Source organism: Taudactylus pleione, unplaced genomic scaffold (assembly GCF_031769625.1).
Source record: "Taudactylus pleione unplaced genomic scaffold, aTauple2 ptg000114l, whole genome shotgun sequence".
Lineage (NCBI taxonomy): Eukaryota > Metazoa > Chordata > Amphibia > Anura > Myobatrachidae > Taudactylus > Taudactylus pleione.
The window spans coordinates 17,861,190-18,005,368 of record NW_028284516.1 but is presented as its reverse complement, the minus strand read 5'-3'; positions in this window follow the sequence as shown (position 1 = coordinate 18,005,368).

Below are 144,179 nucleotides of genomic sequence, written 5' to 3'. Positions count from 1 at the left end.
CGCTGCCAAACATAGATGGCTGGAACTCACTGGTGTGACTCCCCTATTTGAATTTAGGACTGCGTTACAGCCCCAACACTGGAGTTGCCACTGCTAAAGACCCAATGAGCTCTGGACAGTTCTGCAGCAGCACATTGCTGACCAAGACTCTATGTCAGGAGCAGACATTTTCAAACACACTCTCAGCAGAAGATCAGATTTCAGATACAGAGATTGCTTGCTAAGGGCAAACTCTTTGAATAAAGAAGTACCATACTGTCATTGTAAAGACAGTCATTTGCTATTGGTTTTTCACATCTTTCAATTTCTGCAGCAGGTTTGAACTCATTGCCTTCTAAAGCCAGTACTCAAAATTCATTATTGGACACCAATTTAAGCTTTGAGAATTCAAAGTAACTTTCCAAAAGTTTGTCGTTATCTTTCATAGAAATATTTTCCTCTGTAGCCAATGTTAAAGTAACATCATCAACCTTGTATTCCTCTGCAATAACTCATTTACTCACAACTGCTGAATGTTTCTCTGCTGAATTGGCCTGTTGGACCTTCCTTTCATGGAATTCAAACAGTAATGATTTATCACTAACTTTAGGTACACCTTTATCATTGGAAACTGTAACTTTTTTGGGAGAACTGCACATCTTTAGACTGAATGGGGAGCTGAAGGTCACTGCGAGACATTTCAATTTCTGTAACAAAAATCGTTATTTTCAACTTTGACTCACTAATGGTAAATGGATCAATCATATCAATATGGCCAGAATCAAATTCCAGACTGTAGTCCAACTTCTTTTCCTTTTCTGATTTTCCTACTTCCAATGGCACTTTTCCTTAGTAAGAGAGCTATCCTTCCAGCTTGGTGATTTTCCCCATTGTGCTTTCCAACTTTTCTGAGTCAGGAGAAGATTGTTCTCCATGTCTACAAGCTTAACAAGTCCCAAGTGTTCAGCTATTTCAGATTCTGCAACTTTTATTTTAATACTCAAGCTTTTGTTCTCTGGCACTCATTTTCACCTGAAGATTGTGCAACTGTTTCTGTGCACTTGATAGACATTTTTCAAGGTTCATATTCTCTCCTTGCAACGCCTCAATCACAGCACATACATGGTAAAGTTCTTTCTCCAAAGCTTCACTTTGTTCTGCTATTTCATGCAAAATTTCCTCTTGAAATATATTTCTTTCAGCAAGACACTCTGAAGTTGCTCTGGAAGTAACAAAGTTGAACTGTAATATATGTATTTGCTCCACAAAACTTACTTGAAGACAAACAATCTCAACGTCTTTTGCATCTCTGCATTTCTGCCTGAGTGTGATTCTGCAGCATATGGGGATATTTCTCTTTTTTTAGTCACTTATCTGCTGCAATCCACTTATTTCTCCAAAGATCTCAATTGCAAGCCAATTCTCCACCATAATGTGACATTCTGGGGTATTTTTCTCAGTAGAGTGGTCAGTGGTGCAGTATCTGGGTGCTCAACTAAGGGCCTCCACAGGTTAAAACAAACATCATGGTGCTTTAATATCATCAGCATACAGTAACAAAAAATAAGAAACAACCTAGCCCCCATTTAGGGCACTATCTCACTTCTTTAGCCCTAGCTATCAATGGCAGTTAGTCTGCACACAACTATTTGCAAAGTCTCAGTCCTGCCTGGCCTTTATAGACCTGTATTGGGCTCATGGCCTCCTGACCTGGCTTGGCTGCCACAGTCCCACCTGGGCTTTTTCCTCTGAGTGGTAGATACCTCTTTTTAAACTTGTTTTGGGTGTCTCTAACCATTCTAGCACACATATAGTGGCTCACCAATGCTAGCTAGCTTCATCCTACCACACTATGAAAAACAAACCACATTTGCACATTTCTTAAACTTTAAACTTAAACAAATTGCTTGTTTTTATTGTATTATTACGATCCATTCTACTACGGAAAATTAAATTAAAACTAAGTCTGTTTTCCTGTCTACATCAGCATTGACAACTCTGCACAAATCTCTATAGCAAATGAGAAAAATAGGAACACAGAAGCATTGTCACTGTCAATTAAAAACCAAAATGATGCCGCTGAAACAGATCATCACAAGTAACACTATTCAGAGATGAAACTAGCAGCATATCTACTCCATGAAAAATAAACATAAATTGCTTTCATTTATTTAGCTAATGTGAATGTAATGCAAGGTACTGTATATCTGGAAACTGAAATAAGTGACAATATGTTGGTCTTATACTGTACATACTGTGCAATCATATCATGATTGTATTCAGAGAGTATTAGTTGGTTCTTAATGTTTATGTACTAAATTATAATACGTACTGTAGATTGCTTCAATCAAATATATGAACCCCTTTGTTGCTAAGGGTTATCTCACCCCTGTGCTGAGGCCACTTCTTTGTGTCTGTAATCATCACATTCCAACAGCAATAGCACTGAAGTTTTATGCAGTACCCACACATATTATACCTTGTTGTACCAGAAGACTTTTTCAGAAAATACCATAAGTCTTTTTATTAAATGTAACATATGAGGTGGCCACAGAAGTGCTATATATATACCGTACCTTGACAAAGGTCCATGGCTAGGACCGAAACGTCGGAGCTTTACTATGATGCTGTAAAATTTTTGACCGTTAAGGGTGCTGTAACCCCCGAAAGTACACTCCAGTCCAAACCAAAAAAAAAATTATTTTCTGTGTTTGTGAATTGTGTGCGCAGTAGCCGCACGTGCATCAACAAAGTAGTGCCAAGCGTGCGCCTGTGTCATAAGTAAAGGGCCGGCTGGCTTGACCGTTAAAGGGTGCTGTAACCCCCAAAGTACACTCCAGTCCAAACCAAAAAAAAAATTATTTTCTGTGTTTGTGAATTGTGTGCGCAGTAGCCGCACGTGCATCAACAAAGTAGTGCCAAGCGTGCGCCTGTGTCATAAGTAACGGGCCGGCTGGCTTGACCGTTAAAGGGTGCTGTAACCCCCGAAAGTACACTCCAGTCCAAACCCAAAAAAAAATTATTTTCTGTGTTTGTGAATTGTGTGCGCAGTAGCCGCACGTGCATCAACAAAGTGGTGCCAAGCGTGCGCCTGTGTCATAAGTAAAGGGCCGGCTGGCTTGACCGTTAAAGGGTGCTGTAACCCCCAAAGTACACTCCAGTCCAAACCAAAAAAAAAATTATTTTCTGTGTTTGTGAATTGTGTGCGCAGTAGCCGCACGTGCATCAACAAAGTAGTGCCAAGCGTGCGCCTGTGTCATAAGTAAAGGGCCAGCTGGCTTGACCGTTAAGGGTGCTGTAACCCCCGAAAGTACACTCCAGTCCAGACCAAAAAAATAATTATTTTCTGTGTTTGTGAATTGTGTGCGCAGTAGCCGCACGTGCATCAACAAAGTAGTGCCAAGCGTGCGCCTGTGTCATAAGTAAAGGGCCGGCTGGCTTGACCGTTAAAGGGTGCTGTAACCCCCGAAAGTACACTCCAGTCCAAACCAAAAAAAAATTATTTTCTGTGTTTGTGAATTGTGTGCGCAGTAGCCGCACATGCATCAACAAAGTAGTGCCAAGCGTGCGCCTGTGTCATAAGTAAAGGGCCGGCTGGCTTGACCATTAAAGGGTGCTGTAACCCCTGAAAGTACTCTCCAGTCCAAACCAAAAAAAAATTATTTTCTGTGTTTGTGAATTGTGTGCGCAGTAGCCGCACGTGCATCAACAAAGTAGTGCCAAGCGTGCGCCTGTGTCATAAGTAAAGGGCCGGCTGGCTTGACCGTTAAAGGGTGCTGTAACCCCCGAAAGTACACTCCAGTCCAAACCAAAAAAAAAATTATTTTCTGTGTTTGTGAATTGTGTGCGCAGTAGCCGCACGTGCATCAACAAAGTAGTGCCAAGCGTGCGCCTGTGTCATAAGTAAAGGGCCAGCTGGCTTGACCGTTAAGGGTGCTGTAACCCCCGAAAGTACACTCCAGTCCAAACCAAAAAAAAAAATATTTTCTGTGTTTGTGAATTGTGTGCGCAGTAGCCGCACGTGCATCAACAAAGTAGTGCCAAGTGTGCACCTGTGTCATAAGTAAAGGGCCGGCTGGCTTGACCGTTAAGGGTGCTGTAACCCCCGAAAGTACACTCCAGTCCAAACCCAAAAAAAATTATTTTTTGTGTTTGTGAATTGTGTGCGCAGTAGCCGCACGTGCATCAACAAAGTAGTGCCAAACGTGCGCCTGTGTCATAAGTAAAGGGCCGGCTGGCTTGACCGTTAAAGGGTGCTGTAACCCCCGAAAGTACACTCCAGTCCAAACCAAAAAAAAAATTATATATTTTCTGTGTTTGTGAATTGTGTGCGCAGTAGCCGCACGTGCATCAACAAAGTAGTGCCAAGCGTGCGCCTGTGTCATAAGTAAAGGGCCGGCTGGCTTCACTGTTAAGGGTGCTGTAACCCCCGAAAGTACACTCCAGTCCAAACCAAAAAAAAAATTATTTTCTGTGTTTAGCCGCACGTATATATCAAATCGATATAACATAAATGGAGGACCAAACTTTCTCCGATAAAAATAAAATAGAGAAAGATCAAGAACCACTTCCTCCTAGTGCTGAAGCTGCTGCCACTAGTCATGACATAGACGATAACATGCCATCAATGTCGTCTGCCAAGGCCGATGCCCAATGTCATAGTAGAGGGCACATACAATCCCAAATGGCAAAGTTCAGGAAAATGACCTTGAAAAAGACATTTAAATCAGCTGAAGAGAAACGTAAACTTGCCAATATGCCATTTACGACACGGAGTGGCAAGGAACGGCTAAGGTCGATCCCTAGTATGTTCATGACTAGTGGTTCAGCTTCACATGACGATGGAAGCCCTCCTCCCACTAAAAAAATCAAAAGAGTTAAGCTGGCAAAAGCACAGCGAAGAACTGTGCTTTCTAAGAAGATATCACAAATCCCCAAGGAGAGTCCAAGTGTGGAGGTGGTTGCGATGCCTGACCTTCCCAGCACTGGACGGGAAGAGGTGGCTCTTTCCACCATTTGAACGCCCCCTGCAAGTGCTGAAAGGAGCACCCACAGTCCACTTGCTGATATGCAAATTGAAGATGTCACTGTTGAAGTACAACAGGATGAGGATACTGGTGTAGCTGGCGCTGAGGAGGAAGTTGGCGAGGAGGATTCTGATGGTGATGTGGTTTGTTTAAATCAGGCTCCGGGGGAGACAGTTGTTGTCCGTGGGATGAAAAAGCCCATCACGGTCATGCCTGGGCAGAAGACCAAACATTCCACCTCTTTGGTCTGGCAATATTTCTATCCAAATCCGGACAACAACTGTCTTGCCATATGTACCATATGTAAAGGTGAAATAAGTAGGGGTAGGGACGTCAACCACCTAGGAACATCCTCCCTTATACGGCACCTGCAGCGCGTTCATAAAAAGTTACTGTCAAGTTCAGAAACTTTGGCTAAGACCGTAAGCAGTCCAGGGACACCTAAATCCCGTTGTCCTGTTGTATCCAAGAGCCTGCAAACCACACTGTCAACTCCCTCCTCGTCAATTTCCTCCTTAGTCAGGATTGGAAGTAGTCCTGCAGGCCATGTCACTGGCATGACTGACTCTCCTATCCGGGATTCCTCCGGAGGATCCTGCATTGCTACGCCTACTGCTGCCGCTGCTGCTGTTGCTGCTGCTGGGAGTCGTTCATCATCCCAGAGAGGAAGTAGGAACACCACTACTTTTACTAAACAATTGACCCTCCAACAGTCCTTAGCGAGGAGGATGAAGTACGACAGCAGTCATCCTGAAGCAAAACGTATAACTGAGGCCTTGACTGCTATGTTGGTGTTAGACGTGCCTCCGGTATCAGCCATTAGTGCAGTGGGATTTAGGCAATTGATGGAGGTAGTGTGTCCCCGGTTCCAAATCCCGTCTAGATTCCACTTCACTAGGCAGGCGATACCGAGACTGTACAGAAACGTCAGAAAAAGTGTCCTCAGTGTCCTGAAAAATGCCGTTGTACACAATGTCCACTTAACCACGGACATGTGGACAAGTGGAACAGGGCAGACTAAGGACTATATGACTGTGATAGCCCACTGGGTAGATGTATCACCTTACGCAGCAACAGCAGCAGCGTCACCAGTAGCAGCATCTCAGAAACGCCAGCTCGTTACAAGGCAGGCTATGCTGTGTATCACCGGTTTCAGTAAGAGGCACACCGCCGACGACCTCTTAGAGAAACTGAGGGAAATCATCGCCCAGTGGCTTACCCCACTTAGACTCTCCTGGGGATTTGTGATATCTGACAACGCCACCAATATTGTGCGGTCATTACATCTGGGCAAATTCCAGCACGTCCCATGTTTTTCTCACACAATAAACTTGGTGGTGCAGAATTTTCTGAAAAGCGACAGGGGCGTGCAGGAGACGCTTTGGGTAGCCCGAAAAATTTCTGGCCACTTTCAACATTCAGCGACTGCGTGCCGAAGACTGGAGCGCCAGCAAACACTCTTGAACGTGCCCCGCCATCACCTGAAGCAAGAGGTTGTGACGCGGTGGAACTCAACCCTCTATATGCTTCAGAGGATGGAGGAGCAGCAAAAGGCCATACAAGCCTATACATCCACCTATGACATAGGCAAAGGAGGGGGTATGCACCTGACTCAAGCGCAGTGGAGAATGATTTCCGTGTTGTGCAAGGTTCTCCAGCCCTTCGAACTTGCCACACGTGAAGTCAGTTCAGACACTGCCAGCTTGAGTCAGGTCATTCCCCTCATCAGGTTTTTGCAGAAGCAGCTGGAGAAAGTGAAGGAGGAGCTAAGACGGAGCGATTCTGCTCGGCATGTGGGACTTGTGGATGAAGCCCTTCATTCGCTTTGCCAGGATTCCAGGGTGGTCAATCTGTTGAAATCAGACCACTACATTTTGGCCACCGTGCTTGATCCTAGGTTTAAAGCCTATGTGGTGTCTCTCTTTCTGGCCAACACAAGCCTGCAGAGGTGCAAAGACCTGCTGGTGAACACACTGTCAGCTGAAGCGGAACGTGACACGTCAACGGCTCCTTCTTCATTTTCTCCCGCAACTGGGGCTGCCAGGAAAAAACTTAGGTATCCTAAGCAACCCGCTGGCGGTGATGCAGGGCAGGCAGGACCAAGTTTGGACATCTGGTCCGGACTGAAGGTCCTGGCAACAATTTCTGACATGTCTACTGTCACTGCATATGATACTGTCACCATTGACAGAATGGTGGAGGATTACATCGGTGACAGCATCCAAGTAGGCATGTCAGACAGTCCATACCTGTACTGGCAGGAAAAAGAGGCAATTTGGAGGCCCCTGTACAAACTGGCTCTATTTTACCTGAGTTGCCCCCCCTCCAGTGTGTACTCCGAAAGAGTGTTTAGTGCAGCCGGGAACCTTGTCAGCGAAAGGCGTAGGAGATTGCTTCCACAGAATGTGGAGAAGATGATGTTCATCAAAATGAATTATCAGCTCTTCCAGGGAGACCAGCCTCCAGAACGTACAGAGGGACCTGTGGTGGTGGATTCAAGTGGGGACGAGTTAATACTTTGTGAGGATGAGGATGTACTCACTGAAGAGGGTGAGGAATCGGTGGATGAGGAGGATGAGGATGACATCTTGCCTCCGTAGAGCCAGTTTGTGCAGGGACACATTAATTGCCAGCTTGTTTTGTGGGGGCCCAAACGAACCAATCATTTCAGCCACAGTTGTGTGGCAGACCCTGGCGCTGAAATGATTGATTTGTTAAAGTGTGCATGTCCTGTTTATACAACATAAGGGTGGGTGGGAGGGCCCAAGGACAATTCCATCTTGCACCTCTTTTTTTTCTTTGCATTATGTACAGTTTGGGGCCTAGTTTTTCTAACTGCCATCCTGTCTGCCACTGCAGTGTCACTCCTAGATGGGTCACGTGTTTGTGCCGCCCACTCGTGTCGCTTAGCATAGTCATCCAGCTACCTCGGTGCAACCTTTTGGACATAAAAACACTATTGTGAGGTGTGAGGTGTTCAGAATAGACTGGAAATGAGTGGAAATTAAGGTTATTGAGGTTAATAATAGCATAGGAGCAGAAAAACCTACAAATTCTGTGATTTTAGCTGTTTTTATGCTTTTTTTCAAAAAAATACAGATCCAAAACACAAAACCCAGAACCCAAAACACGGAAGGGTGGTTTTGGCAAAACCAATCCAGATCCAAAACACGAAGAAAGATCCAGATCCAAAACCAAAACACGAAAAGTGGCCGGTGCACACCCCTAATATATATATATATATATATATATATATATATATACAGGAAACTCAGCACTCACCATTATTAAATCGCCCACCATAAAACATAAATATTGGGGTTTTGGTTCATGGATTGTTCAATGCATTTAAGCCTGCAGCCCACATCACAGGACCCCATTTCTCTGCAGGTCCTACGCTATCTGTCATACTTATGGAAACCTGGTAGCTGGTATCACAGAGTTTACACTGAAAAAATGTTAACTGGTTTAAAGCTCACCTGCCAACTAACTTATGGCTTTTAGAGGCAAGACAGTCACCAAACATTGCTTCTATCATACTTCCAAAAAGGCAGCTGACACAGGTTAATATAAATGAGCTTGCACAGGGGTGCATAGTTGGCAGGTGAGCTTTAAACTAGTTAACATTTTTTCAGTTTAAACTCTGTGATTGTGTATAAACAAGCGCTAATTGATATGTATAGGTATATTTTATAATTGTAATCACAATGCATGCACTTAAAAGTTTTAAAAATAAACACAAAATATAAAAAAAATAAAAAATGCTTAAAAGCAAATATTTTTCAAGAAAATTGCACAGGCTTCTTATTTGTGTTTATAGCCCTTTTGTAAGGTTAATTGAGAGCGTGTTAGAATGATGGTTCACCACTATTTGTTTTGTTTGTGTATATATATATATATTAGGGGTGTGCACCGGCCACTTTTCGTGTTTTGTGTTTTGGTTTTGGATCTGGATCTTTCTTCGTGTTTTGGATCTGGATTGGTTTTGCCAAAACCACCCTTCCGTGTTTTGGGTTCTGGGTTTTGTGTTTTGGATCTGTATTTTTTTGAAAAAAAGCATAAAAACAGCTAAAATCACAGAATTTGTAGGTTTTTCTGCTCCTATGCTATTATTAACCTCAATAACCTTAATTTCCACTCATTTCCAGTCTATTCTGAACACCTCACACCTCACAATAGTGTTTTTATGTCCAAAAGGTTGCACCGAGGTAGCTGGATGACTATGCTAAGCGACACGAGTGGGCGGCACAAACACGTGACCCATCTAGGAGTGACACTGCAGTGGCAGGCAGGATGGCAGTTAGAAAAACTAGGCCCCAAACTGTACATAATGCAAAGAAAAAAAGAGGTGCAAGATGGAATTGTCCTTGGGCCCTCCCACCCACCCTTATGTTGTATAAACAGGACATGCACACTTTAACAAATCAATCATTTCAGCGCCAGGGTCTGCCACACAACTGTGGCTGAAATGATTGGTTCGTTTGGGCCCCCACAAAACAAGCTGGCAATTAATGTGTCCCTGCACAAACTGGCTCTACGGAGGCAAGATGTCATCCTCATCCTCCTCATCCACCGATTCCTCACCCTCTTCAGTGTGTACATCCTCATCCTCACAAAGTATTAACTCGTCCCCACTTGAATCCACCACCACAGGTCCCTCTGTACCTTCTGGAGGCTGGTCTCCCTGGAAGAGCTGATAATTCATTTTGATGAACATCATCTTCTCCACATTCTGTGGAAGCAACCTCCTACGCCTTTCGCTGACAAGGTTCCCGGCTGCACTAAACACTCTTTCGGAGTACACACTGGAGGGGGGGCAACTCAGGTAAAATAGAGCCAGTTTGTACAGGGGCCTCCAAATTGCCTCTTTTTCCTGCCAGTACAGGTATGGACTGTCTGACATGCCTACTTGGATGCTGTCACCGATGTAATCCTCCACCATTCTGTCAATGGTGACAGTATCATATGCAGTGACAGTAGACATGTCAGAAATTGTTGCCAGGTCCTTCAGTCCGGACCAGATGTCCAAACTTGGTCCTGCCTGCCCTGCATCACCGCCAGCGGGTTGCTTAGGATACCTAAGTTTTTTCCTGGCAGCCCCAGTTGCGGGAGAAAATGAAGAAGGAGCCGTTGACGTGTCACGTTCCGCTTCAGCTGACAGTGTGTTCACCAGCAGGTCTTTGCACCTCTGCAGGCTTGTGTCGGCCGGAAAGAGAGACACCACATAGGCTTTAAACCTAGGATCGAGCACGGTGGCCAAAATGTAGTGGTCTGATTTCAACAGATTGACCACCCTGGAATCCTGGCAAAGCGAATGAAGGGCTTCATCCACAAGTCCCACATGCCGAGCGGAATCGCTCCGTCTTAGCTCCTCCTTCACTTTCTCCAGCTGCTTCTGCAAAAGCCTGATGAGGGGAATGACCTGACTCAAGCTGGCAGTGTCTGAACTGACTTCACGTGTGGCAAGTTCGAAGGGCTGAAGAACCTTGCACAACACGGAAATCATTCTCCACTGCGCTTGAGTCAGGTGCATACCCCCTCCTTTGCCTATGTCATAGGTGGATGTATAGGCTTGTATGGCCTTTTGCTGCTCCTCCATCCTCTGAAGCATATAGAGGGTTGAGTTCCACCGCGTCACAACCTCTTGCTTCAGGTGATGGCGGGGCAGGTTCAAGAGTGTTTGCTGGCGCTCCAGTCTTCGGCACGCAGTCGCTGAATGGCGAAAGTGGCCAGAAATTTTTCGGGCCACCCAAAGCGTCTCCTGCACGCCCCTGTCGCTTTTCAGAAAATTCTGCACCACCAAGTTTATTGTGTGAGCAAAACATGGGACGTGCTGGAATTTGCCCAGATGTAATGCCCGCACAATATTGGTGGCGTTGTCAGATATCACAAATCCCCAGGAGAGTCTAAGTGGGGTAAGCCACTGGGCGATGATTTCCCTCAGTTTCTCTAAGAGGTTGTCGGCGGTGTGCCTCTTACTGAAACCGGTGATACACAGCGTAGCCTGCCTTGTAACAAGCTGGCGTTTCTGAGATGCTGCTACTGGTGACGCTGCTGCTGTTGCTGCGTAAGGTGATACATCTACCCAGTGGGCTGTCACAGTCATATAGTCCTTAGTCTGCCCTGTTCCACTTGTCCACATGTCCGTGGTTAAGTGGACATTGTGTACAACGGCATTTTTCAGGACACTGAGGACACTTTTTCTGACGTTTCTGTACAGTCTCGGTATCGCCTGCCTAGTGAAGTGGAATCTAGACGGGATTTGGAACCGGGGACACACTACCTCCATCAATTGTCTAAATCCCACTGCACTAATGGCGGATACCGGACGCACGTCTAACACCAACATAGCAGTCAAGGCCTCAGTTATACGTTTTGCTTCAGGATGACTGCTGTCGTACTTCATCCTCCTCGCTAAGGACTGTTGGAGGGTCAATTGTTTAGTAAAAGTAGTGGTGTTCCTACTTCCTCTCTGGGATGATGAACGACTCCCAGCAGCAGCAGCAACAGCAGCAGCGGCAGCAGTAGGCGTAGCAATGCAGGATCCTCCGGAGGAATCCCGGATAGGAGAGTCAGTCATGCCAGTGATATGGCCTGCAGGACTACTTCCGATCCTGACTAAGGAGGAAATTGACGAGGAGGGAGTTGACGGTGTGGTTTGCAGGCGCTTGGATACAACAGGACAACGGGATTTAGGTGTCCCTGGACTGCTTACGGTCTGAGCCAAAGTTTCTGAACTTGACAGTAACTTTTTATGAACGCGCTGCAGGTGCCGTATAAGGGAGGATGTTCCTAGGTGGTTGACGTCCCTACCCCTACTTATTTCACCTTTACATATGGTACATATGGCAAGACAGTTGTTGTCCGGATTTGGATAGAAATATTGCCAGACCAAAGAGGTGGAATGTTTGGTCTTCTGCCCAGGCATGACCGTGATGGGCTTTTTCATCCCACGGACAACAACTGTCTCCCCCGGAGCCTGATTTAAACAAACCACATCACCATCAGAATCCTCCTCGCCAACTTCCTCCTCAGCGCCAGCTACACCAGTATCCTCATCCTGTTGTACTTCAACAGTGACATCTTCAATTTGCATATCAGCAAGTGGACTGTGGGTGCTCCTTTCAGCACTTGCAGGGGGCGTGCAAATGGTGGAAAGAGCCACCTCTTCCCGTCCAGTGCTGGGAAGGTCAGGCATCGCAACCACCACCACACTTGGACTCTCTTTGGGGATTTGTGATATCTTCTTAGAAAGCACAGTTCTTCGCTGTGCTTTTGCCAGCTTAACTCTTTTGATTTTTTTAGTGGGAGGAGTGCTTCCATCGTCATGTGAAGCTGAACCACTAGTCATGAACATACTAGGGATCGACCTTAGCCGTTCCTTGCCACTCCGTGTCGTAAATGGCATATTGACAAGTTTACGTTTCTCTTCAGCTGATTTAAATGTCTTTTTCAAGGTCATTTTCCTGAACTTTGCCATTTGGGATTGTATGTGCCCTCTACTATGACATTGGGCATCGGCCTTGGCAGACGACGTTGATGGCATGTTATCGTCTATGTCATGACTAGTGGCAGCAGCTTCAGCACTAGGAGGAAGTGGTTCTTGATCTTTCTCTATTTTATTTTTATCGGAGAAAGTTTGGTCCTCCATTTATGTTATATCGATTTGATATATACGTGCGGCTAAACACAGAAAATACATTTTTTTTTGGTTCGGACTGGAGTGTACTTTGTGGGTTACAGCACCCTTTAACGGTCAAGCCAGCCGGCCCTTTACTTATGACACAGGCGCACTCTTGGCACTACTTTGTTGATGCACGTGCGGCTACTGCGCACACAATTCACAAACACAGAAAATAATTTTTTTTTGGTTTGGACTGGAGTGTACTTTGGGGGTTACAGCACCCTTTAACGGTCAAGCCAGCCGGCCCTTTACTTATGACACAGGCGCACGCTTGGCACTACTTTGTTGATGCACGTGCGGCTACTGCGCACACAATTCACAAACACAGAAAATAATTTTTTTTTGGTTTGGACTGGAGTGTACTTTCGGGGGTTACAGCACCCTTAACGGTCAAGCCAGCCGGCCCTTTACTTATGACACAGGCGCACGCTTGGCACTACTTTGTTGATGCACGTGCGGCTACTGCGCACACAATTCACAAACACAGAAAATAATTTTTTTTTGGTTTGGACTGGAGTGTACTTTCGGGGGTTACAGCACCCTTTAACGGTCAAGCCAGCCGGCCCTTTACTTATGACACAGGCGCACGCTTGGCACTACTTTGTTGATGCACGTGCGGCTACTGCGCACACAATTCACAAACACAGAAAATAATTTTTTTTTAGGTTTGGACTGGAGTGTACTTTCGGGGGTTACAGCACCCTTAACGGTCAAGCCAGCCGGCCCTTTACTTATGACACAGGCGCACGCTTGGCACTACTTTGTTGATGCACGTGCGGCTACTGCGCACACAATTCACAAACACAGAAAATAATTTTTTTTTTGGTTTGGACTGGAGTGTACTTTCGGGGGTTACAGCACCCTTAACGGTCAAGCCAGCCGGCCCTTTACTTATGACACAGGCGCACGCTTGGCACTACTTTGTTGATGCACGTGCGGCTACTGCGCACACAATTCACAAACACAGAAAATAATTTTTTTTTTGGTTTGGACTGGAGTGTACTTTCGGGGGTTACAGCACCCTTAACGGTCAAGCCAGCCGGCCCTTTACTTATGACACAGGCGCACGCTTGACACTACTTTGTTGATGCACGTGCGGCTACTGCGCACACAATTCACAAACACAGAAAATAATTTTTTTTTGGTTTGGACTGGAGTGTACTTTCAGGGGTTACAGCACCCTTTAACGGTCAAGCCAGCCGGCCCTTTACTTATGACACAGGCGCACGCTTGGCACTACTTTGTTGATGCACGTGCGGCTACTGCGCACACAATTCACAAACACAGAAAATAATTTTTTTTTGGTTTGGACTGGAGTGTACTTTCGGGGGTTACAGCACCCTTTAACGGTCAAGCCAGCCGGCCCTTTACTTATGACACAGGCGCACTCTTGGCACTACTTTGTTGATGCACGTGCGGCTACTGCGCACACAATTCACAAACACAGAAAATAATTTTTTTTTAGGTTTGGACTGGAGTGTACTTTCGGGGGTTACAGCACCCTTTAACGGTCAAGCCAGCCGGCCCTTTAGTTATGACACAGGCGCACTCTTGGCACTACTTTGTTGATGCACGTGCGGCTACTGCGCACACAATTCACAAACACAGAAAATAATTTTTTTTTAGGTTTGGACTGGAGTGTACTTTCGGGGGTTACAGCACCCTTAACGGTCAAGCCAGCCGGCCCTTTACTTATGACACAGGCGCACGCTTGGCACTACTTTGTTGATGCACGTGCGGCTACTGCGCACACAATTCACAAACACAGAAAATAATTTTTTTTTGGTTTGGACTGGAGTGTACTTTCGGGGGTTACAGCACCCTTTAACGGTCAAGCCAGCCGGCCCTTTACTTATGACACAGGCGCACGCTTGGCACTACTTTGTTGATGCACGTGCGGCTACTGCGCACACAATTCACAAACACAGAAAATAATTTTTTTTTAGGTTTGGACTGGAGTGTACTTTCGGGGGTTACAGCACCCTTAACGGTCAAGCCAGCCGGCCCTTTACTTATGACACAGGCGCACGCTTGGCACTACTTTGTTGATGCACGTGCGGCTACTGCGCACACAATTCACAAACACAGAAAATAATTTTTTTTTTGGTTTGGACTGGAGTGTACTTTCGGGGGTTACAGCACCCTTAACGGTCAAGCCAGCCGGCCCTTTACTTATGACACAGGCGCACGCTTGGCACTACTTTGTTGATGCACGTGCGGCTACTGCGCACACAATTCACAAACACAGAAAATAATTTTTTTTTTGGTTTGGACTGGAGTGTACTTTCGGGGGTTACAGCACCCTTAACGGTCAAGCCAGCCGGCCCTTTACTTATGACACAGGCGAACGCTTGACACTACTTTGTTGATGCACGTGCGGCTACTGCGCACACAATTCACAAACACAGAAAATAATTTTTTTTTGGTTTGGACTGGAGTGTACTTTCAGGGGTTACAGCACCCTTTAACGGTCAAGCCAGCCGGCCCTTTACTTATGACACAGGCGCACGCTTGGCACTACTTTGTTGATGCACGTGCGGCTACTGCGCACACAATTCACAAACACAGAAAATAATTTTTTTTTGGTTTGGACTGGAGTGTACTTTCGGGGGTTACAGCACCCTTTAACGGTCAAGCCAGCCGGCCCTTTACTTATGACACAGGCGCACGCTTGGCACTACTTTGTTGATGCACGTGCGGCTACTGCGCACACAATTCACAAACACAGAAAATAATTTTTTTTTAGGTTTGGACTGGAGTGTACTTTCGGGGGTTACAGCACCCTTAACGGTCAAGCCAGCCGGCCCTTTACTTATGACACAGGCGCACGCTTGGCACTACTTTGTTGATGCACGTGCGGCTACTGCGCACACAATTCACAAACACAGAAAATAATTTTTTTTTGGTTTGGACTGGAGTGTACTTTCGGGGGTTACAGCACCCTTAACGGTCAAGCCAGCCGGCCCTTTACTTATGACACAGGCGCACGCTTGGCACTACTTTGTTGATGCACGTGCGGCTACTGCGCACACAATTCACAAACACAGAAAATAATTTTTTTTTTGGTTTGGACTGGAGTGTACTTTCGGGGGTTACAGCACCCTTAACGGTCAAGCCAGCCGGCCCTTTACTTATGACACAGGCGCACGCTTGGCACTACTTTGTTGATGCACGTGCGGCTACTGCGCACACAATTCACAAACACAGAAAATAATTTTTATTTTGGTTTGGACTGGAGTGTACTTTCGGGGGTTACAGCACCCTTAACGGTCAAGCCAGCCGGCCCTTTACTTATGACACAGGCGCACGCTTGGCACTACTTTGTTGATGCAAGTGCGGCTACTGCGCACACAATTCACAAACACAGAAAATAATTTTTTTTTTGGTTTGGACTGGAGTGTACTTTCGGGGGTTACAGCACCCTTAACGGTCAAGCCAGCCGGCCCTTTACTTATGACACAGGCGCACGCTTGGCACTACTTTGTTGATGCACGTGCGGCTACTGCGCACACAATTCACAAACACAGAAAATATATTATTTTTTTAGCACTTGGGGGGAGCACCCCTGATGGACAGAGCACCCCCTGGACAACACTACAGCACCCCTTTAGGACTGGGACACTGCACAGGACTTTGGAGTGGACACAGCCCCTATGGAGAACTGACTGCACAACACAGTCCAGCCAGCCCCTATGGACTTTGAAGTAGTGGACACAGCCCCTATTAACAACAGCAGCACAGCACAACACAGCCAGCCCCTATGGACTTTGAAGTAGTGGACAACAGCAGCACTACACTACACTACACTACACAGCACTAACTCCCACCCTCCCTCTTCACTGTCCACAGCCGAGTGAGAAAATGGCGCCGACGCGGGTACCTTATATAGGATCCAAAACCCGCGAGACTCGGAAGGCGGGATGATGACGTTTTGCCTCGATGTCAGATCCGAGTCAGGCGGGAAAAGTCGAGCCTGACTCGGATCGGACTCGGATCGGGGGGGCTCGGGGGGGTTCGGATTTCAGAAATCCGAACCCGCTCACCCCTAATATATATATATATATATACCAAACCATTTACATAAACAAATTATACAAACTCGGCATTCACATACTTTATATATAAAAACACTTAATAAGAACAACATACAGTACATAGGTAGTGTTAGGCAAATAATTTCTTAGAAACCACAGGAAAAAATATTAGCTGTCTTACTTACATGAATCTGTTTGTGGGGAGATTCAAGAAAATGGAATGATTCCTAATGTCACATTGTGTCCAAAGAATTGTACAAAGTTTCAGAGTTCTACATGGTATTTTATGCCTGCCTGGGAAGCCCCTCTTCTGCTGGCTCACTTGGTTGTGTCGATACTACAGTAATTAGTTTTTATGACTCTTTGTCCAGCATGTGCTGTCTCTCAGGTATAGATGGGTGACACTACCTCATGTTGGTGAGAAGGGAAAGCCTGGAATGTATAATACCCCAAAATGTTACCATTATCTGTTGGATCATTTACTGGCAGCCCTAATGGGCTATACATAACTATGCCCTTCACATGGCATCTTCTTAGACAAATAAATAACCCTTCAGCTGGACAGAACACTTTTAGGGTCAATTGCAGGTTACCATGCTGGTAATTAAAAAATATAATAATAATAATAATAATAATAATAATAATAATAATAATAATAATAATAATAATATTTATATAGAGCTTTTCTCCTAAAGGACTCAAAGTGCTTTACATTTACAGTACAAAATACAAAATAAGCTTAAACAAGGGACATTAGTGAAATGCTTGGGTGAATAGGTGAGTCTTGAGTCTATTTTTGAAGGATTCTAGAGTGGAGGCCTCTCTAACTTTGCAGGGAAGTGAGTTCCAAAAGATTTGTAGCCACAAAACTGAAAGCTCGACCCCCAGACGAATTCCGTGAGATTCTAGGTACCATTAATAGTCCTTTGTCAACGGATCGCAGTAATCAAGTGGGACAGTAAGGAATCAGAAGCTGCTTCAGGTACCCTGGACCATGGTCATGAAGGGCTTTGTAAGTTATTAATCCATTCTTGAAAGCAATTTGCCATCTGACAGGCAGCCAGTGAAGGGAGTAGAGAATGGGTGTTATGTGGCTGGAACAGGGCTGGTTGGTTAATAGCCTGGCAGCTGCGTTTTGTACCATCTGCAAGCGATGTAATTCTTTTGCTGGGAGACCGAGGTAGAGGGCGTTGCAATAGTCTAGGCGTGATGATATAAATGCATGTATGACTTTAGGCAGGTCTTCTGAGGGAATTAAGTGCTTGATTCTGGATGTGTTTCTCAGATGAAAGAAGGAGGATTTGATTGTGGCTGATACCTGATGTTTAAGTGTCAAGCCACTATCCAGGACAACACCAAGATTCCGCACATGTTTAGTGTTTTGTAATTCTGAACCCCCAAGCATAAGTCCTGTTGGTTGGCTATGCTGTAGCCCCCTGTCCTGTGACCTATCATAAGAACCTCTGTTTTATCAGGGTTCAGTCGCAGCCAACTGGCACTCATCCACTCCTGAAGCTCAGCTAGGCAGCCATTTAGGGTTGTTATTGGGTCCTTTGTACCTTGAGCAAAAGACAGGTACAGTTGTGTATCATCTGCATAACAGTGGTAGACCAGGCCATGACGTCATATTATTTCACCCAATGGTAGCATGTATACTGCAAAAAGCATGGGAGATAGTATAGAACCCTGTGGGACACCACATGGAAGTGACACTGGAGATGAAGAGTTTACTCCAGAAGAAACTCTCTGTGACCTGCCAGTGAATATATACTTAATAGTAGCATGGGCGGATCCAGGGGAGAGTGATCAATACAATCAATCCCCCCTTCCCTGTAACACTTCTCACCTGCCCACTACCACTGGCCACTGTATAGCAGCACAGAGGCACATCATGCAGGAAAAGAGATCAGACTTCTGATGCTAGGCTAGGATGCAGATGGTCCAGGAAAGGAGGCTGCTGCCCGCTGAGCAGCAGCAATCTCCTCTCTCTCCGTGCATGAAGTGCCACTGCACTGCTATATTTGGCCACTGGTAATGAGCAGGTGAGAGGTTGACAGACAATTCCTTCTCAGGGACTCCTTGACCAGATGAGAAAAAGAATGAATATAACACAACCAAGTAGAGAAAAACATCTCAATCAAGATTTCTGAATTTATGGATGCTTCTATTCATCACAAAAAAAATTAAAAAATACTAGGGAGCAGTAACACAATATCTGGGACCAATGAGGTTATCACTGTGATAGTATCATCTTTTTCATTGCTTCCGTCATTATTATTTGACAGTAACTGTGTTCCAAATGACAATCTTTACGGTGTGTCCTGAGGGTACATATTCCAAAATGCCCATTTCTTAGTGGCTATAAAAGGGAGTTAATAGTGTGAGTGATATAATTTTGTACCTTGTTGAAAAATCTCTCGCCTTGGGGCAGGACGACAAACAATGAAGAATGTCTGCATCTGATAAGGCCCATTAATAAGAGCTGGGGGTCAGTGGGTCACCGATAAGGAATTTCAGTTTGGAATATAGTTAGCCTAATGTGATATCTTAATGTGCATTTTAGCATATTAGGTAGAGACCAGCTGTTTATTAATTTTAACAAAAGCTTGTGAACTAAAATAAAGTTCTAAATCAGGAAAGGCACCATTCCATTTGGCCAAGCCCAGGGGTTACCAAGACCAGAAATAAGTGGAACGTCCACCTTGGAAATGGAGAGTATCTAATTGTACTAAGCACTGGAAAGTGATAAATTGGAGAGTGATAAACTACTAACCAATCAGCTCCTGTCATTTTTTAAATACATATAGTTTATACCTTTGAAAAAGCTGTCATTTGGTACAGTGAAATGTGTTAGTTGACTACCTGTACATTATTTTCACCTGTTAGGTGACTCTCCGCACAGCGAACTGCCTTTTAAACTACCCTGGACAAACCTACTGGATTTAAACCAGTGCTGGGATTATCCTGGAACTACTCTACCTGTCCATTTCCTGGATCCTAAACAAAGGTCCATGCTGTGAACTTTGGAGGGCTTCAAGTGCAGCATATGGACTCTATATGTCAATAGGAGTAATCCTCCAATCGGTACAAGGATCTGGTAACTATACTTTGGACAGTCCAACCCATGATTAACGCAAGTGCCATTTGCTGTCATCTGGTTAGTACTCATTGGACAGTCCCATTTCTATACAAGTGGTAAACACTGCCACCTATGTGTAATCAATTGTCCGGTAGATATAAAGATATAGGTATTGTGTCTGTGTGGACTCACATCAGGGTGGAATAGTGGAATGCAATTATATTTGCTCTAATTGATTTTAGTAGATTTTTAGCATATTAAAATTAGGGATGTGCAGGCTCGGATAGGCTCGAATTTTCCCGCCAAGTTTCGATTTTTTCCGCCAAAAAATGGGTCTCAGAAAGAGGCACAATGTCATCTTTCATGGACAAACATTATCATTCCTGGACAAAAGTCCATGGAAGATGATGTCTGTCCATGAAAGATGATGTTTTGGCTCTTTCTAAGACCCATTTTTTGGTGGGAAAAATCCAAACTTGGTAAGAAAATACTTACCTATCAGAGCCTGCACAACCCTAATTAAAATAACACGTGTTGTGTATAAAATTTTAAATATTTGTTTGTGATTACTCATCATCAAACCGCTACTACTCATTGCTGTTTTTGTATGTATAGCTATGTATGGGCCTGTCTAGCCCTCATCTAGTAGCAGCTTGGAATAAACAACCCACTTCAGAGCCTGTACACAATTTATTGGTAATTTTTTCTTCTTTTTTAAATACAGCCTCAAAGATAACAGTTAGGAGCTGAGTGGCTGGTAGTTTATCACTATCCAATTTACCACTTTCCAGAGCTTAGTACATCTCCCTCCTCCCCACCAGGAAAAGTGAGTGAGGCAGAGAAGAGTGCGGTCTAGAATGGATCTGGTGCCACAGCTTATACCTTGTATGAATTTAAACTTTTTCTTGAATTAGAGGAGAAAAGGACTTTGGATGAGTATGTACAGTAGCAGTGTTATCAATTTAAGGGTAAGACTGAATGCTATGAAAACATTTGTGTCATTATGTGCTCTAACCAATCCATAGCCTGCCTTAAATGTGCCTCCAAAGCGTAGCTCTAGGTACAAGGTAGGATCACATCCCCAAGCTTTCATAAAGTAATTCTGGTTTGTTTATTGGCCTAAATACTATACATTTCTGTAAGGACTTATTCATGGTTGTCAGATCAGTCCTGATCAGAAGCAGGCAGAAGGAGATACAGTATGCCCTTTTTGAAAAGGATGAGAGGCTCTGAGTAATTAATTTACCAAATATAAGTGAGAAAGATGAGGAGGAATCAATTTACCAATATACTTGAGAATCAGGGATACCCAACATAATGTTCCCCTAGCAATGACGACCCTTGTCATAAAAAATGAAAGCCTCCAAGTTGGAAGATAATTGGCAATTGAAATAACCCTCCGGTCTGCCATTTTCAAAATGAAGGAGGAGTGGAAAGGTCACCAGGTCAAAAAGAAGGGATGATAATGGGCATCATTGTCCATAGAGTGTTTGAAATATATGGAAAAAAGCCAGAACAAATTGTTGGTGGGGAAAACTATGCAACAGACGAAGCCAAGATATCCTATCACATGCTTTGTCCTTGTCACAGCTGACTGCAATTTTACCTTTCTCATGATTTCCTGATTTGTTTCAATTTGCGCGGCACGCAATGTCCGACTGTTGTGCTCTGAGTGCTTTCCTTTAATAAAACTATTTTGTGCAGGATTTATGAGTTTGAGAAATTGAGAGGTCTATGTACTAAGCCCTGGAGAGAGATAAAATGGATGGAGATAAAGTACCAACCAATCAGCTCCTAACTGTCATTTTTTAAACACAGCCTGTAAAGTGACAGATAGGGGCTGATGGGTCGGTACTTTATCTCTGTCCACTTTATCTCTATCCAAGGCTTAGTACATAGACCCCATAGATTCTAAAGGAAATGCTGGAGGGGCAGAATGTCCATTGGTGATAGGAATAAAAAGTGCAGATAGATGGGTGTATTATGTGGAGATTGAATTTTGTAATACTCAGTACTCAGTACTCAGTACTCAAACCATCTAGCCAAGAGGTGTTACCAGAGGGGAATGTTTTTATTTAATCACCAATTAAATTAAGAATGAAGAGGGGAGGTTAGATTGAGGGTGAACCAGACAAAGGCATGGTCCGATAGCATAATATTTCCAATACCACAATCCAAAACTCTATATATATTACACTGGTTGGTATTAGCAAATGGTATGCAGTCACATTTTTGACATTCAGAATGTTGACACCAGAATGTCGACATCCAACATTAGATTAGGTTACATTAGGGTAAAGGCCCCCTTACATCAGCAATATGAAAACCACAATTGAACAATTTGAAGATTTATTGCCCAATGTTAAGATTTCCCAATTTAGCAATCTGTGCCCATACATTACAGATCTTTTTCAGTGATTTGCAGATCGATTGCAGCAAACACAGATCAGACAATCTTGAAAGACCCATCATTTTACTAGTAACGGTCTGCAAATCTGCTGATCATGTCCATACACTAGCCATCTACAGCCCCAATCCATCTGTGAAATCCAACATGTTGGACAATCTGATTTAACAATTCCAATCACTTTTTGGTTGTAATCTGCGATTTTTGAAGCCCATACATTGCAGATTTTTATACACAATCGATTGCAAATTGCTGAATTGCCACAATCGATTGCTGATGTACGGGGGCCTTTAGATAAAAAGGGTATACAAAATTAATTTGTCGACATGCTGACTATTTACATTCTGGTAATGTTGACATTCTGTAGATGTCAGCTGTTCCCAGCCAAGAACAGCACACAGCTGAACTTGTATCCTTACCGCAGATTTTAAATGTGCCATATACTGTGCTATATATAATTACATATGCTGGGGGATGTTACCACATATGTTCAACTTGCTTTTTTCTGGATATAGGAGGACATTCAAACTATACCTCCACATATATGGTACATTCTGACCACAGGTATATTTAAGGGGACGTTGTGTTACTAATTGCATTACAAATAGATATACTAACATCAGGGCAGTTACTTTACTATAACCTGTTTTTCATCAATGGTTAATCCCATGAAAATCTCCTGCTTATTCTATTCACAGCAGCAAGCGTTAGCTTTTTTTTTTTTACCTTGTATGACAATGCACTGACAATACTCCCTTTAAGGGGTACTAACAGCTTTCATATTTTTTCCCTATGGGTGTCCTGATTGGCTTGTGCTCTCACAAGGTTTTTTGAGGTTTTCACCATCACTCAGGTTCTCTCATTCTTTATCCAGCTACTTCTTAGTCTTTTGTTGCCTCTGTTTGTGTTCTGCTAGTGTTGTTATTAGTTTTCATGCATGAGGATATTTTTACACAGCCTTCGTCTGTATGGTCCTTGTAAATTAGTTTCTCTATTGGGATTGTCCCCTGTAAGTAGGGTGTATTTAGGAGGCTAGGTGATAGTGCCTTGAAGTAGTAAGGTTTAATGATGGAGAGTATCAATAGGTGGGGTCCTCCAGATGACCTGGTTCTGCATTTAGAGGGTAATGATTAAGGACTGATGAAGGGTGTGAAGACTATCTTGACCATTAATGCTAATTTGTTTTTTCTTTTCAGTGACCACTTATTACAGTCCGATGTTGTTCCATGCAAGGTATGATGCATGCTGAAAAGGGGTGTTCCATGGACAGAGTTCAAAAATAGATGAACAAATCCATTTGTATTACATGGCAGGGGAATGGTATCCAAACATCCAGTGCTATTTTTAATTGGGTACAGCTGTTCCAGTCAGATGGTGTCCTCCATATTCATGCGCCTGCACACCCTTTAGAAAGCATCATCTACTACCTATAGCATCTCCTCCCCGCTTTTGCTGGCCCCCAGGGATTAAGCAGATATGAAACTGTTGCATCTCAATGAAGCAATTTCACATTGGCCATCTTGGCTTTAAGATGAGGCTGCCTCCTCCCTGGGGTGTCCAGGAGCAAATTTTATGAAGGTGTTTAAAAAAATGTTGTGCACCGTGTTGGGGCTGTGCAGCCTATTCTTCCAGGTGGCCCCTCCTAACATTGTGGGTTCAACATTCCTCTTGCTTGGTTATGTATGTCTTGTGGAGTAGCCTAAAGCCTACGTCCAAGGGGGGGAGCCTATGTCCAGGTCACACATCCCTTGAATTAAGCCTTCACATGCATATATTAGATATAATTGTTAGGCAGTTGTTTTCTTTTGTCTCAATTTTGTGAGGTTGGGGTTTCAGTGGTGGTGGGCTGTGGTTCTTAGAACCTGACCTCAGTTGGAAGACCCTGCTAGGCAGCCACATAGAGTGTGAGAGTGGTTCCCAGGCATTTTACCTTTGATTTAGGCCATTATCTTAGAGGTGGGCCTGGATCTGTTTTAGGGGCCAGATACTGCTGTCAATGTACTGTATAGAGAAATAGTTCCTGGGTAGACTAGGTTGCATCAGTGATGGGGCCAGCATACAGTGTCTTCTTGCCATCTTGAGTAAAAATAATAGCAATTTGATTAAAACAGTTTTTTGACAAAATTGCTATCCATGTTATTAGTTAAGGTGTTATTATTTTACTGCTGAGCCTATTTGCCATTTTTTGGTCTGGACACATTCCAACATTAATATCCAAACAAATAATAAATAGTCTGATGACCAGAGAATAAATTCACAGGAATCACATAGTTTTAAATAAGGGTAACCCTGTGTGTGTGGATGCTAGGATAGTGGAAAGAGTGCACATTTAACGCTCTCTCCCCTATTTCCTAGCTTTTAAATATTCTGCAAGGTTTAACCTGGAAGGGGTGGGGACTAATTACAATTACACAATGACCTCATTGTGTGTCAGATGTGATTATGGCATCAAGTTCCACCCCCTCCTTTGCCTGTGTTGAATCAAGTTTAAGTTTCCTCCCTCATTTGAACAACCTGCAGTGTTTGGCACTTGCCCTTAGCAGCAAAAGGGCTAAGGTTTGTTAAGTTTGTTAAGTCGAAACTCAGTATACAGTAGCTTGAAGCCATCCATTATAGACGGATTATTCTGAGTTTCCCTTCATAATTAGGTATCAATGCTTTGGCAGATACATGTTGCATTGAAAAACTGGTATTTTACTCATTCGTGTGACATTCCCATGAAAATAGTTAAAATGTCTATGCACAGCTCTTGACAAAAGTAAATTAAGAAAAAAATCTTGTTAATACATTATTTACTGAAAGACAATTGAGGTGAGGGTTCAGTATTAAACAGTCATATGTAAGGATGAATGCAGTCAGGAACAATAATGTGGTAAGGATAGGCATGTGCTAAATAAATAGGGAATCTAATATAGGAGCTGATTCAGAGATGTGCGCTAACCTGATAGTTAGCGGACATCTCCAAATGTGCCTCCTCTGCGCCGTCATAAGACCCGTACTGTGCATGTGCAGTATGGGTCCTGTGTGATCACATGCAGAGCGGCAGCAGACTGTTAGAGATTTACAGTCTGCTGACGTTTCTGGGAGGGAAGAGAGCAGCGATAGCCTCCGTTTCCCCAAATGGAGGAGTGTCGCCGCTGTTGGGAGAAGGGAAGAGGCCAGGATCTCCGCCGGCTGACAGAGATTTCCTGGCCTCTTTTGTGCATCTGACTCGGTCGGCTAGGATCCCGCAGATGATCCAATGCTGCGCCCATGGACGCAATTCAGATCAGTAATGCATGCAGGAGATGTAATGCCTCCTGCTGCATTACTATAATAGTGCTATCGCAGCTGCTACCATGTTAGTAACTGCGATAACCTCTCCATCTGAGGCTTAAACACCTCCACAGTTGCACCTTAGAGCAGGCTTTACAAAGCTTATTTTTTATCCATAGAAGAAATTAGTTTCTATAAACATTAAGAAAATTACTTTACACATATTAAGCCTTAATTACATTTACAGTAGGAGTAAATCTGGCTAGACAGTGAAATGTTACACCCTGACAAAAATTATATTGAACTGCAGGGGAAAGAAGCTTAATATGTGCGGACAGATTTAGAGTTGGGAGCAGGGCCGAATTAAGGGGGGGGTGACGGGGGTGGTCGTCCCAGGGCCCCCACACAAAGGAGGATCCCCACACATATGCCCAGCGACGGGCAGACTAGGGGCACAAATGGACTGCTGTCTGCGCTGCTGCATGATCAGCAGGGCGCAGGCAGATACATGTCCTGTACAAGGACAGTCCCAGGGAACCGCGGCACTCATTAAAGTAAACTTTCTTTTGTACAATCGATGCAGCGAGCGTGACATCATGATGTAATTGAAAGGGATCAGGCAGCCTGATAGCCAAGGAGCTGTGCTGCGGCGAGCAGCTGAGAACCACATAAGGTAAGTGTGGGGGCTGGGCAGACACTAGACTGGAGAGACAGATGGGGGTCCGGGGCCCCCACAAGACATAATCCGGCCCTGGTTGGGAGCGGTCGCATCCTAGTTCACCTGTAAATCACAATGTAAAAATAAAGCCGTCTAGTATTTGTGAGCTTCATGCAAAAATAGACAGTATTTTCCCTAAACTTTGTACACTTTGCTTCGTAACACGGTTTGTCCAGGCGAAAGTTTGCTGCATTTGTTCTTAAATATAATTTTAACAGACCACACACTCATATGCATTAAAAATAAGGACAAAGTTATTCAGAATACATTTGCTACATAGAAAAAAATATTTGTGTTTTTATTTGTATTACTTGGCCTCATTACCAGTGACCTTTTATTAAAATTTAATTTAGGATTTTCCTTTGCCTCGACAGTCTTGAATTAATCAGGTCATCAGTATCTTACAGATGAATAATGCATAACTATACATTTACACAATATCATGTCCATTTACTATATTATTTGGTTATCAGTTTTAAATTTTTCTCTCTCTTATATGTTTTTATTATATCATTTCTGTATCATTAACTGGTATGTTGTCTTATAAATGAGCATTAGAGATTGTTTGGTAAAGAAACGAGGCTCAAATAAGGCTCAGATAAAAAAATTTTTAAATCACGTATAGTAGAGAAATTTACTTCCCCCAGGCAGTCATTATTTTTATTTCTTTCTTCTTTTTTTTCTATGTGACACAAAATAGGCATAAATTTAACAGAACAGTTGGGCTTCAAAAGACAAACTAATTAGGAATGGGCAGAATGGTATAAATTGCCCTACCTACATATTTCAGGGAAGATCTATAATGAGTGGAGAATGCTTGCATTGCATAATGGTGTATATCACATTAAAACTGAAGCGCAGATAATAGGTGCTCTGTTTTCCAAATGGTTTATTCCAACGTCAAGTCAAAGCTATGTTTATGTCAGTTGTGAAAATCTCTGTAAAGAGTGGGGGAATGTTAAATACATAAACTTGTGATCAGTCCGCTCAACATTCTAAGTGAGTCAACATATTTCAAAGCCAAAAGAATGCTTAGATATAGCTCTAGAGTACTGTCAACTGTAAATAAATAAAATTATAAAGAAATATTCTGGAGTAGCCCTAGAATGTGCTTGAACGGTCCAAAGAGTACAAGAAATGATTTAGTCTGAGTCTAAGAAACGTCTAAGAAATATATAGACATTTATAGTGGTACAGATTATTAAACAAGTGTAAACTGTTATAAAACATATTTTAACGAAACCAAAATATATTTTGACCCTGACTTGTTGAACTGCAGTAATGCAGCCGACTCCATCAAAAGGTGATATGTGAATATTGTTTCAGCTGATTGTCAACCAGTATGGTGGTTTCAATTATTAGGATGGACACCTTGACATGACTTGACTTGGTTGTTTGAAGCCAAATGCAATATTGCCTGTTTTGATAGATAAACCAAAATAGGTTTCCTATTTCATATTAGAAAGCCTTAACTATATTTATGTTCAGGGGAACAAGGCCACAAGTATGTATAATTTGAGGATTCACAATTTAAAGTTCTAAAATGCGATAGTCTGCATTTAGGCATTCGGAGAGTAGACTGATTCTAAGAGTTTAATAACCAAACTGGCTCCATCCACTGTCACATTGGGCGCTGAACATTGTTTTCTATTGCAATAAACAGTTAATAATACAGATCCCTATTTGTTTGAGTAATTAAACCAAGACTGTAAAGTCTCCTATATTTTCTGGAAGTCATCCACGTTTGATGTTTTGCTTTTTGGGAGATAGTGAATCAAAAATTCCTTATTATGTCAATCAATACATCAATACAGAGGAAGTACATAGTAGTATAGAAAAGACTGCTTTGTACATTACTCTACTGAAGTCTACAGTGGCATCTGGTGCTTATTGCTAGAGGAACAGGTGTAGATAGCTCTCAACTATCCACTTGCTGCCTAATTATGGGTATTGTTGGTGCAATGGTCTTGGACCACAGTACAGAAAGCTGCCTGATGCTGTTCATCAATAAAACTGCTGAGGTCAGCCTAATAAGTACCCACAGTAGAAGAATGATGATAATTGTGTTATGGAGCTTAGTAACTACTAGAAATTAGTGTTCATGTTTCTAGAAGCCATCATAGATTTGTATTTGTATTGTCTACCAGCCACAAGAGAATAGGATTTTGCCTTACATAGTTGTCACCAAATTTGAAGTGTAAGGTTTATATTTACTAAGGTGTGGGTTTTTAGAAGATTAGATGTTGCCCTTAGCAACCAATCAGATTCTAGCTATTATCTTCTAGAAAGTGTTAGATAAATGTTAAGTAGAGTCTGATTGGTTGCTATGGGCAACATCTCCACTTCGAAAAACCCAGACTTTAGTAAATATACCCCTAAGAGTCTTCAGACCTGGGTCTCTATTGCATACTAATCACCATAAGTGAGCATGTATTGTGTAATAATCACCAGATTGGAGAATTTATGAAGTAGTCTCTAGTTTGGAGTTGTATCATAATTCAGCCACCTGAGATTATGATTTTGCACTGAACAAAATCTCCCAAAAAAATAAATAATAATTTTAATACTCTATAGCCACCAAAATGGACATTCTACTATATAACAGTGATTAGAGTGCTCAATGTGTTGAATATTGGTTAGTTTAATGAAGATTACACTGCAGAGATATCAGATGGGGCCATACTATATTTAATTATAAATAGACCATCATTTTATAATATTGCTTGCTGAGGAAAAGCACACCAACACTAATAAAACCATGGCCACACAATTTTTTGACCATGCCTTTTCTTTTTTACTATGCTGCAGTATTATATTTCACAAGAGTCACCCTTAATTTCAACCTCCTCATTGGATGTCTTTGAAAGTCATTATGGCCCTATGTGTGAATGATATATTTATATATATACATTGCATGCTACTTTAGATAGACCAACTGTTGTGCCTGGCGCTGACTGTTGTTTTTCTCACTCTCTCTCTCTCTTTCCTCCCGTCTTCCTCTTGCCTTCTCTCTCTCTTCAGCACTCACCTCTCTCTTACACCACCTCTCTCTTCCCCATCTGTCTATTTCTCTTTCTCCGGGGTGCTCAAAGTACAGTATGTGAATTATTTTTTTTATTTATTAAAACGTAAATAAAATTGATATAAAATACAGTAGACGTACTCTTGGTCTGACCTGCGTGTGTCCATGCACATTTATTAGCACTTGATTTGGTTAGATTATCCAGAACATTACATTCTTTCATTTCATCATTTGTACTTTTTGGGACATCCTCACTTTTTTTTCCATTGTATGTGGCCTATACATCCCAGTGTGCCTTTCTTTTCCTTTCTTCTATACTGTTGTATGTATATTTTTGGCTGTGGTTAATGTTGCAATGTTATAATTGTTTGATTTTCAGGAGTGTCTTTGTTTTCATCATGAGGTGGTTTTTCTTGATTTAAGGGAATATGTGTCACACTTTCTAAAGAGGACAAATAGAGAAGTTGCCCATAACAACTAATCTACCATTTATTAACTACATTCTGTTAAATGAAATTTTGAAGTTGATCAGTTCCTTACAGGCAATTTATCCACCTGTCCTCTTTAGAAGGTTTGATACATCTCACACTAAGGGGGAGATTTATCAAATCTTGAAGAAATATAAAGTACCATATACTGTATACAATTCTGTCATTTTTCTAGCACAGTCTGGAAGATAATTGGTTGGTGCTTTTTCTCCACTTTATCTCTCTTCAAGATTTTATATATCTCTCCCTAAGTATGGGAAAAAAGGAAGTGCTTGGAGACTGTAGATGTATACTATGCTGTGACTCTCTAGTAGTGACATCACTGAAACTGGTGGGTTGGGTCAAATTCATACTCCCATTACAAGTTGAAGATTTTTTTTTTATCAGCAGTCAATTTTATTATATAAATGTAGTGTACATTGCAAGTTCTTAAACTAGTTATAATATATGCTGGGAGTATCTCTGCCAGCAGATTCTACCATATCTGTCCTGTTCTAATAACCAGCAGGGAAGTGCTACATAGCCCAAGTCTGAAGGTCAAGTGTGTTTAACCTGTATGTGAGTCCCACAGTATTGAAGAACCCTGACAAGGTCAGTATCCTGTCATGAGGGAGAAACATTCATAGCCTGACATTTTCAACAGTAGAAGAGGTATTATTTATGTATTAAAATGGCAAAGAATGAGTGCATTAATTAACAGCAGATACAATTGTAAGTATTAAAAAAAATCTTGGAACCTGTAAAATAATATATGTTATACTTAGGGAAACCCTTCCCTTCATTCTAATATGACAGGAAAATAAAAATATATTCAATCATAATGTAAATGAGATTAAAAGTTCCATAACATTAATTAGGGTATCCAGAGCCATAAGTAGACTTTTTGTTGCCGTGTACCAGAGAGAGCATTTGTGCCCCCTGACCCATTTTTTAAATAAGGACATATGATAGTGCACATGAAAAAGGGCCATGGCCTCATGGAGAAGGGCCAGGGGAGGCCAGGCGATGCTGGGGATAAAAGAAGAAATAGGGGAGGCCAAGAGATGCTGGGGATAAAATAAGAGGGAGCTACTAGTGAGAATGATAATAAACAGGAAAATTGACAAGCCCAAACAGTGCCCCCTGCGCCGCAAGGTGCCCTGTGCCATGGCACTGGTCGCACTACACTTGTTATGGCCCTGAGTGTATCTATTGTTTAAATTATAAATCCAAACTTTTCCCCTTTTCTTTCCTTTTCTTTCCTGTTAAAGAAGTTTTACTCTATGCTGATACACATTGATTGAGAGGATTCACAAGTATTGTAAATCTTAAAATGTGACAATAAATAAATGAAAGGTTTATAAACCAATCTATGCTAGAGATAGGTGTGGCACTATGCACGCGTCCAGTCTATGCAAGAGATAGGTGTGGCACCATGCACGTGGCCAGTCTATGCAGGAGGTAGGTGTGGCACTATGCATGTGGCCTGTCTATGCAAGAGATAGGTGTGGCACCATGCACGTGGCCAGTAAGTGATGAAGGGAGAGGTACTTTGGGCCCGTGATCACTTGAACAGGATTGCCCTTCTGCTCCACGGGAGGTTTCCATCCTCCCTGAGCTCGCCTTAGGACACCTGCATTACGGTTTGATAGGTGTACCGCCCCAGTCAAACTCCCCACCTGCCACTGTCCAGTCATAGCAGTCTGTGCACAGGGCACACAGTGACATTGGTGTGAGTGGTGGGTGAAGGCGCTGCTGCCACCAGTCTGCATACCACTGCTGGTCATGTGGTCCACTCCCGCAATAGGGCCCCCATGCAAAGCAATACAACAATAACACCTCAAATAATAAAAATGTTGGTAAAAGTGATTTCATCGTAGGCGAAGCCACGGGCTACAGCTAATATATCCAGCACCTCCCCATAAGTAGCCCCAAACTAATAAATCACACTCCTTTCAAAGTGAGACTGCCAAGCCAGCTTTCAGGTAAGTGGTGTAAGCTCACATGTGTTAGTGATACTGTAGTTTATCATTTTTTTCTCAGTCGTCTAGTACTACTGGGTGACAGAACGAAACGCAACGGTTTTGGAGGCTTAATGAGGTAATAATGACCATCTTTATCCTTTCCTTTTTTAATTTTTTGGGGGAAAATCCTCTCCGGTTACTACTGTTTGTGGGTAGATATCCGGAAGTCTACCCATATTATTAACATTCATTGTGTAACCATTGAAACTTATCTCAGCATTTAAAAGGGAATTGAGGATGTTTCGTTTTACCTTCTCGATGTCTGAAAAATAACTTTTTTATACAATAACTTTTATATGGAATCATGTTTGTTTTGTATCCAATTTTGTTAACATTTGTTTGAATAAATTGTGGAAAACCTTTTTTCTTTAAATACGGCTCCTGGATATATTCTGTGAACTCATATGCCAGTTTATGGCTCTACTGTCCAAGATATAAAGATACCATTATATGAGGATCCCGACTACATGTTATTGTAAATTGGGTATGCTATATGTAATTATATATGCTACATTGGAGCTATCTATTGGTACGAACACTTTGTTTCTGGTATGTATCTAAACAGCGTCCTTGGGATTGATGCACGCAGGTCTCTGATAAAGGTTTCATTTACTGTACTCCCAGGTGAGTAGGGTACATTATTGAATCACCTCTCCCATATCATTGGAATATCTATACTCTCTATCCCTTCTATAAATGGTTTTCTTTGAAGAACCCCTTTTTTTCGTAACTACCTTCCGGGCGCTGTCAGACTTTTTTGCCACACACAGTACTACACATATGTGATTTTTGATTTTATTTCTTAATAAGTATCATCATGACCACACTGCAAAAAGGCAACCTAATTAAGATAAGGAGGAAAGAAAAGGCAGGACTAGAACAACTATCCCCAGGGTGAAGATTAATTCCAATCCCGAAATTTTATCTAATTTTTTACTTTATATTTTTGTTGTGTATATTTTGTTAGCACCATTATTACATAACTGTACATTTTTTTTGCATTTCATACATTTACCTTGCTTTGGGACAGGCCAGGTTATATAATTGGGCAGCTTTCATTGCGCCAGGACCCTCCTCTCCATTATTAATCTCATAGATATTAATGTGGACTTGCTTACATTAGGCCACTTTAAAATAAAGAGACACTTTAAGTTTGTAAATCCACCCCTGTTGAATTTCAATCAATGCTAAAATTTCTGTGGCTTGACAATTGCTTAGGGCAGTTTGTGTCACAGCATATATCATTGCTGGGCCTTGGGTTCCCTTCCAACCATGGTTTCATGTATTTAAAGCTTGTGTGTGTACAACTTTGGTTCAAAGACCTAATATTCGCCTGTTATGTTTTTGTGTGCATGTTGTAGGGAAATTACAGTCAATTTCACTGAGTGTGGAATACTGTGTATAAGGGGCGTTAGTGACACATTGCTGCAGAATATGTTGATACTGTACAAACCTGATTGCAGAACCGAATTTAACCTGTATCTCGCCTGAAAAATGTATTACCCCTGTCTAAGATATAAAGCTTCAGTAATTGCAGTGAGCAGCTGTTCAGTGTCTTATTACTGCCTATTACTTTTACCTAGCTACAGATGTGCCCGCTTGCATCTTTGCCGATCGCGCTACAAACGTGTGCACGCATCGTGCCATGCAATTACCCACAGCAGCATACCCTCCGGTACGCTATGGCGTGCACTGCGATCGCACCATGCAATCCTATGGACTTGCGGGCTTGGCGCGATTTGCCGCGTACATAGCAAGAGGACACATCTGTACTACTTGTACCCAACTGTAAAGCTGTGTGGGGAATGCCAATGTTATATAAATATATAATGATAATAATAATAAAATGATAACAAGGACAATGATAGTAGCAAATACATTTGAAAACGTTACAGTATTTTGTCTCAATATTGTCCGATGACTGGGCATTACTACATATTTATGTAAAGCTCAAACTTTCTCCAAGCAGGAGAAGATATAGATAACCAAACTTAGCTCTCACTTAGGGGCAGATTCAATTAGCCACAGGGTTTTCCCCACGGCTAATTGCCGTGACGGACCAATTCAATTGCCGGGGATTCCACACGGGCAGTCCACGCGTGTGAATCCCCGCAGTCAGACTTTACCTTGCAGGTCCTGGAGGTACGAGGTAAAATCCACATTAAAACAACCAAATCGGCCTCACATGCAGGGGAAAAAACACATTGCTTCCACAGTTTATGCGGAATCAATGTGTTTACGCATGTGAGTCCCAATTTTACGGCGCAGGAAAAAGGCTATTTAATTGAATAGCTTTTCCCCGCACCACCGTGGGGATTTTGGATGCCAATTAGTCGCGGGGAGAACCCCGCGACTAATTGAATCTGCCCCGTAGCCTGTAGACCTGCAAAAGTACATCATTTTTATTTAATCAAGCTTGAACAATCTATTGGATAAACCGCAGTCAGCTCAATTAATTGTGAGCTTTTAATCCTTGCTGTTTCTTTTATTTTTATTTCTAATTTAGCGACAAAAGATTGTTCTGTTTTCCTTTTAACGTGAGATGGTATCCTAAAGCGCACACTATTTACATATTCCAGTTCAAGTTTAAAACTCTTGACAATAATAAAAGCAGCCAGTGTTTTCAATATCTGGCACAGTGTGTTTCCATCATATCAGGGGAAACAATTTTAATGAAAAATGCATTGTCTTACTACATGGTTGTGTACAGATCTGATAAGCAGATGCTCTTAACGAATCTTGATGTTCAAAATAAGAGTAAAATCTACATTGCCTTCTTCACCAATCTCCACTGTTACACCCTGGCAGCACTCTGGAAGATTGATGATTGTGATTGTGAGATTAATCCTGTAATGTTTACAATAAGACTCCTGAGCTGAGACCAGGATGCTGATATCATGCAACCCAAGAAGCCTGCTTGACTTGCCGGGGTAATTTCTTCTGATGCAGTAAATAACTAGGCATAATGAAAATACTCTGATGTATTCCTGTGCCTGATTGATGCTCTGCATGTGATATGGCCAAAGCAGGCACTTCCTACCATACATTTACATATACAAACCAGCAGAAGGAACATGATAATCTAAGCATTCTGCAGAAACCCTGGGATGCTACACCATTTTATAGCAGTTATGAATTACTGTTGACCTTTCTGGCCTCCTCTACCAGTACGCTAGACTCAAGCATATTGAAAGTCATCAGTCTGGTGCAGTCATACTTTACATAATTATGGTCATTTGTGTTGGGGGGAAGGGGAATGTTTCCTTTATGGTCTGAAATCTGAATTGAGGAGCATGACGAGTTAGCACATGAGACTGGCAGAAGATTTAAACAACAACAATAGAAGAAAATAGAGAAAAATCAATAAAAATGGAATACAGGGCAGGGGAAAGACAACTGTTATATCTGTGACTGGTGTCTTCATCTCTTTATCAGTTGTTTTCTTTCAAACTGAGCTAAAAGTAGTAAGATATACTGTAAACTTGTATAAAGTGATAACAGGTTTGTGCTTACAGCATGCATACTAAATCTATATGTTATTGCTATAATGCTGGTGTACAGTAGTTACATATTAACTGTATAATATTTTGTTTGTAACTGATTACATTTTACATGTTGGCTTAATATAAATAAAAAATATATATAATGTGTGTGTTAATAATGTGACACCCAGTTATTATTAAACCCTCTGATCACTAGCACGACAGATTCCATGATTTATGGAGTATCTTTCTGTCTATCTATCATCTATCTATCTATCTATCTATCTATCTATCTATCTATCTATCTATCTATCTATCTATCTATCTATCTATGATATTCAACCCATATACTGTTAAGCCGTGTATTATTACACCAGTACAGATTCCATGATTTACGTAGTGTGTGTATATATATATATATATATATATATATATACATACATATATAGATATAGAGCGTGTGTGTTTGTGTGCAAGCTAGCAACCCAGTCCATTAATAAACAGAAAGACCAGCACACGATTTGTATCAAACAAAGATATAAAAATGCATTCTATCATAAAAGCAAAGTGCAATTGTATTCTGTATTTATGCTATATATATATATTTATATATATATAATATATATATATATATATATATATATATTAATAATATTCTAATATTCAACCAAGTTATTATTTAACCTGTTTTAACTAGTACAGAGTCCTTGTTTTGAACTTAATATTTTTATAATCGGGCTCCTAGTTTGCTAATAGAACATTTCCCATAATGCTATTAAAATGATTACTCTAAGAAAAATGTTTCTGATACATTACAGCATTTTCTCTAAATGTGTGATTATGCTAATACTGTAGGTCTCAATCAGTATCCTATCCTGACACCACAAGAAAATTTATGCAAAGTTCATACCCTGTCAGGGCCTTTAATCAGGGCCATTTATTAGACCCCTGCCTCTTTTGAAGGCTGCTGCAGCTTTTATTAAATATACTGACTTGGCCATTTGAAAAAAAAAAAAGGACAATAAAAGGTTACTCAGGATGAAAGCACGAAGGCTATTTGCTCGTGTTTCCTTTACAGACACTTCTTCAATAATTAAGGAAGGGCTTTCTTTGGCCTTTTAGGCTTTTGAAGTGCATATCAAACATAACACTTAGTTCTTGTTTTATGGAATATTTAATAACCCTATTTAGCCTGGTCCAAAAGGTAAAAGCAACAGTGAGGCTTTTACAAAATTGAAATAAAAGTATAATCTTTACCTAAAAAGATAACAAATGTCAAAAATAACTTTTGCTGAAGAAAATTTTTTCTAGATATTTGCAAAAAAAAAAAAAAAAAAAAAGTATATATATATATATATTTATATATGGATTACAATCATATTTGCAATCTTTGCTGTGCTGAAGAAAAAGAAAAATCAGGCTGTCTCTAGTCAGTCTACAGTGTTTAAACTTAAAGTAGTTATATTAATTTGAAAACAAAAACTTAAACTTAATTTTGAAAATGGTAATTTTTCACCATGAATAACAAGTACTACACTTCAATTTTACAATCTCTGTTGTGTCTCTGCTATACATATCTATCTATTGGTGAATCCAAAACCTATACATAGGTAAAGTTATATTAATTTATAATATATCTTCACATTTCACAAATTTTCACATTTAAATTTGAGGGCTGAAAACTATACAGTTATGATATAAATGTGTCTGACTGGGAGAGAGAGCACCATTGCAGTAGTTTTAATGAAGTGCTATTATTGATTACAGCCATTAAACTGACAAAAAAACGAAAAAAATATAAAGATAGAGCATGACTAATTTAAATTAGAGATGTGCACGGACCCCTCTGTTTTGGTATTGGCAAAACCAACCTCAAATGTTATGGTTTTGGCAAAACCAGTCTCAAGTGTTTTGGTTCTTTTCTGTTTTGGTTTTCTTTAAAATTTATAAAAACAGCTAAAATCATGGGAATGGAAATGTAATACAGACAGGAGGGATGCCTCCTGTCAAAATACCGACAGTGGCATCCCGATGGTCAGTATCCCAACAGGGGTCGGGTATGTATGCTTACCCTCCCCCCTACTCCCCCTAACCCTCCCTTCATGTAGCCTAACCCTAACCCTCCCCACCCAGAACCCTAACCCTAACTCTCCCCATTAGTGCCTAAACCTAACCCTCCCCCTTACTGCCTAACTCCCCCAGTGGTGCCTCCCCTAACCATCCCCCCTAGGGTTACCTAAAACTAACCTTCCCCCCCAAAACCTAACCCTAACCCCGTAACGCTGCCTAAACCTAACACTCCCCCCCCTCAGCTAATAGCTAAGATGCCCCAGACTTACCTCGTTTGGGATAGCGTCCTTCTGGATTCCGGCATCGGGATTAAGATATGTGTCAGTATTTCGCCGGTCTGCTAACTACACCCCAAAATGTAATTTGGCTCTGCTTACATGCAATCCAAAACCAAAAGTGATCTGAGCAGCAGTGGAGTCACAAGGGGGTGCCGAGGGGTGTGACACCAAGGTACCAACTCCACCTCAGTGACAGGAGGTGGGTGCTGCACTGTATCATTAAGTGTAGCACTTGGCTCTGGTCACAGTGAGGGAGCCGGCAGTGCACACAGGGCAGTCCGCAGCTCCGGCACCCCCACCACCACCCCCAAGTGATAACCACGGGGGTTCGGCATGAGGCCACGCCCCTTCCCATGTGACCATGCCCCCTTCCCACAATACCACGCCCTTTTTTGCGATCATGCGGCTTTGCCACGCCCATCTCCGTAGCTTCGCCGCGCACACTCCGTCCATCCCCGCACCGGGTGTCACTGCTGGGAGGGACACCACTGCCAAGCAGGGACTTAATTCGACTTGGAACCCAAAAGTTCGGATGTGTTTGGTTTTCAGAAAAACTGAACAGCACATCTCTAATATAAACAAATGCAGTCACCTAGCATTATTTATGTAGTGTGATTTTCTGCATCAATCCTCCGTGCACTACAAGTTGTATTACAAATAACGCTTCAGTGCCGTGTGACTCAGTAGCAGTGCGCATCTTTTCATGCAACTTTTTCCCTTCAAATGTGTCTTAATTGCACAGTGAATAGGATGCACTAGCAGCTTCTGCTGATTAAAATGATATGGTGCATGCCTATATTTTGTGTGCTGCTGCAGGTGTACCAGTGTGCGAAATGCTATGTTACAGTGTCATTGGCTGTGACACTATAATGTAGCGTTTCACATGTAGATACACACAGGGCCAGCGCTTCCACTAGGCAAGCTTAGGCAGCTTCCTAGGGGCGCCGGCCACTAGAGGGCACCCAGCGCTCCAATCACCCCCCTCCCATTTGCCAGGTGCCCGCTGAGATTGTGTTACCAGCGGGCACCCGGCTCCTTCTCTACCTCCCCCCCCCCCAGCGGCACCTGGCTCCTTACCATCCCCCCAGCACCAGCCGGAGGACGGAGCTCACTCCTGAGCTCTGTCTTCTGGGTCCCGCAGTGCACTATTCAAGTGACATCATGACTCCCATAGTTCCAAGGAATGGGTGCCAGGGATGGACGGCAGCAGGCACTGGAGTAAGTGTTTTTTTTTTTTCTGTGTGTGTGTGTGTATGTATGTACGTACGTATGTATGTATGTGTGTGTGTGTGTGCACGGGGGGCCGCATTACTGGGGGCACTACAGGGGGCATTACAGGGGCCGCACTATTGTGGGCACTACAGGGGGCATTACAGGGGTCGCACTACTGGGGGCATTACAGGGGCCACACTATTGGGGGCACTACAGTGGGCATTACAGGGGCTGCACTATTGGGGGCACTACAGGGGGCATTACAGGGGCTGTATTACTGGGAGCACTACAGGGACCACATTACTGGGGGCACTACAGGGGGCATTACAGGGGCTGCACTACTGGGGGCACTACAGGGGGCTTTACAGGGGCCGCACTACAAGGCCTTACTATTGGGGGCACTACAGGGGCCTTACTACTGGGGGCATCATATGGGGGCACTACAGAGGCCTTACTACAGGGGCACTACAGGGGCCTTTACTTCTGGGGGCACTGCAGGGGGCATTACAACTGGGGGCACTACTACAGGGGGCATTACTTTTAGGGGCACTGTGTAAGGGGCACCATTACAGTGGGTGTTGCATAAGGGGCACCATTACAAGTGGGCGTTTAGTTTTTTAGGGGAACTACTACTGTGGGTATTGTGTAAGACCTAAGTTAGGGGGGGCCCTTAAAAATGTTGCTATGGGCCCCAAAAAGTTCTAATTACACCCCTGATACTGTGTGTGTGTGTGTGTGTGTGTGTGTATATATATATATATATATATATATATATATATATCAGAAGTTTTGCCTAGGGTGCCTAGAAGGCTAGCACCAGCCCTGGATACTCACAGAATATAGGCATATAATTTTAATCAGCAGAAGCTGCTGAGCAAGTGATAAAAGGTCACATGAAAAGACGCTTAGCGCTACCGAGTCACACCACAGTCACACTACAGCATGATGCAACTACAAGGGCTGTTTAACTCCAAGATGGCTAGATGTATGTAAACATATCTGTAATATCTACGCTGAGGCACAGCACTTAACTGGCCCATATATATATAAAAAAATTACGTAACATTTAGAGCCCGATTCCTACCTAAAATGCCCATTTCACAGAAATACAGATCTGTTTGACTCTGGAGATATCCAAATATGCAAAAAATTGCATCTGCGCATTTGCTGGATGCTAAGACTCACCATTTATGTCAGTGCAAAGAGATCCATCCTACTCAGAATCAGCCCCAGAGGCTGCAACAGGACGGAATAGAAGAGATCTATCAGGGTATAGGAGGAACAGATTATGTTAGTAAAAGTAAGTATTAGGGAGGTTAGGGGTTCTGCTTTAATGGGGTTAAATAAGATTAAGTTTTTTATGAGACAGAGAAAGATAATTAGGGGTTTAGTGTACATAAATTTTATTATTTCATGTTATTGTGGGTAATTAATAATGGGGATTATGAAGACGATTATTGTAAAGGGGTTAATTACATTGGGGTGTTACGATGATGATGAAGTAGTTAATATTTTTTGAGGAAGGATTAATTATTACTACCTACTGCGGGTTAACACCAAGCTAAATCTTTGCCTAAGGTGACAGAAAGCCTTGCTTCAACACAGCAGCCATTGGGTACTAAGACCCAGTGGCTCCACAGAAATGTGGCCTTCAAAATGTGCCTTCGTGCTTGCACGTCAGCCTGCTGTATCCTCCTCTCCATCCTGCATATACGGATTAGCCCCTGAGTAGTCCCACAAGTGTGGAAGCCCCATGGGACCACAATATCCACTATGACACCAGTGAATGGAGTTGGTGCTGACAAGAGGGGAGGGTTGTAGGAGTGGTGGTGGGCCCCTGTCTTAAGTGCCCCAGGCCCCCTGAAGGTTTAATACAGCCTTGACTGGTATGCATGGGAAGCTCACAAAAGTGTTGTCTTTCAGATGCTATTAGGAATTTTAAGAATAAGAGAATATGATTGATTTCCGGTGTCACTATTGAACAACCTACATAGGAGGTTCCATGCACAAAGATACCTTTATGGGAATGTAGCAGCGAAACTCTGGGTGAGTGAATTTTCTATTTGGGGAATGCAGTGAGTGCCATAAGCCTAGGATGTGTGATTAATAAGGGACCATAAAGAAACCTTTTGGTGAATGTATTATATTTGATCTAGGTGGGTCCAAAGGTTTTATTTCCTTATATATGAGAAAGGGATCCCTGTGTGTGATTGATGAAGTTTCTTTTTTTCTGAGGAATATAGGACATCAACTAGGATGTTTCCAGTGGCATACTGAGAAATACCTAATTGTTTCCAGTGTCATACCAGAGAATACCTCATTGTGTATCTAACAGCGCTTGTGGACCGCTCTAAATTTTGTGTAATATCGCTAGCTCTGTCCCTGCATGCGGATGTTAGTACATCCAAGTAATATTATGAATGTAGTAAAAAATATCACATTACAACCGCATCTTAAATGCGGATTGTAGTAAATAGGGTTAAACAATGAAGCAATATCACTAGTTCGATCCAGCGGTGCTGAAAGGCTTTCACAAGTAATTTGACGTTCCTTCCAAATCAACCCAAAGAAGATTATTGATCTAATGTGGGCTCAAACAAATAAGAACATTTTCATAGTGTAATCCAGTGATTTATGTATATCAGCTTTTAAAATATATGTATTGGCTCGCCTACCAAATGGAGTGGTCTACATGTACTGTAGACACATAGGCACATGCGGGAGCGGATACTATAACAATCTGTTAATATTTTCTCCTTCACTCTTCCATTCCTTCATCCATCCATCCAGTATATATGGAAAATAAATTCAAAGAAGAGCTCCCATAGCGTAATACTGCACTTATTAAAACATATCACATTCCAAATAGAACCAAATAATTACAATAAAAAAGGGAAAAAGTAATTGTCTACCAGTTGAAAAAGTAGACAAATGGAGCAAGAAGGGTAAGGTACTCCAGTAGTCCCAGGTACACTTGTCCAGTAGACAAATGGAGCAAGAAGGGTAAGGTACTTCAGGCGTCCCAGGTACACTTGTCCAGCTCACAGGTGAGGTCCCACATCTTCCCAACAATTGGTTTCTCAAGGCCAACATGTTTTTCGATACTTGAAAGTATGTTGCTTTATCAAGGCATGAAGTACGCCTTTTCTTGCTCCATATGCCTACTTTTTCATTTGGTAGACAATTACATTTGGTGAGAGGCTACCTTTTTCCCTTTTTTTATTGAAATTATTTTCCATATATACTGGATGGATGAAGGAATGGAAGAATGAAGGAGAAAATATCAACAGATTGTGATAGTATCCGCTCCCACATGTGCCTATGTGTCTACAGTACATGTAGACCACTCCATTTGGTAGGCGAGCCAATACATATATTTTAAAAGCTGATATATGTAAATCAGTGGATTACACTATGAAAATTTTCTTATTTGTTTTAGCCCACATTAGATCAATAATCTTCTTTGGGTTGATTTGGAAGGAACGTCAAATTACTTGTGACAGCCTTTCAGCACCGCAGGATCGAATTAGTGATATTGCTTCATTGTTTAACTTGTTTTTGGTGTGAAAGGTGAACACTACTGCAAGGGGTCCTATTGGCAGCTTATAAAGAGTGCATTCACAATTTGCTATTTTGTGTAGTAGACTGCCTTGACCAATACCTTCCTATTTCACAACTCCACAACTGCACACTCTGTATAGACAATGCTGAACTGTACCATAATAGCACTTAAAAGGCTTTGACAGAGGCTGCATATGCAGCCTAGGATGGCAGACATACAGTAAGTAGCAGCTCCACTTGGCAACTGGGACCTTTGAATCCTCTCAACAGTCCTGGCAAAAACCATTAAATATAATTTTTTTTCTAGTTTTAGGTATTAAATAATGACAATAGGAGAACCTGGAACTGAAAAAAATCAAACATTTTGATATAAATTAAATTATATAGAATTAAAAAGAATTTGCAAATAAGAGTATTTTTTAATAAATCAAATAAAATTATTTCCTTTTTAGCGGCTGCCCTACATTTCTTAATCTACCTGAAGGTTTAGAGACAAATTACATTTTTGCTGCTATTGCTGCGACCAATGATGGTGCCGCATAAAGTCCAGATTGCATATTATTTTGTAAACTGTAAATGATTATAAGTGGGACACAGAGTAAGCAGTGATATTGTCAACGCAACCAGATGTTCAATATTAGCGAGAAAACAAGTTTGATGAAAAATAAATTAGCAGCTTATTCTGTTTTAAAGTAGCTATGAAGGCAATGTGTGAAAGGCAGGCTTAGGTCTCATAGGAAATGCATTAACACAGACCTTGATAGGAAAATGTTAAATCTGAATGCAACTTGCATTTCCCCTTAGGGGGGATCTGAATGGTATGCTGGGGATTAGTTTCCACCCCCTTTTAGTAGAATATGCCTGCTGGGCTCTACCATGGTAAATTAAATTTGTGGAATCTTTAATACTAACAAGTCCATAACTATATCATCAATTTGGGAGCCATGCTAATTGTCTTAGTATACTTATGCTTATTTAGGTAAATAAATACATATTTAAACAGTATATTTTCATATATTTATGTAAATATAATTTTACACACACATACACACATATATATATATATATATATATATATATATATATATATATATATATTTAACAAGACCTTTACCTTATATTGCCCAGAACAAAATTTGGTTCATTAGTATAATTAACAGTATTTATTTTATTTAAATAATTAGATCTTTTCCCCAAAAGCAATTGGTAAAACAGCGAGATGAGCAGTATATTGTAATTACATAAACCATGACCTATTATAGTTTTAGTACAATTAAAATTTAAACAGTAAGTAAAGTTTGCCACCCATAGGCTATAAACCTTACAATCTAATTAGTTGTTGCCAAGGGAAGTAAATAATAAAGACACAACATACTGAGTATTAATACAGGAGCATTTTCTCAAATTTGTACTATTTTTACAATTAACAATGTTCAAAAATAAATGGGCAGCACAACCCCTAGAAGATTACAAATTTGGGGTCAGATGGAATGCATTTCACACTTATTAGTTCATGTACAGTATGTGCTATATATGCCAATCCTGAGTTGCTGCAGCAGGTTATTGTCATTCAGAGCTCAGTAGAAATGGGAAAAATATTTTTTAGGGTATTTGGTCATATAAAGTAAAATATTCTGCTGTACATACGTTTTTTTCAAGTTTAACAAAAGTAAAAGTTTATAAATATGCATATTCACCATTTGGGGCAGGAGTGCTCCATGTACATGTATGTTACAGATGTGTAAAATCAATTACTGTGCAGGTTGGGAGTAGGGAAATAGTTGGAGCACACTTGGGAATCCACTCGATCAGAATTTAAGCTTTATGTATAAAAAAAATAGTTTACCATTATGGGACATGGGTCATATATGGCACACTATTATTGCTAAGAAAAAAAAGCTCTAAATGATTGCTATGAGCAACCACACCTTACTCTATGTCAATCCAAGTGCCAAGCAACAGGAAGATTGGGATTTTGGTCTTTGTTATTTGAATATGAATGATTTGCTCTACAGCCAGATTATTTCCTAAACCCTTGTTTGTGCCGTCGGAGTATTGACGACACACAGGCTAAAACTGTAACTGTTATAGTCTATTTCCAACATACCCAATAACAATATGTTATATCACACGCAATCTGAAAAGTTTTAAACATTTTACTATCTATCTTTTTACTCATATAGGGGTGAATTTATCAGATAATATTTGTGGTATATTCCCCTAAAAAATACGCTTTCAGGGGATACTCACAAATATTAAGGATCCCCTGACTGTACGAAGGAGGGACCACAGCAGATATTGGACATATCTGCTGCAGCCCCATTTCTAATGGAGGCCGCAGCCCCCTTAGACTTCTTTAGGTCTGCGAGGCTTTCAGATTTATAAATATCTGGAAGACAAAGCATTCCCTGATCAGTTAGAATTTAAAGTACTGCTGTTGGTTGTGTCACCTCCATTACATACAGGATGACTGTCTGTTCCCTGTTACTTACCTGGCTAAGTGTGAGAGAGGAGAACTTATAGAGTAATGTCCTGGTCTGTTGTCACTGATGCCAGCCTTTGTCCTCTGACCCAGGGTGAAGAGACCCAGCCCATCAGAATACCTTTAGTCAGGTAATTCAGGCAGATATTTATTGGCATTTTTATTAGTGTTAGTTGTGTTTTGTGCATTTCCACGGAGAATGGAGAAAATTTGGTCTCGAACTAGACATGTCCCCAATGTGACAAGGCCATGCACAGTGGCACACATTTGGGTGCTTGGGTGGACTTTTCCCTATGATTAAAGTTACCAGCCAGCCTCTGGACCAGATACTCTTGTTCAGCACAGCACAGGGTGGGGGGAGCTGTCTGTGCCTCAACAAGAGGCAGATCTAGGGAAGGGGTGCGATTAGTGCAACAGCAGTGTGTGCTGAGCTTGATAGAGAAGCTGCTGCCGCTGACAGGTAAGAAGAGGGAGGGGGCAGCGGACCCAGGTCCTTCAACAATCCCGGTCCTAGGAATATTAGTACTCACTCCCCCACTTGGCGCCCCTGATCCTATGAGAAGCTGCCAATCTATCATATTGTTCTGAAGCAGATACGCTATATTACAGCTTATTTCCCACACAGTTGCGCTTTGTAAAAGACACCAGGGGATGCATTGATCTAATGGTAGATCTCAGTGCACCATTGAAATCCCACATTACTCTGCTTTTTAAAAACATTAGGGAATACCATTAGAAGGTTTCCATTTGATGGTTCCCAGGTTTCCACCAACACATACATCCTATCGATGGTTTGTTAAGCTGATGGTGACTGTATGTGTGACGGGCTGACACATCGGGCGGCTGGTACACATTAGATGATCCAGTGCCTGACTGCCTAATATGTTGGCCCCTGATGCATCCCTCTGCCTGGGGTTGTCAGCTGCATCATCAGGTTGAGCTGCATTTAGGGCTAACCTGATGATGCGACTGACGACCAAACAGGAGCACACATGGCCCGAAATAGTGGGCAGACAGACGATATTGACAATATATAGGAATGATCCATTGGATTGTCGATAATATCATCTAATTTGTACCCAGCTTTACCGCTGTTCAGGAACCATTCGATAATTTGAACCAGTGATGTTTCCACAGGCCCAGTTTTAGCACTTACACATGCATTGTGGTTAGCTGTGTCATATAAATCATGCTCTCTGTATTATGTGGCAGTCATGAGATTGGTCTCTGTATTGTATGTCAGTCATGGGGGTGCTCTCTAAATTGTAACTAATAGGTCACGACCCCTTTGGGGAACTTCATTAGTGAGGGGAGTGAGGCATCATAACATGTACGCCATGGCTGCTCGCTGCACCTCTGGTTTTCAAACACAACCTGTAAAATGACAGAAGCTGATTGGTTGGTACTTTATCTCTCTCCAAGCTTTTATAAATTTACCCCAATGTCTTCAACCAGCAGCTTCTAAGGAAATTTCCATCTGTTTGTGTACTGCGTATTAGTTAGTGTTAGTTGTTAGTCCCAAATAAGAAATACTGTCATTAGGGTTACTGAGAAAACATTATGTAACTACTAACTCACCAGTGATAATCTAACCCACTTTTCTTAAGTTGCTTATGTGTGTTTACAAAAAAAATACCTAAACATAACCAATATATTAAAATAGCCTAATTTGCGTATGCTGTTCATAAAAGCAGCTTAATACTGTATGTACAGTAATTCATTGGCTTGGATATATCAGCAGTGTATGAGGTCTATGTACTGTACTAAGCCTTAGCGAGAGATAATGTGCTAAGAGATTAGTGCAACCAATCAGCTCCTAACTGCCAGTTTACAGGCTGTGTTTGAAAAATGACAGTTAGGATCTGATTGGTTGGTACCAGTGGTGAGTCCTGGCCAGTGATATTTGGCAGCATTTGGATGAGCAGTTAATGTAGCGCCCCTATGTGAACTTTGGCGCTGCAGCCCCACCTCTGGAGCCACCACTGGTTGGTACTTTATTTTCATCCACTTTGTCTCTCTCCAAGGCTTAGTACATAGACCCCAAAGTACTAAACAAGCAGCTTCTGTCATTTTTCAAACACAGAGGTCTATGGTTTAAGGGGTCTATTTATCAATGAGTTTTATCGTACGCAATGAGTGGTAAAACTCTTTGCATATGATAAATGGTGCTCAAGCCAATCATCTCCGAACTGTCAATGTTCAAACAGATGACAGTTATAAGCTGATTGGCTGGAGCACCATTATCATATATAACAAGTTTTATCACTTTTTGCTTATGATAAAAACTGGTTGATAAATAGGCCCCTATGTACTACAGTAAGCCTTGGAGAGAGATATTGTGGGTGAAGACAAAGTACCAACCAATCAGCTCCTAACTGTCATTGGTTGGTACTTTATTTCCATCCACTTTATTTCTCGCCGAGGCTTAGTACATAGACCCCATAGCCTCTAAAGTGACAGTTAAGACCTGATTGGTTGGCAATTTATCTCCATCTATCTCTCTCCAAGGCTTAGTACATAGACCACTATATGAGGTGTAATGTGTATACTGTATCTACTGTACTCCTGCCATGACGGATGTTGGCCAAAAAAAAGATCTTTCTTCCGCCAGCTCTTACAACCTGCTTCTTTTCCCACCTCTTGTCAGTTGCTCCTCAAGTATCATTCTCACAATACAAAGCTTTGAGAAGATTTATAAAGCCAACCAGTGACTCAACTATAAATGTTGTAACTTTACATTAAAACTCAGAACTGTTTTTCAGAGGGATTATAATCACAGAGAAGCCATTAGTATAAAACAGCCTAGCATTATCTATAGCTACAGGATTGTACAGCTCAATGTGTAGTGAAGCAGATTCTCTTTGCCTGCATTCTCTCTCTCTATAGTCTACATTTACCAAGTCTGTTTGGAATATGTATGCCGTAGCAGTTTGATAGACAGAGTGTTTGAGTCAGGTAGGCATCCTGCCATAGGCAACCATGCATAAGAAAAAGGATGTTGATAATCAGACAAATCCAATCATAATAGCGCTATTTGCTATATGTCAGATGCTTCCTGTGTCAAACAAAATAAAACAAGTACTCATTCTATAAATAATAATATAATCAATGAAGTTAGCATGAGTTTATTTTTCGTCCGTACATACGTATAAGGACAGTTTTGAATATACTTGATTTACAACCCTGCTCTTGGTCCAGCCAATATATACTATGTTTTCACTTGTCCCTCCACACAAATAAGATATTCTTGGTTAAGTTTTTTTTTATAGATTAATATTTGGATAATAAAAATTAATATAAACCATGAACTAGAGCCCAGTGTAAAGTGTAACGAGCAGGGTCCTCCCTCTTAGTTATCACCCTGCACTGTATTTTTTCTGTAGTGCAGTTTAACTCACAGTCAGTGGCTCTGATCCCTTATGTCTGCACTTCCAATGGCACTGGGTCACTTAATGCTACTGTTACAGTGTTTACTGTCACTCAGTTAGTTGCATAGAAATCTGGCTGTTGGATTTTTTCCACTCATACTGTCTATTTGAAAACATTTTATTGTTGGTGTGTATGGTGCTACAGGCACATTGTGGCACCAGATAAATAAAAGAAAATAATAATAACATTGATAAACACTGAGACAATAGAGATTTGCTGGAAACTGGATTATCTTCTTTGTTTCTAGAACTATAGATTATTTGGGAAATTAACAGCAATAATAAACATTATTTATTTTCTTTTCTTTTTCCTGTTGAATATAAATGTACTCAACAAAAAAAATTATAATTTTTAAATATATTTTTTAATGATTTAAATCTACTGGATAGATGAATCGTGCCGCAGAAATAAATACCCTTAGCCATACTCTATAGTGACTCACGCTAGACTCTTTTTGAGATTCAGCGACCACTTCTTACAATACTGTATGTCCATTTAGAGAAGATTTTTTTCTTTATTTCCAGACAGTTTTTATGACATTTAAAGAAGGAACACAATTATGGACAGTATACCCATTCAATATGCGAAGTTACTTTTCTATGTTGAGGAAAATGGAAAAGCCATTCAAATAAATAAAGGAATTTTTTTTGACATGGAAAAGCATTTTCAGGTGCTATAAACTATATTAAAAAGGATGTAGGTCTCAGTACAACCCATTATCAAGCTTTGCTTTATTTTATCTCATACAGCTGACTATTTCCAAATCGCAGACCACATGGAACACTATAAGTGCACTGCTTATACATTAGGGTATTTACTAAGTGTAGTAGCCATCAGCTCTCACTAGAAGCCTTTTCTCAGATGTCATTCGTAACCATAAACAATAATAATTATTTTTATTCTGGATACAATACATGATTTATTTCACCATCACTGTATGGCTATACCTATACTTATAAACTCATGTATAAAGGCAACCAATGAATAATGTATACATTATAAGAGAATGCTTAAAGAGGGCAGAGATGTACATTTATGGAACAATTAAGTAATATCCTTGCCAGTGTTGAAACCATTCCAGTGTCGCTTTGGTTTTATTTGTTTTTATATATGTACTGTATGCATATCTGTATTTCTATTTATGTTAGTTTTGTGGGTACTTTCATGTTTTTCTACAGATATATTCCATGAAAATCCCCAAATTAATTTTGAAGATGACACTTGCAGAAATAAATATTTATGAATGTTTAAAAATTGCACAACTGTTTAGACTTTTATTGGAAACATTTTTAAACTTTATTGTTGTACCAATATTAGTATTCTATTCCTTTTTGTGTTTTACCCTTAAACATCTATAGTACTACTACTTTGCAAACTTTGCAACTATGATAGTACTTTTTTTTTTTTTTTTTACCATTACTGTATATATTTACTTCAAGTGGCTATGGGGTATATTTACTAAAGTGCAGTTTTTTAGAAGTTGAGACATTGCCAAATAGCAACCAATAAGATTGTAGCTATTATCTTCTAGAAGGCGCTAGATAAATGATAAGCAAAATCTGATTGGTTGCTATGGGCAACATCTCCACTTCTAAAAATCCACATTTTAGTAAATATACAACAGCAAAGCTCTATGCAAATATTTTTACAGAAACTGATTCACCATAGAGAAAGCTTGCCAATCTAGTAGTATGGATGCACAATAGGATTTGGCAGGGTTAACATTAATAATGCAGTAAAAGGCAGAAAGGACTAGAATCAGCAAATATCCTTGCAGCGATCTTCTCTATAAGATGTACTGTTGGCGAAATTGCATGATAAGGAATTCAACCAAAATTAATAGTAATTCATTCTGTAAATATTGCTGAACAATCTTCAGTATGTCTTGAATGTGTTTGTTTGATTCTTTGTGGCCTATATATCAATCTCTCAGGGACACAGTGAGACGGGCGACTACCAAACTAGTTTCTATTTTATGCAGCTTGCGGCTGCATGAAATGTATGAAATATGTTAATCTTTTTTTTTTTTCCTTGTACATTTGATTTAAATTTACAGCAAGTGCGGTTTGTAAATTCCCAGATCATACAGGTTTTTTTTTTCTTAGGTTATAGAAGAAAGACAGTCAGACCCAAAGGTGCAACAACTGTTATGTCTCATGTTTACATGGAATTGTAATAAAATTACATGTTAATATACATTCATAGTTCTATTACTATGAGTAAACACTAAAAATCCTCATATATACTGTATAGTGGCCGGTATATGACATAGTATACCATATAATATTTATAAATGCATAATATGCCAAATACTGTGTATAAGATAAGTAAAATACATATCATATAAATATCTGTATGCTATATGCATACATAAACATGTATTTTTGCGTGTATATATATATATATATATATATATATATATATGATTGTTTGAATATATATATGTATATATATATATATATATATATTATATACAGGTTCATACATATGCAAGCTCACACACATGGGTTTGACTCTCTTGAGACAAAGACAAACAATATAGATGAAAATCAGCATCTGCAGAATGCAGAAATCCGAGGATTCCATCTGAAGCAATCACTTAACATATCATTCATAGTGCTGGCCTGCTCAAATCATCCTCACCCTGTCAGTAGCATCTTTCTTCATTTTCTCCTGCTATTCTGTTCCAAGAAAATGGAATCTCTGTATCTTTTACTGTCCATGACCCACGATTCTGACACCAGGGAGGATTTTTATTTATGATAACAAGGACAATTTATTTTTCTCTATTAAAACAGGGAAAAATAATAATAGCAATAAGAAAAACACATAGTTAATTTTGTAAGTGAAAATTATCACGGTTAAATATTGCAAATTTTATTTAACTATAATAATGACTTATGACTTTTTCCCCCCACATTTATATTCGCTAGCTGACATATATCTGAGTGTAGAAGAAAAAAAAATCTGCCACAAATCACAGGCTCAGCTAGATGTAATTTGGATTAATATTAAAGAAGGTTGTACTATGCATAAAACAACAATAAATAAAGATGTATCTAAAAGATAGATTTATGCAATGGGAAAAGCTTTGTCTGAAATTCATAAATATGAAGCAATATCTCTAATAATAAAATATAAGGTGCCCGTGCTATGTTACGCTACTTGTTTATATATAAAGTGGCAACGGATATAGCACTTACTTAGGGATTAAATACAATGTAAACTATATAAAATAAAGCAGATATACTGAAGAGGCTACATAATTTTCCATTATCGCACTTCCTTATGTTTACTCTCTATTCACTTATAATACAGATATTATGCTAATATACTGTATATAATAGCGCCACTAAATAATAGCAGTATAAATATGAATTATGATCTTTAGGGTTTATTAAGAAATGGCTCCTGTACAAGGTATAAAACAGTACTTACTGCAAATTAGTAGACTTATTACAAGTCACCTGGGAACTTCTTGTATCCTTATAATTTACAGTAGGAAGTGTTTTATGTCTTCTACTACAAGAATTAGCATAACAAATATAAAAGTAATGGCATGTGAACTCGTGATTACATGCAACAACTCCAGTTACTAACCATCTATACAGCTATTATTTTTAGTAACTACAGTCATGATGGGGCTCACGCAGTTAGCTGCAAAATTGGTGGAAATTGCTTACAAATCAAAAAGCACAGGCAAAAAATTGCTATATTTGTGCCCACTTGCAGAGCTCAAGTTGCATTCTATTTTGCAACAGCAACTTATGCAGCCAATTTCAAGAGCTTCGCTAGTGGCGACGAAAATCATAATTTTTCACTATTTGTGCCCGTTCTTGACCTCCTGCCAATGATATGGCTTTTCCCAGACATATCTGCCTATTTTTCCCAGACTGCACTTGGCTTGCATTATAATGCTCCCATGCTGCCTATCCAGGTGCAAATCTGCATGGACACTTATTCTTGTGCACACTAGGCCTGGTTCAGAGCCGCTCGCACGATGTGTATGCAAATTGTGTAGGCATTGCTACCGCACAACAATGCATTAGCGCGCCCAGTATTTCAGAGAGTGATCACATAGTGTATGCAGACACCCACCAGTCTGTTTTAAGATGCCCACTTGTGCATGTCTTGTACAGGCAGTGTATGCAACAATCGGTACATCGGATGCTATGGCAGCGCTTGAGGTTGACCATACCCTGCCAGAAGCACTGCGAGCACTTCAGTGTAAAAACAAGCCAGGTGACGTGTACTATGATGCTGTCTTATAATTATGCACACCTCTAAAACGCCATTGAGATGCTCAGGCATGCCTGTGTTTACACCTCACTCCCCCGTTTTTAATGGCCAGCCCCTGTTACCACCTACAAATGGCTTCCCTGTCACTCACTCTGCTGGGCTGTCTATGTGCAGCGAGCGAATGCATTGTGAACTTTCGTTAAGGTATGCGTATGAGCACTGCGATGCATACAATGCGCACAATGCATACCATGGGCAGCAGCAAGAGTATGCATCTTAGCGAGCGGGTCTGAATCAGGCCCTCTGTTCTGATCATGCGCAGTGCGAGCACATGCTAACTGACATGGGGCGATTTATGATGCCTTGGAATGAGATAAAATGGAGAGAGATATAGAGTACCAACCAATCAGCTCCTGTCATTTTTCAAACATAATCTGTAAAATGGTAGTTAGAAGCTGATTGGTTAGTACTTTATCTCTTTCCAAGCTTGGATAAGCTTTCTCTTTGCTTCCCTGAAAATACACTGTTATGAAATATAGAATATTAACTCTCCACTTTTTGTGAATTTACCGCCACAGTTAGGCAATAATAAGAACTTTCCTTACAATTAATGCTGAGTATGGGTGAAACATACTGAAAAGAATTTGTTGCTTAAAACAACTCATCAGACATTTGCTTTGTAAACTGAACTAGAAAAATGGCATTTAAAATATGATTGTTATGCTATGGCTATGAGCAGTTCCCTCTCCTCTACATACTTACTTGCAGCGGAACAGTTTTCATAAATGTCTCCCTATATGTATGCTTTGTCATTTCTCTACTTTATGGCGCTCAGTAACAACCTTCAAAAAAATGAATTTCAGAAAGAAAATGGGGAAGTGTAGGGAGCAATTATCAAATGTCTAATGTATACTTTTACTTATACTGTTATCTATTAGGAAACCGTCATGCGTCTGACTTTGCAGAGTTGCAGTTTATACTGTCTCTTGGTTTTCTAGGAAGAAAAGTTTGATAAGGTGGATGCAAGGACAGGTAGATTAACACATTTTAATAACAATGACCAGGGAAATAACATGCCTTTGATGGGAGGCCTAGTAAAATATTTAAGGTGTTCTTTGATGCATACAGTATATAGCCATCTGTAGGATTAATGGGCATTTCCGGGCCACACATCACCTCCATGCCCTTTATACTGTAGCTTCAACGCTGACGATGAGCAAGTATACAGTACAGTAAATATCTATTACACCTCATAGCAACTGCTGGATGGGGCTGGCTTTTCTTAACTCATCCTGGTTTTGGTCTGTGATTTTGGCAATTATAATCCAGCTTCATTCCTTGGAGGTTCTCTCTTTGTTTCTTCCTGGTGTGGGGGAGACCAGGGGATGATAAGCTTCCCCCTGAGAGTTATAAACCTCAATAAGTGTGACATGGGCAGGGAAAAATGAAATAAATATCCATGCTTCAGGAGCCAAATGTTCCCTCCCCCAACAGGTGAGTAAGTAAGATACCAATTTAGTTACCCTTGTGTCTTACAGACACTTTAATATTCACTGGGGGTCATCTGAGCTCAGTTATAGTAAACTGTGGCCCTGATTCAGAGCCGCTCGCTCTGAATCAGGGCCGTTTTTTTTTTATTTTTAGAACAGCCTCCTGGTCGCTCGCGTAGCTGTGGGTGACCACCCACAGCTATAGCGAGCGGCCAGGAAGATGGTTGCGATGGTCAAGACCATCGCGACCATCGGGCTTGCGATGAGACCCTTGTGGTAGGGTCTCATTGCCGCAAGCCCCAGAGAGCTTTCGGCTCAAAGAGCCGAAAGCTCTCCCACTGACATCACTTGTAGGCATTCTCATAGGAACGCCTCCGTCTGGGCAGCCACCCTCCCCGGCCCGCCTACCAAAGGGGGCGTGCTGGCACTCAACATCGACAGCACACCCCCTTTGGTGCGAGACCTGGAGCGACGGCTTGCTCGTCGCTGTCCGGGTCTCGCACATGCGCACGACGGTGCCGGCTCTGTCGTGCGCATGTGCTCTGGACCACCATCGACCCGGTTGCGAATGCTCAGCGCTTTGCGACCGGGTCTGAATCAGGCCCTGTGTCCTAACTGCAGCGCAGTGGGGGCTATGGTAAAATAATATAACCCCAGATGGTGGAATTTAATTTTTTATTAAGTGTCTTTGTCACCGCCCATGTACAGTAGTTGGGATACAGTATTAGTATAAAGGTCAAATGTCACCAAGACCACTGATCAGTATGCTTTGGAAAACAATATCCTAAATTTAAAATAATAACCCCCCATCCTCCATTAAATCGAATTTGATCAATAAAAAAATACCAACCCTCATTCTATGCCATACAATACTCCTGTCCTACCAGCTTTGTCCACAAGACAACATAAGATACATTTATGAAGAGATGACTACTATTCGTGAGATTATGTGAGGGAAGGGTTGCTTGGAATAAGCAGGGTTCCCCAAAGGCAGGGTAATGAAGTAATGCTCCTATAATACTATGCAGGAAGACTGTGGTGTCAAATATACCTATGTATAAATTTTGGTTTTTCAAAAACAATGTTTACTAATTAAATAAATACAATTTAAAAGTATAATGTTCTTTATAACCTTTATTTTTGACAGTGTTGCTTTTTCTGCTGTGAAACTGTACAAATGTCCCACCTCTGAACTTAGCAGATAGACTGGGTCATTTACGATAGGCATTACCTGCCCTCGGTCAGCATTCTCCACAAATCAGTTGTCACAAGCTTTGAGTCCTTGTTTCTTCATGTTACAGATGCAGCACCAGGACATAAGCAATATCCCAAAGGAATATATAGTCAGACACAGAAAAGGTCAATGTAAATATTCTACAGTTGATCATAGAACAACAATGTGAGATTTCCATGTACAGCAGAAATCAAAGCTATTTATAAAAAATAGAATTTAACACTTTGCAAGGGATTCCATCATCTTATCCATCTCCATGGTCACTAAAGATTTTCACTAGATAACAAAGGCTACTAAGATGTCAGATCTATAGTAAGTGAACACAACACTTGAAAGTAAAAAGATAACAAAAAATTATCTGAATTATTTTTTGTAAAAGAGCACATCAATAGAAAATACAGGATGCAAAAAAAAAAGTATTAATTTCATAACCCTTTTAGGGGATGTAGTTATGAGACCGGTGGCTGCAAGGCCGCCGGTCTCAATACCAACATCCGAATCCCAACAAGGGACTTAAGATAGGCGTCAAAATACCTATGCCTATCTTAATCCTGATGCCGGAATGCCAGACTCAACAGTGTAAGTCCGGGGTGCCCTTAGCGTTAGCTGTGGGGGGGGAGGGTTAGGTTTGGGGAGCATTTGTGGGGAGGTTAGTGTTAGGCACCCCTAGGGGGAAGGGTTAGCAACCCCGGGGGGAGGTTAGGGTTAGGCACCCCCCCTGGGAGAGATAGGTTTAGGGTGCTGTAAGTGGGGGTTAGGGTTAGACACCCCTGGAGGGAGGTTAGGGTTAAGTACTAGGGGGGGAGGTTAGGGTTAGGCACTCTAAGGGAAGGTTAGGGTTACGGGTGGGAGAGGGGTAGGGTTAAGGTACTCACCTGCCCTGTTGGGATCTTCTCCCTTCGGGCTTCCGGAATCGGGATATGAACCGGCGGCTATTCAGCCACTGGGACTTCATACTCATTCCCCTTTTAGTGCTGTTTTTCTGAAAATTTTCTTCAGTATGAAAGTGCCTCTCATCATGTACCTAAATTGTGCAGTTAATTATAATCTGCAAGACCAGTTTGAATGCTTCCTTCAATCACTTATCAACCACTCACAATGTAAAAATTAGAGATGAGCGGTTTGGTTTTTGACAAACAGAACACACCGAAATTTTGGGGCTCCTAGTCAAACCGAGTCCCAGTTTGGAATCTCTTTGAGGCTCTGAGTAAAACAGAGTCCTGACCCAGGTCTTCTCGCAATTCTGAACTCGGATTTAAAAAACAGATTTCAAGTGTTTTAGATTGCATTTAAGTCCCTCCATTGTGATTTCAAGTGCTATGAAGTGGTCAAAATTGACTGGATATTAATGTTATTGTTGTTAATAATATTAGGAACAAAAACAGGTCCTAGTTATTTTAGCTGTTTTTATCAAATTTAAAAAAAACTAAAAATGAAACCAAAACGGAATCTAAACCAACTCTAACACTTGAAGGAGGTTTTGGCAAAACCAAAAGCAAAAACACTTGGATCCGCACACATCTCTAGTAAAATAGTCTCTCACACTTCAACAAGGTTTTAGCTGACATTTGGCACTGGAGTATAGCAGTGGTTAGTGTGCCTCTGCACTATTAGCACTACAGTACCAATATGAAGACTCTGTCCATCCTTTCTGCTAGGATCATATTTGTATCGATCTGGTTCAAATTTTTGAAGTATGGTTTACCACTTCTCTGCTTCCAAATGGTTCTATTAAGGCAGGGAAACAGGGCACAAGGCAGACCATTGTGTTGGAAGAGATAGCCATACTCTTGTGATGAGTAGCCATATCCCGCTCTCATGTGCTTGTCCCGATTCCCTGGTAACAAAAGATGGGAGGTATGCTAATGTGAAAAATGTCAGTGGAAAACTCAGATTGTTCTGCTGCTGCAAATTAGATATTTGGTTTAAGACAGATGTCACCATCAGAGAAGTCTTTAGCAAGAAACTTGGTTTATTTTCATTTTCTTTGCATATGACAACAGATAACATCCAGTCTGCTTTGAATACAATTCGATCCATACAACAGATCAATGAACATATTTATTGGAGAAGTGAATAAACAAATCTGCTTAACAATAGCAATATATGAAGATGAAACTTCCAAACTTGAATTTTTTATGTATGCATATCCCCATAAGTATGAAAATAGCATTTTATTTTTTATTTAAAATCCATACTGTCATTATCTGTGACAAAAACATACTGTGCATTTATTGCCATACTAGTTGTTGGATTTTCAATCACAAAATCGAGCAAATGTCAGAATGTAGATAGAAGCCAAATAGCCCTCCCCATAACTCTCCACTGCTCTGCTACTCTCTCTAGGGCAGATGTGCTAAATTCTGGAAAGTCAGAAACTACCTACCAATCAGCTCCTAACTGTCATTTTTCAAACACAGCCTGTAAAATGACAGCTAGTAGCTGAGTGGCTGTAGTTTATCACTTTCTAGAGCTTAGTACATCTCCCTAGTCTGTGTTCACACATTTCCCTTTTAAAATGTAAGTTCTCACAAGCAGAGCTCCCTCTCCATTCTCTACGTAATTCTGTAATTTGTGGTTTGTAATTATGTATATATGTTAATTGTGAGCTTGTCTATTTTTCTATGTAATCTTGTTGCATGTTCTATGGCTGCACTATGAACCCTTTGTTATGCTGTATTATTTATTTGTTTATTTATAGTTATTGATATAGTTATATAGAATTACAGATTATGGTGCTAGGAACTCCTAACCAGATTACACATACAGAATCAAATAAATAAAAAATAAAAAAATTCACAAATGAGTACAAAGAATTTAAAAAATGTTTATATAAATAAATGGGTTTAACACTCCATGCTAACACTGCAAGTGGCTGCTCAACCTTAAATAGTCCAATGTGGTTTAATTGTTGAATGGAAAAGGGTGAGGACCTAATAGGGTGCTGACCTCTTCAATTATTCCAAAGTGGATATTCTGCCAAATGTTTGTCTCTCCCAATGGAATGTGGTCCCAAAAGTGGTCTAAGGGCCTGATTCAAAGATGTACACTAATTTTGCCTGTGCAAAATTATGCAAAAGCTGCAGGATGAATCTTAAGTAAAAAAAACCCCTGAAGCTGGCTTCTCAATAACGCAGCATTTGCAGAAGTGGCCGTTAGAGCCTGAACTACTCGATCTGTCGGAAGCTCTAGTGTACAGTACATATTTGGGCTACAACTTCAGAATATAGTGCACACATATTATGTAGTGCTTTACAGAGAATATTTCACTCTATCACATCAGTTCCTCGCCCAGTGGAGCTTACAATCCATGTTCCCTATCACATGGACACTCATACACTCTATGGTAATTTTTTGTTAGAAGCCAATTATCTAAACATCATGCTTTTGGATACAAAAGTGCTCGATCCTTTTAGCCACGACTCAGCTTGTGGCATGAGTGAGTGTTACTATTTGCCATACTACGGTACCTCTGGACTTGTTGAATTATGTTCACAGCAAAAACAAAAGTCTGCAAGTCCAGAACGAGATCGGGTCATGAGGGAGGTGAGTTTTGGTGCTGCTGCCAGCATTTCTACATCATTGCAATGTAACTTTCCCGTCACATCTATTTGGATCCGATAGAGGTCAGCACTGGTCTGTGGCTGTTAGCTATTGGTGCGTACACACGCTATGATCAGTTAGCAATAACGATATCGCTGACTGATCATCCTGCACATTCCCGGTGTGCTGGATGATCATTATCGTTCATCCAGCACACCACCAACCCACCAACGACGGGCCAGCAACCCGCAATCAACGATTGCGGGTCCCTATGTAACCTGGTTGATATCGACCAGGTTGACCTGCATACACGGGCGATGGTTGATATCGTTATTGACCATACGTGCCTGCACATCGCTGGTCATTGGGCACCAAAAAATTAACAATATGAATGACAACGATATGGCCAATATCATTATCGTTCATATTGTGCATTTTTATCGTACCGTGTGTACGCACCTTATATATGACTAAAATGTTATTGTATAATAAAATATTGACAGTATGAGTGGTTGGAAAAAAAAATATAAAAAATGATAATGGCTTTAATGCAACTGAAAAGTTATTGACACTAGCAGTTCATATAAGGTAACCCGTTAGTATACTATTTACAGACAAAACTGTTCTGTATAGAGGAATGGGCCACAAATCATCTGTGATACAGATTTAAAGGTACCAGAAATGTTTACATGTAGTACTTGATGCTAAATGAGTATCACCAGTTACTAAATGTAATGATTCACAGAGTATCACCAGTTACTAAATGTAATGATTCACAGAGTATCACCAGTTACTAAATATAATGTTTCAATCTAATGATTCACTGTGTATTGCCTGCCTTTAAATTTAATGATTTAATCTAATGATGCTCAGAGTATTACCAGCTAATAAATCAAATGATCCTATTTAATGCTTAATAGAATATCACCGGTTTCTACAGTAGATTTAATGATCAATCTAATGATTCATAGAGTAATTGTATCACCAGTTTCTACAGTAGATCTAATGATTTCATCTAATTATTCATAGAGTATCACCAACTAATAAATATAATTATACTATTTAATGATTAAAGTATCACTGGTTTCTACAGTAGATCTAATGATTCAGTCTAATGATTCATAGAGTATCACCAGTTTCTACGGTAGATCTAATGATTTAATTGAATGATTCATAGAGTATCACTAGCTTCTACAGTAGATTAATGATTAATCTAATGATTCATAGAGTATCACCAGTTAATAAATATAATGCTCCTATTTAGTGATTAATAGAGTATCGCCAGTGTCAACAGTAGATCTAATGATTCATAGAGTATCACCAATTAATAAATAGAATGGTTTAATATAATGATTCTCAGAGTTTTGTTATAAATAAGTTGAATGTCGGATCATGTGTTTGCAATGACATGAACAAGTAATTTTTCTGTGCGCTGTTTGTCATTGGCTTATTCAGTTTAGGACTTAAGGTGGGTACACACAGTACGATAGGTACCCGCCAAAGCGACCCACAATTCCAGGGCCGACATATTGGGCGGTCCCTACACACGGGTCAATGCGGATGTCCGACCACCAGATACGCAGGCCCCCATGGCATAGCGCTGCATGGGATCGTCAGCTGCATCACCTGCTCTTCCTGCATGTAAAACAGATCAGGCGATGCGGCTGATGACCCCACTGGAGCGCGCAATGCACGATATATGGCATACACACAGAACGATATTGCTCATTTATCGTTCCGATGCGTCGGATCGTTAGCAATATCGTTCCATATGTAGGCGCCTTTTACATGATGTAGAATTAATACAGTAATACTGTACATACAATTCTAGATCTTCAGTCACCACTAAGTTTATGCATATTTTTTACTCCACTGCTTTATTACTACAGTAGGAAAGCACAGTGTACAAATTGTTCTATTATGCCTTTGTCTCCTATTCGATCTTCTATTGTGATACAAATTGTAACTTGGTAATGAGCATAATTAGAATGGTAATAAGGATTATTAGGTATGATCAAAGATGTTAATGAATCATGCAAGCAAAAACATCAATGTTAACCTTTGCCCGCTCTTTTTTTTCTGTTTCTTTGCATTTTTTTTTTCTTCCCCCTACAATGGACAATGATGACTTGCTGTCTTAAAAACTAATCACAAGTGCCTATTAAATTTGAGTTTCATATATTGCTGGAGGTAGAACTGATTATCATAGTGAATGAAATAGTTGTTTGGCTAATTCCCAGGGGACAAAAAGTCATTCTTCAAGGTGATGCATCTCATTTGAGGAATACATTAACAACTGAAGGCAGTTAAAAATACATGTGAACTCCCATTGAGACAAATCTAAAGCTGACCACATGTATGCACTTTTGCTGTAGTCAGACAGAAAAAAAATGTGATATGGAAGGGTGATTTCAACAAACACTTGAGACTTTAATTTCCATCTCTAATGTGCCACACATCAGAGATGCTTAGAACATATTTTGGATTTTCGGCTTTTAAAGGAACTTTTAATGTCTTTTGCATTTTTCAAAGGTGAAGCAAAAATATGAGAAAATAAGATAAGACCCAATAGATCTAAAGGTCAAGTTTGTGATAAGAATTATCCTTTAAGTTCAAGGTTGAATGGAAAAATGATGATTGAAGCGGTTGTCTTTTTTTAAATTACAGTAGGAAACATTCACTTAAAAGGAAGCAGGTTATGTGAAAGATAATATTAACGTCAGGAAAGGAAATTGTATGTTTAATATTTGTCTAAACAAGCTACATTTGTTGGTATTTCATAGAGTATCATAAGGATTCAAAATATAGTATATGTAGAGTAGAGCATTCATGATATTGCGATAATCCATTTTCTTTTCATTTTGTCACCATTGGCGTACTTTGTTTTATAACATTGTGTTATGCATCTGTTAACAGAGAAGGTTTGAAACCAAAACGAATTGCAGCTCAGTGTGAGATTTATGGATAAGGCAAAATTGTGTATAGTTAAGAAGGGAAAATATTTAATCTTTGCCCAGTGCCTATATTGATTGTGATAGTCTGCATCTGGCCACCATAGAGCCCTTTTCCAGTGATATCTAGCTCACTCTAGTACAATATCTGTATGTGAGTATAGTAATATGCACCAATGTGCATGTTATCTTTGTATTACAGTGCCATTAACCTTTATTAACCCACAATAATGCTTTTGTATCCTCTGATCTGGGGGTCTATTGATGAATGATGAAAGATATTAGCAGCAGCTACAGAGCGCTGCAGAGAAAAATATCCACTCCCTGAATGATGTCATGAGATATCGTTTATCGTTCGTCTTTTGCCAAAATCTGTCATGTACATGACAGATATCTTTCAGCATAGCCACCGAAATTTTCAATAGATATCTTTCAGTAAACATCTGCTAATGGATAGGCCCCTTTTGGAGACAGAGTGAAAAGTGATAAGGTGCCAGCCAATCAGCTCCCAACTGTCATTTTTCAAACACAGCCTGTGAGATGGCAGTTAGGAGCTGATTGGCTGGCACCTTATCACTTTTCACTCTGTCTCCTAACACTGCTTAGTAAATAGACCCCCTAGTACTTTGTAAGTAACAGCATCACTACCAAGAATATCCCTGAATAGTTAAGGTTTAAATATCCAGTTACAGTGAGAGTGTAAAAATGGGCATTGGACCTTGACAGGATTATAACCAGGGATCAGGCAATAGTAAAACTGAATGCTTCTAGAAGTAGGTGGTGAGGACACTCCACTACTGGCTTTCCTGTTGAGTATTATTGGGTAAGAGGTTTAAGAGTGATAGACCAGCATTCACTTTACTGTGCACCTAGTTGAGAGAGGAGACCAAGGGGTAAATGCAATAGCCTGTGACTTGTGAGATCCTGGCTAGTCTGACCGACGTTTTAAAGCAATCATTTAAAAGGCAAAACAAGGTTAGTAAATAGGGGCGAATTCAATTAGGGGCGAATCCATTCATCCGGCCGAATCTGCGCGGCAAAAGCCCCATTTTACTGCAGTGGGATCTCACACAAAGTGTTCGCTACCCCATAGGGTAGTGAGCACTTTTTAGTGAATCTGGTATTGGATTAGCCGGGCGAAGGGTGTAAGACGGGCTGCCGTTGCCGGCTTTTAAACGCCATGGCAATGACAATTTGCACCCTTCGTCTGAAATTGAATTTCCCCCATAGTGTATAGAAATTGTAGAGCATATTAGCAGTAGCAATATTAAGAGATAATTAAAATAACTACCTATATATAGAGAGCGATTATTTACTGTGTTCACTATTATTCTATTCTGTTCTACTGTGTTCACTACTATTATATTCTGTTCTACACTTTTGATTTATTAACCTAAATATATACTTTTTCTTATGCATTATCCCCACCTTTAGTGCCTAAATAAATGTGCTATATGGCTAATCCACATTATACTTTTTGTACAGCCCCACTGCTCTCTTGTAACCTTATTTCTCCTAAAAACATTGTCAGACACAATGTCACAGCTCTCTCATCGTATTTTTATTTTCATATATTTAACTACTTTACTGTTTGTCAGAAATATAAAATGATTTAAAATTCCTGACCATAAAACTAACTCAAAAATCATCTGGTAATCCCATACATATATTATATATGTGTTATTTTTTGTGAATAACCAAACACAATAACTGGATTTACATATTTCACAACCTGTGTTATGGGGAAGTAGTACAGTATAGGCTTAACTAGACGTCAGTGCATCCAACATCAAATAGAGTAGTGTGATAGCTACTGTACTGAGATCCAGACTTTCTTGACATCTCCAATTGTCTCTATATTTTATTTGACAAGTCTTCAGATTTAATAAGGTATAGATATATCAATAGTTTTGTACTGGAGTTCTTCAGTAAAGTGCCATTAAAACACAACTTTCCAATTCATCTCGGGTAACATTTCCATCTACAGTACATATGGGATTCCCGCACAGTAGCTGTATTTTCCAACAACATAACATATAGTAATAGTAGAGAAGGAAGATGAAAAAAAGCACAGATTTAATTACATTAGTATTACTATGTAAAATTAACATTCTATGGGCCATATTTAATTTGGAGCAAAAAGCCATTTCGCCGATGACGTAATTTTCGCCGATTTCACTTATCCCCGTATTCAATTTGTCCAAATTTTTGCCAGTGCGAAAAATCTATGCATTGGGACCAGCGAAAAAGTATCACCTATGAATAGGTGGCAAGAACAAGTGCAGAATTGAGGTTTTAAGGTGCAGACTTTCAAAACCACCCTGCACCCCTTGGACAATCCCCCTAAGTTAATCTATGTCAATTTTTTTTAAAAAAGTACCACAGGACACCCCAAAAAAGGTACTTTCATTTTGGGGTCCAAAAAAAAAAGTTTGGGGTCACACTTCTAAACTAGTGAAATAGACTCAGGGGGGGTCCTCAGGTATGCCCAAGGTGTTTTTTTTATTGCAGGTGGTTGCGGCAGGTGGATTTTTAATGATTACTATAAAATCACATTAGCCACTTTAAAATATGCTAGTACCCATTTTCAAGTACCCCAAATTTGCTGGGACTACTTATTTTTCTCCCCAAAAGTTGCTAAATGCTATTCTTTACCACTTTACCAAAGACGCTAAATATCACCTATTGAGACCATTTAAAGACCCCAAATACCTTTAGCAGGGCTATTCAGGGGTACCCATAGTGAACCCCCATGTCAGAGCATCTTTAGGGGGGTGTCAGGCTGATTTCCCCAAAAATGACAGCACTTTTTGCTTATTTTGTTATCGCCAGCTCCCCTTTTCGCTGTTTTGGATTTGAATATGGGGATAAGCAGGAACGAGCGTGATAATTTTTTGATGGGAAAACCTCTGATGACGGCGAAAAGTCCGGCAATGGACTTTTCGCTCCAAATTTTATATGCCCCTATGTGTTTACGTTTATCTTTATGTATCTTTACATGTATCTTTGTGCATTGTTTGGAAGTTAGAGTTAATTCTAGATCAGGTTCCCTCTTTACCTCAAATACATAGAATATCTTCTCACTTCTTCCATTATAATCCCCATATATGGCTGTTGTAAGATAGGCCATGTGATCCTTTCCAAAGTTTACAAAGGCTGCTATGGGTTGAGAAAGAAGAATGTTGTTTGGTAGGTACTGTACGTAGGAAAGTGTTGGATTTGAAGAATGGCAGTTGTCTCCCTGTGTATTATTATGGGTCAAGGGTTCTCCAACAGTTCTTCTGAGCTTCTCACTAATTCAGGTAGCATTCATGCTGTTAGGATCACTAAGGTGAACAGAGCAACAGTGTTCCATTCCTAGTCATGTGACCAGTAGTAACAATTAAGGGGTTGTTTTATCAAGCAGTGGAGAAGTTGTCAAACAACCGATCAGCTTCTACCTATCATTTTATAGAATGTACTACATAAATGTTACCTTGATGCTGACTGGTTGCTATGGGCAACTTCTCAACTGGTCCACTCCTCTACTCTTTTAACTGCTTGATACTGTACATAAACCATACTGTATATACAAGGTAAAGTAAAAGGAACTGCCTGAACACTTGATAGAATATATAATCCACATGTTTTGATGATAGAATGTGCTAATAATGCACATATTATATCTAAGATATATAATATTTACAGGATATTATATAACTATACACCTTTGCTGATAAATTGTCTGCTCAAGCCCTCTCTACTTAACCTTAATTAGGTCACGCTGTTGATTAGTATTGCTGCACAGCCATGTCATGTGGTTCTTGTCTACAAGGTTAATAAAACTCAGTTTGGATGAAGGTATTTGGTGCTCCTCAATGGTACAACTTTAGGTTTTGTTTCCACCAAATGTTTCTTTCTCACAAGTGCAGTGTGTTGTTGCTGGGAGCTGAGTAATTCCCATGAGACTTAGCACAAAAGGTAAGAGAGGCATGTTCTGAGCTCTGATTGGTGGAGCTCATCACATGCTTTTCTGACCTATGGAGGAGATCAACAGCAGCCTCATGGGGGGGATTCATCAGAGTGAGGCAGTGCTTGCTGGGCCTGTGTAACATTTGCTGTAGGCTGAGGGCTGTGATTTTATTTTTGAAAAATTGGAGCCCTCCTCAATAAATGGAAGCAGTGAGGTATTTACTATGTTGTATACACAGCAGTAACATGTCTGACTTATTAGAGGATACATTTTAGGGAAACTGAGTTTACAGATGTGTCCTCTTTAGGGATGTGCAGGCTTGGATAGGTTCAAATTATGCCTGCCAAGTTTGGATTTTTCCCGCCAAAAATCGGGTCTCAAAGAGGCAAAACGTCATATTTCATGGACAAACATCATCTTCCATGGACTTTTATCCAGGAATGATGATGTTTGCCATGGAAGGTGACGTTTTGCCTCTTTCTGAGACATGATTTCTGGCGGAAAAAATCCGAACTTGGCGGGAGAATTCGAACCTATCAAAGCCTGCACATCCCTAGTCCTCTTGCATCCTTGCCATTCATGGTGCAAACGTGCACACACATTGTGCCATGTGATTAGCTACAGCTGTGTGAGCCAAGGTATGCCATGCCACATACTTCATTCACACCATGCAATCATATGGGGTTGAGGGTGAAAACGCAGCATGTGTACTCGTTCGTGGGCACAAAACTCGCGCCATGCATGTCGCGATTTGCCGCACAATATACAAGAACCAATGATCATCTCAAATGGTGCAAAATGAACATATACAATAAAAATAAGTCCTTACATCAAAATATTCCTTTATAAATTTCTTATATATGTTCCTTCTCCAGAGTCAAATAAGGATATTTCAGCCAATAGGAGTCCAGACTTTTTCCTCCCAAATGCAATCCTCAATTACTCAAAGAACAAAAAGCATAGTGCAATATTGCAAGAAAAGATTTATTTTAACATTGCACTAAATATAAATAAAGATAAAAAGCATATCACCACAAGGGTATATATAGGGGTATCAAGTTGCTCCTTCGCCAAATAACTTTTACTCTCTATGATCGATTTGGGCTGGAGGTTCAGATGTTCCAGGTTTCTCCCTTCTCCTTTGGGTAACAGAGGTCAGCAGCGATTCCCCCAAACAAAAGTAATCACCAGGCTTAAAGCTTTTCAGACTTTATGTCCTTCCTCAGAAGCATGGTGATATCCTGCAAAATCTAGAGCATAAATACCTACACTAATTACAATAATACCTACAAGACGTCCCGTATTTTTTGCACCTTTCCTCGGTGCACATGGGCGGAAGTGATGTCATCATTGCAAGTCGGAACCAGTAGTCAGTACTACGCACTTCCCTGCGTTCCACCATGACAAAAAACGGAACTGGAAGTGTATCATGCATTCCACCATGCATTCCAGCTAATATCCAGACAAGAAATGTAGAGAGCACCGTTTCCAATACCTCCGTTGGTCATTATCCATCATTTTTAAGGCACAGGGCTTATAGTATCTCTATTTCCCAATTGATTTTTAATACATAACTTTCATCCATAGAACTCCATATAAATCCATATTCATCCGGAAAAAATATATAAAAAATATAATAATTAAGATGTCAGAGACAGAAATAGAAATATATAGCAATATAATGCATTTAATGCATATAAGATGTCAAAGACATAAATAAAAGTGTTGTCAGAGACAGAAATAGAAGTATATAGCAATTTAATGCATATAAGATGCCAGAGACAGAAATAAAAATATATATCAATATAAGGCTTTAAATACATATAATTCACTGGGGATAAAAAAAATATATTTTTTTCTTGCCAATGATTTAAGATTGGTTTGAGAGTGCTCACAGGTCCTATTTTTAAATTAGATCTTCGCTATAGCTAAATTGGCTCCAGTTTTCAAATGAATGAAATATTATCAAATTCTATTATTTTCTCCATTTGAAGTACCTTACTAGTCTAGGCCTGCTTTACTTAACAGAATCATCTTAGTTTTGCTTTTTTAACAACTACCCTCTTTCAACAATAACAAGAATTTGTTTCATTTGTGATAACGTAGCATGTTTGAGACACATAACACATTCAAGTCTCCTCACTAATGCTGGAAGGAGGCGTGGCAGTGCACTGCTGAGCTTGATGGGACATCCTCAGACCACAGCCACGCCTCCTCCCAGCATACAGAGAGGAACAGCTCATGTTCCTTTATTCGGCCCTCTGTCCCACCACAACCAATTTCCCGCCATTTGGGCTTGTTTTGTTCAGTACTTCCTCGGCTTTTGTTGGGAGTTGACACTGAATGTGTGAAACAAAACGTTTTTGCCGTAAAAACGAGTTCTTCTCGAAGACGGTGTACCAACAACCCTGATGTTTTTTGTTATATGTGTGACAAATATAGTGTTGCAAAAGAAAGAAAAAATATAACTGTATTCGTAAAACAAGTGTATCAGGCTTATTTTGAATGTCACATAAGCCAGCAAGGCAAGATTTGGGTGCCGCACAAAGTTTGTAAAACCTGCGTGGAATCACTCCGCAATTGGACTAAAGGTGAGTGAAAAGGACTTCATTTCGGCATACCTATGATGTGGTGTGAGCCAAAAGATCACTTGAGTAACTGCTATTTTTTACGCTGTAAATGTGAAGGGTATGAATCGATTTAAGAAACGCAAATGGGAATACCCAAGTATGAATTCTGCAAAACAATTGATACCACATAGCAAAGATTACCTGTACCATCATTCAGTTCTTTGTGTGAAGTTGAATGTGATGTGGAAATGTTCATTTCAACCAGTGCAAGTGACAACACAGATGAAAGTGAGTTTGAAGAAACTTATTCTACTCCAAACAAATTTTCTCAAAAGGAACTAAGCGATTTATTTTGTGACTTGAATTTATCGAAAATAGGAGCTGAGCTTTTAGCATCCAGACTTTAAGAAAAGCACTGTCTTGAGCCGGATGTTACTATAACGTCGTATCGAAATAGAGAGCAAGCCATACTGCCGCTCTTTAGCCAAGATAACAATCTTGTGTATTGCAACAATATTCCAGAATTTCTCCAGGTGACGGGCTTACCAGAATATCGAGCAGAAGACTGGCGGCTCTTTTTAGATAGTTCTAAAAGGAGCTTAAAATGCATATCACTGTACAATGGGAATAAATGTGCGCCGATTCCTATCGGTCATTCAAAAAAATTTAAAGAACAGTATGAAAATATCAAGTTAGTCTTAGAAAAACTTGCTTATTCTCAGCATCAGTCTATTTGTTTCGATTTAAAAATGGTAAACTTTCTTCTTGTGCAGCAAAGTGGATATACTAAGTATCCTTGTCACATATACCTATGGGATAGTAGTGCAAAACAAAAGCACTGGCAGCAAACTGTATGGCCTCCAAGAGAAGTTATAACTGAAGGAGAAGCCAACATCATTCACGAGCCCTTAATTGACAGGAAAAAAATCATACTGCCGCCTCTCCATATCAAACTGGGTTTAATGAAACAATTTGTAAAAGCATTGGACAAGTCAGGCGATTGTTTCACGTATATTTGTTGAACACTTCCATCTCTTAGTATTGAAAAATTAAAGGCAGGAATTTTTGACGGCCCACAGATACGGAAACTGGTGATGGGTCCAAATTTTACCACAACTATGACTGAAACCGAATCTGAAGCATGGCTAAGTTATGTGTCTTTCATTCAAAATTTTGTAGGCAATCACAAGGCAGAAAACAATCATGAATTAGTCCACAACATGCTAAGAGTTTCGAGAAAGTAGGTGCCAACATGAGTATTAAAGTACATTTTTTGTACAGCCATTTAGATCACTTCCCGTCCAATCTAGGAAATTTAAGCGAAGAACAGGGTGAACGGTTCCACCAGGATATTCAGATAATGGAAGAAAGATATCAAGGTAGGTGGGATCATCACATAATGGCTGATTACTGTTGGAGTCTGCAGAGGGACTGGCCGCAACTAGAATACAAAAGAAAATCCTACTAAAAATGCTTCTCATAGCTTCCTAACACTAATGTGTGCAATTATCCTTTGTCTTTTTATAACATTTTACGAATCAAATTTAATCAGAATAAAAAAAATCTTTTTAACTATTTTTAACATTATATAATTACATTTTTCCTAAATATTAAAGACATGCATATCTCAAAAACTAGATCCAATTGAAAAATAAACATGGCATATTCATGATCAGGAGCACAAAATGAATCAAAATTGACTCTTAAATCCCTGGCAACAGATTGACTGTTCCCCACTGTGATATATAAAAATTAGCAGCAATTCATATAAAACAACAATATAATATTTACTAATAAAAAATCTTAAAAAGGTAAAAAAAGTCTTATAAAAACCATTTTAATTAAAATTCACCATTAATACCATTTGGTGTCAGAGGGCCTGATTCAGAGCCGCTCGTAAATGGCCGCTTGTTTGCTCTGAGTAATGTTCGCACATCTGCGCATGCGTATGGGTCGTAATGCGCATGTGCCAACCAGTCAGTGCGATCGGAAATCGAGCACTCGCAAAATAGCGAGTGCCTGCTAATTTGAGTGACAGGATGAGGCATTTGTGGGTGGTAACAGGGGAAGGTGCTTGAAAACGGAGAGTGGAGATCCGAACGCAGGCATGCCAAATGGTCAAAACGGGCGTTTTAAGGGTGTGCATAATTAACAAACCAGCGTCATCGACCACGTCACTTGGTTGTCTCTTAGCCTGAACTGTTCGCATGATTGCGGTAGAAAAATTCTACCACAAGCACTGCAAGCAGTTCAGATGCCTTTCGATGTACTCGATTAATCAAATAAATAGCGGAGATGACGTAGGATGCGAGCGGCCAGGGGGCGTCTTAACAAAATAGCGAGCGCATGTTTCGTTCGCTCGCTCAGAAATAGAGGCGTCAACAGACCGCAAAGAGCGAGCGCTCAATTTAAATAGCCGGCCCCTTTTTCTGAATGAGCGAGCGCAAATAGCGTCCGGCTCTGAATCAGGCCCAGAGTTCCTAATCTATATTTCCATTTCATCTCTATCTTGGATAGTCTGACCTCCAGATCTCTATATCTCCATGTGGGTTCTACTGTCTGAATATCCCAAAACGATTTATTATAGCAGGGATTTGATTTATGAGTCCTTTTAAAGTGCATTGATAATGTATGGATCTCAAGACCCTTTTTAAGTGGCAAAGATGCAACTGAACATACTGTATCTGTACTAGGGGTGTGCACCGGCCACTTTTCGTGTTTTGTGTTTTGGTTTTGGATCTGGATCTTTCTTCGTGTTTTGGATCTGGATTGGTTTTGCCAAAACCACCCTTCCGTGTTTTGGGTTCTGGGTTTTGTGTTTTGGATCTGTATTTTTTTTAAAAAAAGCATAAAAACAGCTAAAATCACAGAATTTGTAGGTTTTTCTGCTCCTATGCTATTATTAACCTCAATAACCTTAATTTCCACTCATTTCCAGTCTATTCTGAACACCTCACACCTCACAATAGTGTTTTTATGTCCAAAACGTTGCACCGAGGTAGCTGGATGACTATGCTAAGCGACACGAGTGGGCGGCACAAACACGTGACCCATCTAGGCGTGAAACTGCAGTGGCAGACAGGATGGCAGTTTGAAAAACTAGGCCCCAAACTGTACATAATGCAAAGAAAAAAAAGAGGTGCAAGATGGAATTGTCCTTGGGCCCTCCCACCCACCCTTATGTTGTATAAACAGGACATGCACACTTTAACAAACCAATCATTTCAGCGCCAGGGTCTGCCACACAACTGTGGCTGAAATGATTGGTTCGTTTGGGCCCCCACAAAACAAGCTGGCAATTAATGTGTCCCTGCACAAACTGGCTCTATGGAGGCAAGATGTCATCCTCATCCTCCTCATCCACCGATTCCTCACCCTCTTCAGTGTGTACATCCTCATCCTCACAAAGTATTAACTCGTCCCCACTTGAATCCACCACCACAGGTCCCTCTGTACCTTCTGGAGGCTGGTCTCCCTGGAAGAGCTGATAATTCATTTTGATGAACATCATCTTCTCCACATTCTGTGGAAGCAACCTCCTACGCCTTTCGCTGACAAGGTTCCCGGCTGCACTAAACACTCTTTCGGAGTACACACTGGAGGGGGGGCAACTCAGGTAAAATAGAGCCAGTTTGTACAGGGGCCTCCAAATTGCCTCTTTTTCCTGCCAGTACAGGTATGGACTGTCTGCCATGCCTACTTGGATGCTGTCACCGATGTAATCCTCCACCATTCTGTCAATGGTGACAGTATCATATGCAGTGACAGTAGACATGTCAGAAATTGTTGCCAGGTCCTTCAGTCCGGACCAGATGTCCAAACTTGGTCCTGCCTGCCCTGCATCACCGCCAGCGGGTTGCTTAGGATACCTAAGTTTTTTCCTGGCAGCCCCAGTTGCAGGAGAAAATGAAGAAGGAGCCGTTGACGTGTCACGTTCCGCTTCAGCTGACAGTGTGTTCACCAGCAGGTCTTTGCACCTCTGCAGGCTTGTGTCGGCCGGAAAGAGAGACACCACATAGGCTTTAAACCTAGGATCGAGCACGGTGGCCAAAACGTAGTGGTCTGATTTCAACAGATTGACCACCCTGGAATCCTGGCAAAGCGAATGAAGGGCTTCATCCACAAGTCCCACATGCCGAGCGGAATCGCTCCGTCTTAGCTCCTCCTTCACTTTCTCCAGCTGCTTCTGCAAAAGCCTGATGAGGGGAATGACCTGACTCAAGCTGGCAGTGTCTGAACTGACTTCACGTGTGGCAAGTTCGAAGGGCTGGAGAACCTTGCACAACACGGAAATCATTCTCCACTGCGCTTGAGTCAGGTGCATACCCCCTCCTTTGCCTATGTCATAGGTGGATGTATAGGCTTGTATGGCCTTTTGCTGCTCCTCCATCCTCTGAAGCATATAGAGGGTTGAGTTCCACCGTGTCACAACCTCTTGCTTCAGGTGATGGCGGGGCAGGTTCAAGAGTGTTTGCTGGCGCTCCAGTCTTCGGCACGCAGTCGCTGAATGGCGAAAGTGGCCAGAAATTTTTCGGGCCACCCAAAGCGTCTCCTGCACGCCCCTGTCGCTTTTCAGAAAATTCTGCACCACCAAGTTTATTGTGTGAGCAAAACATGGGACGTGCTGGAATTTGCCCAGATGTAATGCCCGCACAATATTGGTGGCGTTGTCAGATATCACAAATCCCCAGGAGAGTCTAAGTGGGGTAAGCCACTGGGCGATGATTTCCCTCAGTTTCTCTAAGAGGTTGTTGGCGGTGTGCCTCTTACTGAAACCGGTGATACACAGCGTAGCCTGCCTTGTAACGAGCTGGCATTTCTGAGATGCTGCTACTGGTGACGCTGCTGCTGTTGCTGCGTAAGGTGATACATCTACCCAGTGGGCTGTCACAGTCATATAGTCCTTAGTCTGCCCTGTTCCACTTGTCCACATGTCCGTGGTTAAGTGGACATTGTGTACAACGGCATTTTTCAGGACACTGAGGACACTTTTTCTGACGTTTCTGTACAGTCTCGGTATCGCCTGCCTAGTGAAGTGGAATCTAGACGGGATTTGGAACCGGGGACACACTACCTCCATCAATTGTCTAAATCCCACTGCACTAATGGCGGATACCGGAGGCACGTCTAACACCAACATAGCAGTCAAGGCCTCAGTTATACGTTTTGCTTCAGGATGACTGCTGTCGTACTTCATCCTCCTCGCTAAGGACTGTTGGAGGGTCAATTGTTTAGTAAAAGTAGTGGTGTTCCTACTTCCTCTCTGGGATGATGAACGACTCCCAGCAGCAGCAACAGCAGCAGCGGCAGCAGTAGGCGTAGCAATGCAGTATCCTCCAGAGGAATCCCGGATAGGAGAGTCAGTCATGCCAGTGACATGGCCTGCAGGACTACTTCCGATCCTGACTAAGGAGGAAATTGACGAGGAGGGAGTTGACGGTGTGGTTTGCAGGCGCTTGGATACAACAGGACAACGGGATTTAGGTGTCCCTGGACTGCTTACGGTCTTAGCCAAAGTTTCTGAACTTGACAGTAACTTTTTATGAACGCGCTGCAGGTGCCGTATAAGGGAGGATGTTCCTAGGTGGTTGACGTCCCTACCCCTACTTATTTCACCTTTACATATGGTACATATGGCAAGACAGTTGTTGTCCGGATTTGGATAGAAATATTGCCAGACCAAAGAGGTGGAATGTTTGGTCTTCTGCCCAGGCATGACCGTGATGGGCTTTTTCATCCCACGGACAACAACTGTCTCCCCCGGAGCCTGATTTAAACAAACCACATCACCATCAGAATCCTCCTCGCCAACTTCCTCCTCAGCGCCAGCTACACCAGTATCCTCATCCTGTTGTACTTCAACAGTGACATCTTCAATTTGCATATCAGCAAGTGGACTGTGGGTGCTCCTTTCAGCACTTGCAGGGGGCGTGCAAATGGTGGAAAGAGCCACCTCTTCCTGTCCAGTGCTGGGAAGGTCAGGCATCGCAACCACCACCACACTTGGACTCTCCTTGGGGATTTGTGATATCTTCTTAGAAAGCACAGTTCTTCGCTGTGCTTTTGCCAGCTTAACTCTTTTGATTTTTTTAGTGGGAGGAGGGCTTCCATCGTCATGTGAAGCTGAACCACTAGTCATGAACATACTAGGGATCAACCTTAGCCGTTCCTTGCCACTCCGTGTCGTAAATGGCATATTGGCAAGTTTACGTTTCTCTTCAGCTGATTTAAATGTCTTTTTTAAGGTCATTTTCCTGAACTTTGCCATTTGGGATTGTATGTGCCCTCTACTATGACATTGGGCATCGGCCTTGGCAGACGACGTTGATGGCATGTTATCGTCTATGTCATGACTAGTGGCAGCAGCTTCAGCACTAGGAGGAAGTGGTTCTTGATCTTTCTCTATTTTATTTTTATCGGAGAAAGTTTGGTCCTCCATTTATGTTATATCGATTTGATATATACGTGCGGCTAAACACAGAAAATAATTTTTTTTTTGGTTTGGACTGGAGTGTACTTTGTGGGTTACAGCACCCTTTAACGGTCAAGCCAGCCGGCCCTTTACTTATGACACAGGCGCACGCTTGGCACTACTTTGTTGATGCACGTGCGGCTACTGCGCACACAATTCACAAACACAGAAAATAATTTTTTTTTTGGTTTGGACTGGAGTGTACTTTCGGGGGTTACAGCACCCTTAACGGTCAAGCCAGCCGGCCCTTTACTTATGACACAGGTGCACGCTTGGCACTACTTTGTTGATGCACGTGCGGCTACTGCGCACACAATTCACAAACACAGAAAATAATTTTTTTTTGGTTTGGACTGGAGTGTACTTTCGGGGGTTACAGCACCCTTTAACGGTCAAGCCAGCCGGCCCTTTACTTATGACACAGGCGCACGCTTGGCTCTACTTTGTTGATGCACGTGCGGCTACTGCGCACACAATTCACAAACACAGAAAATAATTTTTTTTTTGGTTTGGACTGGAGTGTACTTTGGGGGTTACAGCACCCTTTAACGGTCAAGCCAGCCGGCCCTTTACTTATGACACAGGCGCACGCTTGGCACTACTTTGTTGATGCACGTGCGGCTACTGCGCACACAATTCACAAACACAGAAAATAATTTTTTTTTTGGTTTGGACTGGAGTGTACTTTCGGGGGTTACAGCACCCTTAACGGTCAAGCCAGCCGGACCTTTACTTATGACACAGGTGCACGCTTGGCACTACTTTGTTGATGCACGTGCGGCTACTGCGCACACAATTCACAAACACAGAAAAGAATTTTTTTTTTGGTTTGGACTGGAGTGTACTTTCGGGGGTTACAGCACCCTTAACGGTCAAGCCAGCCGGCCCTTTACTTATGACACAGGTGCACGCTTGGCACTACTTTGTTGATGCACGTGCGGTTACTGCGCAGACAATTCACAAACACAGAAAATAATTTTTTTTTTGGTTTGGACTGGAGTGTACTTTCGGGGGTTACAGCACCCTTAATGGTCAAGCCAGCCGGCCCTTTACTTATGACACAGGCGCACGCTTGGCACTACTTTGTTGATACACGTGCGGCTACTGCGCACACAATTCACAAACACAGAAAATAATTTTTTTTTTGGTTTGGACTGGAGTGTACTTTCGGGGGTTACAGCACCCTTAACGGTCAAGCCAGCCGGCCCTTTACTTATGACACAGGCGCACGCTTGGCACTACTTTGTTGATGCACGTGCGGCTACTGCGCACACAATTCACAAACACAGAAAATAATTTTTTTTTGGTTTGGACTGGAGTGTATTTTCGGGGGTTACAGCACCCTTTAACGGTCAAGCCAGCCGGCCCTTTACTTATGACACAGGCGCATGCTTGGCACTACTTTGTTGATGCACGTGCGGCTACTGCGCACACAAACACAGAAAATATATTATTTTTTTAGCACTTGGGGGGAGCACCCCTGATGGACAGAGCACCCCCTGGACAACACTACAGCACTCCTTTAGGACTGGGACACTGCACAGGACTTTGGAGTGGACACAGCCCCTATGGAGAACTGACTGCACAACACAGTCCAGCCAGCCCCTATGGACTTTGAAGTAGTGGACACAGCCCCTATTAACAACAGCAGCACAGCACAACACAGCCAGCCCCTATGGACTTTGAAGTAGTGGACAACAGCAGCACTACACTACACTACACTACACAGCCCTAACTCCCACCCTCCCTCTTCACTGTCCACAGCCGAGTGAGAAAATGGCGCCGACGTGGGTACCTTATATAGGATCCAAAACCCGCGAGACTCGGAAGGCGGGATGATGACGTTTTGCCTCGATTTCAGATCCGAGTCAGGCGGGAAAAGTCGAGCCTGATTCGGATCGGACTCGGATCGGGGGGCTCGGGGGGGTTCGGATTTCAGAAATCCGAACCCGCTCACCCCTAATCTGTACATATTTGTTTATTTTTTATACCATACAGTATTTGCCAATTATATCCTACTAAACTTTTTCATGCACTTATACCAGGTTGCATTTGTAGGAAAGTCGCACAGCCTCGCTGCAATTCCCGCAAATTGGCATTTTTGATTGGATCACTAATTGGATCTCGCATTTCTCAGGTGTGTGCAAACTCTGAAAGTTTCAAGAAACAAACTCACATTTGCAAACTCACACCTCGTACGATTGAACCCATTTTTTGTTTTTTGGCTGATTGTGTGACACTGAGCTGCAGACAAACTCGATCAAACTTGCATCTTAGTACATTTGCCAGTGCCACCACACAGAGCACATGACTCTTTTGGCTGCACCGTTGCTGCCCTATGTCCCTAGCTTCTAGCTATCAGGGTTCCTGTAATGCCACCCTGTAGTCAGTAATGCTGTAGCAGTGGACGCTGCAGACAGGCACACTGCTATATATATATCTGCATTTCTCCATGCACTGCAGTGCTTTCAGGTGCTGGTTGGCCCCACCTCATGATGTTATGTGCAAAGGGGGTGGGGCTGGCACAGGGCACATTAAAGCCCTGTTAGGGCACTGTTCACACATGGTCCACCATCTATCAGGATGGACTTTCCTAATGACATAGCATGTTCTTATTGCACAGCCCACAGGTGCTAACAGATTGAACATTCCTTTGGCTAGTAGGACAATATTTTGCAGGCTCCTACTGGCTTACCAGGGAGCTGGGGTATTCCCCAGTGGGCCCCAGTGACTCTAAGCTCCACTCCATAACACAGGAGGATGGGACCTATGGTACTACCAGTGGGCCTAATTCAGACCCGCTCGTGAGCGCTGAGTGCTCGCAAGTGAGTCGATGTTCGCCCAGTGCGCATGATGGAGGCGGCTCCATCATGCACATGCGTGAGACCCGGATATGGGTCTCGCTACAAGAGGGCGTGCTGTCGATGGTGAGTGACAGCATGCCCCCTTTGGTGGGCGTGCCGGGGGTATCGCTGGCCAGACGGAGGCGTTCCCATGGAACGCATCCACAAGTGATGTCAGTGGGAGTGCTTTCGGCTCTGATAGAGCCAAAAGCACTCCAGGGCTTGTGGCAACGAGACCCTACCACAAGGGTCTCATCGCAAGCCCGATTGTCACGATGGTCTTGACCATCGCGACCATCTTTTTGGCCGCTCGCTATAGCTGTGGGTGGACACCCACAGCTATGCGAGCGGCCAGAAGGCCGCTCTAAAAAAAGAGAGGGAGGACACTGATTCAGAGCGAGTGCTCTGAAAGAGTGTCCGGTTCTGAATCATGCCCAGTGTCCACAAGGTTATCCCTTTCACACAACAAGGATGCAAGGCAGAGGATCCCCAACAATGGGTACTATGTATTTTTTTTCTAAACCCTTGGACTCACTCACCAAAAAAATGACTTTGATAAAGGGAGCAAAAAAGTTCAGTTGGGGTACAAACTTAAAATCTAGCAAAATAGACTTTGGGGGGTCTGCAAGTATGGGGGAGGTTTTCTTTTATGGCAGGTGCTTGCTGAAAGTGCATTTTTCACATTTTAAAACCTCACTTTTGCTATTTTTAACCATGCTAGCACCCATTTTAATGTACCCCAAATTTGCTGGGACTAGTTATTTTCTCCAAAAAAACCTGCTAAATGCTATTCTTCACCACTTCTGCATAGACGCTAATTAGCAGCTATTGAGATAATTTAAGTACCCCAAATACCTTTAGCAGGCATAATTGGGGGTATCTATAGTGATCCCCAATGTCATTGCATCTTTTGGGGATGTGAGGCTGATTTTTCCAAATCTGACAGCACTTTTTGCCTGTTTGAATTTCGCCGGGTGCCATTTTCACCGATTTCTAATTGAATATGGGGATAAGCGAGGACACGCGTGATTCTTTTTTGCATGGAAAACCAGCGATGTTGGTGAAAAGTCCGGCATGTGAAAAGTATGGGACTTTTTAGCGTCTAATTGAATATACCCCTTAGAATTAAATTCAAACTCCTCTCTCTCACTTACAAAGCTCTCAAACTCATCACTCCTCCATTCATCTACAGACTAATTTCCTCACATAGTCCCTCACCCTTTTCATTCTGCTAATGATTGCAGCCTCACCTCCTCCCTGATCACCACTTCTCACTCTAATATTCATTATTTATCCTGGTCTGCTCCTATAAATTAACTTTAAAACTCCTTTTTTCATTTAGCTTAACAACCCTAACTGTACAATCCGTGTCATTTCTCTCTATTGTGAACACCCATATCCTCTATACTGTAGATTTAAAATCATTTGAGTAGGGCCATCTCTCTTTTGTCTTCTTTAGATAATTATAATCAATTTTCACTTTAATTATAGATCTATGTGAATTTATGGAGGGTCTGCAATAGGGGATGTAGTCAGCATGCCACCACATGCCGACGGACTATGTCCCAACTCCAGAATCCTGACAGCAGTTGGGATCCTGGCTCCAGAATACTGATCACCGGCATGCCTAAGGTAAGTATCGGTGGGTTAGGGGATGGTTAAGTTTAGGGTTAGGGTAAGTCACTAGGGGGAGGGTTAGGGTTAGGCACTAAAGAGGAAGGGTTAGGGTTAGGCAACAGGGAGAGGTAGGTTAGGTTCAGGCACTAGGGGGGGAGGTTAGCATTAGGCACAAAAGAGAGAGGGTTAGGGTTAGGGTAGGGAGTGAGGTTACCATACCAACCAACAAGTGTCAGTATGTTAACCCTGTCAGGATCCCAGCATTGGGATTCTGACTGTTGGGATCCCGACTGTCTGCATTACATACCATCCCTGTAACAGATACTTATATTGTTTGTTGCCAGTTTTATTCCCTTGTATGGTGCTGTAGAACCCTTGTGGCACATTATATTTAAAAGATGATAATAATAACCCATCATGCACCAACAACCATTTCACAGTCAAAGTAACTTAGATCATGTTTCTTCCCTGATTCTGTTTTTTCGGAACAGCTGACGATATCTTCATGCTTACAGTTAGACATCTTGGCTACCCCAATCACCAGACCTCACCCCATGCAACTTTTTGTTGTGTTGTTTTTTTTTTTTAAACCTGGTTTATCAGGAAGGATGTCCTACCATCAGATCAGAAAGACAGCATTATATGTCATGTGCTGTCATTTCCATCTGACTTGTTACGTTCTGCTGTATAGAATGCTGTTCTTGTTGTTGACCACAGTGGAGGACATATTGAACAAATTGCCACATTGTCACCTGGTGAAAAATTTGTAACTAATATATATTTTATTTTTCAATAAATGGCTAACACATTCTCTTAAGTGCCTGTTATCCAAGTATCTCTTCATTATGAGCCATATAATTTACTCCAAAGAGCACTAAGTATGGATACTTTAATTCTAACAGCTCTGTGCATATACAAGTCAGGTCCATAAATATTGGGACATTTACATAATTTTCAGATTTTGGCCTCTATTCACCACCACAATGGTTTTGAAATGAAACAAACAAGATGTGCTTTAACTGCAGACTTTCAGATTTAATTTGAGGGTAATTACATCCAAATTGGGTGAGCTGTGTAGGAATTACAACGGTTTCAATATGTGCCTCCCACTTTTTAAGGGGCCAAAAGTAATGGGACTATCAACTCAAAAGCTATTTAATGGACAGGTGTGGGCTATTCCCTCATTATTTCATTATCAATTAAGCAGGTAACAGGTCTGGAGTTGATTCTAGGTGTGACATTAGCATTTGGAATCAGTTGATGTCGACTCTCAATATGAGATCCAAAGAGCTGTCACTATCAGTGAAGCAAGCCATCATTAGGCTGAAAAATCAAGACAAACCCATCAGAGAGATAGCAAAAACATTAGGTGTGGCCAAATCAACTGTTTGGAACATTCTTAAAAAGAAAGAATGCACCGGAGAGCTCAGCAACACCAAAAGACCCGGAAGACCACGGAAAACAACTGTGGTGGATGACAGAAGAATTATTTCCCTGGTGAAGAAAAACCCCTTCACAACAGTTGGCCAAATCAAGAACACTCACCAGGAGGTAGATGTGTATGTGTCAAAGCCAACAATCAAGAGAAGACTTCACAAGAGTGAATATAGAGGGTTCACCACAAGATGCAAACCATTGGTGAGCCACAAAAACAGGAAGACCAGATTAGAGTTTGCCAAACAAAATTTAAACAAAGCCATTACAGTTCTGGAACAACATCCTATGGACAGATGAGACAAAGATCAACTTGTACCTGAGTGATGGGAAGAGAAAAGTATGGAGAAGGAAAGGAACTGCTCATGATCCAAAACATACCACCTCATCAGTGAAGCATGGTGGTGGTAGTGTCATGGCGTGGGCATGTATGGCTGCCAATAGAACTGGTTCCCTTGTATTTTTTGATGATGTGACTGCTGACAAAAGCAGCAGAATGAATTCTGAAGTGTTTCGGGCAATATTATATGCTCATATTCAGTCAAATGCTTCAGAACTCATTGGACGGCGCTTCACAGTGCAGATGGACAATGACCAGAAGCATACTGCAAAAGCAACCAAAGAGTATTTTAAGGCTAAAAAGTGGAATGTTATGCAATGGCCAAGTTAATCCCCTGACCTGAATCCGATTGAGCATGCATTTTACTTGATGAAGACAAAACTGAAGGGAAAATGCCCCAAGAACAAGTAGAAACTGAAGACATTTGCAGTAGAGGCCTGGCAGAGCATCACCAGGGATGAAACCCAGCGTCTGGTGATGTCTATGCGTTCCAGACTTCAGGCTGTAATTGCCTGCAAAGGATTTGCAATAAAGTATTAAAAAGTGAAAGTTAGATTTAGGATTGTTTAGTTTGTCCCATTACTTTTGGCCCCTTAAAAAGTGGGAGGCACATATAGAAACCGTTGTAATTCCTACACCGTTCACCTGATTTGGATGTAATTACCCTCAAATTAAATCTGAAAGTCAGCAGTTAAAGCACATCTTGTTTGTTTCATTTCAAATCCATTGTAGTGGTGAATAGAGGTCAAAATATGAAAATTCTGTCAATGTCCCAATATTTATGGACCTGACTGTATGTGTGTGTTTGTGCATGTCAGCCTAATAAACTGTATTTTTTTCTGGTGGGGTAAGGGACCATTGTGGAGGAGCAATGAGTGATACAAAGTAGTGGCTTAGATGTGGGTGGGGTGGAGTAGGAGAAAAAAGGCTAGGGAGTATATTTACTAAAGTGTGTGTTTTTAAAAATTGAGATGTTGCACATAGCAACCAATCAGATTCTAGGGGGTAAATTTACTAAAGTGAGAGTTTTTAGAAGAGAGTTTTAACAGTGATGTTGCCCATAGCAACCAATCAGATTCTAGTTATTATCTTCTAGAAGGTGCTACATAAATGTTTAGTAGAATCTGATTGGTTACTATGGGGAACATCTCCACTTCGAAAAACCTGCACTTTAGTAAATATCCCCCTAGGAAAGAAAAACTAACTGGCTATATGCATACAGGAGTTATTGTAGAGGACACATGCTATGAAGCTTACTGAGGACTAGACAACATCTTGTGTATATTTGCACATATTATACCTAAAGGCAAAAACATATATTTTTTTATATTATTAATAACAACATTGTGTTTTTAGGACCTAAGAGAGTTGGTGGTGTCCAGGTAACCTTTAAAGTAAAAAAATGTAGCTGACATAATATCAAGTAAATTAAACATATGGACAAAAAATAAACATAATTACTCTATTATCCTGTCAGACATAATAAAGATGGGCTAGGTAAGGGCATCCAATTAAATAATGAAGGATAATATTATACTGTTATAAACTTCACTCAAAGTGATTTGAGAAATGCCCATTTATTTTCAACAAGGTCAAAAATTGAATACTGTAAGTGGACAGTTAGTTATGTTTGTCTGTAATTAGCATTTTTGCTGAACTAAGAACCCGTTTGAGAAAGAATGCTAGAAGGTTTGCAGGGAAGGGCGTGTCAAAGAGCCTGAATAGCCAGACAGATGAGCTTTTGCAGAGTGTGTAATTTGGACAAGAAGGGGCTAATGCTAAATTGAGTGCAAGTTGGCCATACTGTAATGGCTCCCACAATTCATGTATGGGAAAAACTGGTATATATGCTTTCATACAGAGATGTAAGCATATCTGAGTTCAGACTGCCACTATCTGTATGCTTGGCTGTATGTCATCATCATCCCTGGTGCAAAAGATTTGTCTGGAAACGGGCATTATTACACATTCACACAACTCTAGATATCCAATAATTTCTTTGATACACCCTCTCTGAGCTTCACCTACATTTGACTGTTCCATTACCATCCAGCTACAAGTGAGGATGCAACTGAGCATCACCCATACTACATAAGAAAAATCAACTTGCATTCAACAGTCCCCAAGTATTCTATGGTTATTTTGGTTCAAGCTAAAGCATTTAGCACTGTGGATTTTAAACTGTTGCAGACAACTGCCTATGATCCCACAATCAAAACATTTCTTCATATTTGCCACTTTCGTGTTCGGATTTGTCTGTGGATCCGGACTTGAGTCTCTGGCAGGAGTGGGTTCTGGAGTGGATTTCTGGAAACTGATGGGTCGAATATATTTATGGCTCATGAGAAGTAGTCTGAGGCTTAGAGAAGCTGGACCGTACTGGGGAATTGGCTGAGACTATGAACAGAGGTGTGGAGTCTAACACGCCAGTGGTTTTTACCAGGGACCCACGCAAGTGAATTTAGGCTTAGCTACACCTGACGTGCAGGTCGGAATCCTCTGCTTGGGTTTCCATGTAATGGCATTTCTATGCTTTATTTCAGCATTTCATATATTTATACTAGTTAAATTAGGAAGCCTATTGGGCTGGGGAAAGCCGTTAAAACTTATAAAGTTATTGCTGTGTAGCGCAAAACAAAACAATTCTTATCATTGGCTCTAGGGCTTTTATAATTCGGATAAATATGCTCCAAAGTTCTCTACACACCAGTTATTCTACCAGAGTATTTTTGGACTTGCTGCAGAACATACTATAGTACTTTATTCTCATTCTCTTTGGGAGATTTGTCAAACTTTCTAAAGAAGAAATATGGACGTGTTGCCCATAGCTACCAATCAGATTACAACTATCATTTTATAAAAGCTTATAAATTGCACCATTTATGTTAATACCAGTCATACTACTATGTAGGCATGCTTTCTTCTATGTGCAGTACCTAGTCTGTCTACATGACAAATCTTTCTTTGGAGGTCTGCTTGTACAGTATTGTATGCTACATTAAAGCCCACTTTATGTATGTGATTAAATGTTGTTATATGAGCTGCAGACAAAGTGCAATCTGTATAGTCCATACCTAATGACTTTATAACAACTGTAATACAGTATTAATTTGTAGTGAGTACACCAGCGCTCATGTACCCTACCACATGCTTCGGAAGCAGCTAGGCACAGAGTTGTCCAAGCTCAGAAAGGGGGTGATATGACTGAAGTAGTTGTGCCTAGCGCTAACCTTTTGACTCTCTGTGCGTGTCTAGTGGTGGTATGCTGTAGTATCAATAATCAGATATAGCAAATGAGGTGGATAAAAACAGTAGCTGTTTATTGGATATAAAGAATGTAGATAAAAGGAGTCTTCCTACTCCTGTTTAAAAGTTCTAATGTTCAGAAAAATATCCCTAGGCTGAACCAGATGCCTCAGTTCCTGGGTGCTGGCTGTAGTGGGTGGGTGAGAGAGCTCCTTTAGGGACCTCTTTCCATAGATCGCCTATAGGTTTCTACATGCCCCTAGGCCAGGCTCAATATACCCTTTGTCCGGGAGTGTCTCCAGATGGATGAAAGTCCACCTATATGTGGGTTGCAGGTAACATCAGGTAACCCCTTTTAGGGGGGTCCCTTTCCGTATGGCACTTGTGCCTATGTCTCCCTTTAGAAATTGTTAATAAGTGACAAGCTGTTGCTGTGTAATAAAATGTGCAGTATCTTAGTCTAAAGAAATGTCCCGTGCAGTATAGTGTAGGTTGTGGGTATACCCTTGAACAGGGCTTACCTACCGTATGAGGGTATCATACGTTCCCTCACTATGTATGCATGATGGTGTAAAAACAAGTGGTGTATAGTGGTGAAAAGGGGACAGGGGCGGCGTCCCACCTTCCTGTCCTTACCGTCGGCTGGGAGCTGCCCTGATCGTTCATAGTCTCTGGTCGCGAGCAGCTTCCACAGAGCCTCTGTTCACTTGCCTCCTCCACAGTGTCTGCCTGCCGAAATGGACGTCAGCATGCTCGATCGGGGAATAGCACCGGTGTTATGCTCTAGCTGCCCGGATGTCAGCTGGTATGTGAAGCTAATAGCGTGGAGCGTGTACCTACAGCAACGCGTTTCAGCCTGTCGGCCTTTTTCAAGCTGATATTATGTGTCCTCCTCGTAGTATAAATGCACTGATTCCCCAATCAGAAAATTGCTGGGCGTGTCCATATGTCCCTCCTCTGGAGGATTGTCTAAATTAGATAAACCTAATGTCTCCCATGTGATAGATTCTCAACATGACAGATCTGCAATTAACTATAATTGTAAAGTGCTTGCTCGTTAACATAGATATATGTATATGTGAGGTTGCCTGTAGACAGTAAAGTAGAAGCAATAAACATGCCTCATAATGTATCTGTATGTAGGACAGTAAACAATATTTATTGTCAGGAGCAGTGGCGTAACTAGGGTATTTGGAGCCCAGGGCAAATATGAAAAGGGAGCCCTCCCCCAACATCCTGATGTGTGCGCGCGCATTAGGGTGTGGTCACTTAAAAATGAGGCGTGTCAACATGACACACCCCTTTATTTTCTCGCTGAACATTCCTATCCATATGCACCTTAACCCCAGTAGTACCTCTTATACAGTACCCCCAGTATGCAGTTGTGGTCCCTCTTATGCAGGCCCATAGTAGTGCCCCTTATACAGTATCCCCAGTAGTGGTTCCCCTTATACAGACCCCAATTAGTTCACCTTACTCAGTGCCCCCAGTAGTGGTCCCCCCAAATGCAGTGCCCTATGTAGTTTTCCCCCTTATGCAGTGCCCCCAGTAGCAGTCCCCACAATGCAGTGCACCCAGTAGTGGTATCCCCTTATGCAGTGCCCTTTATATAGTGCGCCCAGTAGTAGTCCTCCCCCCCTATGCAGTGCCCTTTATATAGTGCCCCCAGCAGTAGTCCCCCCATGCAGGTTTCCCAGTAGTGGTCCCCCTTATGCAGGTACCCAGTAGTGATCCCCCCTATCTATTACCCACTGTTGTGGTCCCCGCAGTGCCCCTAGCAGTAAGCCCCTTATATAGTGCCCCCAACAGTAGTCCCCCCCCACCCATGCAGTGCCCCCAGTAGTGGTCCCCCTGATGCAGGCTCCCAGTAGTGACCCCCCCATCCATTGGTCCCTGTAGTGGTCCTTCCTGTTATTGTCCCCAGTTGTGGTCCCCCCAGTGCAGTGCCCCTAGTAGTAGGCCCCTTTTGTAATGCCCCCAGTAGTAGTCCCCCCCAAGTAGTGGTCCCCAGTTGAGGTTCCCCCTCGCGATTAAGTGTCCCATGTAATAGCCCCCCCCCAGCAGAGGTCCTCCCAATAATGGTGCCCCCAGTAATAGCCCCCCCAGTAGAGGTCCTCCTAATAATGGTGCCCCCAGTAATAGCCCCCACCCCAGTAGAGGTCCTCCCAATAATGGTGCCACCAGTAATAGCCCCCCCCAGTAGAGGTCCTCCTAATAATGGTGCCCCCAGTAGTAACCACCCCCCATTGTGCCCCCACCCCAGTAGAGGTCCCCCCATTGGTAGCCACCCCCGTTGTGCCCCCAGTAGTGCTGACAGGTTTTTAAAAATATATATATAAAAACATACTTACCTGAATCCACGCTGCTGCTGCTCCTCCAGTCCACGCCGCCCGCCAGTCCTCCCGGGCTGGCGCGCTCAGCATAATGGGAAAGACGGCATGACGTCATGATGTCTGTCCCATTACCCACTGCAGGAGCCAGACGGAGGCGCTGGTGGCAATGCGTGTGTTATGCACAGCCTGAGCCTGCCTGCTGGCGCTATTGGGCAAGCGCTCAGGGGGAGGGAAAGGGCTCAGGTGTGCAGCACAAGACCGGCGCTGGAAGCCTAGCGCCGGTCCTGTGTAAATGTGTAGCGCTGACCGTACTCATTGCGGTCGGCGCTACACTGGTGGCTAACTAGGGCAAGCCGGACCGTGGCTAGTGGCGCCCCCCCACGCCGCCGGTCCCACGGCGCCCAGGGCAAGCACCCCGCTCGCCCTGCCCTAGTTACGCAACTGGTCAGGAGGCTTTCACAGAGACGGCCAAAGTAGATAGGCAAACACTTCTAGAAAAGAAAGTGGACAACACTAAAGGGGGTTCAGAACAAATATTTTTCATTACACAATACAACTAATCGGCCCAGAACATTAAACGGATAATACAAAGACAATGGGACATCCTCTTACACGATAACGATCTCAATAAGGTCTTGAAAACCACACCAGATATTGTTTTCAGGAAGGCCCCGGATATAAACAAGAAATGAGTGAGGAACCACATTAAACCCACCAACCTCAAACAGGCTACTTTACCTTTCTCTGGATACTCCAAAGGATTCCATTATTGCAATAACTGTACACGGTGTAAGAACATACAAAATATAAGCATGAAGAAACAAACAGAGTTCCACTCCAATACAGTGAATAGGACATTTAAAATCAAACAACACATGACATGTGAAATTAAAGGTGTAGTCTACATGCTCAGGTGCGGATGCGGACTTGAATATATAGGCAGGACTATGAGGCCTCTAAAAATCAAGCTATATGAGCACATACATAACATAAAAATTGGTTATGATAATCACAGCGTATCCAGATATTTCAAAGAGGTACACAATTCCAATCCAGTGGACCTGTACTTTATAGCTATAGAACAACCAAGTAAGAACTGGAGAGGGGGTAATCACATGAATCACCTAGATAAACAAGAAATGTAATGGTTATATAATATGAAAACCATGACACCAACAGGTCTAAATGTAGACTTCAACAATAGTATACTAATAAAGTAGTAGAAAATATCACTAATTTAAATCTGGCATTGAATGGGACAGAGGTTCACAAGTGAAGTGACCACACTACAAGAAGGACATATGGGGACATGTATATATATGCGTATATATATATATATATATAGATTAGGGGTGTGCACCGGCCACTTTTCGTGTTTTGTGTTTTGGTTTTGGATCTGGATCTTTCTTCGTGTTTTGGATCTGGATTGGTTTTGCCAAAACCACCCTTGTGTGTTTTGGGTTCTGGGTTTTGTGTTTTGGATCTGTATTTTTTTGTAAAAAAGCATAAAAACAGCTAAAATCACAGAATTTGTAGGTTTTTCTGCTCCTATGCTATTATTAACCTCAATAACCTTAATTTCCACTCATTTCCAGTCTATTCTGAACACCTCACACCTCACAATAGTGTTTTTATGTCCAAAAGGTTGCACCGAGGTAGCTGGATGACTATGCTAAGCGACACGAGTGGACGGCACAAACACGTGACCCATCTAGGCGTGATACTGCAGTGGCAGACAGGATGGCAGTTTGAAAAATTAGGCCCCAAACTGTACATAATGCAAAGAAAAAAAAGAGGTGCAAGATGGAATTGTCCTTGGGCCCTCCCACCCACCCTTATGTTGTATAAACAGGACATGCACACTTTAACAAACCAATCATTTCAGCGCCAGAGTCTGCTACACAACTGTGGCTGAAATGATTGGTTCGTTTGGGTCCCCACAAAACAAGCTGGCAATTAATCTGTCCCTGCAGAAACTGGCTCTATGGAGGCAAGATCTCATCCTCATCCTCCTCATCCACCGATTCCTCACCCTCTTCAGTGTTGTGTACATCCTCATCCTCACAGAGTATTAACTCGTCCCCACTGGAATCCACCACCACAGGTCCCTCTGTATGTTCTGGAGGCTGGTCTCCCTGGAAGAGCTGATAATTCATTTTGATGAACATCATCTTCTCCACATTCTGTGGAAGCAACCTCCTACGCCTTTCGCTGACAAGGTTCCCGGCTGCACTAAACACTCTTTCGGAGTACACACTGGAGGGGGGGCAACTCAGGTAAAATAGAGCCAGTTTGTACAGGGGCCTCCAAATTGCCTCTTTTTCCTGCCAGTACAGGTATGGACTGTCTGACATGCCTACTGGGATGCTGTCACCGATGTAATCCTCCACCATTCTGTCAATGGTGACAGTATCATATGCAGTGACAGTAGACATGTCAGAAATCGTTGCCAGGTCCTTCAGTCCGGACCAGATGTCCAAACTTGGTCCTGCCTGCCCTGCATCACCACCAGCGGGTTGCTTAGGATAGCTAAGTTTTTTCCTGGCAGCCTCAGTTGCTGGAGAAAATGAAGAAGGAGCTGTTGACGTGTCACGTTACGCTTCAGCTGACGGTGTGTTCACCAGCAGGTCTTTGCACCTCTGCAGGCTTGTGTCGGCCGGAAAGAGAGACACCACATAGGCTTTAAACCTAGGATCGAGCACGGTGGCCAAAATGTAGTGGTCTGATTTCAACAGATTGACCACCTTGGAATCCTGGCAAAGCGAATGAAGGGCTTCATACACAAGTCCCACATGCTGAGCGGAATCGCTCCATCTTAGCTCCTCCTTCACTTTCTCCAGCTGCATCTGCAAAAGCCTGATGAGGGGAATGACCTGACTCAAGCTGGCAGTGTCTGAACTGACTTCATGTGTGGCAAGTTCGAAGGGCTGGAGAACCTTGCACAACACGGAAATCATTCTCCACTGCGCTTGAGTCAGGTGCATACCCCCTCCTTTGCCTATGTCATAGGTGGATGTATAGGCTTGTATGGCCTTTTGCTGCTCATCCATCCTCTGAAGCATATAGAGGGTTGAGTTCCACCGTGTCACAACCTCTTGCTTCAGGTGATGGCGGGGCAGGTTCAAGAGTGTTTGCTGGTGCTCCAGTCTTCGGCACGCAGTCGCTGAATGGCGAAAGTGGCCAGAAATTTTTTGGGCCACCCAAAGCGTCTCCTGCACGCCCCTGTTGCTTTTCAGAAAATTCTGCACCACCAAGTTTATTGTGTGAGCAAAACATGGGACATGCTGGAATTTGCCCAGATGTAATGCCCGCACAATATTGGTGGCGTTGTCAGATATCACAAATCCCCAAGAGAGTCTAAGTGGGGTAAGCCACTGGGCGATGATTTCCCTCAGTTTCTCTAAGAGGTTGTCGGCGGTGTGACTCTTACTGAAACCGGTGATACACAGCGTAGCCTGCCTTGGAACAAGCTGGCGTTTCTGAGATGCTGCTACTGGTGACGCTGCTGCTGTTGCTGCGTAAGGTGATACATCTACCCAGTGGGCTGTCACAGTCATATAGTCCTTAGTCTGCCCTGTTCCACTTGTCCACATGTCTGTGGTTAAGTGGACATTGGGTACGACGGCATTTTTCAGGACACTGAGGACACTTTTTCTGACGTTTCTGTACAGTCTCGGTATCGCCTGCCTAGAGAAGTGGAATCTAGATGGGATTTGGAACCGGGGACACACTACCTCCATCAATTGTCTAAATCCCACTGCAGTAATGGCGGATACCGGATGCACGTCTAACACCAAAATAGCAGTCAAGGCCTCAGTTATACGTTTTGCTTCAGGATGACTGCTGTCGTACTTCATCCTCCTCGCTAAGGACTGTTGGAGGGTCAATTGTTTAGTAAAAGTAGTGGTGTTCCTACTTCCTCTCTGGGATGATGAACGACTCCCAGCAGCAGCAATAGCAGCAGCGGCAGCAGGAGGCGTAGCATTGCAGGATCCTCCGGAGCAATCCCGGATAGGAGAGTCAGTCATGCCAGTGACATGGCCTGCAGGACTACTTCCGATCCTGACTAAGGAGGAAATTGACGAGGAGGGAGTTGACGGTGTGGTTTGCAGGCGCTTGGATACAACAGGACAATGGGATTTAGGTGTCCCTGGACTGCTTAAGGTCTTAGCCAAAGTTTCTGAACTTGACAGTAACTTATTATGAACACGCTGCAGGTGCCGTATAAGGGAGGATGTTCCTAGGTGGTTAACGTCCCTACCCCTACTTATTCCACCTTTACATATGGTACATATGGCAAGACAGTTGTTGTCCGGATTTGGATAGAAATATTGCCAGACCAAAGAGGTGGAATGTTTGGTCTTCTGCCCAGGCATGACTGTGATGGGCTTTTTCATCCCACGGACAACAACTATCTCCCCCGGAGCCTGATTTAAACAAACCACATCACCATCAGAATCCTCCTCGCCAACTTCCTCCTCAGCGCCAGCTACACCAGTATCCTCATCCTGTTGTACTTCAACAGTGACATCTTCAATTTGCATATCAGCAATTGGACTGTGGGTGCTCATTTCAACACTTGCAGGGGGCGTGCAAATGGTGGAAAGAGCCACCTCTTCCCGTCCAGTGCTGGGAAGGTCAGGCATCGCAACCACCACCACACTTGGACTCTCCTTGGGGATTTGTGATATCTTCTTAGAAAGCACAGTTCTTCGCTGTGCTTTTGCCAGCTTAACTCTTTTGATTTTTTTAGTGGGAGGAGGGCTTCCATCGTCATGTGAAGCTGAACCACTAGTCATGAACATAGGGTCGACCTTAGCCATTTCTTGCCACTCCGTGTCGTAAATAGCATATTGGCAAGTTTACATTTCTCTTCAGATGATTTAAATGTTTTTTTTAAGGTCATTTTCCTGAACTTTGTCATTTGGGATTGTATGTGCCCTCTACTATGACATTGGGCATCGGCCTTGGCAGATGACGTTGATGGCATGTTATCGTCTATGTCATGACTAGTGGCAGCAGCTTCAGCACTAGGAGGAAGTGGTTCTTGATCTTTCTCTATTTTATTTTTATCGGAGAAAGTTTGGTCCTCCATTTATGTTATATCGATTTGATATATACGTGCGGCTAAACACAGAAAATATTTTTTTATTTTTGCTGGAGAGTAGTGCACTTTGTGGGTTACACCACTCTTTAAGAAATGAGCCAGCCGGCTCTTTACTTATGGGACACAGGCGCACGCTTGGCGCTGCTCCTTTGTTGATGCAAGTGCGGCTACTGCGCACACAATTCACAAACACAGAAAAAATGTTGTAATTTGGTTTGGAGTGTACTTTGGGGGTTACAGCACCCTTTAACAGTCAAGCCAGCCGGCCCTTTACTTATGATACAGGCGCACGCTTGGCACTACTTTGTTGATGCACGTGCGTCTACTGCGCACACAATTCACAAAAACAGAAAATATTTTGTTATTTGGTTTGGAGTGTACTTTGGGGGTTACAGCACCCTTTAACGGTCAAGCCAGCCGGCCCTTTACTTATGACACAGGCGCACGCTTGGCACTACTTTGTTGATGCATGTGCGGCTACTGCGCACACAATTCACAAACACAGAAAATATTTTGTTATTTGGTTTGGAGTGTACTTTGGGGGTTACAGCAATCTTTACCGGTCAAGCCAGCTGGCCCGTTAATTATGACACAGGCGCACGCTTGGCACTACTTTGTTGATGCACGTGCGGCTACTGCGCACACAATTCACAAACACAGAAAAAATATTTTGTTATTTGGTTTGGAGTGTACTTTGGGGGATACAGCACCCTTTAACGGTCAAGCCAGCCGGCCCTTTACTTATGACACAGGTGCACGCTTGACACTACTTTGTTGATGCACGTGCGGCTACTGCGCACACAATTCACAAACACAGAAAATATTTTGTTATTTGGTTTGGAGTGTACTTTGGGGGTTACTGCACCCTTTAAAGGTCAAGCCAGCTGGCCCTTTACTTATGACACAGGCGCACGCTTGGCACTACTTTTTTGATGCACGTGCGGCTACTGCGCACACGATTCACAAACACAGAAAATATTTTGTTATTTGGTTTGGAGTGTACTTTGGGGGTTACAGCACCCTTTAACGGTCAAGCCAGCCAGCCCTTTACTTATGACACAGGCGCACGCTTGCCACTACTTTGTTGATGCACGTGCGGCTACTGCGCACACAATTCACAAACACAGAAAATATTTTGTTATTTGGTTTGGAGTGTACTTTGGGTGTTACAGCACCCTTTAACGGTCAAGCCAGCTGGCCCTTTACTTATGACACAGCTGCACGCTTGGCACTACTTTGTTGATGCACGTGCGGCTACTGCGCACACAATTCACAAACACAGAAAAAATATTTTGCTATTTGGTTTGGAGTGTACTTTGGGGGTTACAGCACCCTTTAACGGTCAAGCCAGCCGGCCCGTTACTTATGACAGAGGCGCACGCTTGGCACTACTTTGTTGATGCACGTGCGGCTACTGCGCACACAATTCACAAACACAGAAAAAATATTTTGTTTCTTTGGTTTGGAGTGTACTTTGGGGGTTACAGCACCCTTTAACGGTCAAGCCAGCTGGCCCTTTACTTATGACACAGGTGCACGCTTGACACTACTTTGTTGATGCACGTGCGGCTACTGCGCACACAATTCACAAACACAGAAAATATTTTGTTATTTGGTTTGGAGTGTACTTTGGGGGTTACAGCACCCTTTAAAGGTCAAGCCAGCCGGCCCTTTACTTATGACACAGGCGCACGCTTGGCACTACTTTTTTGATGCACGTGCGGCTACTGCGCACACGATTCACAAACACAGAAAATATTTTGTTATTTGGTTTGGAGTGTACTTTGGGGGTTACAGCACCCTTTAACGGTCAAGCCAGCCGGCCCTTTACTTATGACACAGGCACACGCTTGGCACTACTTTGTTGATGCACGTGCGGCTACTGCGCACACAATTCACAAACACAGAAAATATTTTGTTATTTGGTTTGGAGTGTACTTTGGGTGCTACAGCACCCTTTAACGGTCAAGCCAGCTGGCCCTTTACTTATGACACAGGTGCACGCTTGGCACTACTTTGTTGATGCACGTGCGGCTACTGCGCACACAATTCACAAACACAGAAAAAATATTTTGCTATTTGGTTTGGAGTGTACTTTGGGGGTTACAGCACCCTTTAACGGTCAAGCCAGGTGGTCCTTTACTTATGACACAGGCGCACGCTTGGCACTACTTTGTTGATGCACGTGCGGCTACTGCGCACACGATTCACAAACACAGAAAATATTTTTTTATTTGGTTTGGAGTGTACTTTGGGGGTTACAGCACCCTTTAACGGTCATGCCAGCTGGCCCTTTACTTATGACACAGGCGCACGCTTGGCACTACTTTGTTGATGCACGTGCGGCTACTGCGCACACAATTCACAAACACAGAAAATATTTTGTTATTTGGTTTGGAGTGTACTTTGGGGGTTACAGCACCCTTTAACGGTCAAGCCAGCTGGCCCTTTACTTATGACACAGGCGCACGCTTGGCACTACTTTGTTGATGCACGTGCGGCTACTGCGCACACAATTCACAAACACAGAAAATATTTTGTTATTTGGTTTGGAGTGTACTTTGGGGGTTACAGCACCCTTTAACGGTCAAGCCAGCCAGCCCTTTACTTATGACACAGGCGCACGCTTGGCACTACTTTGTTGATGCACGTGCGGCTACTGCGCACACAATTCACAAACACAGAAAAAATATTTATTTTTTTTAGCACTTGGGGGGAGCACTCCTGACGGACAGAGCACCCCCTGGACAACACTACAGCACCCCTTTAGGACTGGGACACTGCACAGGACTTTTGAGTGGACACAGCCCCTAGGACAACTGACTGCACAACACAGTCCAGCCAGCCCCTATGGACTTTGAAGTAGTGGACACTGCCCTATGGACAACAGCAGCACAGCACAACACAGTCAGCCCCTATGGACTTTGAAGTAGTGGACACAGCCCCTATGGACAACAGCAGCACAGCGCAGCACAGCACAGCACAACACTACTCTGCACTACACTACACTACAAAGCCCAGCCAGCCCTAACTCCCACCCTCCCTCTTCACTGTCCACAGCCGAGTGAGAAAATGGCGCCGACGAGGGTACCTTATATAGGATCCAAAACCCGCCAGACCCGGAAGGAGGAATGATGACGTTTTGCCTCGATTTCAGATCCGAGTCAGGCGGGAAAAGTCGAGCCTGACTCGGATCGGCCTTGGATCGGGGGGGCTCGGGGGGGTTCGGATTTCAGAAATCCAAACCCGCTCACCCCTAATATAGATTTGAATGGGAAAACATGTACAGCAGCATGCATGCCTGTATGCATGAACACAGGATTGGGTCCTGGGCATGCAGGCACGTTTGCGGGTACGGTGTACCCACCGTACCTGATAACACATTATGTCATTTCAGTAATTTTCATCGACTCCATATACAAGATGATAGTGAAATATAGACAATTATCCACAGTTAATACTGATTTGAGATATAGGCCAATAAGGATCAATTAATAGTATATATACCAACCAGCTGAATTGCTTAACATAAAATACAAATATAACAATAAATTCCAATTTTATTAAATACCATTTGAATACACACTTCAATATCCCACGGAATATCTAGCACACAAAACTGAGATGACCCACATTTGACATATTGATATATGAGAGGCTATACGAGCATAGCTGAAAGTAGAAGAAAAACATCATAGAAATTGTTATTCACCACCAATACTATCAACTTATATATGACATACTTGCTTGGATTACTTCGCATGTATAGTTTTGCACATTATGTACCATTCTCTACTTCTTTCTTTTTCTTACCCATTACTTTTATCCCTCCTTCTTTATAATATATTGTTTATTGTCCTACATACAGATACATTATGAGGCATGTTTATTGCTTCTACTTTACTGTCTACAGGCAACCTCACATATACATATATCTATGTTAACGAGCAAGCACTTTACAATTATAGTTAACTGCAGATCTGTCATGTTGAGAATCTATCACATGGGAGACATTAGGTTTATCTAATTTAGACAATCCTCCAGAGGAGGGACATATGGACACGCCCAGCGATTTTCTGATTGGAGAATCAGTGCATTTATACTACGAGGAGGACACATAATATCAGCTTGAAAAAGGCCGATAGGCTGAAACGCGTTGCTGAAGGTACACGCTCCACGCTATTAGCTTCACATACCAGCTGACATCTGGGCAGCTAGAGCATAACATCGGTGCTTTTCCCCGATCGAGCATGCTGACGTCCATCTCGGCAGGCAGACACTGTGGAGGAGGCAAGTGAACGGAGGCTATCTGTGGAAGCTGCTCATGACCAGAGACTATGAACGATTAGGACAGCTCCCTGCCAACGGTAAGGACAGGAAGGCGGGACGCCGCCCTGTCTCCTTTTCACCACTATACACCACTTGTTTTTACACCATCATGCATACATAGTGAGGGAATGTATGATACCCTCATACGGTAGGTAAGCCCTGTTCAAGGGTATACCCACAACCTACACTATACTGCACGGGACATTTCTTCAGACTAAGATACTGTGCATTTTATTACACAGCAATGGGTTGTCACTTAATAACAATTTCTAAAGGGAGACGTAGGCACAAGTGCCATACGGAAAGGGACCCCCCCTAAAAGGGGTTACCTGATGTTACCTGCAACCCACATATAGGTGGACTTTCATCCATCTGGAGACACTCCCGGACAAAGGGTATATTGAGCCTGGCCTATGGGCATGTAGAAACCTATAGGCGATCTACGGAAAGAGGCACCCTAAAGGAGCTCTCTCACCCACCCACTACAGCCAGCACCCAGGAACTGAGGCATCTGGTTCAGCCTGGGGACATTTTTCTGAACATTAGAACTTTTATCAGGAGTAGGAAGACTCCTTTTATCTACATTCTTTATATCCAATAAACATCTACTGTTTTTATCCACCTCATTTGCTATACCTGATTTTTGATACTACAGCATACCACCACTAGACACGCACAGAGAGTCAAAAGATTAGCGCTAGGCACAACTACTTCAGTCATATCAACTGTTCTACAGTGCATGTTCTCTTAGTAAAATGCGTCATTATCAGAATTAGAAGAATCAATAAATACACTAGTGGATCCACTGAAATTCCCCAAGACTAAGGGGGAATGGCATAGGGTATGAGTAAGTAAAAGTGCAGTTTTGGGCATTTTGCCGTGACACCTAAATCTGGTTTAGCTTTTAAAAAAATTGGCATTTTAAATCTCATGGCAAATTGTTAGAAAAATCTGAATTTTAACAACTCACACCCATTTACTTTGCCCTCTATGTATGCATTAGCAGCCTGTCAATCTTATGACAAAATAGGACAATAGTAACTTAATTTCTGTATGAGGTCTCAAAGCCATTAACCAAGGATATAGATTATTTCTACATCTTTTTAAAGTATAAAATAGATTTTATTTAACTCTTCATTCCTATGAACAACTGAGAATGGTTCAAGGTGAATGTGTGCTCTCTGTTTACTTCTATACAAACTTGTTTTCTAACTCTATATTCACATAATTATAAGAACAGAACTTCATTTTCATTGATTTTTATTCTTGTATTATATTTAAGTTGATCTATTCTATTTTATAACTGCCCTTTATGTCTTTTTCTATACAGTATTATATGTGTGCTACAAGCGTTAATGACCTGACTTTGGAATTCACTCCCATTTTGTTCTCCCACTAAAATGCTCATACCTTGGGAAGCTGGAGTCAGAAGCACATCTGAAGGATTCGGAGGTTGAAATGTTAATGTCATGCGTCTCATGTAACCTATCACACATTGTTATATTCTGGGAGTGAGATAGTTTGACATGTCATACAAGTATGAGTATAAACAAGGCAGCTTTCTCTTTTTTTTCTCTTTTAATTATAAAAAAGATTGACATGTATTTTATCCCTGAAAAAGGACAGTAAAAAAAATGAAGGTATATACCATATTGGTAGAGTAAACGCAAGAGTGCTAATATTTTTTTTTAAAAGTTACACTTTGAGAAAAAAGAAAAAACACCCTACATATATATATATATATAAAACAACCTCTGTAATAATTATATCCATGATTTAGAATTTATCTATACAGTAGCTTTATAATGTTCAAGCATCCTTTCCAGCAGCATGTTTCACATGAATGGATAATATACAATCGTCTGGAAGTCAAGCTGCCTGGCAAAGAGGCGCTAGAGGGAAAGCTATCATGGTGCCAGAAATAAATGGTTGAAAAATGTACATTTTCTTAATATTTTCATAGTTTTATCATACTTGCCTACTTTTGAAAAAGCATTTCAAGGAGATTGTGAAAGCAGCACCTACGAAGGCGGCGGTAATGTGGACGTGTACTGCTACATCTGAGAGGCGGAGTGTCATAAACCTGACTTACATCCAAATATAAACGAGCCTGAAAACAGTTAGTAAGATCTATTTGTTGATAAAACACACTGATACTTTTCAGAAAATGCATGCAGCCATAGGGATCATTGGGTTAGATGTACGAAGCCTAGATGCGGTATCAGCGCACGTTATGTGCGCTGATACCGCTTCTCCCCGATGTATGATCGGGGGTTTGGGCGGTAAATGACAGGGGCGCTACGTGCCCCTGTCATTATCGGCGCTGCTATCTACAAGATAGCAGTGCCGAGCGGCAGGGCCATGTACGAACTGTCATACCGCATGACCGTTCGGCTGGCTGTAGCTGTCGTTATTGACAGCTACAGCCTGGTGCTGCCCTATCCCCACAGCAGGGACAGCGCTGTCCCTGCTGGGGCTGCTGCCGACTCCAGGGCTGCACACGGGGATCTCGCGATATTGCGAGATCCCGCGCATTCTCAGTGGAGCCGGCCGGGACAGAGACACAGGGCATCAGCACTAGGCTGATGCGCTGTGGTCTCTAGAGGGTAGCGCCAGAGGGGGAGTTAACGCTCCCCCTCTCCAGCCGCTGAGATGTTCTTACATCTCATCGGTAGTGCTTCCTGCTTCGCCTCGGTAAAGAGGCGAAGCGGGAAGCATTATAGCGGCACGTTAAGTGCCGCTATCATACATCTACCCCATTGTGCCTTATAACCTATGCAGGGAAATGACACTAATGATCCCATTTAAATGTATATATCTCTGTTTATTTTTAAATATATAACAGCTTCATAATGGGGGTAAGAATGAAATGAGGGAGATTGCTAAACTCTTCAGGGGGACAGGAAGATTCCTGCTATTTCAGGGAGATGAGGGAGAGTTGGCAAGTATGAGTTTTATGATCTGGCTATCTGTATTCTTTATTATTCCTTGCAGAAATAATACTCTTTTATGCAGTGAACATTTCATTTATGCACAAGTGAAATTAATATTAAACCTACTTAACAATGTTTTTGATTCCCTTGTTCTGTGATTCTCATATAGTTTCCTCTGGTTGAGCATTCAGCAACTCTGCTAGTTTTATTTACTTCACAATTAGAATTCACCATGTGTGATATTGTTGACATGTGTGTGCTATTTGGCTGTTGTATGCAGAGGTAAATAACAACACCATCAGAATTGCAGAAACAGTCCAGGTGCTTATCCAGGTGTCAGGTTTATTGGAGTATAGTAGTAGTAGTTACTGGTAAAGCCGTATTCACAGTTACACACTTGTTAATCTGGATGGACAGGAGCTTGAGCGGAACAAACACAGCACCAGCCGGTGATGTGCAAAGGTAGCGATGCAGGCAGGGGCTGGCTGGCAACTTTCAGGCAGGGGGGCAAACACAAGGAAGTGGCCCTGGCTTGTCAACGAAAAAAATCTGTGACAAAAAACTATAGATACAGTATAAATGTTATATACATTTACTTTATTTATTAACCATAAATTATATCTATTTAGTGTGTGTATGTATATATATATATATTAATAACCTACATCCCACACACTACGCTCCCTTTCCCCTATCCAAATCCCACACACTGCGATCCCCTTCCCCTATGCACATCCCACACACTGTGCTCCCCTTCCCCTATCCACATCCCACACACTGCAATCCCCTTCCCCTATCCACATCCCACACACTGTGCTCCCCTTCACCTATCCATATCCCACACACACTGCTCTCCCCTTCCCCTATCCACATCCCACACACTGCTCTCCCCTTCACCTATCCACATCCCACACACTGCGCTCCCTTTCCTAATCCACATTCCACACAATGCAATCCCCTTCACCTATCCACATCCCACACACTGCTACCCTTCCCCTATCCACATCCCACACAGCGCTCCCTTTCCTAATCCACATCCCACACACTGCTCTCCCCTTCCCCTATCCACATCCCACACACTGCGCTCCTCTTCCCCTATCCATATCCCACACACTGCTCTCCTCTTCTCCCATCCACATCCCATACTGCGCTCCCCTTCCACTATCCACATCCCACACACTGCGCTCCTCTTCTCCCATCCACATCCCATACTGCGCTCCCCTTCCCCTATCCACATCCCACACACTGCTCTCCTCTTCTCCCATCCACATCCCATACTGTGCTCCCCTTCCCCTATCCACATCCCACACACTGCGCTCCTCTTCCCCTATCCACATCCCACACACTGCGCTCCTCTTCCCCTATCCACATCCCACACACTGCTCTCCCCTTCCCCTATCCACATCCCACAGACTGCGCTCCTCTTCCCCTATCCACTTCCCACACACACTGCTCTCCCCTTCCCCTATCCACATCCCACACACTGCGATCCCCTTCCCCTATCCACATCCCACACACTGCGAACCCCTTCCCCTATCCACATCCCACACACTGCGCTCCACTTTCCCTATCCACATCCCACAAACTGCTCTCTCCTTTCCCTATCCACATCCCACACACTGCTCTCCCCTTCCCCTATCCGCATCCCACACACTGCACTACTCTTCTCCCATCCGCAACCCACACACTGCGCTCCCTTTCTCCTATCCACATCCCATACTGCACTCCCTTTCTCCCATCCACAACTCACACTGTGCTCCCCTTCCCATATCCACATCCGGACCAACACAGGGCTCCCTCTCCTTCCTCTATTCACATCCCACACAGGGTTCCCCCATCTTCCCCCTTGTGTTCCCATTCCCCTCCACCTAATACCGCAGCATAAAATAACCCCACCCTCCCCGGCGGCCGCGATTACCCTCACTGTACTGCACCTACATAAAAGTTACTCCTGGATGGTAAGTGACATAACATATCCCCCCACGGCTGCTGCTGGATGGTACTTAGAGAGGCTGAGCCCCATGTTGGGACCGTGGCTGCTTGATGATGACCCACTGGCAGAAATATCCTAAATCATCAGGCAGCCCTGCCCTCACCACAGTGCTGCTTAACCTCTGAGGTACGAGACGCTGTCTTATTAAAGACAATCACACATTATGATACTGGCCAATTCCGGGGGTTGCCTGTGTGGTGTCGTGTTGGCGGATGGTCAACAAGGGACAAGAACAGCATCAATGGTGGTTCTAGGGCGCTGGCGGGGTGACTGCGGCTGCGCCCTCAGGTCACAGTGCCTAGGGCATTAGCTGTGCTTGCCCGCCCCTAGAACCACCACTGATACAGGGTAAGAGACAGAAGACAAGGGGAAAACACACATTTGGGTGGGGTGAATGGGCTGAATCCAGGAAACAGCTAGTAAAGATCTCTCCTAGCAGAAATTCAAGGTGAATGTAAAGTCTAGACAGGTACTTACAGTACTTCATTAATGTATCAGCTGTCTACACTGACCAGCCTGCATTACACAGCATAGTGGTACCTCTTACATTCCATTCTTCCACAGCTACTTTACTATTTATTGCACTTAAAATAGGGCCCAGCACCAGCCTATAGAGCACTGGGGCAAACACTAACCTTCAGGGCACTGGGGCCAGCTGTGGCCAGGGCACAGGGGCCAGCAGTCTCTAACCCTGCCGTTTTGTGCCATGTGCTCTGCAGTAATTTATTACCTGGGTCCAGTGTTATTTATGGGGTTGTTCCTATTCTAGCTCCCTCTTGCATACTGTATTTTTAGTGCCCTCTGGGGCCCATAATCCTGGCAGCACATCTCATGTTTTAGCACAGGGCTGGTGGTATTAATCTCTGATGGTGGTTGCAGATAGGCCACCTGCACTCAGACAGTGAGTGCACACTCTGGCCTCTGCAACAAAACTATTAGGCAGGAACTGTAAAAGTTAAGCATTTCTCATCCCTTAGGCTCCTGCTGTCCACACTGTACCTGACGTAGCAGTCTCTGTCCTCATCACAAGTCCAGAAAAGTCACCTCCCCAGGGCTGAAGGTGTTTCTGCTGCCACGGCAGCTGCTTGTGCTCCTGGTCACTTGCAGTACTGCCGGCGGCCACTAGGTGGCGCTGTGCAGTTATAGGCAGCAAAAAAAAAAATGCATTGTCGGCCCTAGCACAGCTGTACTGTACCGGCCCAGGGGGCAGATGGCACCCTGCCCGCCACTGGATGCAGGTATATGCAGGATATGCAGACTATATACAGAATAATATAGCAGGGTCTCTGGAAATAAGTGGAATGCAGAGCCGAAGTAAGGAGAGGGCATAGGGGGCGAGTACCCCTGGGCCCCAATCTCTCAAGGGGCCCCCCGGCCGGAGCTGATTTTTTTATTTTAAAAATGGCCGCAGACTCCTGCCTATTGGTTCAGGAGTCTGTCATTCATTTCAGTAAGGAGGATGAGTTAGTGGGGAAGGTTACAACCGGGTCAGGAAGTCACGTGAGTCAACCCAGCTGTGCACCCACATGGAGGAGGGAGGGAGGAGAGATGTGCTGCTGCTGCTGATGATTGGGAGTGGGGACAGACAGAAACTCCCTAATCCCAGCAGCTGTCACAACAAAATTAGGATTTGCAGAACACACTTTAAACTGCTGCAAGTTTGGTATCTTTGCTGTGTGCTGCAACTACCTGTGTGGTACAGGCTGGGGACCCTATGAGAAAGTAGCCAGTTCCTCCTAGTATTCCTAGTCACACCTCACATCTGCACCACTTGGATGCCTGGTTAGGCACTGTGGTGTCACACAGGTAAATACTTACAATTAAATGTACATTTTTAATATTTATTTATCTTTAGTCTGAACTAATTGCAGTTATAATAGGGTTAATTTAGTCATCCCAGTAACTTTTTTTCCTAGGCCCTGATTCACTACCAATCGCAACTGCGATTACGTACACAATTGGGTGACTTTTACGTTTTGCGAGTCTGAGTAATTGCAGTCATCTCATAATACAATTCCCAGGGTAATCTTTCTTTTCTTTGTTTGTTTTAATGTTTTTAACGAAGCTCTGCAGGCAGCAGAGTGGCAACAGTTGCATTGCTGCTGCTGAGAGAGCTGCTCCTGGCTGCAGAGACAGGAGACGAGCAGAATCAGTCCCTGTGCTGTACAAGAGGAGGCTTCAGAGTACGCGAGTCTGTCCCTGCTGCAGGAGTCCAGGTAGGACCTGCGCTTCTGCCTCATAGTGGTACGGGGGGGGAGGTTTGAAGCACACAAAGGCCACATCCAGGTGGGTAGCGCTGATAACAGGGAAGGGCAGCCCCTGTTTTAAGTGCCACGGGCCCCCAAAAGACTTAATTCGGCCCTGGTGGAATGCATCCGTGTCCCACGGTGGTGCTCATACACAGTGACAGGATAGCGCAGCACAATCGCAGAAGATCATATGGTCACCATCTTGGTAAAGTAGAATGCTTTCAGTAAGGAACATTCATAGAAGTAGCACCATAGGGCACTCTATTTCAACACTTTTAGGATGATATTTTTATAAGGTACATTTTTTCAATGCAAAAGGTGGCACAATGGTTGGCATTGCTCCCTCACAGCATTGTAGCCATGGGTACGATCCCAGCTAGGTCACTATCTCTGTGAGTTTGTATGTTCTCCCCATATTCACGTTATTTTCCTCTGGGTGTTTAATTTTCCTCTCACAGTCCTAAAACATACTGGTAAGTTAAATAGTAAAGAAGACCCAAATGTGTGTAGATGTAGTAGATAATTTATGCTGTAAGCTCCCCTGGGTCAGAGATAGAACTCTATGGTAATGATTGTTAATGCTGGGAGAATCTGTTAGATCCATGGCATTAGCCCTTTGATAAATGGTCCAAAGTGTTAACTGATATTTTCTCCTGAGTTTACAGGTAACACTGCATAACAAATCAACCCCATAGAAATATTCTTTCAATATTTACGCTACATTTCTGACTGAGCTAATATGATGCATTGGTAACATATACAATTTTTACCCCTAAATTGGGTAATAACAGGGCAGAATAACAATGGGGTGGATGGGGCTACAGCTTTCAGGCCTCCACATAAAATAATAAAAATAAGCCCCTATGTCATGACAGCAAGATGATGAAGCCCAACTAGCCACACGGTTTGGCATAAATCAAAGGTATTAACATTTTATATATTTTTTTTCCTCAATAAATCAATCAATTTAGTGATAGTGTAGGGGTAGTTTTTTTTAGTTTTAAAGACAAAATATGAAACTTCCCCCACATTTATACTATGAGAGGAAGACCATTGAGTGCTTCCCATTTGTGTGCATATATATATATATATATATATATATATTATTGACTATTGCACTCATATCGCACGCAAGCAAAATATTGCTGAAAATTATTCAAAGACGTATGGCCTACTTTGTAGAGAACGATCTCCCAGACACGCAGACTGGATTTTGCAGGGGTCAGGGGACCAGAGATCAAATCGCAAACCTGCAATGGATTATGGAAATGACACGAGAGTATCAAAAGGATAATCATCATCATATATATAGATATATATATGTAGATATAGATATATATTATATATATATATAGATATAGATATACATCAAGATTGTGATTAAAATAGATTTTGAATTGGTAGGGAGAACTAATAGCATGACTTTGCCCATTATACTAATAACATATAGCAAAATAAATGAAGTAGGGGTTGCATTTACAAAAAAATATTACATATAAAATATTACAAATATTAAAAATAAAATAAAAACTATTTTTTATTTCAATTTGAAAATAAACTGTTTGCATGTGAAGTTTGACAAATAATTATACAAGTGGAAAATTTGCACTTGTGCATATATACATTTTAAGATTTTTTAATTTCAGATTCAGAGAGAAAATTCATCTAAAGGCTAAGATTTAAAATTCAGATCACATTGTGTATTGCTAAATTTTAGACTAAGAAGGACATGATTGGACTTGTCTGAAGCTATAATATAAAAATTGCTTTTGGAAGTGGCTGGCAGCTACTGTACACTGTCATCTTGGTGTTAGAACTGTCAACACAAATTGTACTGAATAAAAGCTCAGAGAGGTGCAATGCAGTATCACAGTGTGAAATATTGCATTTAATAATGAGAGGAAAATTGTTACAATTAAGAGACAGAGTTTGATGTCCCTATGTTAATCTTTCTCTATTACATTTTCAGATTAGACAAGGTCTCTATAATTAAAATGTTAATTTGTCATTTTCCTGTTACATACTTATGGGTTTAAAAATTGTTAGTATTTGCAATTTATTTTTCAGATGATTACACCCATATGAAATGTAATATATCTACAAACTAGATATGAGTGGTTTGGTTTTTCTGAAAACTGAACACACACCAACTTTGGAGTTTGTAGTTGAACTGAGTCCTGGCTCGGATCACTTTGGGTTCTTGAAGAGCACCAATTCCCAACTTGGGTTTCTCGACAAGTTTGGATCTTGGATCTTAAAACTGGATCTCTCGTATTTTGGATTGCATTTAAGTCCCTTCCTCATGTTTAAAATGCTGTGAGTTGGTCAAAACTGACTGGAAATTATCGTTATCGATGTTAATAATACTATAGGAACAAAAACAGCTGTTTTTATCAATTTGCAATCTAAAACCTAAACTCAAACTAAACCAAAATACTTGAGGGTGGTTTTGCCAAAAGCAAAAGCAAAGCCAAAACACAGGTGTCCGCGCACATCCATACTAAAAATGATGGCTGCAATCTTACTTTTAGACTTTTTTAATTTACAGTATGCTAATTATGTTTACAACTCAACCAAACATGCAGTGTTACTAACAAGATATGAAGGTTTGCAGAAATACTGTATATAACTCTCTTTATTTTGGTTTTGCACTCCTATATGTAAGACTGTAACAGTTTTATAGTTTTCTAACTTTTCATTCATAAATACATTTCATATGCCAGCATGTTGTTTAGAGATCCAGTTTATTATACTTAACTAAAAGTGGCCATACACTGTCAGATAAAAGCCGCCATCAGAGAGGCAGACCCATTATTTGACATTACCATACACTGACAGATATTTGTTTTGTCTGTCTGATAGCAAGTATATCCAGGAACAAATTATCGCATCTGTCTGGCATGCTGGAAGATTTTTCATGCCCGACAGATGGTTGCGACCATATTCTGTGCAATTTTTACTCCAATCAGCCAATAATTGGTTGATAGTGTCAGTAATTTACTGATTGGACCAATAATTGCACAGTGTGGAGACACATTTACAGATTAGGTGGGATGTACTACTGAAGATAAACTTATAGTATCTATTTAGTAGATAAGGACAGTACCTTCACTTGTCATCTTTAGAAGATTTTATGGATTGTGCAGCATACTTATTACAATCTAGTCTGCATTGCAATTTCTTAATCGGATAAGGTAAGTAGTATGCTGCAGGAAAGATTTTTAGTATTTTCTTTGCTGCATGGTGTTTTGATGACATTCAGTCCAATCTGTAGGTCCTACAGTATTTTTGTTATTGAAAGATCTTGGCCAGAAGTGTCTATTGACTTTCTACTTAGTGGTGATGTCTAAGGTGCTGAAATGCATATGCCATGGACCTGATGCTGAGCTCAAACTCAAATCATCTGTAGATGCTATGTGTATTCAATACACAGAGATACACGTGTATCCTCACCTGGATGCAGACTAGTAAGTGTTCTTGCGGTGCATCTGCCCTCTATCCATATGCTTGGATTGCTTCTCATCAACATTAGGACACCTTTGTAACCTGCCTATACTTGGCAGATTTGGCAGGAGATGTATAAAACCATGTAAAGAGTGGAGAAGTGGAGCAGATGTCAAAAGCAACCAATCAGCTCCTATGATTTTATAGAATGGACCTGATATATACTATCTAGAAGCAGTTTGGTTGCTATGGGTAATTCCTCCACTTGTCCACTTCTCCACTATTTACACTTTGATCCAACTCTACATATCCCGCAGGTGTGTCAACTGATCTCACATGAGATCCCCCCATTACAGACTAGTTACACCTCCTCTTTCCTACCTGCATATACTTGCTTCTGGAGTATGTGCAGTGCAAAAGCTATGCAAGATAGGCTAAGCCAGTGGTCGGGGAACAGGGGTAAATTACCCCACATGGGGTAGAACTGATATTCCTGGGGGTAATGGATGCAGGGCTGGAGGCGCATGTGAACTGGGTGTGCCGCTGTGCCATCTCTCCCATAGTTCCGAGGAGCAGCCAGATGGACAGGACAGTGGCGGATGCAGGAGCGGGGATTAAGGTAAGTGTTTTTTTTGTACAAGCGGCACTACAGGGGCATAACTATGGGAGCACTGTTACAGGGGCATAACTATGGGGGCACTGCTACAGGGGAATAACTATGGGGACACTGCTACAGGGGCATAACTATGGGGGCACTGCTACAGGGGCATAACTATGAGGGCACTGCTACAGGGGCATAACTATGAGGGCACTGCTACAGAGGCATAACTATAAGAGCACTGCTACAGGGGCATAACTATGGGGGCACTGCTACAGGGGCATAACTATGGGGGCACTACTACAGGGGCACAACTATGAGTGCTCTGCTACAGGGGCATAACTATGGGGGCACTGCTACAGGGGCATAACTATGGGGGCTCTACTACAGGGGCATTATATGGGGGCACTACTACAGGGGCATTATATGGGGACACTGCTACAGGGGCATAATATGGGAGCACTACTACAGGGGCATAACTATGGGGGCACAACTCCTGGGGCATTATATGGGGGCACTACTATAGGATTTCCTTCCTTTCAAATCAAGGGGGTAACATCGGCGTATCTAAATATATTTTGGGGTAAAAGGTAAAAAAGTTTCCTGACCCCTGGGCTAAGCAAACAGGCATACATTCAACTGACCATCAGGACCTATAAGTCTGATGTACTGAAGATATCCTGTGTGTCTGATATAGAGTTTATCTGATATAATGAATACTTGTTGGAATTTGAGCCAGAAATGGACTGGAGTAAACACATAATACAATATTTGTTTTTATTATGTCACTTATGTTATTTAGTGCTATTATACATGCTTAGTATATTTTATATCTATAGTAATAATAAATTAATCGGTTTTACATTAAAAAGAGCCCCCTACTAAGTAAGCTATTTATACAGTCAAGAACCTTGATTATAAAGTATGTGAATATAAAAAAGTAACATTTTGTTTATGAATATAACCAAAATGTATCTGTTACTATTGTACCTATAAGTATATACAAAACACCTCAAATTTTTTACGCTTTTAAAAGGTATGGAAAGCAAGCAGGGACACTGAGAGGGTGGGACAGGTACAAAGTGCCCAGGTTTGGGCTTCTCAGGGACCCGGATTTGCAATTCAGGCCAGTGGCATCAATAGGCGGGTGCAGGCCACACCTAGTGACACCGTCTGAGGGGGTGACACCAAATTAGTAGACCTGTTGTGCTTGTTTGTCGTCACCCCCTTGGATGGTGTCACCGATGGGCAAGCATCGGTGATGGATGTCACTTGCATGCGTGCATCATCCACTGTGCCGGCAGAGAGGCAGGAGGTTTTGAATGAATAGAGGCAGGGGCCTCTGATTGAATATGGATAATGGATTATAGCCCTCATAATTAGAAAAATCACCACCTGTTCTACCTGCCCTTGTCTGAGGGTTGTTTACCATCTATAACTTTTCTTCACAGAGTACAATTCATTTTATTTCCTTTCCTGTAAATTTGTTTGTGGGTGTCCTTTAGTCATGGTTATCTATCTATCTATCTATCTATCTATCTATCTATCTATCTATCTATCTATCTATCTTTCTCATATCTATCTATCTATCTATCTATCTATCTATGTATAACTGCATAAACATTGTATGTGTGTTGTGTAACTTACATTTTTTTGATGTAGTTCACAAAACTGCACAGCATCCTATGATTTTTGAGTGTATATAGATATCTTATTTTTATCACATTTTGACAAATAAATGTCAATTTTTAACATATAAAGTATACAGAAGATATATTGCATTAGTGGTTATGGCACATGTAATAGAGCAGAGCATTATATATCTGGCAGTAAAGTGACAGCCACTTCAAATTGTAACAGAATAAAAGATAGGTGTGTATGGATGATTAACTATAAGTGTTATGAAATAGGTATAAAATGCAATAAAAAATGTATACCGTCATGTATTTATCATTACAAAGATGACAGTGATTCACACTTGTTTCTAAGTCTGTTGGGCCTAAAAATGTAGATAATTGTTATTTTTTTACATATTTCTATGATTGTCCCCATTCTTTTTCATTAATATATGTCATTGTGCACGTTTGGTATGGTACATATGGGATATAATAGTAACATGTGCTGGTGTTTTCATAATGTCAATATTCCGTAATCTTTGCTGTAGTCATCATATGATTTTCGAGTGTTTATAGACACCTTAAGCTAATGTAATATTACAGCTATACAATAAGTTCCAGATCACCACATAATGTAGTTGTGGGACATTTTTCTGTTTTGATTTGACAATTCATCATAGGATTTAAGCTTGTTATTGACAATGATTGAATAGTTTTGATGACAACATCGGTCGAATAAGTTGTACAAGTTTTGTCAAAACATGTAATATAATACGCTTCAGGGTTTTTATATAACGTCTCTTTTGTACAAATCTGACAACAGAAGATAGGTCCAAATGCCACATCTGAAAAAAAAATTCAAATGATGTGCATTCTTTTGAGTGAAGTACAACTCAAACTTTTTTACAACAAGTTTTTACAGTGAAGATTTTTCTTTTCATCACCAAATTATGCATTGGGCCTTGTTATAGCATGCTGAATAATGCTTGTCAATTCCTTTTAACTGCATCACAACACACAAAAATGATATATGCGTATTGTGCTTATATTATGATTTCACATCACACTGTATATGTAAATCTCCCATTGTGTTTAATTTTATGAACTATTTTTTTCTTTGTCTTGTGTTTGTTGTCAATCAGGGGCATCAATACAGGGTTGCTGCCACTGTGGGGCCTGAGTTGAGGTTAGTCCTCAATGCCGGTTTACTATCCTAAAGCCTCTGGTTCACTCTTTTGGTCATGCGCAGGAGCCGGCCCATGCTTATGCAGCCACACCTCAGAGGAACAGAGGGGGCCACAGTGACAATAGAAATCTGTTCCTGGGATATTTTGTTATATTTGAAAAACTATTTTTAATTAATTAATTTACAAATTTTTTATACATGTTTTAACAAAAATATAATCACATACAAACCTAATTTTTTGGTTTAACATGTTGGATTTTTTTTTTAATTACAATTTGAGTTCCAGTCTAATCTGAATTCTGGATAATAAATGGGAATCAAGCAACTTAATTGTCAGTTTTTCAGCCTTTGTGGGCAAAATGTGGTACAAAATTCTTAAGTGTTTTTGTAATGAAATACATTATTTTGGGCTGTACAAATATTCTACTAAACACAGTAGTTTTCTGTATTTCGTCAATATTTGGCTTCAGTTGCTTGTGTCCCAAAAACATTTATTATTTATATACTTTATTATTTCCCTGCTTGATGAATAGGAAGAATATGAAGATCTAACCCTTGCAGAATCAAATAAAAACTCAAGAAAATAGATATTGTGGACAATTCTATGGAAATAATATTTTATATGTAGTGCCATGGTAAATAATTCTTTCTAGCCTTGTGTAACACCATAAAGTTTATTTTATGTTGTACGTATTTGCATCTAGAATGCTTTTTTAATATATAGCCTAGATGCTATGTTTGAGCAAGAAAGATAAATCCAGAATTTTGAGAGAAGGTACTCTGCATCTATATTGCTTTTCTATTCCTTTAGAGAACACTATTTTCTCTGCATCCCACTTATGGACGAACGTATGAGAAATGATGCAAGGACACAATTAAAAAAGAGAGTGAAATAGCCAGACAGATATTTCAATTTTTTTACAAACTGCTGTTTATATTTTCTATCTATTTTATTTGATTTCCTTTTTAGTATAATTTGAAAGTAAATTGGCTACAGGGAATGCATGACTTTACAGATGTTATCAATGCTCCAATGCTAATGTTTCATTGTATTGGGACATTACCTATTATAGTGGCAATAGTTCACCCCAATAATTTTGTGCTGACATGAGATTAAGTAAGTTAACCGACAATTATATATTTTGTTTAGGTATGCACAGAGGATGTTGTGTGTTTGCAGTCCACACCCCTGACCAGTAATAAATAACAAAAATGGCTGCCAAACACATATATATATATATATATATATATATATATGCCAGGGGCCAGCTTTGATGGTTGTACTGCTGTCAAAAGGCTTATGATAAGTATCATGCTGCTGGAATTTTTAGTGACTATTGCCATCATTATATTAAGCAAGAACATGGCTCTGTATTGATTCTTGTTTTTGTACTAAAGACTTTATATTCATAAAAGGTGGTGTGCTGGTCTCTTTGTGCTCATTTGAGCAAAACATTGTGATATATATATGTGTATATATATATATATATATATATATATATATATATATCCCTTTTGTGATATTTATCCATCATTCGGGACTGTTCCTCCATATTACACATGATATATCATATATTTATATCTTTTACACGAATTGTCTTTGTTCTGATTGAGGTGTTCATTACCAGTGTCTTCTATTTCCTATTTTTCTTTGTCTCCCTCTAATTGTGACCGCATTATGTTGTTATTTGTCTAGTTGTCATGGTGATGGTATCACTGTTCTGCCACGCTCCCTAGTGAGTCACCGACCGCCGGCATCGTGCACGCCAATGACGTCATCAGGACTCCGATGGGACAGCGCGGTGAGTGCACACGGGTGTATTGGCTAAGGTATGTATATATGTATCATTTTTCTTGTATTTATTCAGTCTTGGTAAAAGAGTTAGGAGCTCTGAAACATTGGCTACTATTTGTGCATCTGATTGTGGATTCTTTATAGACTCTGAGTGCCATCCACGTTTTTGTTTTGGAGTGCCTGTTCTCTATTTGCAAATATATATATCTATATATATAGATATATATATATATATATATATATATATATCTATATATATATATATATATATATCTATATATATTACATTATTGTTTTACATTAGTCTCATCCTGTTTGTTAAATATTTCAGTTTATTTACATTGTAGAATCCTACAAAACCTAAGATAACTGTGCTGCAGCTATCATCAGGCTTAAATTACATTTAATAATGTACAGCCATAGTTACTCCTTTAGCTTTTTACAGATTTTAGAACTTGCAGTCAGTTCCCAGAAGATTTCTACTTTCGTCAGTATTTAGTATAGCTTTAGGTGTCCCTAGGGCGATCTCAGTGCTCTCTGAATATTCCTTTTGCAGTGAGTGAGCACTGTTGTAGCTTTAGCTCTGTTAAAAAACAGAAGTCGTGTTTTCTTTCTCTTGAAACAGCCTACCTGGAGGCAGAAAGAATGGAGCTATAGCCGGCAAGAGTTAGTGTTGTATCTACGGAGAGGCAACACCTTTATTATTCCCATGTTTTAACCTTACACACAAGAAAATGTAGAAGGAGCAAAGGCAAATTCTACTAAATGTTTGATTTCTTTCAAAAATACAGTAACTTCAGATATACCATACAAACAGCTATCATAGGTGCATGATGTGCAGTGCACATGGGTTCATAGGTCTAGAGGGGCCACCGCATTGCACACCCTGCATTCAGGACCTCACCACCCCGTGCAGTGCGCCAACTCCCTACGTTTCTCCCACTGCGCCATCTTTCTAGGGATGTATTCAGAAAGGTGGCCCTGCACAGGAGCTAGCTCTCTTCTGTCATGTGCCATCTTACAGAATTTATCACTGGAAAGAAGGTGCCACAGGACAAGCACAGGGAGCCGGCACAACACAAGGGAGGCACACATTTAAACAGGTACGAGGGGAGTGAAGAGTTCTTAATACGTCCCTGCATACACATGCATGTACAGAATATGTCAACTTGTTAGAATCAGGGCAACTTACCATGGACTAATGCTGTATAAACGACCCATATAAAGAACATTCTTGGTGTTCTATTTATTTTTTTTAATATCAGTTAGTATCCTTTAATCTTGCTCTATTCTGCATAGTTTAAAAATGTAATGTTTATTCTCTACTTCACAGGTTCTCAAACTCAGTCTTCAGGACCCCAAACAGTGCATGTTTTCCAGGTCTCTTCACAGAATCACAAGTGAAATAATTGGCTCCATCAGTGGAACTTTTAAAATGTGTTAGTGAGTAATGACTACACCTGTGCACCTGCTGGTTGACCCTGGAAAATGTGAACTGTGTGGGGTCCTGAGGACTGAGGGCCTGATTCAGACTTGGGAATAGAGTGAGAATTCTCACTTAACTGTGAACCTGAACAAACCATATTGCAATGCAAGGGATGTAAATACATAAACATGTTTTGCAATTAGGGTAAACACTGGCTGCTTTTGCATGTAGCCCACAAATACTGCACAGCTTTATTATAACTCTACCATTTATATGTCAGTTTGGACACACTCCTCCCAAATCTAAATTTCTCTGCACATTTTAAATCTGCCCCACCTGCAGTGCAGCATGGTTTTACCAATATGATCAGTTGAGTGAGAGATCTATTTCCAAAGCTGAATCAGGTCCTGAGTTTGAGAACCTCTGCTCTACTACATTGATTTAGAGAGGAGATGAGTGAAATTGCAATGACATTTTGCACATAATAAATTTCTCTGTGGAACATTCAGGTTTGAGGTATGAAGTTCCATAGTTGGAATCTTTGAGTTTAACATGCCTACCCTCCCGGTTTTCGCGGAAGGCTCACGATTTTTTGGGTAACCCCCCGCACCCCCGGAAGGGTAGGCATTTCTCCCGCATTCTGCCCACTTCCTAGTGAAGTGGGCAGAATTAGGAAAATTTCCACGGCGATCGTGGGTGTCCGTGCAGGGGGTGGGGCTTAGTGATGCGATTTGCATCATTTGGCCACACCCCTATTTAAATGTAAGCCAATCGCGCACATATTACCGCTAGGGGTGGGGTTTAATGTCACAAATTGTTATGCCCTGCCCCCATCACCACCCACCTGCCTCTCCTCCCAGGGCTTCTCCCAGGGAAGAGACAGCAAAGGTAGGCGACTATGACTTTAGCATTGCAATTCAGCATTCTATTTCAACTGTTTGCCAAATTCTGAGTCTATATATATAACTAGATTGGCTGTGTTAGGGATAATTGTGTGCAGAAACATTAGAGCCACATTTTTCTGATTCATTTTACATGTCTGTAAGCAACTGAGACTGAAAAAGGAACTTGGGCCCTCATTCAGACCCACTCGCGAGCGGCTGTCTGCTCGCAAGTGGGTCGATGGTCCCCACTGCGCATGTGCACGAGGGAGGGAGCTCCGTCGTGTGCATGCGCGAGACCCGACGAGCGAAGGACTTTCCTTCGCTAGGAGTGTCTCATCAAAGGGGGCGTGCTGTCGATGGTGACTGACAGCATGCCCCCTTTGGTGGGCGTGCCGGGGGCGTGCCTGCCAGACGGAGGCATTCCCAAGGGAACGCCTACCGTCTGTAGCCGGCCCCTCTGACATCACTAGTGATGTCAGTGGGAGTGATTTTGGCTCTGATAGAGCCAAAATAACTCCTGGCCTTGCGGTTGAAAAACCCAACCGCAGGCTTTTGCTCGCAGTTTCGATCATCATTTTGCACGCTCGTATATGCTGTGGGTGGTGACCCACAGCTATACGAGCATCCAGGAGGACGCTCCATATTAATGGAGGTGGGCCCTGATTCAGAGCGAGCGCTCTGGTCAGAGCGTCCGGCTCTGAATCAGGGCCTTGGTGTGGAAAAAGCTGCGGACATTGCATCATAGCACTTCTAATGCTGATTGAGAGACTCGGTCGCACACAGATATACAAGTGTCACATATCAGATTAATCAGCACAGTCTCCTGGTGCTTCCTAGTCACATGACATTGCAACTTAGATGCATTTTCGAAAAAAAAATGCAAAAAAGACACTGAATGCTAGCAGAGTCTCACAGGACCAGGCATGCCAGGAGTGGCTCTTTGTCATGACTGCAGCAAAGATGAGTGAGGACAAATATATATATTCTGAGTGATTCTTGAATGTAATCGAGCCTTGGGTAATGCTGCACCATTACCTTCCGGTGATTGCAGATTGCACTGGTGGCTTTCAAACCTTCAGTTAGATGTTCCTTAGGAAACTCAGAAAGAATTACAGAACAAACAACATAGGGGTATATTTACTAATGTTCCATTTTGAGTTTTGTGTGATTTCACATTCGATTTGCATTTTTCATTTGATTTTGCCTTTGGTGATTTACTAAAGGCAAAATCGAATGTCAAATCGAACATAAAAATTAATCCCAGTCAATACTCACTCAAAATTGAACATCGGCAAAACATCTGTACTTTTACATAGACCAACTTTCAAATCCCTGATTTACTAATAATGAAAAGGAACACCAAATCAAACTCAAAATCGAACTCCAAATCCTCAAAATAATAGACCTGCTTCATGCTGGAGATTTTAGCATGAGCAGGTATCAAAATTACACAGATACATGCACAGATCAGTGAGATCCGTGCATGCATCTGTGTGTAAAAAGGTTGTAAAGTGTTAAAATAAAATAAAAATGACATGGGGTGCCCCCTAAAAGCACAACTAGCACCAGGCTTTTCTGAGCCTGTCCTGGTTGTGAAAATATGGGGGACAAAAGAAGTAAGGGTCCCCCATATTTGCACAACCAACACTGGGCTCCGTACGCCAGTCCTAGTTTTGGAAATGCAGGGGACAAAAGATGTAGGGGTTCCCCATATTTTTCAAAACCAGCACCAGACTCTTTATAGCGGGGTGTAATGCCACAGACGGGGTACTCTTTCACTGGGTAACCCAGCCAAAGCAAAAAAGGGGTTCCCCCTCTCCAGGGCACCCCAGGCCTGGGCTGATAGCTCAGGGCTATCCCTGACACCACTAGCCAGTGGGTGCTGGGATGATTGTGTATAAAATTAGACAAAATAACATTGTCTTTTAAAGAAGAACTAGAGGTCCCAGCAAGTCTCCCCCGCATGCCTGTACTTGGAGAACCATGAGTAACAGCATGTGGGGCATTAAGGGCCCCTGCTACCTCTAGTTCACCTGCAAAGAAAATATTAAAATAAACACAGGACACACACCATGAGAGCAGAACTTTATTACACTCCCACTCACACTCACATATTCTCACCTGCAATCCCTGTACATGTCCTCTTCTCCAAGTTGTCATCCACGTCTTCCTAAAACAAAAAACACAAAGTCCCGAGCCACGTACTTAAGTACCGTCTTCTAAGGGCAGTACTTCCCAAATGACAGCTCGGCTGTGGCATTTCACTTAGAAATGCATGGGCTGGGCGTTCATTGGCTGAAAGAGGTGAGCCTCCGCCTCTCTCAACCAATGAATGGTTCTCACCATTGACTTCAATAGTGAGAACCGCTAGGTTACTAAAGGTTATCAGATTGTAGATAAGTATGTGTGGGAATGTAAAAAGTTCTACTTTCGCAGTGTGTGTGTGTCTTCTGTATAATTTAATATTTATTTTGCAGGTGAACTAGAGGTACCAGCGGGCCCTTAATGCCCCGCATACTGGTACCTGTGGTTCTCCAAGTACCAGCATGCAAGAGAGGCTTGCTGGGACCTCTAGTTCTTCTGCAATAGACCATCCAGGGGTGCTGGGGATAGCCCCAGGCTATCAGCCCAGGCCTGAGGTGCCCTGGAGAGGGGGAACCACTTTTTTGGGGGTCCCCACCTCCCCAGGGATCCCCAGCCTGGGCTGACCTAGAAGTCAGGTAAAATGCTTTGGACGGAAGACCCAGTGAAAGAGTACCCCATCTGTGGTATTACACCCCTGCTAGAAAGAGTCCGGTGCTGGTTTTGGAAAATGCAGGGGACATCTAAGTCTTTTTCCCCCTTATTTCCAAAACCAGGACCGGCTCACTGAGCCCAGTGCTGGTTGTGAAAAATACTATGTCTTTTGTTCCCCATATTTTCATCATCAGAACCAGAAAAGCCTGGTGCTGGTTGTGATTTTAGGGGGGGATCCTTTGTCATTTTTTTATTTTTTTAAACAGTTTATCACTTATCTCTGCATGCATCTGTGTAATTCACACATGCTCATGCTAAAAATTTAGTCATGAAGCATTTCTACTATTTTGGGGATTTGAAGTTTGATTTTGTGTTCGATTTGGACATGGGCATGCAAAATCGAACAAGAAATCACTATTTAAAATCAAACCAAATTGAATTAGAGTTAGAAAATGCTTCCAAACTTGAGTTTTAATAAATGTGGGAATTTGACAGGGATTTCTACATTCAATTTGATTTGATTTCAGGTGAGCTATATCGAACTCAAAAACGAATGCAAAATCGAAAAATATACCCAAAGTATCTAGTGAAAAAATATTGCCTACTTAGGGATGATCCTCCTAACTTAAGAAGACACAATCAATATATATATAAAAATTTTCTATTTATTCAAAGGTGAAGATACTTCAACCTGAAGGTATAAAATAATTGCAATTAAAATGAAAATATAAGTATTAACATAAGGATAAAAAATAAAATATTAAGAGATAGAAAATAAGAAATGCTATCACAGATCTCTGTCTGCTTCCTCAGGCAAGTGAAAACACTGAGGTTGCAGTAGCAGGACCACAACTCTAAAATAAAGGCCATGGCCTGACCCTGTCATTGCCACTGTTTATCGTTTTATGGCTTGTTGGCAATTTTACGTTTTTTATCAATAACTTTTCCCGTAATGATTAGAGGTAATTTTTTCTTAAAGATTACACCTTCTACAAGCCTGCCCCGGCATGGCAACACTTGGAGAACCACAAGTGCCACCATGCCCGGACAGAAAGAGCCCCATAGCACCTGTACCCCCACTGTAAATATTTATAAAAGACAAGACAAACTCACAGAATATATTGACCCTTAATTAACCACTCATGTGCACTCACACTCACACTACATACTTACCTACTCCATAGCGCTGGTCGGTCCCCTTCTCCAGGTAGACATTCAGAAATCTTGGTAAAATAACAAACTGCAATCCTGAATCCATGAACAAGCAAGCACTCTATGTACATACAGTACTGTACATACAGCGTTTCTGAAGAATGACAGGACCCTTGTGGTTTCCGGCACCTTACTGCTGATTCTATGGCAGCGACTGCTGATTGGCTGAGAAAGATCTGACTCTTAGCCAATCAGTATGAAGGTGCAGGAAACCATGTGGGCCCTGACCTTCTCCAGGTATTGCCATGCCCAGGCTTGCTGGGACCTGTAGTCCCACTGTAAACAACAATATTTTTACTATTTATCACACATTAATTCTGCACCCACCACCACCAGAGGTGCAGAAAATAGCTTGGGCTTCACCCCAGCCCTGGGATATCCCACTTATCCAAGGAATCCCACCGCTGGGGTGACCAGTTAAGGGCTGGTTAAAGTGATGGCAGGGGTCCCCGTATTGTGTGTCCTCCTGTTTTGGCAATGCCCCCTTGTCACATTCTGACTATGGAGATCCTCTACTGATGGATTAGAAGTCGGGGTCCCAGGTTGGGAAAGGAACCAGAGGCGAGGGGCCTGGATATATGCCTTCCTCATCCACAAGTACCGGATGTTGGCTAGACCTGACCAAAGGCGTGGATCTAACTTACTGGGAGGTGTTCACCAGTGACCCCTCCAATTGGGATTTGGGTTTAAGCTGCACCAGCAAGCAGGTTGTGGCCCTTTTTGTCAGGTATCCGGCACAAGTGGGAAATGGAAGAACACAATCGTAGGGAAAGAACAATACTGGGAGATAGTATTTGGATGATGTACTGAGTACACACACTGTGGATCCATATGCAGAACTGGCACAGGAGAATGACACTTAGGAGATGGTACTTGGATGATGTACTGCGTACACCCACTGTGATTCCAGATGCAGAACTGGCACAGGAGTTTGACACTTGGGAGATAGTACTCAGATGATGTACTGAGTACACACATCATGGATAACACTAGGAATATATCACTAGAAGAAAGAAGCTTGGAACCTGGAATGCTGCAACAGCAAGTATTCACTGGAAGTAACAACATTGTACAGGCAACTTCCTGTTGTCCAGATCCCGGCAAAATACCCTAAGGTAGCAGTCCATTAGAACATAGTGTTAGCAACCAATGCTACCACTGGGTAAAGGGCTAATCAGGTGAGGTAGACTGTCATGGCTGCATCCATCACGGCAACTGCAGGAACCAAATCATGGAGCAGCACATGGATGTCTTAGCAGACTCCAGACATAATCCTCAGCGCGTCACTCGCTGCTGCACCTGGCATCTGACCGCTCGAGAGGTCAGGGGAAGCCGGTGTTGAGGTGACTAATGGCCGATCCTAGGCTGCAAACTGACACTCCTGGCTGGTTAAGCCTGGTGTTGGTTACTGGAAGTACAGGGGAACCCCATGCCAGCTTTTCCCTAAAATTACAAGCTCAGAGGTTCAGGACTGGTTATATTTTTGGTGGAAGACCTCATGCCATTTTTTTTTCTAAATTTGAATCCTTAATTTACAGAGTCACACACAAAAGAACTGCACAGATCTGTCTGATCTGCGCAGTACTGTGCTCTGTGGAGTCTACAGAGAAGCAGCCAATACAGCTAAATTACACACAATACAATACGATTAATATCACCATCAGATCTAAATAGACACGCAAACATGATTCTTAGTAAATCCTTGATTTTGGTTGAATAAAAAACTCATGAGATCCCCTAAGATTTCCAGCATGTTTTTTCTTGACCAGACATGATTCTTCGTAAATTTACCCCCAGGACAGGAGTAAAGGTGTCGACATTCTGACTTTCAACATTCTGAATGTTAAGCTGACTGGATAAAGACACATGGACTTGGTTCAACAATTTTTCTCTTTTAATCCTCATAGTGCTCTCAAAATTGTCACCACTGACCTTCTAAACTGACTGCAGGAGAAGGTGTATGATATTACTGATTATCATATGCTGCATCCTGCAGATACTATGTGAGTAGCATTGCTTGGTGGAACCATAGGAGGTTATATAAAAATTATACATCCTCTCCTTCTATTCTTCACAATATGACTATAATGGGATACATGCTGTAATATGTACAGTACCACTTTGCACATTCTCTTGCAGTATAAAAAAAGCAGAGACTACATACATACTATTTAAGTAGACAAGAGCAAAAATACTGCAAACTTTGGGCAAGTGTCACAGCAGAGCAAGTTAATGTATGGAGTCAAGATAGAAATAGACCTAGCTCAGTGGAAGCTGTATGGTGCTCATACAGTAGTTATGAGAAGTGAATCTTACTAACTGTTGGACAGATAGGGCTATTCAATTTAGAATGATGGCCACCAGTTGCTGGCATTCTGACCATTCTGATGACTGCTCAAGACCACCATAATTTTTTCCTTGCGCCCCATATGTCTGTGCAAGAAATTCTGCAATGCTGGGCTTCCATAATTCTGACTGATGGGCGCAGACACACATTATGAGCTCTCATCGCTTGAAAATTAATTGCCACCATAGGCCCGTATTCAATTTGAGCCGAGCTGCAATAATTTAACATGGCCCGGACTTAACGCTGACTTTGCCTGTTTTGTAGGCGTTAAAGTATTGCCCGCGTGTCCGCGTATCCCCGTATTCAATTTTAAAGTAGGCGAAAACGGGACCCGGCGATACTTGGATCGACGTTAAAAAAATGGGAATTTTCGGGACAAAATTCTTAGGACCCCCTTAAAGATGTCCAGACATGGGGTATCACTATGGGTACCCCTATTTTTTTTCCCGACTTTGAAGAAGTGATGCAGAAGAGCACGTAGCTTATTTTTTTCGTTTTTAAAAATGATCCCATCAAATTTGGGGTACATGAAAATGGGTACTAGCATATTTTTAAGTCCCAAAACGCATTTTTAAAATTCTGCAAAAATGCACCTGCCACGACTATTTGAAACCCCGACTTCCTTCAGGAGTTAAAAATGGGGGTACCCATAGTGATGCCCCATGTCTACACATGTTTAGGGACTTCCCTGGAATATTTGCCAAAAATTCACCTTGTGTTGTACCTGTAAAAAAAAAAAAAGCCCCAGGCTTGCCATCCAGTGGTGGTTTCTAAAAATATAGGGAACAAAATGTGTAGGGTTCCACCGTATTTTAGAAACCAACCCAAGGCTGCAGGGACCATTTCTGGTTTTAAATATAGGGGTCAAAAAAACATGAGGATCCCTCTATATTTAAGACCAGCACCAGACCCAACCAACTGGGGTCTAAAATTAGGTAAATTACTGCGGATCCAGACTTAACGCCTCAAATTGAATATGGCCCATAGATGCATCAAAGAAATGCTGCAAAGGTTTCTTGCTTTTTGGAAAAATACATCTACAGTTAAAGCTGTGAGAAATAACTAATGTCCTGATAGCATCGACTGAATATCAAGAAAACATTACTCTACATCACAGGCTGTCAGTTGATTACCATTTGTGTATTAGGGCTTCATCTTGTGAATCATATGGTTTGTCACGCAATATATAATATATGTATATATGTATATATATATATATATATACAGAAAAAACAGCACCCCTGAATAGATTCAAGCACCTGAGTGTTTATTAAAAATCCGTACAGCATACAGCGACGTTTCGGGCAATTGTGTGCCCTTTCTCACTCTGGTGTTTGAATCTATTCAGGAGTGCCGTTTTTTTCTACATTTGTAATTTTGTATCCTGTTATCCTAATCTAAATGTTGGTTCTTTGTAGTGCCGATTTCGTTCAACATTATGTAACAGGTATCCTCTTTCCTTTACTTGCTACAATAGACCTCTTTATATTTCTTTCCCTTTAGTGCCTCCACCCAAGTCTTGGACTTTCTTACGCTATACCTGGAGTGGACTTGGGAACACCCCTGAATGGTAAGTAATGGTTTTGTGTCATGTTATACCTTAATTTCAGACTGGTAACCTACCAATGACAATTATAAATATGCAGCAGCAATTATTCACTTCACTTTAACATCTATGTTTATACTCAGAATTACACACGAATAGGTTACATCGTTTATTTTACTGCAACTCTTCGTTCTGCTGAAGATGAATTTGGTTAATGAACAATGCGGTAATCATAACATTTTCAGAATAACATTTACACATTTATCAATTAAGCTGAGCATCAGATCATAATATTTCTCTATACAAATGACATACTAATAACAAGTAACCCATTTTCTTTGAAGCTTTAAAGAGATTAACCCTCTCATATTCTGTTCCTAAACTCCCCTTATTAGTCAGTGTGAATGGCCATGCTCGTTGGTGCACATGCTAGTAGATTAATATGCAATTAAGATATAAAATCCAGATTTATAGGATTCTCATCCAATGGGCTTTAGTAGTGATATGAAAGTCTGTAGAGTTATTCCTTATAATCTTTGGTGCCTTGCTAGCAATTGTGTATGAATATAAATACAATAGCCAGGAATCTATGGTGTCTGAGGGAAAAACTTATAATGCTGAGCTGGTGCTGGATGTTAGTATAACTAATTCCTCTATATATAAGTATCTGTTGTGTTATCCAATAGCTCTTACTATAATATTCTGAGGTATTGGTGGCCTGAAATAATGTAGTAGAACATTACTTTGCATGTAGTCTTTAATCTAATGCCCTATTGGGCTGATTTTAGACTTATCTCTGTCTCCTTCTTTCTCTTCCACAAGCACAGTATCACTGACTAGACTCCTCCTAGGGATGAGCCTCAGACCCTCTGGTTGGCTGGCACTCACGTTTCGCCTTCTCAAACCTGAGTTATGGGCAGCACTCACTCTCTGGATCCTCCCCCTAGTATCCAGCTGCGGTCACCTCAGCGTCCCTTCTTCAATTAATTCCAGGTTTCCTGCTCTCCAACATCAGGCACAGCCTCCTCCCCTCAGGTAAGCAGCAATCCCCAAGCTCTGGGAGAACTGCTCAACCGCCAGCTCCAACTGTCCCTCTACACACTGTCAACAGCACCCCTTTAGTGCCATGGATACTGCAATAGTCCACAGTCCTCTCAATAAATGATCCCACTGTTAAACCCCTGCATATACATTACATTACAGTGGCACACTAAACATATTTATAAATTGTACACAACTATAAATATACTATTTAAATGCTTATAGGTGCCTATTTTAATATTGCATGGTGTTACAATTATATATATGTATATATATAAAATCCTTAAAGCCTTTTGTGGAGCATTTTCTAAAACCACAAAATGTACATGTAGTTTATGATTGTTTCCTCATTAAATATTCAAATTGTATTTCAACATTTAAAACAAAATCCATCAGCTAATTTCATTATTGTCACAGTCAGAATATTATATTACCTGAAAAGTGCTCAATAAGATTGATTTGTGCAGGTCTGTAAGAGAGAGTCTCTGCTGACCACTTGCTAGGCTGGGTTACAAGAGCCTTTTAAACCACAAACTGCACTGTGGTCTTTACCATGCACTGCAAGTCTTTTTCAAACTGAGCCTTAAAACATTGCAAAATCTCAATGGCCAAAACCCAGCCAACACTTACTCAGGCTAAGGTACATTTTCTGAAGACCTTTGACATAGCTATTAGTATAAATCAAAGCTTTGCTATATTCTCATCCTTCTCCATAACCACTCTAGAATATTCATAAATAATGTGTACTCTATTTCTGGCTATGGAAAAAATAATGTATGAGAAATTTGGCTGTACTTAGTCCATGTTACCCTGTCACACTTTAACCACTTCCTACCTTTTTCATTTTGCATTGTTGTGTAGGACATGTCAATATTACCATTTAATTTTAATGACAAGGACCATTCCTGCATGAGATGAAGTTTTAGTTCTTTGCAGCTAATCAATAATACCTGACCATACCTCTTTCATTATTGAGAACATCTTACCCACATTGCCCAATCTAATTAAGTTATAGTTCAACTTCTAACTTTTTCTTAAGTGTTTGAAATGGCTGTATAGTGTTCTTAATTTTAGCTGCTGTTTCATCTCTCTCAGTAGGTGCCTATTTTATTGTTAAAGGTCATACTCATTTGTCTGCTCCAACAAAGACAGCCCTTAAAGTTGGCTGTGGTTTTGACAGACAGTGGTCCCTATAACTGATGGCCTTAAGGACAGACTTGGCACTGGGAGACAGTCACCACAGCACGGGAAATAACAGATAACAAATCATGCCACTATTTTTCCTCCTAGCGTGATTGACGACATCACAGCAGGTGCAACTTTTCAATGTCTTCAGATTAAAACCCCTCAAACAAATGAGTTCTGAAAATACTGTCCGGGGGCGTCAAAGGGAGCTGCTGGACTCCAATGTGTATTTTTTTCAAAGATTTTATATTAAAAGAAGCAAAATGCACAGTTTGAAACTGCAGAATACAATGATTTAATTCTTAGAGGTATTACGACAAAAGAATGTCCAGAGCTACATTCAGAGATCTGTATTGTACACTGGCACATTTTGTGTAATGCAAATGATTTAAGTCCACTTTTTTTTCTAACAATGAGCTAATGGACGCAGAAATTACCATAATGGAATAGAAAATATGTCCCAAAAAGGCAAAAAAAAAGAAGCTGTTTTTATTATATACATACATTTATATTGAGTCTTTTTTAATGTTTTACAATTAATAGATACAGGTTGAGTCTCCCATATTCAAATATTCTGAAATACGGAATATTCCGAAATACAGAATTTTTTTAGCATGACTGGTTTAGTGAAACCTTTGCATTTTGATGGTTCACTGTACACAAACTTTGTTTAAGGCACAAAATTATTAAAAAATAAAGAATAAAATTACCTTCAGGCTTAAAGGTGTATATAAAACATAAATGAATTTCATGTATGTACACAAGCTCTGTTTGAGCCACAAAATTATTGAAATATTGTAGAAAATTACCTGCAGACTCTATGTATAAGGTCTATATACCACATAAATGCATTCTGTGTTTATATTTGGGTCCCATTCCCAAGATATTTCATTATGATATGCAAATATTCCAAAAAATATAATATTCAGCTATCCAAAATACCCCTGGTCCCAAGCATTTCGGATATGGGAGACTCAACCTGTAAAACTAAAGGCTGCAGTTTATTTGCTGTTGTCTTAAATATATTTATTGTTATATGTTTTGCAAAGTTACAGTATGTAATGGTTATACCATCACTACTATGAGGGTCATTTAACAGACATAATAAATAATATAGCTATTAAGCTGCAATTTTGTATTGAGATCGATAACGTCACTTTCTAATTCTAAATCTAACCAAACATTTCAAATGTGTAGCCCTCTCCCACATAGTTTTGCCATGGTGCAAATTTGCTACTTTCTTTGCTCTTATGCTTACTCCAATGAAGTGCAATATGGGGATAGAGGCAGTGTACTTGTCAATTGGTTTCCTCCCGCCTGGTGTTTTTTTATTTATTCACATTTGTGTCGGTTTTCAAATCTTCTTCTAGCTTCAGAACCAGAATAAATGTTTTCTATTTGAGTTTTATTTTTGTATGTGTGGCTCCACCTTTATAGGAGTGTATTGTACTTTTAAAACTTTCTATGACTCATGTTATTTTACTTAAGAAGAGATGTTGCCTTAATCACTTATAATTTATATCTATTTCTATTAAAATAAATAACTGTATCTGAAATTGCAATGCCCAGAATTTTAAATCTACATATGGATTGGCACTCTCCTCTTTGGAATTGTTGCGCTCCGGTGCCCTCTGGAATCTATTTTTAGATCAGCAACATAATCAAACAGCGGCACTCAGAGACTTGTGATGAAAAAAATTGTGTATTCACATATAGTGAAAAAGCTGTACCAACATTTCTGGGCACTACCGCACCTTTGTCAAGGTGTAACAAACTAAACAAACACTAACATACCTTATATAGGAGAAGAAGCCCGTCAGTGAAACCTATACCATCACTACTATGAGGGTCATTTAACAGACATAATAAATAATATAGCTTTTAAGCTGCAATTTCGGGTTGAGATCGATAACGTCACCTTCCAATTCTAAATCTAACCAAACATTTCAAATGTGTACCCCTCTCCAAAGGACTTCCGCCCTGTCTCTAAAGAGTGACGTCGCGGCACCAGCTGCATCCGGGCACCATAACAACCAAGACGCTGGCCGCGAGTACACTGAGTAATAGAGGAAAAACAATATAAAGTGACAAAAGTAAATCCAACCCCGCACATAGTGAATATAGTGAAAAATAAGTAAAGCACCTAAAGAACCACCTTAAGAAATTGATATACAATATCGAAAATAGTAATATGAGACAGTATGACAGAAAGACAAAATATACTAACATTATGTTGGTCACAATAAAGAGTATTCAAAATAAAAGTAAATCGTAATAGACACTATGATCTCGGAACACATGCAATACAGATGATACTTATTCATATACCACAGACTACTGATAAAGATCTGAACAATTGTGTATATAGATAAATATATAAAAAAAAAACGAAAAAACAAAAAAACCGGTCCATGTGCAATATGTTGAAAATATTAAAATGTTAAATACTACCCTATGTATAATTTGATATAGTGCACTGTTTCTACTCAAAGTGTAAATTAACAAAACTGAAATGATGTGACCTTGGTGTCATCACAGTGTCTATATAAATCTGTGACGAAATAAACATTATAACTGACCACATTGTGTCTCATCTGTGTATAAAAATGAATGCTGTAAAAGTGCACATAAAATAAATGTTCTATGTATTCAATGAACCGTGTAGTGAAGTTATTAGTCGGCTAAATAAAAAACACACGTGTGTGTGCTAAAACAGCACTGCAAAAATTTTGTTGCGTGTATCTGACTGGTGCGGACCCTATCTGTTTATAAAAATGTACAATGCACATTAAATTTTTGGGAACATGGTCAATGATTTGGTGTTTCAGTTACCCCAGTTTGTGTCCTTTCTCCGCAAAGTGCCTTCCCACTGGTTGTTCTGATGGCTTTCCTTGTAGCACAGATTTGATGGCCGACCTGTGTAAGGCCATTCTTTCTCTTACTGTCCTAATAGATTTTCCTATGTAGGCAAGTCCACAGGGGCACGTGATCAGATAGATGATATGTGTTGATGTACACGTTAGTAAATGTATGATCTTATAAACCATTTTGGAAGTTGGATGATGAAATGTGCCAGTAACCATATTGTTGCAGGTGGTGCATTTTAGACATTTGTAACAACCAGGACTCCTGCTTATAAAAAGGGGTTGTTGGAATATATGGAGGAGAGAGCATGTCCTTCTGAGTCAAAATCAGTAATGTCTGTGTGCACCACTATGTCTTTAATGTTTCTCCCTCTTGTGTAGCAGATTAAAGGTTGTTTATTTTTAAAACAACTTTCAGTAGGGACAATTGGCCATAAGGCATTTGTTGCTCTCGGAATCACAGGACTTGATGTACTGTACTAATTGACATATGGTATCACTGGATCTTGTTTTTTGTCACTGGATCTCAACAGTGTCTCTCTCCATATATTCAATATCTCCTTTTTATGACTTGCCAGTAATTTGGGATCATATCCCCTTTCCTGAAATTTAGAGATCACTCCGTCCAGAACTGGTTCAAGTTTGGACCAATCAGTAACAGGGCCAGATTCTCACAAGGCCACCTAGGGCCTGGTGGCCCCAGGGGGCAAGTCTGTCAAACACCACCGGCAAGTGCAATTAAAAAAAAAATCCTATTAATAATTTTTACCGGCCGCGGGATTTGCACTGACTGGGCGGGAGAAGGGGAAGGCGGGGTGGGTAAGGACATAGAACTTATTGCCATAAAGAGAAGGCAATGTGTGGCCATCGCACTTTCTGTGCCAGGGGGAAGTGGAAAAGCTCTTCTGGTAGATGACTAGATGTAAGGTGTGCATGCCGTGCTCCCTAACCTCTCTTCTGCTGGCCGGGTGCCCACTTCCTGGACTAGAGGATAAAGGTGGCAATGAAAGTGCCTCCCAGGCACCAGCTGTCTGCTGATCATGCCCCTGGGACTCCTGTGACATGCTGTGAGGATTGCGGCTGATGCCTTGTTATGCACTGCAGTCAGAGCACTTCCTGGACACTTCTGCTCCACCTCCTGCACGTCCTGCTACAATATCACTGTAAGTATATGTATACCCCCTCTCCTAATGTGTATGATCATATCACCCCCTGTCTCTGTCCACCCCATGTTTATAGGTATCTGTGTCTCTGGTGGTGTTCCTTTGCTGTGCCCTAAACTGGCCCTCTGTTTTCCCATCTGTCTTTGTTACCCCCCTCCTATATATATATATATATATATATATATGCCTTTATATACACTGTCACTACAGCTTTGAGAGAAGAGCTATATGCACTGATATGTCAGCATTGAGTGCCAATACATTTGAACTTTGCTAAATCATTTGTGGAAGTGGGTGGTTGGCGGTGAGTAGATTATGTGGTGAGGGTCTTTATACGGGTAAGTTCTTATTGTTGTATGTGTGTATGGTCCTGATGACGATTTATACATGCTGTGATCTAAGTACAATTTAGTGTAAAAGAAATTATACAGACCCAAGGTACAGTTATACATATGCACGTGCTCTGGGACCAGATTCCGGCATCGACAAGAAACCTCCATCAACAGCATCAGCATGAAGACTCCAGATTGGGGTCAGAACACACATATATATATACCCTTACAGAAATAGTCTATACAATAGAAAAGTTTGGCATGGTTTCATTGGTTTGCAGTGCGGGTGCATCTGTAACAGGATATTTAACAGGTTGATTCAAATGGACACAGGTCAGCCTCTGACAGCCTATTGTCTCCTCTATTCCCCCTTCATGCAAATATAAGCTGTTCATTTTAGTGTTTTAACTCTCTACTGTTCATAAGTTGAGAATGCAGATTGCGATCTTCTCACCGATGATACCGAAAAGCTGTTGAGAAAGATCAGTACAACACCAAACACTGTTTGCTTATCATGTACTAAACCTTAGATACCAAATAATCTTTTATTTCACAGCATTAGTAATAAATGGATAAAACTTGAATCTTATACTTTGAAGCTATGGAACCTTTTACGTGAATGTGCAGTGTGTAGGTATTAGGGGTTTGGGAAAAGACGCTAGTTAACTTGGGGCAGATGCGTATGCATGAAGCTAATAAACAGCGTTCACATGCGGGGTATTATGCATTCGCTAATGTGCGACATGTTAACAGCGCAACTGTGCATAATGGGCCTGATTCAGAGCCGGACGCAATTAACGCTCGCTCGTCCTGAAAATAGGGGTGGCTATTCAAATGAACCGTTTGCTCTTTGCGGTCTGTTCACGCCTCGAGGTCTGAACGAGCGAACAAAACTTGCAGTCGTTTTTAGGGAAACTACACCCCCTGGCCGCTCGCATCCTTACTCATGTCCGCTATTTATTAGATTAATTGAGTACATCGAACAGGGTATGAGCTGCTCGCTATTCTTGTGGTTGGTTTTTGCTACCACAATTTTGCGAGCAGTTCTGGCTTAAAAAAAACCCAGTGACGTGGTCAATGACGCTGCTGTTTTAAATATGCACGCCCATAAAATGCCCGTTTTGACCTTTAAGCACGCCTGCGATCGGATCTCCACTCCCCGTTTTCAAGCACCTTCCCCTGTTACCACCCACATACGCCTCATCCGGTCATTCAAATTATCAGGCATTCGCTATTTTGCGAGCACATGAATTTCGGCCTCACTGACTGGTTCGCGCATGCGTATAACGATCCGTACGCATGCGCAGTTGGGCAAACATCGCTCGGAGCGAACGAGCTGCCGCTTACGAGTGGCTCTGAATCAGGTCCAATGTGCAGTGTTTATGCATGTGATTCTATTTATGATGGATTTAATATATATATATATATATATATATACACATATATATATATATATATATCATTCCTTACTAACATTTTTAAACTACAATGCAATGTGTTATGGGCAGTGAGCTTCACTCTCAAACAAGTTGGAGACCCCCCGCCGATTGCTGGTGCCATCCTGTCTGAGAGTGAGTTTAAAAGCTTTCTTCTGCCTAATTAGGATACCTGTGTCAGTTCTTTTCAAGCAGATTTCTTACCATTGTTAATTCAGTCAAATTCAAGTGTCTGGGCCATATTACAATTGCCACAGCTACACCTGTCCACATGTGGGGTCTCTCCCATTACAAGCAAAAACACCCACAGTTCCTGGTGTATTGTCTTTTCTAATTACTTTTCTCAGGAAGCTGTTTTTCTAGACTCTGCATGAATACTGTGTTTGTTATGGTATTTTTTTTGTGCAAGGTTGTCCTAAGATACATCAGGGTATGGTTTTTGAAAGGATTATTAAAACATTGCCATATGTACTGAGCTTGTGAGTTGTAACTTAAAATGGCGCTGGGTGGCCATTCGCAAAATGGCGTCGTGCAGATTCTTATTTTTAAGGTGGAGTCTGGTTTCCATTCGCAAGATGGCGTCGTATATATATATATATTTGGAAAAAACATTGCCCTTGTTTTGCACTTATGATGTGAAAATAAATGCTGCTCCTCAAGTGGAACCCCTGTTAGTGGGAACAAACAGATCAAAATACACAAAACAAAATCAAGCTAGCTTGTGATCTTGTGATCAGAGCACATCTCAATTTGACAAGTAGCTTCTAGGGAGTTGTCAACCGTAGGGACAACATTTTGCCAGCTCTCTGTTAGAATATATACGTTTTTCTGTATTTGATGCATATACCCCTGATAAAGTCCTAATGGACTAAGGGCCTGATTCAGAGCCACTCGTAAGCGGCAGCTCGTTCGCTCTGAGCGATGTTTGCCCAACTGCGCATGCGTATGGATCGTTATACGCATGCGTGAACCAGTCAGTGCGGCCGAAATTCATGTGCTCGCAAAATAGCGAATGCCTGCTATTTTGAGTGACAGAAAGAGGCGTATGTGGGTGGTATCAGGGGAAGGTGCTTGAAAATGGGGAGTGGAAATCAGAACGCAGGCGTGCTTAAAGGTCAAAACGGGCGTTTTATGGGTGTGCATATTTAAAACAGCAGCGTCATGGACCACGTCACTGGGTTATTTTATAGTCAGAACTGCTCGCAAAATTGTGGTAGCAAACACCAACCCCAAGAATAGCGAGCAGTTCATAACCTTGTCGATGTACTCGATTAATCTAATAAATAGCGGACATGACGTAGGATGCGAGCGGCCAGGGGGCATATTTTTCCAAAAAACAAACGCAAGTTTTGCTCGCTCGTTCAGACATAGAGGCGTGAACAGACCGTAAACAGCGAACGGTTCATTTGAATAGCCACCCCTAGTTTTAGAACGAACGACCGGAAATAGCGAGTGGCTCTGAATGAGGGCCTAAGGCCCTCATTCAGAGCCGTTCGCTATTTGCGGTCGTTCGTTCAAAAACAAAGGGTGGCTATTCAAATGATCCGTTCGCAAATTGCAGTCTGTTCACACCTCTAAGTCTGAACGAGCGAGCAAAACATACGCTCGTTTATTTGATAAAAACGCCCCCTGGCCGCTCGCACCATACGTCATGTCCGCTATTTATTAGATTAATCGAGTACATCGTACAGCGTATGAACTGCTCGCTATTCTTGTGGTTGGTTTTTTCAACCGCTATTTTGCGAGCAGTTCTGAGTTAAAAAAAAACAAGTGACGTGGTCAGTGACGCTGCTGGATTAATTATGCACTCCCTTAAAACGCCCGTTTTGACCTTTAAGCACGCCTGCGTTCGAATTCCACTCCCCCGTTTTCAAAGACCTTGCCCTGTTACCACCCACATACGCCTCATTCTGTCACTCAAAATAGCAGGCACTCGCTATATAGCGTACAAACGATTTTCGGCCGCACTGACTGGTTCGCGCATGCGTACTAAAAACCGTACGCATGCGCAGATGTGCGAACATCGCTCGGAACGAGCGTACGGCTGCTAGCGAGCGGCTCTGAATGAGGGCCTAAATGCGCTGGGTTGTAAATCCATTAACCAGAAGAGTTAATACCTGTGTTTTTGAAACTTCACCCTAAAAAGAGGAGACAACAGGATATCAATTACCATCTTCCCTTGCTGTGTTAATGGAAAAATGTATCGTGTAAGAAAGCTTTTAAATATTTTAGGTCTAAATGACAATAACTTTTAAATAAATATATTGTTTACAACATCTAATGGTGGGCCTCTGGGCCATTTCTTGGTGATTTTTGGTGAGCGGGTTTTCTCTAGAAGCTCTTTGGACTCTATGAAATCGACTATCAATCATATTGGAATACGCTATAACCGGGTATGAACATTTGCCTTTAAAAGAACTTGTCTCTGGATTCCCCATTTGGTATTAACCATCACATACCACAAAGGAATATCAATATTTGTATTTGCACCCTCTAGTATTGTTTTGTATATATATATATATATATATATATATATATTGTAGGTAGCTTGGTAGAGGGTGGATTGGTGCAGTGTTTAGGTGCTTAATGAGAGATGAGAGTCCACACACAGCTTTCGAGTAAATAAATTATACTTTACTTTCCAGCATGGAAACCAGGAAACAGAAAATAATAAACAACCTAGCTCCTGTTTAGGGAATCTAATTCACTTCTTGACCCCTGACTATTATGGTGCAGCTAGTCCGCCAATAAAGTCTCTGCCTGCTTCTCTGCAGGTCTATTTCCGGCTCAAGCCTGGCTTGGCTATCACAGCTATCCAAAACACAGTCAACCTTGGTGGTCTTCCCTGTATCCCACAGGCATAGGCCCAGGCTTCCTCAGCCTGCAGCATAGCAGCTTTTATGTCACACAATCTGAAAGGTTTGTGGTCCCTCCCTGCCTCCTGCAGGTCCGCACTCAGGCCATCAGGCCCCAAATGGCTTGCTTAGCTTCACTGGGCTCTCTGGCTACCACAGTCCCACATAGACTGTCTCCAATGGCAGCCTGACTGGTCTGCCTTCTCATCAGCCGACACCTGAGCTCTCGCCACAAGGCAGCAATTACACATCTTCCCAAAATCCTTTTCTCCTCTGTGTGTGCGGATCTCTCCTGCCCCACACAGAATCTGCTGCTCACCAGCGCCATCTCTAGTGATACTACATATATATGTGTGGGTTTATACCTGTATATAATTTTTGTTTGCTAATTATAGTTTTTTAACAATTTAACTTTTTATTTAATCATTTTATTGTAGAACAAGCTGGAAGTTGTAGTCAAGGCGACCAGGGCATTCAGCAAGTGTGATCATCAGAGCCGGGCTTTGCATGCGCAAAAGGCACTATACCTGGCTGCCAAGGCTATAGTGTAAGTCGATTTTTACTGCTGCCAGCCTATAGTGCCAGGGAGCTAAGCATCACTCAACTGTCCTAGCTTTGTTTGTATGTTAAATTGAGTTGATAGAAGAGTTCCTATCTCTGCAATAAGCATTGGCAGCAAATCTTTAATACTGTCCCAACAGTAGATGTACCCCTAAGGTGGAGTGGGTGCGGTGGGAGAAAGGGGGCGGCCAAAATTAGCACTGTGCCTAGGGCCCTTTGTGGCCTAATTCCAACTCTGATCACTAGTAATCCTTGCAACTCTTATTAACTGTGATCTAGGTAACCCTTTTTTGAGGGCCCTTGGGTGATGACTGGAAGCCCGTAATAATGTATTTTTATCTGTGGGTTTGGAATATATCCCGGTGTAGGATTTTATCACCGTCTAAAGTCACTTGTACATCCAAGTAATTAATAGAAACTCTACTCATTTGGAAGGTCACTTTTATATGAGAGTCCCTTTCATTTATATTGTGGATCAAGCTATTTAATTTCTCCATCCCTCCGGTCCACAGCATGAATATGTCATCTATGTAGCGTGAATATGCTTTAAAGTGTTTAGACATTCCAGGATCAGAGAAGAACATGATTTGTTCTTCTCTGAACATATACACATTGGCAAAAGAAGGCGAGATGTTGCTGCCCATCGCACATTGAACTAAACACCATTAATTCTCATGGTCTTAATGAGAAAATCCAGTGGAATGTTTTCTAGTGATGTTCAGCTTAATTTTTTTCACATCAATATTTTTACATCATTGTATAGTGTCATAACAGTTAGACGGTCATGTCCATGCTAATTTTTTTAATCTGCATTAGACATTTTTATATACACATAGGGTCTGCACCAGTCAGGAACACGCAACTACATTTTGCAGTGTTGTTTTAGCACACACACGTGAGGTTTTCATTTAGCCGACTAATAACATCACTACACGGTTCATTAAACACAAAGAACATTTGGTTTATGTGCACTTTTACAGCATTCATTTTTATATACAGATGAGACACAACGTGATCAGTTATAATGTTTTACTTTCGTCACAGATTTTTTATAGACACTGTGATGACACCAAGGTCACATCATTTCAGTTTTGTTAATTTACACTTTGATTATAAACAGTGCACTATATCAAATTATACACAGGGTAGTTTCTAACATTTTAATATTTTCAACATTATAGACATGGACCATTGGGCCTGATTCAGAGCCGCTCGTAAGCGGCCGCTCGTTCGCTCCGAGCGATGTTTGCCCAACTGCGCATGCGTATGGATTGTTATACGCATGCGTGAACCAGTCAGTGCGGTCGAAATGCATGTGCTCGCAAAATAGCGAATGCCTGAAAATTTGAGTGACAGAAAGAGGCATATGTGGGTGGTAACAGGGGAAGGTGCTTGAAAACGGGGAGTGAAGATCCGAACACAGGCGTGCTTAAAGGTCAAAACGGGCATTTTATGGGTGTGCATAATTAAAACAGCAGCGTCATTGACCACGTCACTGGGTTATTTTATAGCCAGAACTGCTCGCAAGATTGTGGTAGCAAAAACCAACCACAAGAATAGCGAGCAGTTCATACCCTGGTCGATGTACTCGATTAATCTAATAAATAGCGGACATGACGTAGGATGCGAGCGGCCAGGGGGCGTAGTTTTCCAAAAAAACGACCGCAAGTTTTGTTCACTCATTCAGACCTAGAGGCGTGAACAGACCGCAAAGAGTGAACGGTTCATTTCAATAGCCACCCCTATTTTCTGGACGAGCGAGCGCTAATTGCGTCCGGCTCTGAATCAGGCCCATTGTTTTTAATGTATTTATCTATATACACAATTGTTTACATCTTTATCAGTAGTCTGTGGTATATGAATAAGTATCATCTATATTGCATGTGTTCCGACGAGATCATAGTGTCTATTATGATTTACATTTGTTTTGAATACTCTTTATTGTGACCAACATAATGTTAGTATATTTTGTCTTTGTGTCATACTGTCTCATATTACTATTTTTGATATTGTACTGTATATCCATTTCATAAGGTGGTTCTTTAGGTGCTTTACTAATTTTTCACTATATTCACTAGGTGCGGGGTTGGATTTACTTTTTTCACTTTATATTGTTTTTCCTCTATCGCTCAGTGTACTCGCATCTTGGTTCCTATGGTCCCCGTATGCGGCCGGTGCTGTGATGTCACTCTTTGGAGACAGGGCGGAAGTCGGATACGGACTCCCCAAGTATTGGTACAGGTTTCACTGGGGGGCTTCTTCTCTTATATAAGGTATGTCAGTGCTTGTTTAGTTTATTACACCTTGACAAAGGGGTGGTAGTGCCCCGAAACGTTGGTACTGCTTTTTCACTATATGTGAATTGTTTTCATTACAAGTCTCTGAGTGCTGCTGTTTGTTTATGCTGCTGATATATATATATATATATATATATATATATGGGTTCAGAATCTATACAGCAATCCTGATGCATGCAGGTAAGTATGCTAACCCACCCCCTAACCCTCCCCGCCTGTAGCCTAACCCTAAATGTCCCCTCCCTCAGCCTGACCCTAGCTATCCACTCTGACAACCTAACCCTAACCCTCCCCCTAGTGCCTAACCCCTAAACCTAACCCTAATACTTACCGTCAGGATACTGGTGCCGGGATTCTGTCCTCTGGCATTGTGTGCACCAGGATGCTGACTTCATCCCATGTATTTATACAGAATGCAATAATATAGGTTACTATGGAATCGGTATGTCATGCCGGCAGCTGTTTAGCCGCCGGATCAAAATAGACAGCGGCAGCCCGGTGGGTCAAAATCCCGACACCTCGAGGTAAGTACCATAACCCTCCCCTCTCCCCTCCCTAACCCTAACCATCCCTTAGGGGTGCCTAACCCTAAACTCCTCTCCTGGTTCTTAACCCTAACCTCCCACCCATCGGTGCCTAAACCTAACCCCCTCTCCCCGCACCCTAAACCTAACCCTCCCAGGGGGGATGCCTAACCCTAACCTCCCCCCTAGTGACTAACCCTAACCCCCTCTTCCCCTAGCCTAACCCCAACCTCCCCCGGGGGGTGCCTAACCCTAAGTCCCCCCAGGGGTCCCTAAACCTAACCCCCCCATCCCCAGGCTAAGTGTATACTTACCCAGCAGAGAGGACGATCGGTCCGGCGTCCTTGGCATTCCAGCGTCAGGATTAACATAGACATCGGTATTTCAACACCTATGTTAAATCCCTTGCCGGGATTACTCTGTTGGGATTTAGACCGGCGGCCATGCGTCCACCAGTCTCGTAACTACATCCCGGTTAATATTGTATTTCTCAGTTATTATTTCATTTAATATCAGAAATATGCTTTTCTAATGCGTGTATCTACAATGAACAGTAGCAGAAAACTCCTATTGCATAAAATAATTATCTGTATATTTAGTTTCAGCTTCATGTTTTTAAACATGTCATACACAAATATATTTACTACAAATTAAATAAATGCTAAGATTATTTTAAAATTAAAAAGTTATGTGAGGTGTACATTCATCCTTTTCTGCTGTGCATGATCACACTGGGCTTGTGTCAGAGATGGATACTAATGCATGTGCACCTGCAATTTGTTTCAGCTTAGCAGACGAGATAATGGTCCTGGCTCAGAGGTGGACGCAATGTCAATGTTTGCACAGTTGAGCCATTATTTGTTACTGTACCCTTACCACTGAGTGTACACAGAGACCGCTGCTGCATTTGGAACCACTCTCATTTCAGCTGGCGGTGGATAGCCATGGGCATTCCTGGGAGGTGAATGGGAGGCAGCAAGATGTGATAGCAAAAAAAGGCCATCTCATGGGCCTGTTATGGATATGTCACAGACGTATTTGTGAACGTGGCTGTGTTCTCAAACGCAGAGCCCGAGCCACAGGGGCTATGTTTAGAGAATGTTCAGAAGGAGACATCATCCACCATCACGACCATCGACCACCAATGGTCACGATGGTATTCCCAGCACTGCGACCTCCAACACAGTGCTGGGATGGCAAATTCAGCAGGGAATGTCATACACCTCCTACTGCATTTGCATGATTGCAAGGATTGCATTGCAAAGCAGCCTGCGTGCAGCTTTGCAATTGCGATCCATGCTGAATCAGGCACTCTGTGTACACTCAGTGGTACGCATGTGCATAGTGGTTTACAGGACTTCTGAATCAGGCCCAAAGTTGGTAACAAAGCAAAAATAAAAGGATTAACTTTACACTATGGCAAAACCATGTTGCACTACCAACTCTGACTCAGGGCCTTATTCAGCAAGGAACGCAGTTGCTAATACGCACGCAATCGGTCGCTTGTTGCGTCCTGCGCATGCATATGCATCACAGTGCATGAACAAGCAATTGCGATCGGAACTGCAATTTGCGGAGGCTACGCAGACCCAGAGCAGAGTGATTGACAGGAAGTGCCGTTTGTGGGTGGTGAAGGGGGGGTGGTCCGGTGAACGCAGTCATGCCAGTGCGTTTCAACACCGTTGCAGGGGCGTGCATAAATTAGCCACTGCGTGGCAATAAACAGCCATAGCACTGATAGCGTGCGTAGCTGTTAGCAATTTCTGAGTAAGGTCAGGGCTTGTGCAAGTGTGCATATGGGTCTGATGTTACTCGATGTTACCAATTGTTTTGCTATGTTTCCCTATTATACGGATGGGAGTAAGGAGAAGTGGGCGTCCTTATGTCAGGCTACGATCGCAATGTGAATGCAAACATTTAAATAGCACCACTGATTTTAGCAACTACGGTGCGTGAGTATTAGCAGAATTGTGATACATAGTGAATCTGGCCCTTAGTCCATTTATGTTTAAGTTGGGGAAGGTTAGGTTCCAGAAGGCACAGAATATACTTCAAGGAGTCTGGTTAGGGTTAGGCTTGAGAAGGGGTTAGGAGTAGAGCAGGCTGAGGAGGATCCGCATGCTAATATTAGGCTATATGATGTGAGAGAAGTCACTTGTCAAACAATCATTCTCAATCTTCTAGCCATCTTTATGAGGCCCAGTAAATAATTAAATCATCAACCATAATGTAATGCCTTCCTGCAAGAGCATAAAAAAAAAGCTGACAGACAACTTATACTGCGAAATGGAAGAGGAGCTGTAGGTATTACTAAAACATTTATCTACTGTTGTACACAGGAAATGGTATCACACCCTTCACCCTAGCATACCACCATTAATGAACACCCATTGACTATGGATCCAAAAAAAGTATTTATTGTAAGAAGAAAATTTAATTACTGCCATTTTCTGCATATCATTTGAATCCTAGTCTCATTGTTATAGAGTAGAAATGTAAAAGGACACCAGATTTCCTAGAAATAATGACACTCACATTTAGACTATCCATTCACCAGTGTATAAATTGAATGATGGTAAGTGCTAGTGTCTAGTGCTAGTGTCTCTGTTAGAAAATAATGGTGATAAGGTAACCAGAATTTGTCTACTTGCAGATGTGGAAGATTCTTCTATATTATCTTGATAATGTATTAGATTAATTAGTATGGAAACATCATAAAATCGCAGCTTGGAAATTCAATATTAGGCTAAATAAATGGAATAAATGGAAAATATGTGTGAATTTTCTGACATATTAGTTTAGTTGTGACTATTGTCTGATATCTGCCTTCATTCAAAAAAGAATAACAGAAGGCTGACACTAAAGCCTGGTACACACTAGACTATATGTCCACATCAGGCAGTGTGTACCCACTTTATTACTGATGATGCACGTTCTCAGCTATCTGCATGCAGGTCCGACAGGCAATATCGTCAGCCAGGGCCATGCTGCCGAATGCAGCATGGCCCCCGCTGTCGCTCCATCACTCCTGGCATCGGCAAGTGTGTATGCACTTGCCGATGCCGGGGCCACCGCCGGGACCCACCGCCTACAGTATCGAGTTGGGTACACATCGGCTAATGTGTGCCCAGCATAAGCCTGACAGCCTTTAAACATCATGGCTGGAGCATGTTTTGGAATTAATGAAAGTTGGGTAGGGAGAGGGGGAGGGTTATCATTCTGACTAACAAGTGTCGGTATGTTAACCCTGTCAGGATCCAAGCATCAGGATTCTGACCGCCCGGATCCCAACTGCCGGCATCTCATACCTAACCCAACATTCACAAGTGAAGTGGAAAAGAAAGAGTGATAGGTTTTCATTATAAAATTGACATTATTAATACTAAAAATGCTATATCTGTTAAAAAATTTAACTAATTGGTTGTACTGTATAGTATATTAAATAAGCGATCCACTCAATTTTTAATTAATGTCTTACAATTAATATCAAAATTATTTGCCAATATTCTTATTCATTTTTCTCTTATCCTATGATTGAAAACTAAAAATATTACTTCGTAACAGTCTGTAGCACTTCCGATACTAACTTGCATTCTGCTACAACATTTTTTCAGCAAATTTAAAACACTAAGTGTAGTCATGACGACCTGCCCAGTTCTAAAATGGCAAGAGAGAGAATCCATACAATTTACTATATTCACTTGGTACTGAACATGTTGGCTGACATCTCCAAAACAAAATACATACAATAGGTGCCCTGATTTCTCCACTTCCCGTAAAGTTTAAATAAATAGAATTGCAAACGTGTTGACTTGTGTAAAATATACCACAGTATATTAACATTTTTAGGAAACAAAAGTTGCTTCAATTGTTTTAGATTTTAGGAAACACAATTTGCACCGTGGTCTCAGTCCAGTTGCTTAAATTGTTTTACATTTTCTTTCTGCTGCACAGGAGGTTTCTGTCCTCCCTGAGCTTGTCTTAGGACACCTGTGTTACGGTTTGACAGGTGTACCTGCCCAGTCTAACACCTTAGTCAATTCCAAGATGAAGAATTACAATGAGCCCAATGATAGTAGATAACCCCAAGTATGGGTTCAAGACTTATGGTTTTCTGCATAATGCTGTCCAGATGTATGAACAAATGCAGAGAAGGATTTATCTTAACGTATTACTTTTATCAATGATGAACCAGAAACACAGACTTTATACTCACTACACCATGCATTACAAATTACTATGCATTATTATGCATTGCCCTTGTTTGGTTTTTAGTCTCAGCACTCATAAGTTGAGGTCGGTATGTATGTTAAAAATGTCACCTGGAAATTATTTAAAAAAGGTATTAGAAATGTATAACTATTAGCATTTATGCTTAACTTTAATGCCAAAAGGCTGTGGTCATGTAGGTAATTTGGTATGAGCAAGCTGAACCTCTGTTGAGGTATATTTGGTATAAGTGTGTACCAGTGGCGTCCTTACCTTTGGTTGCACCCGGTGTGGGTGTACAAGAATGAGCGCGGCCCAGCCGCGCATGCCGGGGAAAGGGGACGGGGCCTCGGGACAAGGGGGTGGGGCCTTGGGTGGGGGGTGGAGCCACACATCCGAACCCCGGTTTTAGTGTCTCCAGGGGGTCCAAGAGGTGCGGGCTGCCCCCAGGGACCAGTGTGCTTGTAGTGCTGGCTCCCTCACTGTGACAGGAGCCGAGTGCTGCACGTAATTCTACAGTGCAGCACCCGGCTCCTGTCACCAGAGGGGGAGTCTGCACTTTGGTGTCACCCCTCGGCAGGTGACACACGGTTGCGGCCCACACCCCCCTTGTGACGCCACTGGTGTGTACTAAACTAATTTACTTCAGATAGCTTTGCTTGAGGTACAGAGAAATAAAATAGATTTGCCTTTTGCGGTGTAATATAAATAAAAAAGTTATTATAATAGCTAGGGGTGTTGAGAGGGGTTGGGGTGGGTACAGATTACCTGGGCCTGGCCTACTTGAGGGACCCAGCATGGGCCGGGTCAGCCAGGGAGGATGAGCAATACACCTGTCAGTGCTTGGCAGTGCACACATTAGGAACAGTACTTTTAATTAGGGCATGGCTTGGCCACGTCCCATGATAGGCCACAACCCCACACCAGCATAGGGGCTTGCCATATGATTATAACAATTTGTGCTACTCACCAGCAGCACAAGTAAAGATGTGTCCTCATACACCTCATGTCTATGCACCATACGCCACGAAGCACCCAACATCTCTGAGCCACTCCGAGAGAGAAGCGTACCATCTTTTTCTTTAAAGTTTGTGTCTTATTTGCATCACAGATACAGTAAAATACCACTCAAGTGTACCATGGATGCTGGGCTGTGACTTTAACTGCACAGTAATTTAATTTTAAACATATACAGAGTCGCAGAAGATGCACAATGGAAATTATTATGAGAAAACACTTTGTAGCACTTCATACACAAATTCAGACTCATTCGCACTCTAATATACAAATGAAGCACATCAAATTTGCCAATGCAATTTAGTAGTTTTGATACTCCCAGTTTTATTTATGCGAATAAGATGCACATTTTGAATGAGAAAGACACTAAGCTGAGTCATTCAAGACCTGGCATGCTAAGAGGGGCTATTTGGCATGCCTGAAGCAACAGTGTATAAGGACTAGTGGTGTGCACTGACCACTTTTCGTGTTTTTTGTTTTGGTTTTGGATCTGGATCTTCTTCATGTTGTGGATCTGTATTGGTTTTGCCAAAACCAACCTTCTGTGTTTTGGGTTTTGGGTTTTGTATTTTGGACCTGTATTTTTTTGAAAAAAGCATAAAAACAGATAAAATCACAGAATTTATTTTTTTTATTCCTACGCTATTATTAACCTCAATAACATTCATTTCCACTAATTTCTAGTCTATTCTGAACACCTCACAATATTGTTTTTAGGCCAAAAAGTTGCACCAAGGTAGCTGGATGACTATGCTAAGTGAACAAGTGGGCGGCAAAAACACGTGGCCCATCTAGGAGTGGCACTGCAGTGGCAGACAGGAATGCAGTTTGAAAAACTAGGCCCCAAAGAGTACATAATGCCAAAAAAAAAAAAGAGTAGGGCAGGTTCAAGGGCAGGTTCAAGAGTGTTTGGTGGTGCTCCAGTCTTCGACACGCAGTCGTTGAATGGCAAAAGTGGCCAGAAATTTTTCAGGCCATCCAAAGCGTCTTCTGCACTCCCTTATCGTTTTTCAGAAAATTCGGCACCACCAAATTTATTGTGTGAGCAAAACATGGAACATGCTGGAATTTGCCCAGATGTAATGCCCGCACAGTGTTGGTGGCATTGTCAGATATCACAAATCCCCAGGAGAGTCTAAGTGGGATAAGCTATTGGGCAATGATTTCCCTCAGTTTCTCCAAGAGGTTGTTGGTGGTGTGCCTCTTACTGAAACCTGTGATACACAGTGTGGCCTGCCTTGGAACAAGCTGGTGTTTCTGAGATGCTACTACTGGTGACGCTGCTGTTGTTGCTGCATAAGGCAATACATCTACTCAGTGGGCTGACACAGTAATATAGTCCTTAGTCTGCCCTGTTCCACTTGTCCACATGTTGGTGGTTAAGTGGACATTGGGTACAACCACATTTTTTAGGACACTGAGGACACTTTTTCTGACATCTCTATACATTCTTGGTATCATCTGCCTAGTGAAGTGCAATCTAGATGGGATTTGCTACACACTACCTCCATAAATTGTCTAAATCCCACTGCACTAATGGTGGATACCAGACGCACATCTAACACCAACATAGCTGTCAAGGCCTCAGTTATATGCTTTTCAACAGGATGACTGCTGTCATACTTCATCCTCCTCGCAAAGGACTGTTGGATGGTCAATTGCTTAGTAAAAGAAGAAGTGGTGTTCCAACTTCCTTTCAGGGATGATGAACTACTCCCAGCAGCAACAGCAGCAGCGGCTGCAGTAGGCATAGCAATGCAGGATCCTCTGGAGGAATCCTGGATAGGAGAGGAGTCAGAGTTGCCAGTGACATGGCCTGCAGGACAACTTCTTATCCTGACTGAGGAGGAAATTGATGAGGAAGGAGTTGACGGTGTGGTTTGCAGGCGCTTGAATACAACAGGACAAAGGGATTTAGGTGTACCTGGACGGCTTATGGTTTTAGCCACAGTTTCTGAACTTGGCAGTAACTTTTTATGAACGCGCTGCAGGTGACGTATAAGGGAGGATGTTCCTAGGTGGTTAACATCCTTACCCCTACTTATTCCACCTTTACATACGCAACATATGGCAAGACAGTAGTTGTCCGGATTTGGTCTGAAATATTTCCAGATCAAAGAGGTGGAATGTTTGGTCTTCTGCCCAGGCATGACCGTGATGGGCTTTTTCATCCCACGGACAAAAACTGTCTTCCCTGGTGCCTGATTTAAACAGAACACATCACCATCAGTAACCTCCTCATCAAGTTCCTCCTCAGTGCCAGCTACACAAATATCCTCATCCTGTTGTACTTCAACAGAGACATCTTCAATTTGAATAGCAGCAAGTGGACTGTGGGTGCTCCTCCAGCACTTGCAGAAGGCATGCAAATGGTGGAAGGAGCCACCTCTTCCCGTCCAGTGTTGGGAAGGTCAGGCATCAGAGCCATCGCCACACTTGGACTCTCCATGGGGATTTATGATATCTTCTTAAAATTAGAACACACAGTTCTTTGCTGTGCTTTTGCCAGCTTGACTTGTTTAATTTTTCTAGCAGGAGGAGTAGGGCTTCCATTGTCATGTGAAGTTGAACCACTAGTCATGAACATAGGGTAGGACCTTAGCCATTCCTTGCCACCCTGTGTCGTAAATGGCATATTGGCAAGTTTACGTTTCTCCTCAGACAATTTCAATTTATTTTTTAAGGTCATTTTACAGAACTTTGGCTTTTTGGATTTTACATGCCCTTTACTATGACATTGGGCATCAGCCTTGGCAGACGACTTTGATGGCATTTCATCGTCTATGTCATGACTAGTGGCAGCAGCTTCAGCACTAGCAG